General features: G+C 40.4%; 2 protein-coding genes and 2 long non-coding RNA genes across 5 annotated transcripts; 3 read left to right on the plus strand and 1 right to left on the minus strand.

Annotated features, from left to right (window-relative positions):
• Positions 1–11,178: 11,178 nt before the first annotated feature.
• Positions 11,179–12,545, plus strand: LOC124272459. The gene is made up of 2 exons (XR_006897337.1): positions 11,179–11,407; positions 12,512–12,545. It is a non-coding gene; the product is annotated as an uncharacterized LOC124272459 (long non-coding RNA).
• A 576-nt stretch (positions 12,546–13,121) lies between these two features.
• On the plus strand, positions 13,122–15,012 carry LOC124272460. Its single transcript, XR_006897338.1, has 2 exons — positions 13,122–13,208; positions 14,917–15,012. It is a non-coding gene; the product is annotated as an uncharacterized LOC124272460 (long non-coding RNA).
• Positions 15,013–39,104: 24,092 nt separating this feature from the next.
• On the plus strand, positions 39,105–49,289 carry LOC124272421 (uncharacterized protein SCO4629-like). The gene is made up of 4 exons (XM_046707588.1): positions 39,105–39,278; positions 46,609–46,762; positions 48,538–48,661; positions 48,810–49,289. Exons 2-4 carry the CDS (start codon positions 46,655–46,657, stop codon positions 49,265–49,267), a joined length of 690 nt encoding a protein of 229 aa, XP_046563544.1. The 5' UTR covers positions 39,105–39,278; positions 46,609–46,654; the 3' UTR covers positions 49,268–49,289.
• Positions 49,290–60,792: 11,503 nt separating this feature from the next.
• Positions 60,793–113,698, minus strand: LOC124272461 (activin receptor type-1-like). 2 transcript variants are annotated; one of them, XM_046707635.1, is made up of 8 exons: positions 113,618–113,698; positions 72,618–72,703; positions 70,246–70,438; positions 69,442–69,647; positions 67,448–67,547; positions 65,629–66,249; positions 64,860–64,990; positions 60,793–64,246 (listed from the first exon to the last, which is right to left on the minus strand). In XM_046707635.1, exons 1-8 carry the CDS (start codon positions 113,673–113,675, stop codon positions 64,064–64,066), a joined length of 1,578 nt encoding a protein of 525 aa, XP_046563591.1. In that variant the 5' UTR covers positions 113,676–113,698; the 3' UTR covers positions 60,793–64,063. The 2 variants fall into 2 exon arrangements, with proteins under 2 accessions (XP_046563591.1, XP_046563590.1); XM_046707634.1 differs by having other exon boundaries at positions 69,442–69,650.
• Positions 113,699–144,179: the final 30,481 nt, after the last annotated feature.

Consider the following 144,179-nt stretch of genomic DNA (forward strand, 5'->3'; position numbering starts at 1 on the left):
ATCCCCGTGTAGTATAACAACCTGTTCAGTCTATCCTACAACTAAATGTGTGTAAGTGTTATATATAGTGGATATATCCTGGCTGGTCAACATCCCCGTGTAGTATAACAACCTGTCCAGTCTATCCTACAGCTAAATGTGTGTAAGTGTTATATATAGTGGATATATCCTGGCTGGTCAACATCCCCGTGTAGTATAACAACCTGTCCAGTCTATCCTACAGCTAAATGTGTGTAAGTGTTATATATAGTGGATATATCCTGACTGGTCAACATCCCCGTGTAGTATAACAACCTGTCCAGTCTATCCCACAGCTAAATGTGTGTAAGTGTTATATATAGTGGATATATCCTGGCTGGTCAACATCCCCGTGTAGTATAACAACCTGTCCAGTCTATCCTACAGCTAAATGTGTGTAAGTGTTATATATAGTGGATATATCCTGACTGGTCAACATCCCGTGTGTAGTATAACAATCTGTCCAGTCTATCCTACAACTAAATGTGTGTAAGTGTTATATATAGTGGATATATCCTGACTGGTCAACATCCCCGTGTAGTATAACAACCTGTCCAGTCTATCCTACAACTAAATGTGTGTAAGTGTTATATATAGTGGATATATCCTGGCTGGTCAACATCCCCGTGTAGTATAACAACCTGTCCAGTCTATCCTACAGCTACAAATGTGTAAGTGTTATATATAGTGGATATATCCTGGCTGGTCAACATCCCCGTGTAGTATAACAACCTGTCCAGTCTATCCTACAGCTAAATGTGTGTAAGTGTTATATATAGTGGATATATCCTGACTGGTCAATCCCCGTGTAGTATAACAACCTGTCCAGTCTATCCTACAGCTAAATGTGTAAGTGTTATATATAGTGGATATATCCTGGCTGGTCAACATCCCCGTGTAGTATAACAACCTGTCCAGTCTATCCTACACAGCTAAATGTGTGTAAGTGTTATATATAGTGGATATATCCTGGCTGGTCAACATCCCCGTGTAGTATAACAACCTGTCCAGTCTATCCTACAACTAAATGTGTGTAAGTGTTATATATAGTGGATATATCCTGACTGGTCAACATCCCAGTGTAGTATAACAACCTGTCCAGTCTATCCTACAGCTAAATGTGTGTAAGTGTTATATATAGTGGATATATCCTGACTGGTCAACATCCCCGTGTAGTATAACAACCTGTCCAGTCTATCCTACAGCTAAATGTGTGTAAGTGTTATATATAGTGGATATATCCTGGCTGGTCAACATCCCCGTGTAGTATAACAACCTGTCCAGTCTATCCTACAACTAAATGTGTGTAAGTGTTATATATAGTGGATATATCCTGGCTGGTCAACATCCCCGTGTAGTATAACAACCTGTCCAGTCTATCCTACAGCTAAATGTGTGTAAGTGTTATATATAGTGGATATATCCTGGTCAACATCCCCGTGTAGTATCAACCTGTCCAGTCTATCCTACAGCTAAATGTGTGTAAGTGTTATATATAGTGGATATATCCCTGGTCAACATCCCTGGTCAACATCCCCGTGTAGTGGTATAACAACCTGTTCAGTCTATCCTACAGCTAAATGTGTGTAAGTGTTATATATAGTGATATATCCTGACTGGTCAACATCCCGTGTAGTATAACAACCTGTCCAGTCTATCCTACAGCTAAATGTGTGTAAGTGTTATATATAGTGGATATATCCTGACTGGTCAACATCCCCGTGTGAGTATAACAACCTGTCCAGTCTATCCTACAGCTAAATGTGTGTAAGTGTTATATATAGTGGATATATCCTGGCTGGTCAACATCCCCGTGTAGTATAACAACCTGTCCAGTCTATCCTACAGCTAAATGTGTGTAAGTGTTATATATAGTGGATATATCCTGACTGGTCAACATCCCCGTGTAGTATAACAACCTGTCCAGTCTATCCTACAGCTAAATGTGTGTAAGTGTTATATATAGTGGATATATCCTGGCTGGTCAACATCCCCGTGTAGTATAACAACCTGTCCAGTCTATCCTACAGCTAAATGTGTGTAAGTGTTATATATAGTGGATATATCCTGACTGGTCAACATCCCCGTGTAGTATAACAACCTGTCCAGTCTATCCTACAGCTAAATGTGTGTAAGTGTTATATATAGTGGATATATCCTGACTGGTCAACATCCCCGTGTAGTAGTATAACAACCTGTCCAGTCTATCCTACAGCTAAATGTGTGTAAGTGTTATATATAGTGGATATATCCTGGCTGGTCAACATCCCCGTGTAGTATAACAACCTGTCCAGTCTATCCTACAGCTAAATGTGTGTAAGTGTTATATATAGTGGATATATCCTGACTGGTCAACATCCCCGTGTAGTATAACAACCTGTCCAGTCTATCCTACAGCTAAATGTCTGTAAGTGTTATATATAGGGGATATATCCTGGCTGGTCAACATCAGTGTGTAGTATAACAACCCTGTCCAGTCTATCCTACAGCTAAATGTGTGTAAGTGTTATATATAGTGGATATATCCTGACTGGTCAACATCCCCGTGTAGTATAACAACCTGTTCAGTCTATCCTACAGCTAAATGTGTGTAAGTGTTATATATAGTGGATATATCCTGACTGGTCAACATCCCCGTGTAGTATAACAACCTGTCCAGTCTATCCTACAGCTAAATGTGTGTAAGTGTTATATATAGTGGATATATCCTGGCTGGTCAACATCCCCGTGTAGTATAACAACCTGTCCAGTCTATCCTACAGCTAAATGTGTGTAAGTGTTATATAGAGTGGATATATCCTGACTGGTCAACATCCCCGTGTAGTATAACAACCTGTCCAGCCTATCCTACAACTAAATGTGTGTAAGTGTTATATATAGTGGATATATCCTGGCTGGTCAACATCCCCGTGTAGTATAACAACCTGTCCAGTCTATCCTACAGCTAAATGTGTGTAAGTGTTATATATAGTGGATATATCCTGGCTGGTCAACATCCCCGTTTAGTATAACAACCTGTCCAGTCTATCCTACAACTAAATGTGTGTAAGTGTTATATATAGTGGATATATCCTGGCTGGTCAACATCCCCGTGTAGTATAACAATCTGTTCAGTCTATCCTACAACTAAATGTGTGTAAGTGTTATATATAGTGGATATATCCTGGCTGGTCAACATCCCCGTGTAGTATAACAACCTGTCCAGTCTATCCTACAGCTAAATGTGTGTAAGTGTTATATATAGTGGATATATCCTGACTGGTCAACATCCCCGTGTAGTATAACAACCTGTCCAGTCTATCCTACAGCTAAATGTGTGTAAGTGTTATATATAGTGGATATATCCTGACTGGTCAACATCCCCGTGTAGTATAACAACCTGTTCAGTCTATCCCACAGCTAAATGTGTGTAAGTGTTATATATAGTGGATATATCCTGACTGGTCAACATCCCCGTGTAGTATAACAACCTGTCCAGTCTATCCTACAGCTAAATGTGTGTAAGTGTTATATATAGTGGATACATCCTGACTGGTCAACATCCCCGTGTAGTATAACAATCTATCCAGTCTATCCTACAACTAAATGTGTGTAAGTGTTATATATAGTGGATATATCCTGGCTGGTCAACATCCCCGTGTAGTATAACAACCTGTCCAGTCTATCCTACAGCTAAATGTGTAAGTGTTATATATAATGGATATATCCTGGATTGGTCAACATCCCCGTGTAGTATAACAACCTGTCCAGTCTATCCTACAGCTAAATGTGTGTAAGTGTTATATATAGTGGATATATTCTGACTGGTCAACATCCCCGTGTAGTATAACAACCTGTCCAGTCTATCCTACAGCTAAATGTGTGTAAGTGTTATATATAGTGGATATATCCTGACTGGTCAACATCCCCGTGTAGTATAACAACCTGTTCAGTCTATCCTACAGCTAAATGTCTGTAAGTGTTATATATAGTGGATATATCCTGACTGGTCAACATCCCCGTGTAGTATAACAACCTGTCCAGTCTATCCTACAGCTAAATGTGTGTAAGTGTTATATATAGTGGATATATCCTGGCTGGTCAACATCCCAGTGTAGTATAACAACCTGTCCAGTCTATCCTACAACTAAATGTGTGTAAGTGTTATATATAGTGGATATATCCTGGCTGGTCAACATCCCCGTGTAGTATAACAACCTGTCCAGTCTATCCTACAGCTAAATGTGTGTAAGTGTTATATATAGTGGATATATCCTGGCTGGTCAACATCCCCGTGTAGTATAACAACCTGTCCAGTCTATCCTTCAGCTAAATGTTTGTAAGTGTTATATATAGTGGATATATCCTGGCTGGTCAACATCCCCGTGTAGTATAACAACCTGTCCAGTCTATCCTACAGCTAAATGTGTGTAAGTGTTATATATAGTGGATATATCCTGGCTGGTCAACATCCCCGTGTAGTATAACAACCTGTCCAGTCTATCCTACAGCTAAATGTGTGTAAGTGTTATATATAGTGGATATATCCTGGCTGGTCAACATCCCCGTGTAGTATAACAACCTGTCCAGTCTATCCTACAGCTAAATGTGTGTAAGTGTTATATATAGTGGATATATCCTGGCTGGTCAACATCCCCGTGTAGTATAACAACCTGTCCAGTCTATCCTACAACTAAATGTGTGTAAGTGTTATATATAGTGGATATATCCTGGCTGGTCAACATCCCCGTGTAGTATAATAACCTGTCCATTCTATCCTACAGCTAAATGTGTGTAAGTGTTATATATAGTGGATATATCCTGGCTGGTCAACATCCCCGTGTAGTATAACAACCTGTCCAGTGTATCCTACAGCTTTATGTGTGTAAGTGTTATATATAGTGGATATATCCTGGCTGGTGAGTAGTATTAAATTATTTCTGACTTTAATGAGTTTAGAGTCGTCTGTTCTTGTATTTCAGGAGCGACTATTGCGGGGGATGTTTCGCCCGGTACTACTTCAAGGAAAGGCAAATAAACTGCTACAGCATAGATGTTCAGAAATAGTCAGGTATGCGCAACTTCATTTTAATGAGCGACAATACCTCATGATCTGCTGCCCATTTTTGAGGTGAGGTGAGGTGAGGTGAGGTGAGGTGAGGTGAGGTTTATCGTTGCGTCACAGCAGAGACCATATAATAGAGCATTGACCTATCCAATCTGAGAATGTTTTCCTAATACCGCACTTGTCACATCTTATCCCAATCTTACAGTGTGTCCAACATTATCAAGAAGCTCTGGAACAGTTTTTACATTATAAGGTCTCTGGTCACAGATTATGGTCTGTTTACAGTGAAAACGTACCGATGAATTTCACTTTAAACAAAAAAGTAAATCAAGTTAAGTGAAATTAAGATTGCGAATCCTCATAATTTTACCTTGCCAAATGAACATTTAAATCTCAGAATTTTATTCAACTTAGGATAAAAACCAAACGATCATAGATTCAAATCGCTACTATTGGTTTGTATTACAAGGGGGTGAGCCCAGCAGATGGAACAGTGAAACAAATGCACGTACGGTACGTGATGAGCGTTAACTTAAACCAACCCTACTTGTTCTTGATGTTTCATTTAAAGTGCATACCCCCTTGTAATAGAAACCAATAATAGCGATTTGAAACTATGATCGTTTGTTGAACAACTTTTATCCTAAGTTGAATAAAATTCTGAGATTTGAATGTTCAATTGACAAGGTAAAATTATGAGGATTCGCAATCTTAACTTCACTTTATTCCATTCACCTTTTTTTAGAGTGCAATTCATCGGTACGTTTTCACTGCAAACAGACTATAGTTGACCTCTTTATCGACACGCATGCATTATTTATGTGTCTTCTTGTACAAATCAGGGCGATGTGGTGGCCTAGTGGTTAAAGCATTCGCTCGTCACGCCGAAGACCTGGGTCGATTTCCCACATGGGTACAATGTGTGAAGCCAATTTCTGGTGTCCCCCTTCGTGATATTACTGGAATATTGCTAAAAGCGGCGTAAAACTAAATTCACTCTTGTATTGATTCTGACGAATGCCGGTTTTATGGTGCTGGCCTACATATATACCATGACGCAGTTTAACATGGGTACCACCCTCAGACACTGTTCTCTAACTCCAATCCTTGTCTAATCTCCTGAAAGCCGGGCACTAATCATTTGGACATCAGTCATATAGCACCACTAAAGTAACAAAAAAATCGCCATTCATCCAGATCGTTTAGGATAGTCCCAGAAAACATGGTAGAGCTTTGATATGGTTGTTCTGAAAGCAGAAAATATCTAACAGACGTGTACATTTGCTTAAAATATCAATTTTGCTCGTGCATGAGTTGGGACATAAAACTATTGGGAGATACCACAAAATTCGCAAATTTGACAAATTATGACACAGTGTAACCAACACAATATAGAAGATCTGTATCATGTCCCCTATGTTTGTCCAAAAGACATACCGCGAAACATAATGTGCTGAAGTTGAAAGGGCGTACGTAAACAATATATGAATAAAGAAATAATACAAAGGGACCAATTTTCTTTGAGTGGCATTTTAGAAGTTGGGAAGTACAATATAGAACAAACTTTATGGATAACAACTTCTTTTTATTCGTGAGTGCGACGTTTCGATACAGATTCTTGTACCGTTGTCTAGCATAATGCTAGATTCTTGTAGCATAATGCTAGACAACGGTACAAGAATCTGTATCGAAACGTCGCACTCACGAATAAAAAGAAGTTGTTATCCATAAAGTATGTTCTATATGGGACCAATTTTATTAACATTAGATACATACAAATGATCAAGATGTAAAGTTTATCATGTTCAAAAATGGAAGACTAAAATGTATTTATATGAAACATAGGAATATGTTTATGATTCTATACTGCATTGTATGCGGTTCCCGTATTTGGGTCTTATCCACTTTAGATTTTTAATATACTTTCTTCAACTCCACTTAAAATATGGATCCACCTTGGCATAGAATTCCATGCACTGATCGTTTTTTAAATTGTCTGTTTCAGATGGCACACCCGACTGCAACAGACAACGGAATCCTAAATTAGATCTTAGATCACAAGATAAAGATCTGCTTATCACCAGACCATCCAGGACCAAATATGGGGACCGCTGCTTTGAATGTGCAGCTCCCATGCTATGGAACAACCTCCCTATGTCACTAAAATCCGCCACAAGTCTACCAACTTTTCGAAAACTTTTAAAGACACATCTATGTGAAATGAAATAGACTGATCTGCACAAGCGCCTGTGAGCAGCCTAGCTGGAACTCGGCGCTATAGAAGTAGATTATTATTATTATTATTATTATTAAATTCTAAAGGCACCACTGCTACGTCTCAGTTCAGTAATGTCCATGACGGTCTGAATGTAGCAGTATACATTAATCATTGTGGTATGATATGACAGATGGGGTCGGTGTTCTTGTAGGACGCTGGTGACCTTTGCGGCGACTCCTGTTGTGGTATGGAACCAGGTGGCCAGCAACAACACTGACCTTCTTGTAGTCTGAGCAGAAACGGGCTGACCCCGACTGGAATACATTAGATCAATCATCTTCCCAGCGAATGGCGTTTTCGTTACTCACAACAGCCTGCAAGCGCCCATCAAAAGAATCTCGATAGTTTTCTCTCAAACCCCAAATCTGATGACATTTATGTTTTTGTGTTTGTCTTTGTGAATGTCATTTTAGGGAATCCGAAAAGTTTCTATTTCCAAGATAAAATTAGTTTTGTTTGGGTAATCAGATTGGTTCGAGAGTGCAGCTTAACGAAAACCGCATTACTCAGTACCAGTTACTTGATATTGAAATGAACTTCAAACTGACAAGCAAAGAACTATGATGAGGTCCACCAATGAACTATCGCTGTGAGGAGCTCGCCTACACGTGGATACCATAGGGTGCTCCTCGAAACGACAATTGCTGTGAGGAATTCACTTGTCCGTGGATGATTGGTGCTCTGTCTGTACACGGCTATATAAGCTTAATGCTGATTTTGAATTATTTCAGTCCTAATATCAAATCACGGTTGACCTAGGAGTCTTAAGTGCCGCTATTTTCTATTTAGGCAGGGACCATATACTGATCTCTGATTTAGGGTTGGTTTGTTTAAGCGTGGATTTGATTAATATAACCACACCTTCTACGTTTGTCAACACCATATTCGTGATTCTCAACTATGGCATTTTCCCCCACATTAAGCTGACACTCCGTGATATAACTGAAATACTGTTAAAAGCGGCATTAAACCCAACTAACCCACTCACTAACTCACTGAGGATTGCTCCTGATTGATCGGGATGTATATGAGAGCACCCTTATGAAAGAAATAGTTTTTTTCTGAATCTTCAGTTTCAATAAACGTCACTTCCGTTCACATGGCTGCTGCTGTACTTCCGGTCTTGTGTTGGGAATATGGCATCAATCTTTGCAAACGTTTTGAACCAAATGTTTCAAATTAAAAGGAGAAGATGCCAGTCCTCTTCATCAATAAATGTGACAACTGTGATGGTTATTGAGAATAACATCGTGACATCTGCTGGTAAATCAATTGTCCTTAAAGAAACACTTTAGCATAAGCCAAAATAAAGAATTACATTCCATTTTGTGACAAAGACTCAAATCTGAAATGTCTTCCACATGCCGGGGCGGTGAACTAGCCTTCTGTTTAAAGCGTTGGCTCGTCACGCCGAAGACCCGCGTTCGATTCTCCATTTAGGTACAACCGCCTCCGTGGTGTAGTGGTTAGAGCGTCCGCCCGGAGAGCGGAAGGTCGCGGGTTCGATCCCCGACCGCGTCAAACCAAAAGACGTTAAAATATAGTACTTGTTGGTCCCTGCCTGGCGCTCGGCATTAATGGGTACAACAAGGACTGGTCGGCTCGGAGTCAGTATAATGTGTCTGAGTGGGGTATTCATGCTTCACTGCGGCATGGTATCTCAGTGGGCTAGCACTATAAAAACCAGCTTCAGTCTGGGCTAGTACAAGCAGCCGCACATACACATACACACGCATGCACGTCGTCATATGAGCGAAATATTCTCAAGCACGACGTAAAATCCAAATTTCACCTCACCTCACCATATGGGTAAAGTGTGAAGCCCATTTCTGGTGCCTCGCCGGGATATTGCTGGAATATTGCTAAAAGCGGCGTAATATCTAAAAAATAACTAAGACATTGAGCACAGTTAATGTCAGAAAAAAACAACCGAGCTCACCCCCACAACCTCATGAAAGATAATCAAACATATGCTCTCTGAGCTACACTTGCTATGTCAAATTACGCAACTAATTATCAACTGAGATAATGATGACTGACTACAACGGGCGAATTGTGATGAGAATTATTTATCAGGTGAGTATATATTTATAATCCTACATAATACCACACGACCTCGCCTGTATATTTACTTGTCTTGCGTAAACAGTTCACGTGAGATCCTGCTGGGATAAGGAGTCTTTGTGAAGCATGTTGACATGTATGTCGTATTTCTGCTGAAACTCCGTAGTGGTTACGGCAACCATGTCCGCCACAAACACTCTGTAATCTCCTTGACGTACAGATAATGTTACAGAATATCTTGCAAAGTCAGGTTTCTTGCTTGTGGCCCAATTATTGTTCCATACCCGTGAAGATGCCGGTTCGAATTGATCTTCAGTAACCCATGCTTGTCGTAAGAGGCGACTAACGGGATCGGGTGGTCAGGCTCGCTGACTTGGCTGACACATGTCATCGTATCCCAATTGCTCATGCTGTTGATCACTGGCTTGTCTGGTACAGACTCGATTATTTTCAGACCACCGTCATATAGCTGGAATATTCCTAAACTCACTCACTTATTGGTCCACATGTCATATTTGGGATTACACTTTCTTAGTAAAGTACAGATTCTAGTACTTTTGTCAGGTTGAGTCCCAACCGGGATTCGAACCCACACCCTCAGAGTCAGGCTCCTACCTAATCGCCGCACACAAAGTCAGTCGTCTAACCCACTCAGCCTCCGTGGTTTCCTTTATGCTTCGGCAATGATCAAAGGGGAACGGTGTATTAAGATGAAAGGTGAACTAGTTGATCAACACACCTCTCAAAGATGGAGATACCAATTGTAATTAACGTGTTTGATTATTTCAGGTAAATTGATATCTTGTTTATCCATAAAGTTGTATGCTTGATTATTGACTCACCAACTTCTAAAATGCCGATCAAACAATCAAAACAAAATACTGTACGTCAAATATACAGAATCCAACCAATGTTTCTAAGGAGAAAATACAATTTTGTGAGTAGATCTAGTTCATCGAAGATCATCGTATAGTAATTTATTTTTTCTTAAAATGGCTGATCATATTTATTTGGTGCGCATTGAAGTGTACATAGAGGTGTTATTTTCATGACGTATTCTGTTTATGTTACAGTAGTGGTATCTTTGTAAAAATACTCGATGAATAGATCTTTGTAAAACAACACTGTCCTTTCGGCTTCTTTGAATAGGATTTAAAACCTCATACACTGTCCATTGCATACAACGGGTAAGCTGTATTTCATATTGCACGCATTGGCCAGATTATGTGAAATACATGTACATCATATTTGGGGGGCGGTGGGGTAGCCTAGTGGTCAAAGCGTTGGCTCGTCACGCCGAAGACCCGGGTTCGAATCCCCACATGGGTACAATGTGTGAAGCCCATTTCTGGTGTCCCCCGGCCTGATGTTGCTGGAATATTGCTAAAAGCGGGGTAAAACCAAACTCAGTCAGTCAGTCATATCTGGTGTAAAACTCAGGCTAAGAAAAGTCGGACCGGTCCGGGTCACCGGGTACTACAAAAAATACATTACAGAATATAAATGCGAAACCTGCGCGTCCAGCGGTCTGGGTGATGTTTGAAAAAAACATGCCTTGTAGACACAACACTAGTGAACCCCATCACTCTAATAGCTGCTGGACTTGCACTAGACCAGGATGTGCTCATCATATACACATATTCCTGGACGTAGGTGCAGAGGTCAGAGCATGTCGGTCATGAGTAATCCGTGCTCCACACAATCTGACAGCCATAAAACACAAACACGGACCAATCAAAACAAAGATAAGGAATCGGCGATGACAACAAAAGTGTAACCGGAGGGCAGGGCGAGCTGTCTGTGACGTACGTAACGATTGTGACACATAAACACACTTGTCATATGTAGCCACTGATAGCATCCTGAACAACAAAGGTATAAAAGAGGCAGTTGTTGTATAGCATACCACTCTGCTACGTGATTCACACTTTGGAACTAAAACATACGAAATATGAAGACCTTCGTTGTATTAGCGATCGTGGTTTTAACTGTGTGTTCAGGTAAGTGAATTTGTGAATACACAATGTCATTTAAAAAGTGGTAAAAAATCAGTTATATTTGGGATTACACGGGAAGCCGCGGTGTCTTAGGGTTTATGGCTGATTTTGTGTGTTGGTGCCTGATTCTGAGAGTGTGGGTTCGAATCCCGAATGGGACTCAACCTATCAACAGTCAGAGTCAGGCACCTTATCGCCAGAACACAAAGTCAGCCGCCTAACCCGTTCAGCCACCGCGACTTCCACAAAAATGTCAGTTTACACATGCACAAAGTTTTGCTCAGCAGTCTTGAGGGACGGTGGGGTAGCCTAATGGTTAAAGCGTTGGCTCGTCACGCCGAAGATCCGGGTTCGAATCCCCACATGGGCACAATGTGTGAAGCCCATTTCTGGTGTACCCCGCCGTAATGGTGCTGGAATATTGCTGAAAGCGGCGTAAAACCAAACTCAGTCAGTCAGTCGCAGTCAAGACTACTAATTTTTGTGGAAGTCGCAGTGGCTGAGTGTGTTATGTGGCTGATTTTGTGTGTTGACGATTAGGAGCACTAGGACTCTGAGAGTGTGTATTGAATTACTAGTAGTGTTATATTCGCAGACGAAATACCAACTGACAGACAGATAAGGATGTTAAACTACATATATATATATACACACACACACACACACACACACACACACACACACACATATATATATATATATATATATATATTTATATATATCAGAGTGTACATAGCCAAATCAATTTCGCAACGTTTATACAGGTGTAAGTCTTAATATCTTCGGGGCGGTGGGATAGCCTAGTGGTTAAAGCGTTCGCTCGTCACGCCGAAGACCCGGGTTCGATTCCCAACATGTGTAAAATGTGTAGAGCCCATTTCTGGTGGCCCCCGCCGTGATATTGCTGGAATATTGTAAAAGCGGCGTAAAACTAAAGTCACTCACTCACTTGATATCTTCATTATCACTGAGACGTTAAACAACCCTTGGCATGTTAATAATGCACACTTCAGAGCAAGTCCCTTGAGTAAGATATACTATTTATCAGCTTTGGGATGTAATCACATTGTGTGTTTGGATTTGAACCCGATATTTTTTCTATTTCAGCGAGACGTATCTACGTGAACTCGCCATGTCCAAATGGAGAAAGATTAGTTCGCTGTTTCGCCAATCCATGCCGTTTTTCACAATGTCCAAACTTTCCTGGTGCTGAATGCAGGCAAGTATCTTTTATCTATGGTGCACGTACTATCGTAATCAAGATGATCCACTGACTATGGTAATTAAGATGATCCACTGACTATCGTTACTAAGATGTCGTAATTAATATGATCCACTGCCTATGTTGATAAGATGATCATGTAATGAAAATCCCCTGGCCCAGCGCACGAAGCTTTGTTTATTTTACGCCGCACTCAGCAATATTCCAGCTATATGACGGCGATCTGTATATAATCGAGATTTGACCAGACAATCCAGTGATCAACAGCATGAGCATCTATCTATGCAAATGGGAAACGATGACGTGTGAACCAAGTCAGCGAGCCTGACCACCCGATCCCGTTAGTCGTCTCTTCCGACAATCATGGGTTACTGAAGACCAATTCTAACTCGGATGTTCACGAGTCGTGCATGAAATAGGTGGGGGAGCACATGTGCCATGGTCATTGGAACATTCAGCGAATCGTTACACTACTATTTATTTGCAAACTCTCGTTTCCAGACCCAATTACTGCGGAGGTTGCAATGCTGAATGGTTCGTCGGAGAAATTCAAGTGTTCACCTGTGGAGCGTTCTGATGAAGGTATAGAATTACTGTCTCACAGTGTTATTTCAGCGGAATTCTTGTGTTTCTATATTTCCGATGCATCACCAATGTGTCATGATCCAATGATTGTGGTTCCAAATATCAGAATTGTCTTGTTTAATCATTGGTTTACAGTAGTAGGCTCTGCTTGTTGATTTTAGGGGCTTTAGAGTACCTGTGGTTAAAGCGGCCGCTCGTCGCTTGCAATGTGTGAAGCTCATTTCTGATGTCCTTGCCATGATAACGCTGAAATAATGTTAAAAGCTAACAACTCACTCACTCACCGACTGGTTTCACCACAGTGTCTATGACAGTGTAACCACAGGCAGTCCTTCACCCCTGCTGCTAGACTAACAACTAGTCTCTGAAATGAACATATTTTACTGAAAAAAACGTTCATAGTAAAAAAATATATATATAATGAAAAGGAGCCCTGAGACTTTCTTCATTTTCCTGAAGCTGAGGAAATCTAGACTTGCCACATTTTCTAGACTTGCATGGGCTTTCTTGGATATATTTGCTTCAGGGTCTGTACGAGAGACTACCCTACTGCCATGTCGCTGGAATATTGCTGAGTACGGCATTAAACAATAAACAAACAAACAACGTATGATATTACGGTAATGCTGGTTAAAGTAAAACACGAATCATTCACTCAACGGAAGTTAGTCTCCGCACGGCATTCATATTTTTGTTCATTCTTTTCATGAGTTGACAATGATATAAAGTACACACAAACCCGTTTCAAGATCAAAGTTGTAATGGTTTTGATATTATATTTCCATAGCCACGTCATTGGAAGTAGATGGGTGTTAACACTTCAACATAGTTTAGTTTTGTTCAAAATCACCCTGTGGTAAATCTGATGTCTATATTTCTAAAGGACTACAGAGGCACCTACGCCATTGACGTTTTGCGTTATATCATTCAAGGCATCTCCGGGATATATAGTTCTTTCATTCGGGTACGCTGGGGTAGTCTAGTGTTTAAGCGTTCGCTACTCGCGCTGAGAACCCGGGTTCGATTCCCTACATGGGTACAATGTGTGTAACCCTTTTCTCGAGTCCCCAGTCGTTATGGAATATTGCTAAAAGCGGCGTAAAACTAAACTCACTCACTCACTCTTTCTTTTCGAGACCACCTGGTGTCTTCTCTTTCAGAGGGTCCATTCTCAAATATGTTCCTGGTATTTTACCCAAAACCGAATCTGTTTCAGCGTATAATCCAGAGTGGTTGCTCTCTTGCATTGACTGTGTATTCAGGAAGTAAAAAGTGATTCTTCATTTATAATATAATACTATAATAATAAAGACATAAGGGAATTCCGCACCACAGAGGGGCACGTTCAAAGCCCTACAATTTGAATATTATTACCCCGGAGAAGGGGTAATAGTCATCCCACCGGGTACCCATTTTCTGATGGGTGAACAGAGGCAAATGTAAACAAAATCACTTAATTGCCTAGACCATGACAATAGACCACATGTATTTTACGGGGTTCGTTGTGCGACAGGACTGAAGTCCTAGAAACTCTCAGGAGTCAAGGAGTCAAGAGGTCACCCATCCAAGTACTCCCCGCGCCCAACGTAGCATAACTTCAACTGATTTGTGACCTGAGCTTTACGCACAGGACCACACACCACCACATTTGTAACAAACGCTTGCCTGCTTAAACTAATAATGTTATTTTCCTTATTGTTTTCAGGGTGAAGTCAACGTTCGGAGAAAACCAAGAGGAAAGCAAAGGAGATAGATAAGAGGAAGGCAGAGTTATCCAAAATAAAATTTTGTTTCCCTCCAACATTTCTAATGTGTTTTTATGGTCTGTAACAGAAATACACTCTGGAAAATATTTCACATTATCTGTGCTGTTTTTAGAAAGAATAACAATAATGGGTTACTTTTGACGTCACTAAGCTTGCTTTTATTCCACATTTAAACCCATGCTCACGCGTTCTTCTTTCATTCCTTGGCCGAAGGTTTTCCCAAACCATGTGCTCTGGGAAGTTTCCCAACCCTGTGCTCTTTGGGTTTTATTGACGCCTATAATTGTGGGTGTCATCCAATCTTTTCTCCCGAGTTTCATAAGAATCTGTTGTTAAACTCAGGATATGCTCCAGAAGGTTTTGTGTCAGCGTAATTATATTGAGTAAGCTAACCGGTAAATATACACCAAGAACTTAGTTAAGTAACCCCTGACATATCTCACGATTGAATGAGCCCCGATCTTAACCCTTTGGAGCATATCTGGGACATGATTGGTCGTCGTGTGCAACAAAGGGATCCTCCTGTACAGAACCTGCCCCAATTGGGATCTGCTTTACACGATAATTGCACAGACTGCCCCTTCAGTGGATCAAGAGACTGACACGGGTACGAAGAGGAGAGTGCTGGCTGTCATACAGTCATGTGGAGGTTACACTCAGTATTGACTTTGAATCGTGTAAGAGACGCAAAATGACATTTTGAATGTTCACGTTCACCAATAAATTCAACATTGAACATTCCAGAGCCATACTTGTACAGACATGGTTTTGTATGAAAATCAGAGTCAGTTTTTTTTCAAATGAGCAATTATCATCATAAAATCAACATGGATTCCAATCGTTTTGAAGTTTTTTATGAGTCAAAGGATCGTGGGCACCACGAGAAGTTTAATGTACGTGTCGAAAACATATCATTGCAAAAATACAGGGGATGGTTAAGTAAGTTCTTTGTGTATATTAAATGAGTATTACGTTAATTGTTTTGGATGCCATGTTTTCTCTGTCCATAACACCTCAAATAACATTTGGTTATCAAATGGTTTTCTTTTCAGTAATCCTATATCAACAAAGTAGTACTTTTGATGTACTTTTACATGGAAACCGTGTTAAAAAACATTTTGGATATACATTTTTCTTTTGTTTTACACATTTCTGTACCTTTTGACGAAATAAACATTCTTAAGATTCTTTGGATCTGTCTTGCCAACTTGGAATGTTACATCGTTGGGATCTGAGACTTCGCAATCTCCATCAAAGAATAGGGTTGTGATACTCGTATAATCTTATGTCCTCTTGAGACCCGGGCTCGATTCCCATGATGATGACATGTGAACGTTATAGCTGATGTTCCCGTGACCTTGTTGTCGTGTTGGAATTGATTCAATTATGTCACTGCATCAGAACGTGAATTATGTTAGGATAATTTCTCGGTCACCACGACAAAGCAAGAAATTGATTTCTCTGAAAGAAAAGTGTCTAACTTGTGTTTTATAAGTCATTATGTCGTGGACTTAGCTTATACAATGTCATTAAATAGAACCTGAATGGAAAACAAACTATACGATTGAAAAATATTTGAAAAACGTACACATCGACGCAGAGAGAAGCAGACACACAAAGAAACGCACCGAAGAAACACACAAGTTGGCGAGTAGACAGTGAGTGAGTAAATATGATTTTACGCCGCTTTTGGCAATATTCAAGCAATATCAGGGCGGGCAACACCAGAAATAGACTTCACACATTGTAGCCATGTGGGGAATCGAACCTGGGCCCTTGGTATGACAGGTGAATGCTTTCACCACTAGGTTACCCCACCACCCCGCGAGTAGACAGACACACACGCACATACACATAGAAAGACAGAGTTCTCATTGACACCCACGTGCAAGTCCCTTCCCACTGACGCGCGCGCGGACACACGCACACACACACACACACACACACGCGCGCGCACGCACACACACACACACACGCACGCACACACCAGGAAGCAACAAAAAAACACACACACACATGCAAACAAACACATATCTACTCATTTGATCACCGGCGCACTTACTCGCCCATGTGCAACTCATACTGTCAGAACACACACGCACCCTCCCCACTCTCCTCACTCACTCGGTCACCACACTAACTCTTATGAACTTATGAGAGACGTAAATATGCATACAGGAACAAATAGACTGAAATACAAAGACCTACTTACACAGAAAACAACCCAGACCGACACGGCCCGCTCACACAAAAGACATGAAGCATGTTGACATGTATGTCGTATTTCTGCTGAAACTCCGTAGTGGTTACGGCAACCATGTCCGCCACAAACACTCTGTAATCTCCTTGACGTACAGATAATGTTACAGAATATCTTGCAAAGTCAGGTTTCTTGCTTGTGGCCCAATTATTGTTCCATACCCGTGAAGATGCTGGTTCGAATTGATCTTCAGTAACCCATGCTTGTCGTAAGAGGCGACTAACGGGATCGGGTGGTCAGGCTCGCTGACTTGGCTGACACATGTCATCGTATCCCAATTGCTCATGCTGTTGATCACTGGCTTGTCTGGTACAGACTCGATTATTTTCAGTCCACCGTCATATAGCTGGAATATTCCTAAACTCACTCATTTATTGGTCGACATGCCATATTTGGGATTACACTTTCTTAGTAAAGTACAGATTCTAGTACTTTTGTCAGGTTGAGTCCCAACCGGGATTCGAACCCACACCCTCAGTGTCAGGCTCCTACCTAATCGCCGCACACAAAGTCAGTCGTCTACAAGCTAACCCACTCAGCCTCCGTGGTTTCCTTTATGCTTCGGCAATGATCAAAGGGGAACGGTGTATTAAGATGAAAGGTGAACTAGTTGATCAACACACCTCTCAAAGATGGAGATACCAATTGTAATTAACGTGTTTGATTATTTCAGGTAAATTGATATCTTGTTTATCCATAAAGTTGTATGCTTGATTATTGACTCACCAACTTCTAAAATGCCGATCAAACAGTCAAAACAAAATACTGTAAGTCAAATATACAGAATCCAACCAATGTTTCTAAGGAGAAAATACAATTTTGTGAGTAGATCTAGTTCATCGAAGATCATCGTATAGTAATTTATTTTTTCTTAAAATGGCTGATCATATTTATTTGGTGCGCATTGAAGTGTACATAGAGGTGTTATTTTCATGCCGTATTCTGTTTATGTTACAGTAGTGGTATCTTTGTAAAAATACTCGATGAATAGATCTTTGTAAAATAACACTGTCCTTTCGGCTTCTTTGAATAGGATTTAAAACCTCATACACTGTCCATTGCATACAACGGGTAAGCTGTATTTCATATTGCACGCATTGGCCAGATTATGTGAAATACATGTACATCATATTTGGGGGGCGGTGGGGTAGCCTAGTGGTCAAAGCGTTGGCTCGTCACGCCGAAGACCCGGGTTCGAATCCCCACATGGGTACAATGTGTGAAGCCCATTTCTGGTGTCCCCCGGCCTGATGTTGCTGGAATATTGCTAAAAGCGGGGTAAAACCAAACTCAGTCAGTCAGTCATATCTGGTGTAAAACTCAGGCTAAGAAAAGTCGGACCGGTCCGGGTCCCCGGGTACTACAAAAAATACATTACAGAATATAAATGCGAAACCTGCGCGTCCAGCGGTCTGGGTGATGTTTGAAAAAACATGCCTTGTAGACACAACACTAGTGAACCCCATCACTCTAATAGCTGCTGGACTTGCACTACACCAGGATGTGCTCATCATATACACATATTCCTGGACGTAGGTGCAGAGGTCAGAGCATGTCGGTCATGAGTAATCCGTGCTCCACACAATCTGACAGCCATAAAACACAAACACGGACCAATCAAAACAAAGATAAGGAATCGGCGATGACAACAAAAGTGTAACCGGAGGGCAGGGCGAGCTGTCTGTGAGGTACGTAACGATTGTGACATAAACACACTTGTCATATGTAGCCACTGACAGCATCCTGAACAACAAAAAATTAAAGGTATAAAAGAGGCAGTTGTTGTATAGCATACCACTCTGCTACGTGATTCACACTTTGGAACTAAAACATACGAAATATGAAGACCTTTGTTGTATTAGCGATCGTGGTTTTAACTGTGTGTTCAGGTAAGTGAATTTGTGAATACACAATGTCATTTAAAAAGTGGTAAAAAATCAGTTATATTTGGGATTACACGGGAAGCCGCGGTGTCTTGGGGTTTATGGCTGATTTTGTGTGTTGGTGCCTGATTCTGAGAGTGTGGGTTCGAATCCCGAATGGGACTCAACCTATCAACAGTCAGAGTCAGGCACCTTATCGCCAGAACACAAAGTCAGCCGCTTAACCCGTTCAGCCACCGCGACTTCCACAGAAATGTCAATTTACACATGCACAAAGTTCGCAGTCTTGAGGGGCGGTGGGGTAGCCTAATGGTTAAAGCGTTGGCTCGTCACGCCGAAGACCCGGGTTCGAATCCCCACATGGGCACAATGTGTGAAGCCCATTTCTGGTGTACCTCGCCGTAATGTTGCTGGAATATTGCTGAAAGCGGCGTAAAACCAAACTCAGTCAGTCAGTCAGTCAGTCGCAGTCAAGACTACTAGTTGTCCGACTACCATTTTTGTGGAAGTCGCAGTGGCTAAACGTGTTATGTGGCTGATTTTGTGTGTTGACGATTAGGAGCACTAGGACTCTGAGAGTGTGTATTGAATTACTAGTAGTGTTATATTCGCAGACGAAATACCAACTGACAGACAGATGAGGATGTTAAACTGCATATATATCAGAGTGTATATAGCCAAATCAATTTCGCAACGTTTATACAGGTGTAAGTCTTAATATATTTGGGGTGGGGGTGGGGGTGAGGGTGGGGGTGGGGGTGGGGGTGGGGGTGGGGTGGTGGTGGGACAGCCTAGTGGTTAAAGCGTTTGCTCGTCACGCCGAAGACCCGGGTTCGATTCCCAACATGTGTAAAATGTGTAGAGCCCATTTCTGGTGGCCCCCGCCGTGATATTGCTGGAATATTGTAAAAGCGGCGTAAAACTAAAGTCACTCACTCATTTGATATCTTCATTATCACTGACACGTTAAACAACCCTGGGCATGTTAATAATGAACACTTCAGAGCAAGTCCCTTGAGTAAGATGTACGAGTTTATCAGTTTAGGGATATCATATTGTGTGTTGGGATTTGAACCCGATATTTTTTCTATTTCAGCGAGAGGTATCCCCGTGAACTCGCCATGTCCAAATGGAGAATTACCAGGTACCTGTTTGGTCGATCCATGCTGTTTTGCAAAATGTCCAAACATCCCTGGTGCTATATGCAGGCAAGTATCTTACTCATGGTGCACGTACTATCGTAATTAAGATGATCCACTGACTATGGTAATTAAGATGATCCACTGACTATCGTTACTAAGATGTCGTAATTAATATGATCCGCTGCCTATGTTGATAAGATGATCATGTAATGAAATTCCCCTGGCCCAGCGCACGAAGCTTTGTTTATTTTAAGTCGCACTCAGCAATATTCCAGCTATATGACGGCGATCTGTATATAATCGAGTTTGTACCAGACAATCCAGTGATCAACAGCATGAACATATATCTACGCAAATGGGAAACGATGACGTGTCAACCAAGTCAGCGAGCCTGACCACCTGATCCCGACAATCATGGGTTACTGAAGACCTTTTCTAACCCGGATGTTCACGAATCGTGCATGAAATAGTTGGGGAATACCAATGTGTCATGGAGCATTCGTTACACTACTATTTATTTGCAAACTCTCGTTTCCAGACCCAATTACTGCGTAGGTTGCGATGCTGAATGGTTCGTCGGAGAAACTCAAGTATTCACCTGTGGAGCGTTCTGATGAAGGTATAGAATTACTGTCTCACAGTGTTATTTCAGCAGAATTCTTGTGTTTCTATATTTCCGATGCATCACCAATGTGTCATGATCCAATGATTGTGGTTCCAAATACCAGAATTGTCTTGTTTAATCATTGGTTTACTGTACTAGGCTCTGCTTGTTGATGTTAGGAGCTTTAGAGTACCTTAGTGGTTAAAGCGGCCGCTCGTCGCTTGCAATGTGTGAAGCTCATTTCTGATGTCCTTGCCGTGATAACGCTGAAATAATGCTAAAAGCTAACAACTCACTCACTCACCGACTGGTTTCACCACAGTGTCTATGACAGTGTAACCACAGGCAGTCCTTCACCCCTGCTGCTAGACTAACAACTAGTCTCTGAAATGAACATATTTTACTGAAAAAAAACGTTCATAGTAAAAAAATATATATATAATGAAAAGGAGCCCTGAGACTTTCTTCATTTCCTGAAGCTGAGGAAATCTAGACTTGCCACATTTTCTAGACTTGCATGGGCTTTCTTGGATATATTTGCTTCAGGGTCTGTACGAGAGACTACCTTACTGCCATGTCGCTGGAATATTGCTGAGTACGGCATTAAACAATAAACAAACAAACAACGTATGATATTACGGTAATGCTGGTTAAAGTAAAACACGAATCATTCACTCAACGGAAGTTAGTCTCCGCACGGCATTCATATTTTTGTTCATTCTTTTCATGAGTTGACAATGATATAAAGTACACACAAACCCGTTTCAAGATCAAAGTTGTAATGGTTTTGATATTATATTTCCATAGCCACGTCATTGGAAGTAGATGGGTTTTAACACTTCAACATAGTTTAGTTTTGTTCAAAATCACCCTGTGGTAAATCTGAAGCCTATGTTCCTAAAGGACTACAGAGGCACCTACGCCATTGACGTTTTGCGTTATATCATTCAAGGCATCTCCGGGATAAATAGTTCTTTCATTCGGGTACGCTGGGGTAGTCTAGTGATTAAGCGTTCGCTACTCGCGCTGAGAACCCGGGTTCGATTCCCCACATGGGTACAATGTGTGTAACCCATTTCTGGAGTCCCCAGCCGTTATTTTGCTGGAATATTACTAAAAGCGGCGTAAAACTAAATCACTCACTCACTCTTTCTTTTCGAGACCACCTGGTGTCTTCTCTGACTTTTCAGAGGTCCATTCTCAAATATGTTCCTGGTATTTTACTTTTTCAGCATATAATCCAGAGTGTTTGCTCTCTTGCATTGACTGTATATTCAGGAAGTAAAAAGTGATTCTTCATTTATAATATAATAATATAATAATAAAGGCATAAGGAATTCCGCACCACAGAGGGGCACGCTCAAAGCCCTACACTCTGAATATTATTACCCCGGCCGGAGAAGGGGGTGATAGTCATCCCACCGGATACCCATTTTCTGCTGGGTGAACAGAAGCAAATTTGAACAAACTCACTTGCCTAGGCCATGACATGAGACCACATGTATTTCATGTGCTTCGCTGTGCGACTGGACTGAAGTCCTAGAAACTCTCAGGAGTCAAGAGGTCACCCATCCAACGACTCCCCGCGCCCAACGTGGCATAACTTCAACTGATTTGTGACCTGAGCTTTACTCACAGGACCACACACCACCACATTTGTAACAAACCATGTGTAACAAACGCTTGCCTGCTTAAAATAATAATGTTATTTTCGTTATTGTTTTCAGGGTAAAGTCAACGTTCGGAGAAAACCAAGAGGAAAGCAAAGGAGATAGATAAGAGGAAGGCAAATTTATCCAAACTAAAAGTTTCCTTCAACATTTTTAATGTGTTGTGTTTGATGGTCTGTAACAGAAATACACTCTGGAAAATATTTCACATTATCTGAGCTGTTTTTAGAAAGAATAACAATAAATGAGTTACTTTTGACGTCACTATCCTTGCTTTTTTCCACATCTAAACCCATGCTTACGGGTTTCATCAAAACTTCTTTCATTCCTTGGCCGTAGGTTTTACCAAACAATGTGCTCTTGGATTTTGCCCAAACCTGTGCTCTTTGGGTTTTATTGAAGCCTATAATTGTGGGAGTCATCCAAACTTTTCTCCTGAGTTTCATAAGAATCCGTTGTAAACTCAAGATATGCTCCAGAAGGTTTTGTGGTTTTGCGTAATTATATTGAGTAAGCTAACCGGTAAATATACACAAACAACTTAGTTAAGAAGCCCCTGACATATCTCACGATAGAATGAGCCCCGATCTTAACCCTTCCGAGCATATCTGGGACATGCCTGGTCGTCGTGTGCAACAAAGGGATCCTCCTGTACAGAACCTGGCCCAACTGGAAGCTGCTTTACACGAGGAATTGCCCAAGACACGCAAAATGACATTTTGGATGTTCACATTCACCAATAAATTCAACATTCCAAGGCCATACTTGTACAGACATGGTTTTGTATGAAAATCAGTGTGTTTATTTTCTAAATGAGCAATTATCATGGATTACAATCATTTTGACGTTTTTTATGAGTCAACGGTTCATACGGGTCAGAAAAAGTCATGTTTTTCAATCGTGGGCACCACGAGAAGTTTAATGTACGTGTCGAAAATATATCATTGCAAAAATACAGGTGATGCTTAGTTAAGTTCTTTGTGTATATTAAATGAGTATTACGTTAATTGTTTTGGATGCCATGTTACCTCAAATAACATTAAATAACACAAAAGACAAGACATATAGACACCGACAGACACACGAGCACACAGACGGAAACACTGACACAGTTACGCACACTGTGGTCAGTGAGTGAGTTTAGTTTTACGCCGCACTCAGCATATACGATGATATGTGTCAACCAAGTCAGCAACTAGATCCCGTTAGTCGCCTGTTACGACAAGCATGGGTTACTGAAGATCAATTCTAACTCGGATCTTCACGGGTGTCATATTATGGTGATGAAACTTGAATATTGTGCTGTCATCGCCTTACCGTCCTGTGCATATTTACCATATGAACAAAACCTAACATTTGGGCGACGCACAATACACTTTTATTATTCTCTCTTCGGGTTCTGTTATTGGTCAAAGATGAAGAGCTTACTGAGAACATAGTGGAAAGGGCATTGATAGTTTGCTTTTAACGGGGCGACCATTAATATTTCGTGAGTTAATAATGTTCCTTATGTTATGTGAAAGCAATTTGGTGGAAGCGATTGTAAAATTTAATATATCCGTTGTAATTGGGAGCAATTCATTGTCTTAGCAGTAAAAATATCATGTGTTGTCGTGGTTTTACAATTTCGTTCCCAGAAAGGTTTTGTGCCAAAATTAGAGTTATCACCCCTTGATGTTTACATAGAAGGTTTAATCATTCTAGATGTTTCGGCGAGGGACAGTTTCTTGAAGGCGGGCTGTACCTAGAGAAGCGGACAATGTGGGCGATTATTAGATCTTTTCGACCAGTCTTATAGATCAGTTTTGGATAAATAATTGGAACACCAAATTCCTCTAAGATAATATTTGAGGCGCGAAGAAAGTTCTTTAAATAAATAAATAAATAAATAATATACACTCAGGGGCAAAAGAAACGATACCAAACTTTTGAAATTATAATTTGTGTTTGGACTTTGATATTTTGAGTATTTATGGTCAGAAACATTCAGCCGAACGCAACAAAACTGACTCAATGAAACAGCGATGCACGTGCAAAGCAAGAACCCAGAAAAGTGAACTTATTCACGAAAGTTTCGTGCACGTGCACACATGACACACGTGACAAATATTCGGTATAAAAGCACGTGAAAATGTTTATGGACATCTACATTTTACGATTACATTTGCGACCATGCCGAGATTATCGAAAGAAGAGAGAGAAAGGGCAATCGGCATGATCCAGCTTGACGCTACCCACAATCACGTCGCCAGGATCTTCGGTTGTAGCCGACTTACAATAACCAGGCTGATGACCCGTTACAGACAGACAGGCAGGACACAGGACAGGCCGAGGAGTGGCAGACCTCGGGTCACGACCCCAGCTGAAGACCGGTACTTGCGTACCCTGCATTTGCGCAACCGATTCCTCACTGTGACGTCATCAGCATCGACTGCGCTGGGTCATCGTATCAGCCGAAGGACGGTGTCCAGGAGACTTCGTCAGCATGGTATCCGAGCCTACAGACCCTACCGTGGTGTAGCACTGAGGCGCCTCCATCGACGTCGACGTGTGAGATGGGCACATATCGTTCAAGGTTGGCAGCGCAGAAAATGGGACAGAGTCTTATTTACTGATGACAGCAGATACCTCCTCAACAGACCTGACGGCAGGACACGAGTGCATCGAAGCAGAGGAGAGCGGACGGCCCGTTGCTGCGTGCAGGAAGTTGAGCCGTTTGGCGGTGATGGCGTTATGGTGTGTGGGGAGATATGTGGTGACAGAAAGACTGATCTGGTTGTTGTCGATGGGAATTTGAATGGGCAGCGTTATATCGACCAAGTCCTTCGGCCAGTTGTTCTACCCTTCCTACAACAGAATCCAAGAACCGTATTTCAACAGGACAACGCTTCATGTCACACAGGTCAACGTGTTCAAGACTTTCTCAACGCCAACAACGTTGTTGTCCTGCCATGGCCATCACGCTCTCCGGACCTTTCACTCATTGAGCATTTGTGGGACCATCTTGGGAGACAGATTCGTGCCAGACAGGTCGCCCCAGTGAACAGACAAACCCTCATCCAGGCTTTGAGGGAGGAGTGGAACAGGATACCTCCTCACGTGATCAGACGTCTGACCTCATCTGTTCGACGTCGTGTTAGAGCCTGCATCGATGCCTGTGGTGACCACACTCGATATTGACTCACAGGAGTGTCCCTGTGTCACTGACATTGACTTATCTCATCATACTGGAGTGATCGAATACAGGACATATGAATATTATGATTAATGAATTTTTTTTTTGCAATTATCTCAAACAATTATTGGCCTCGATTAATGAATTTGATTTTCCATGCTCCTCACCTATTTGTCTTCAAATTACAACATTGATTTTCTGTTTATCAAATGTTTTGTCATCTTTTCATTAATTAGCCTCAATAATATGGTATCGTTTCTTTTGCCAGTCTAGCAAAGAGTTCAATATATACAAGTGGATAAGCATCCCTGTTTATCTGTACACAGTTGTATGAGGTGTGAACCCAGAGTACGGTGCTGTAACTGTATGTTTCTCTGTAAGATCATTCCTTTACTACAAGAAAACACAAAAAGGACAGTTTCCTTCAACGTAGTAATAATGAACTGGCACAATTAAAAATCGCATGTTTTGGCCCAAAATGATACTTGTAACAAGTATGGAACCGGATTGAAGATCACACAATATGGCGTGTATGTGATGAGACAAAAACGTGTAGTTGTAACCTAGGAAAGTTGTACAGTCAATATCTAGTGGTCGTATCCGCCGCAGAGAAAACTGTCGCCATTTCGGTGCAAGGAAACTGCAATATTCTTGGTGCACAGATTTGGAACAATTGGCACACGTGCTTGTAACCGTTGCCCGATAAAGTTCCAAATGTGCTCCAGGGGGTTCAGGTCTGACCTCATGGGGGACAATGGAGGGTGAGTCACTGCATTATTCTGAATGAAATCTGTCACTGCAAGAAAATGGTATGGCCTGCAGTTGTCATCATAAATAGAGGTCTTGTAAAGAGAGGATGGCTTTCAAAATTGGGGACAAGGACTGGATCCAGCACTTCCTGGATATACTGATCGTCAAATTCAAATCAGGTTTACAGTCATTGTCACAAAGTCATACCACGCCGGAACCTCCACCTAAGACAACAGTTGGTTGAATGTTGTTTTGTTGCAAATGCTGTATTTGGCTGCCTCCAGACTTACAAGCGTCCATTAGTTACGAAAAAGGAATCGGCTTTCATGAGACCAATGCATACTTCATTAATAAAGCATACGATTTTGTGGATAACAAGTTCTTGTTTATTGCATAGAACGACGTTTCGGAGTAAACTCTTACACCGTTTTCACACTTTTAGCTTATTTATTGGGTAGCTAACGGTAATTGACCTCCGGTCATTAGGAGGCGCCGACTAAGAGTTGGAGTTTTGTTTCCTTTTATACCGATGAATTTAACTTTAAACAAAACGTAAATCAAATAAAGTGAATTTAGAAGAGCGAATCCTCATGTTTTTACCTTGCCAATTGAACATTTAAATCTCAAAATTTTATTCAACTTAGGATAAAAGTTGTTTCAAATCGCTATTATTCGTTTGTATTACAAGGGGGTATGCACATTAAATGAAACGCCGAGAACAAGTATGGTTGGTGTAAGCTAACGCTCATCACGTACTGCACGTGCATTTGTATCACTGTTCCAAGTACTGCGTTTACTCCCTTGTTATACGGATAGCGTAGTCCGTTGAAGCGTTGACAAAGTTTCAAAACCATTGTATCAAAGCGCCTGCTTCTTCCTATTCATTTGCGATGTTACGAACATAGACAAAGACCATGTGAACTAATCTAACTGAATTGGGTCACTTTGTGGTGTAGCGACGTCATGTTTCGAACCCCCTGAAACCCCCATTGGCTCTGCCAACGCAAAAAAAAAATCTTCAGTGTGGTCTTAAGTCATTTTCAAAAGGGGGGTCGACCCCCCTGATTACACCCCCCACCCCCACTCCCTCCCTCTGGATCCGCCAATGAACACGGATTACGAATTTAGTGGTGCGTCTGCAGATATGATGGACAGGTTGCATCTGTACATCTCCAGTATGTTTTCTGAGCTCTGCGTCTGTTGACTCTTTACTTGAATCCATTGTGGTAAAGATTCTGACCTCTATGAATTTTGTCAATCAATGTAGCCCGCACCATAGCATTTGCCTTTTTGACAGTGGTAACAAAATATTCATGATCTATTATTTATACCCAAATGCTAAATGTTTACAACAGCATTTCGATAAACCTTCTACTTCCAATATCACAAAATAATGTGTAAGCTCTCTGTTTCTTCCGGATGTTGTTGCATGTTAAACTCCAAAATGGTAATCCTTCCACTCCATAACGTAAAATAATAGTCTGTTTTTTCAACCTTAATTATTTTGCAAATTGTTAAGAAGACATTCTCTTTAATCAACTTAATTCATTTACTCATGATACGAGCATAGCTGTAGCCGCCATAGCCACTTGCAAACCGCTAAGCAAACATTCTCTTTCATTAATTAACACCGTCACGGTATGTTGAGCACGTGATGTCGACACTCCGGGTTTTTTGTTTTGTCGACGGTTAGCAACATCCTATTTTTCATTTGTCGACAGATCGGACTGACACCGATTAATGTGTGTAGCTAAAAAAGGGGGAAAATACCCATCCCACTTCGTGACGGATGTAGATACCACTACCCCCTTCCCCACTCCAAGCACACAACGTGCAATGTCGTGGTAGCGACAACGACTTAAGAAAAAAATTGAAAAATCAAGGTCGCAGGGAATCAGCCAATTTAATTCATCCTTATTTTCATCCTTATGTTCGCAAAGGGCGTTACTGACATCAGGTTTCGAGGGATTGCCGCGGGTTGCGTAAAAATACGTTGATGACTTAATCCCCCACGTGAAGAACAAGCAGCCACATCTCTCTCTCTCTGTATAAAGGCTGCGCACACTGAAGTCGAATTACATCGCCCGTGCTGGGACAGTGACGAGAGAACCAGAAACATGAAGACGGTTGCTATAGTACTGATGCTGGCACTGGTCACCTTGGTAACAGGTAGGTGTTATATTACTTTATAGTGCATTAATACCAAACACGCTGTTAACAGTATAACCACATTATTAAGAAACACGTGTAAAATTTTGCCTCATGTTGTTTGAACTGTACCAGAAATAGTGCATAGTGGCAAATGTGTGTTAATTATTAAACCTCATATTAATTGCTTCTTTTATAGAAGTAATCATCGAACATATATACATGTACAGTGAGTGGGTATGGTTTTACGTCGCTTTTAGCAATATTCCAGAAATGTCACGGCGGGGAACACCAGAAATGGGCTTCACACATTGTGCCCATATGGGGAATCGAAACCGAAGGCTACCCCTTCGCCCCGAACGTATTTACAGGTGGATCATTTAACAGTGAAAATCGCTATTTTGTTGTTGTGATACAGCTGGGTCGGGTGGGGGGTCTTAGACTGTCAGAAATGACATCAGAAACAGTATTTCTTGACATGGATACAGAGGCTTATTTACACTATACTTCTATTTATTTGACCCCTGAGATGAACTGGTGACTAACGGGATCAGGTGGTCAGGTTCGCTGACTTGGTTGACACATGTCATCGTATCCCAGTTACGTAGATAGATGCTTATGCTGTTGATCACTGGATTGTCTGGTCCATACTGGATTATTTACAGACCACCGTCATATAGCTGGAATATTGCTGAGTGCGGCGTAAAACAGCAACCAATTAATCACTGGTGTTTTAGGGTTATCTGGTACGATGTGTGTTGTTACGGTTAAATAATTGCCGTGACAAAAGGTTTAAGAATCCCCTTTGAACCAGCAAATATAACACAGACAAGTCTAAAATATTCAATAATATATTGAGCAAACAATGAGCAAGCTAAATGAACAGGTCCTGATGAATCACAATACAGATTTCTAATACAATGCAATTGAGTCACAAATCTAAAGTTATGGGTCACATATATAAAATATTAACTCACCAGAGTCTTGGTAATCACAGTGAGATCAGATATTATAAATGGAGCTTGTTTACAAATGAAAGCAGTCAGGCACGAAGTGTCAGGGTCAGACGATGGCGTTGTGACGAAGGCAAACAACGATGGGCAACTTCAGTGAAAGATCCATGTAATTCCGTATCTTAGTCCGTGTGTCAGTCTTTGCCGTCGCACCACACAACAGCCACCCTTTGGTAAGTGTTCCCCCGTAACCCCCGCTTGAAATGTATTCTATTTATTAGGGTTATTTCGAGGGTTTAGGGTTAGGTTTGTGGTTAGATTTTAGGTTTAGGGTTAGGGTTTAGGGTTAGGGTTTAGGGTTAGGTATAGGCTGTTTATAAAAAAATATAGGCGTATATTCTTTGGCATATAATGATTAAAAAATATACGGGGGTTACGGGCGGAAATCTTTCCCAGCCTTTATATATACTGACACAGATTCTCGAACTTTCCAGCAAAGCATGGCTGTATCATTAAACACTTAGTTCTTTCTCGAAACATGTTGAACATACGACATGACGATGTCAACACAAACATCCGGTCAAGGGAGGTAACTCTGGAGCGCTATCATAAGGGCGTGCCGTTAAAATACTGTTGCCACTGGACATATATGACTCAAAATGTGACCCACAACCAACACTCAAAACTATAAACATTGTGCCTCATAATTATTATCACCTAACCAATGTTATTACAAATTACAAAAACACACTCTCGTAACAGTGTGTTTTGGCAACACGCAAACAATATTCGTGGCTTTTGAGTTATGATCAAAACACTTACATACGTTGTCCTCGGTTATGTTCAAACCGCCGCCATATAGCTGGAATATTGCTGGGTGTGTCGTTAAACAACAAACAAATATATTTATTCATTTCGAATTGTCAGACTTAATGATTATCTTCTTTTACTATGGTATTCCCAAATGAAATCCGTGAAATACCACGTAAAATCATGAATAATTGATAACATTCTTTTCAAATAACCAGTTTTAGGTTTGCAAAAGGGCATCGAATCGCCTTATTATCGAGCTTTAAAAGCTTCTGCCAACCTGCTAGAAGTTGTTCCAACCAGAAACGTCTCCAACGATCCAACCTTCCATGGCCATGTCAACAAAGACAAAAAGGGCAGATATCCATCACCAGTATTACACACAACTGATTAATTTACTTTGACTGACGGTGGCTGCATCATCATGTTGTACAATCAACTCTGCTTTTGATGCATCAGTAACATAACTGCAATTCCCAATGCAATTCCCAAATACGTTCCCGAATTATTTCAGGTCAACAATTGACTAGACTTTGCATATGTTTATGACGGATGCCATCGGAGGGGCAGGCTACGCTCACATTTTCGCGAACACCTGGTATCATCACTATTTCATAGTGATTCATAAACACATGCTCTGTCTTCATATCGCATGGTGCCAATCACTGGATTGTCTGGTCCAGACTCGATTTGTTTACAAACAACATCGTACAGCTGTAATACTGCTGAAACAAATATATACGCATGATATAGTCACAATTGTACAATCGACTCTGCTTTTAGCAGAGATTTCTTATGGATGTTGAAAGGGTTTGTCGCTTCTATTATGGATGTGGAACGGGTTTTGTCGCTTTTATTGTTTTCGTTTTATTCCAGGGAGAGCGCATTGCCCGGATGGACAACCCATGAATTATTGCATTGTAAGCCCGTGCTTGGATGCCAAATGCGACCAGTGTCCTTCAGCAACCTGCGTGTAGGTACCGACTTTCCTTTGACTTATTGTATCATCCTGCACGCTGTATCCAGTTTCTTCTGAACTCCACAGAGTTATGAGGCTGGGGTGCTATTTAAGATACCACTTCCCACATGGAAGACAGTCGTTCGATATTATATATAAGTTAAACCCATGTAGTGTTCCCCTGCTAGGATATTGCTGGGATAACGGCGTGAAACCCTCTTACCTCACTCACTGTCGCTAAGTATGGGATACTTAAGACCAATTCTAACCCGGATCTGCTTTGATGGAGCTGATATAACTATTGCTGTCAGAATAGAAGGGTTTGCATTCAAATTCGGTCTCGCCCAACCTGACACGTTCTTGAAGAAATAATAAGCCTAATATGTACAAAAATACTTTACCAAAGGTGACAAGTTTTTCTGTGTTCGGTAGGACCGAAGCTACTCTCTGGAGTTCTACTAGCTGAACGTTATCACCCATTTACCTTTGAACTGGACCGCCTCCGTGGTTTAGTGGTTAGAGCGTCCGCCCGGAGAGCGGAAGGTTGCGGGTTCGATCCCCGACCGCGTCATACCAAAAGACGTTAAAATATGGTACTTGTTGGTCCCTGCCTGGCACTCGGCATTAATGGGTACAACAAGGACTGGTCGGCTCGGAGTCAGTATAATGTGTCTGAGTGGGGTATTCATGCTTCACTGCGGCATGGTATCTAAGTGGGCTAGCACTATAAAACCAGCTTTCAGTCTGGGCTAGTACAAGCAGCCACACATACACATACACACGCATGCACGTCGTCATATGAGCGAAATATTCTCAAGCACGACGTGAAACCCAATTTCACCTCACCTCACCTCACCTCACCTCACCTCACCTTTGAACTTTATCTCATGCTTTATCATGGAATAAGAACTCTCGTTGTTCACGTTTGCTGATGCAGGGGTACTTGTATTAATGTCACGATGCATTTAGGCTTCGTGTCTCCACTTGTATTATTCATACACCACTATTTGGAAGCGTGTAAAATATTTAGACTTTGGCACAAATACGCTTCCATACATTATACCAACATGTGTTTCCAGGGCCAATTACTGCGGGGAATGCAGGGCGGAGTGGTACTTGAATGGCCTTCCAGTGAGCTGTGAGACAACATATCACTGGCCTAACTGGTAAAGTGTTATTCCTGAAGACTCTCTGGAAGAGGACAGTTTGCTACGTCAATTTATTGAGAAAAGCCACATACAGTAAAAACAGTAAAAATATGGTTATAACGAACTCAAGGAACCATCATAGTTAGTTCGTTAAGCTCGAGGCGGTGGGTTACCCCGTGGTTAAAGCGTTCGAAGACCCGGGTTCGATTCCCTACATGAGCAGTGTGTGAAGCCCATTTCTATTGTTTCCGCCGTGGTAGTGTTGAAATATTGCTAAAAGCGGCGTAAAACCAAACTCATTCACTGACTCACTCGTTTTACTTATTTTGAATAGAGGATACAGCAAGTTGCCTCCCCCCTTAGTTCGTTATACGGGTGTCCGTTATATACGTAGTTCACTGTAACCAAATGCAGTTGTTTGGGGGTTGCTACCTTCATCGAATATATTTGATTCCAAAAGTTACTCTGATGGTATTATATTTTTATTTCTGTTTATTATGGAGTACGAAAGAAAAAAGGGGAATTTTCAAATTGATAAAGAATGTCAACATATTGTTGTTGACGTTTAACTGACTCATCAACGACAGTCTTGTTCTCAACATTACCGCAGTATGTCGTCACTTTGCATGAACTATAATATGTAGAGTCAGCTTTGGGAACCGATTTGTGCATAATATCAGGAATTCATGAAAATGATAATTAGTTCTTATCATGAACTTATCATGAACACATTGCAATGTCTTTCGATTCCCATACCAAGAATCACAACGACCCCAATCACTCGATGACGGTTCTCAACAAGCACCGTGTCGCTTTTGATATCCTCTCTGTTTTCCGAGGGACTGCCAAGAGAATAAATAAAAAAGTGTCCAACTCAAGTCCCAGCTCTAGTAATTTATTGGCCAAGTCTCAATTGCTTCAGCCCTGTACTTCAGCCCTCTAAGTTGCTCGCTGGCTTGGTTGACACATGTCATCGGTTCACAATTGCGCAGATCGATGCTCATGCTGTTGATCACTGGATGGTCTGGTTCAGACTCGATTATTTACAGACCGCCGCCATATAACTGGAATATTGCTGAGTGCGGCGTAAAACTAAACTCACTCACTCACTCACTTTACGGAATCGCCCCCCTGGTGTTGCCCCTTAGAGATGCGTTCTGACAAGATCAGTGCTCCAAGGAGTCAATGAGCCAGGGACACCTATTTGCAGCGTTTTTCTGAAACATGTCTCTCCTCAACTCGGCGGTTACTGTCCTTAGTCTCACAGTTCCTGAACAACAGGGCGGTGGGGTAGCCTAATGGTTAAAGCGTTGGCTCGTCACGCCGAAGACCCGGGTTCGAATCCCCACATGGGTACAATGTGTGAAGCCCATTTCTGGTGTCCCTCGCCGTGATGTTGCTGGAATATTGCTAAAAGCGGCGTAAAACCAAACTCAGTCAATCAGTCCTGAACAACAATAGTTTCCCGCCCTTTGCAATGCTAAAGCCCTAAATGAAGCAAGTCTAGATTTCCTCAAGTTCTGAATCTCCCTTCTCACTGGGCCTCCTTTTCATTTCAAAAGGAATTGTTTGTTTCTATCAAAATTAAGCGTTGGTCTTGACTGTCGTCTCTGCCTGTGCTGGCGCCTTCTACTTCTCTGACGCTCGGTTATGGAGGCGGCTAGACCTGGTTTGGCTCTTGTGATTGGTGAACTTCTGTCCGTACCTTTAAGCCATTTGAATCAACTGGCGGACCCTAATAGCTCTAGGGACGCCATTTTACCACCCCGATCTTTGATGAGTCAAGCTCCCATTGAGATAATGACAAATACCTTGGGATCACTCACCAGTATCATGAGGCTTACAGGGCGCCACGTGGAATGAACTTTCAGAAGTTGTTGAAACAACACTTGTTGACGCCGAATCCTTTCAACAACGATCTCGTGGCCATTTCATAGGTAGACAGTGCGTACTCCTTTCCACCGTCATTGCTGAACCGGAGATTGTCAATCTGATTTTAATCGCGCCTTATTGGCCGACGCGTCCCCGGATCCACGATCTAAGAAGCGGTGCTGGATGTCCAGTCCTCGATAGCAGAGAAACTCGAAGCACTGGAATTCCCAGTGATCATTGTCTGAAATGTCGGGGTAATTCACCATGGACCGCTGATGTTTACACTGACTGCCAACTGCCAGAACGTGATACATTTCGGATAACAGTCAAACCTCGTTATCTCGAATTTTCTGACATCCCGAACCCTGTCTCCGGACCCGACAGCTACACAATATCAATACTTGCAAATTCCCCCATTATCTCGAATTGGAGATAACAATACATATCTATCGCGAACCCGGTCTCGGTCAGAAGTTTGATTTTACTATGGAATTCAATACCGATCTCGAAGGTGACATTTCAGATTGTTGCTGTTTGACATGATAAGGGACTGTCGGCACGTGATTGTCAATTGGCTGCAGTCAGATTGTTCAGGTTCTCTGGGAGTCATATCATATGTCTTTTACGGCACATGTACTGAAACAATGAATTGCTTCCCATTAGACGTAAACACGCATTGATGTTTAGGTGATACGGGATAATGAAGTGGACGACTCGTAGGATCTTCAAGCCGTTCTCATGTCTTTACCGATTCTTCTGTGAGATGAATGCACACGCGTTGAGTCAGGATAGGACATCATTTTGCACAAATTATGGTATTTATGATCTAATATAAAAACTCCTTATATAACATATCCAGTAACTTCCTTCCCAACCACGTACCGTCTGCAAATCTCCTACCCAGAGTTCCATGCGGCGGGGCGGTGAGGGTAGCCTCGTGGTGTAAGCGTTCACTCGTCACGCCAAAGACCCGGATTTGATTCCCCACATGGGTACAAAGTGTGAAGCCCATTTCTGGTGTTCCCCGTCGTGATATTGCTGGAAAAGTGCTAACAGCGGCGTAAAAGTTTAAACGAAACTCGCTCACTCCACGGGGCCAGTCATCCCTGAGCAGGAGTGTATTACCGTCTGCAGATACGTTTTGAGATCAAAGGAGGCCACTCCGCTTGACCTTGTGCGTGGCTCCCTCGATGTGAAGAGGTCATTTTGGGGTTCCTTGGTTTAGGATTCGACGGAAGACGGAAATTGCAATCAAAATAAGTATTTAATTTCATGAATATTCATGAAACTTTTACATTTTTACATAAACGTAGACTAGGAAGAACGAGTGTCGTAACCTTCTATAATGAGCATATGACCGTGTAATATAGTATGACCAGAAGTTATTAGAGAATTTTAGGAATTTGTTAAATTGGATTTCTAGTATATAAACAACCGTGACCAGCTATCAAGTGCTTGGTTTCATTCAAGAGAGACAACTCCGTTAATCCTTTTTCTTTAGTTTGTGAAGAGTTATACCCCTTTGTTTACTTGCTAGCAGACGGCATTTTCAGTGATCCTCAGTATGGATGATTTAGAGAAGAGGAAGTTGATTTTAGAGCATTATAACAAGGACATCAGATCAGCTAAAGTGATTTCAAGTAGAACAGGCATCCCTTTGTCCACTGTTTATCGTGTTTTGAAAAATATTGCAATTTGATATGGCATTGAGCACCAAGGAGGCGCAGGTAGGCCCAGAAAATTGACTGTCGGTGACAGGAGGCGGCTAGGTATTCTTGTTTCTAAAAACAAACGAAGGAGTTTAGAAAACTTAAGGCTGGATATGATTGATAGAGGAACTGTGGCTGTCTGTAAGGAGACATTTAGAACTGAGCTGCATGCAATGGGTTGGCAGAAAAGTCGAGGAATTCCATCACCGATCATGATCAAACCTGAACAAAAGGAGCGAAGGTTGAACTGGTGCTTACAGCATAAAAAATTTAACTGGGACAATGTGATTTTCTCAGATGAAAGTTCTGTGTGGCTGTTTCCTAATACACTGAAGTTCTGGACCAAACAAACTGAAAACCTTTGTATCAGCGCCCAAAGTACAGTCCGAAATTTGACGTGTGGGGTGGCATATCTGTGTTAGGGGCAACGCCCATCCGTGTATTTGAAGGTAATATGAAGAGTGAGCGGTACACAGATATTCTCGAGGGACATTTACTTCCATCTGCTCACGTGTTCTATAGAAATTTTTGGATTTTCCAGCAGGACAACGACCGAAAAACATTGCTCAAAGCATTCACAGGCCTGGTTTCGGACCCAAAATATTACATTACTAGTATTAGATTGGCCAAGCTATAGCCCTGACCTAAATCCAATAGAAAATGTTTGGGGACTTATGAAGGAAAGTGTCAATAAGAACAATCTGACAAATATTGCTGAAATGAAAGAAGAGGTGGTCCGATATTGGGACAGCATGTACCACGACTTTCTAACTTCTTTGATCAGTAAGTAGTATGCCCCGCCGCATTGAAGCCTGCATTGTTGCCCATGGTGACTTGACAAAATACTTACTGTTCACCTGTCTTTGAATCTGGAGTTATGTTCTGCTAATATTCACATTTAATACGTGAGTAATGAGTGAAAAAAAATAAAATAAATACAATCTTTAAATTCTCAATAATTTCTGGTTGTACTGTATTATGTACTATTCTATCGCTTGTTTCATCTGAAGTATGCATGGAGTGGTAACAGCTTCCCTTACGCTCATCATGCTTCTTTTCCTTCGCAGGCAAACTGGATGAGGACATTCTCGTCGTTCCTTTACAGGTCAGGTGTTTGCCAACGATGCTAATAAACTATCTGTGTGTGTTTTGATCGTTGTCGTTGGTATAATCGGTTTTAGTGACAGGGTCATCAAGTGGTCTTAGCTCCTCAGTTCGATGAGCAGAGTTACACACTTCAGGTACATCCGGAAGCAAAGAAGTTTATGTCCAAAAGATCCTTGATTCATGTTTACTTCTAGACGTCCTTCAAAGAATTAATATTGAAAATAGAATATTTCAAATAAGAAAACCCGAAAGCTGAGTATAATAATGTCCCGGTGTTATAATAAACATATCAAAAGGGGACCAATCTGAATTTGATTATTGTCATTTTGTAGATGTTGATGATAGGATATGATATTTTATGAGCGCTTCTGGTAGATCCGCCTTGTAACCCATTGATGCTATTTCACAAACAGATGCAGCTAATGTCATTCGAGCTGTTAGCTGTTAGGGGTGTCCTACTACCATCTATGCAACTGTTATAGCATGGACTGCGGTACGGATGCGGTAGGATTGTTGCAGCATGTGACGTGTCTGTATATAATCGAGCCTGAACCAGACGATCCAGTGATCAACATCATGAGCATTGATGTACGCATTTGGGATACTATGACATGCATTATCCTAATAGGTGAGTCTGACCACTCGATCCCGTTAGTCGCCTCCTACGACAAGCATGGGTTTCTGAAGATCAATTCTAACCCGGTTCATCACGGGCAGGATCAGTAAGGACCCGCGCTGTGCTATAGTATATGGTGTAGCAGCTTAGAATGGATACCTGACTCGGTATACTGAGTACGTGGTGATCAGTCCTGGTTTTAAACCTCCTCTGCAGTGCACAAGGCAAGGCATTAACAAGTATCATATTTAAGTTATTTTTTATGACACGGCGCGGGATCGAGCCAACGACCTGCTGTGCAGACATCCGACAAACAAGGAACTGGTCAGGTTACATTCACTTAAGGTATACAAGTTTAACCGACAACTCTTATAGGAACAAAATATAGGAAAAAAGAATATTAGACAGTTAAACTTATTATGATTTCGGAAAATGAAACAAATCAACAGCCATAACGCACTTGCACGTTGTCGAACCCAGCGCTTCACACTGTTTCTTGTGATGCATCTGGATGTAACCAACCCTCAAGATAAATATAAACAAGTCGTTTAGTCCCACGTCAAGGAAGAGTCATTATCAGTACGCGCTACGGAACCCAGGGAACTGAGTTGTCGCCTTGCAAGTTGTTATATGCTAATATCAAACTCTTACTCACTCATTCATTGACGCACGCACTCACAGGTGCACTCGCTCACTAACGCATTGACATTCGCGCTTACTCACGCACACCTATAAAACCAATGCTTTTTCGACCACGCAAGTACATACACTTTCTCCCTCACTCACACGCACTCTGTTTGACGTACATATGTACTCAGAGAGAGAGAATGAGAGAGAGTTTGGTTTACGCCACTTCTAGCAATATTGCAGCAATATGACGGTAGGGGACACCAAAAACGGGCTTCGCACATTGTACCTATATATGGAATCGAATTCGATCGATCGATCGATCGATCGATCAGAGATGTACATGCACACACATGCAAACAAACAGATATCTACTCATTTGATCAATGACGCACTTACTCGCACATGTGCAACTCATATACTGTCAGAACGCACACACGCACCCTCCCTCTCTCCCCTCACTCACTCACTCGGTCACCACACTAACTCTTATGAACATCTATGCGTCGCCCTATCTCGATTCACGTGTCGTTTTACACGTCGAGGCCACCATGGATTAGAGAACCTTATAAACTGAAGTATGTGTCGCACCACGACCCAGACGAGTTCAGGCCGTCAAGTATTAACACAAAGGCACACATAGATAAGGTGCATTAACATACAAGCATAATATATTTTCCCTGTCAAGAGCCACATAGTCAATCGTGTGACATGTTGCACGCACCATTATCATTGCTATGAAGGGCATGCATACATACGAAGACACCGGCCCTATTAGACATTGACGACAAGAGGGTGCTTGGCCCGAAGCAGGGAACTCTCACAGCTCTGTGTATACCTGTGACACGTTCCCATCGACATTACGGGAGGTAAGTTTGTACTGAGTTCAGGATAACTCCTTTCTCTATTGGTATCTCTTTCCTGAGTTCGGGGTAGTCTTACCTGGAGCGACTTGGCGGTGATAGATAAGAGGTCAGGTGAAGAGGAATTTAATATAGCTTTCAAGATTATTCAAGAGCGCAGAGGTTTCTTGTGAGTGTGGTAAAAGGTTTATATAGGGACGTGCATGCACGTGTTTGTGTGTGTGGCCGTTGGTAGTAGTTAGCCCGGGTGTACAGTTCTACCCCACTGGGGCATCATGTAGTAAAACAGGGATACCACAATACCACAATCAGTATTTTCATTTGACTAGTTCTTGTTTTGTTTTTTATCTCCCTTAATATCTAAAGCCTGTCAAGGTCAGGGAGATAAGGCGTTAGAGCTGCTTGATACACAAGCTTTCGATTTTTTTAGTGTGTAAGTGAGTAGTGAGAATGAGGTGAACTCCATAAAACAAAACCATCATGTCTGTTAATTTGAGGTAGGCTGCTAAAACTGGGAATGGGGAGAGTATAGACTAGAGCTGAGAAGTATAGGCTGCTGGAGCTAAAAGGAGGATGGGTATAGCCTGTTGGTGCTAAAAGGAGGATGAGTATAGCCTGTTGGTGCTAAAATAACGATGAGTATAGCCTGTTGGTGCTAAAATGAGGATGAGTATAGCCTGTTGGTGCTAAAAGGAAGATGAGTATAGCCTGTTGGTGCTAAAATAAAGATGAGTATAGCCTGTTGGGGCTAAAAGGAGGAAGAGTATAGCCTGTTGGTGCTAAAATAATGATGAGTATAGCCTGTTGGTGCTAAAAGAATGATGAGTATAGCCTGTTGGTGCTAAAAGGAGGATGAGTATAGCCTGTTGGGGCTAAAAGGAGGATGAGTATAGCCTGTTGATGCTAACAGGAGGATGAGTATAGCCTGTTGGGGCTAAAAGGAGGATGAGTATAGCCTATTGGGGCTAAAAGGAGGGTGCGTAGCCTGTTGGGGCTAAAAGGAGGATGAGTATAGCATGTTGGGGCTAAAAGGAGGATGGGTAGCCTGTTGGGGCTAAAAGGAGGATGAGTATAGCCTGTTGGTGCTAAAAGGAGGATGAGTATAGCCTGTTGGGCCTAATAGGAGGATGAGTATAGCCTGTTGGGGCTAAAAGGAGGATGAGTATAGCCTGTTGGTGCTAAAAGGAGGATGAGTATAGCCTGTTGGGGCTAAAAGGAGGATGAGTATAGCCTATGGGGCTAAAAAGGAGGATGAGTATAGCCTGTTTGGGCTAAAAAGGAGGGATGAGTATAGCCTGTTGGGGCTAAAAGGAGGATGAGTATAGCCTGTTGATGCTAAAAGGAGGATGAGTATAGCCTGTTGGGGCTAAAAGGAGGATGAGTATAGCCTGTTGGGGCTAAAAGGAGGATGAGTATAGCCTGTTGGTGCTAAAAGGAGGATGAGTGGGGCTAAAAGGAGGAGTATAGCCTGTTGGGGCTAAAAAGGAGGATGAGTATAGCCTGTTGGGGCTAAAAGGAGGATGAGTATAGCCTGTTGGGGCTAAAAGGAGGATGAGTATAGCCTATTGGGGCTAAAAGGAGGATGTGTAGCCTGTTGATGCTAAAAGGAGGATGAGTATAGCCTGTTGGGGCTAAAAGGAGGATGAGTATAGCCTGTTGGGGCTAAAAGGAGGATGAGTATAGCCTGTTGGGGCTAAAAGGAGGATGAGTATAGCCTGTTGGGGCTAAAAGGAGGATGAGTATAGCCTGTTGGGGCTAAAAGGAGGATGAGTATAGCCTGTTGGGGCTAAAAGGAGGATGAGTATAGCCTGTTGGGGCTAAAAAGGGAGGATAGTATAGCCTGTTGGTGCTAAAAAGGAGAGGATGAGTATAGCCTGTTGGGGCTAAAAGGAGGATGATGAGTATAGCCTGTTGGGGCTAAAAAGGAGGATGAGTATAGCCTGTTGGGGCTAAAAGGAGGATGAGTATAGCCTGTTGGAGGCTAAAAAGGAGGATGAGTATAGCCTGTTGGGGCTAAAAAGGAGGATGAGTATAGCCTGTTGGGGCTAAAAGGAGGATGAGTATAGCCTGTTGGGGCTGGGTAAAGGAGGATGAGTATAAAAGGAGGATGAGTATAGCCTGTTGGGGCTAAAAGGAGGATGAGCCTATGGGGCCTAGTTGCTAAAAGGAGGATGAGTATAGCCTGTTGGGGCTAAAAGGAGGATGAGTATAGCCTGTTGGGGCCAAAAGGAGGATGAGTATAGCCTGTTGGGGCTAAAAGGGGGATGAGTATAGCCTGTCTGGGGCTAAAGGAGGATGAGTATAGCCTGTTGGGGCTAAAAGGAGGATGAGTATAGCCTGTTGGGGCTAAAAAGGAGGATGAGTATAGCCTGTTGGGGCTAAAAAGGAGGATGGAGCTAATAGCCTGTTGGGGCTAAAAAGGAGGATGAGTATAGCCTGTTGGTGGCTAAAAGGAGGATGAGTATAGCCTGTTGGCTGTTGGTACTAAAAGGAGGATGAGTATAGCCTGTTGGTATAGGCTAAAAAGGAAGATGAGTATAGCCTGTTGGGGCTAAAAGGAGGATGGAGTATAGCCTGTTGGGGCTAAAAGGAGGATGAGTATAGCCTGTTGGAGCTAAAAAGGAGGATGAGTATAGCCTGTTGGTGCTAAAAGGAGGATAGTATAGCCTGGGGAGGAGGATACATATAGCCTGTTGGTGCTGAAAGAATGAGGCCAGTATAGCCTGTTGGGGCTAAAAGGAGGATAGTATAGCCTGTTAGGACTGCTAAAAGGAGGATAGTATAGCCTGTTGGAGTGCTAAAAAGGAGGATAGTATAGCCTGTCTGTGCTACCTAAGGATGAGTATAGCCTGTAGGTGCTAAAAGGAGGATGAGTATAGCCTGTTGGGGCTAAAAGGGATAGTATAACCTGTTGGTGCTAAAAAAGGAGGATAAGTATAGCCTGTAGTGGGCTAAAAGGAGGATGAGTATAGCCTGTTGGGCTAAAAAAGATAGAGCACTGTGCGGGCTAAGGGAGGGATGAGTATAGCCTGTTAGAAGGATAAGGAGGATGAGTATAGCCTGTTGGGGGCTAAAAAGGAGGATGGGTATAGCCTGTAGGGGATAAGGAGGATGAGTATAGCCTGTTGGGGCTAAAGGAGGATGCTTAGTATAGCCTATTGGTGGGCTAAAAGGAGGATGAGTATAGCCTGTTGGGAGCTAAAAGGAGATAGTGATAGGATTCATGGTAGGCCTAAAAAGGAGGATGAGTATAACCTGTTGGAGGATAGTAAGGCTGTTGGGAGATTGAGTATAACCTATTGGGGCTAAAAGGATAGATATAGGCTGTTTGGTGCTAAAAGGAGGATGAGTATAGCCTGTTGGTGCTAAAAGGAATTGCTTGATGAGTATAGCCTGTTGGTGCTAAAATAAGAGGATGAGTATAGCCTGTTGGTGCTAAAAGAATGATGAAGTATAGCCTGTTGGTACTAAAATGAGGATGAGTATAGCCTGTTGGTGCTAAAAGGAGAAGATGAGTATAGCCTGTTGGTGCTAAAATAAATAACTATGGTATAGCCTGTTGGTGCTAAAAGGAAGGATAGAGTATAGCCTGTTGGGGCTAAAATAATATAACCTGTTGGTTCTGATAGGAGTGAGTATAGCCTGTTGGTGCTAAAAAGAATGATGAGTATAGCCTGTTGATTGCTAAAAGGAGGATGAGTATAGCCTGTTGGGGCTAAAGGAGGATGAGTATAGCCTGTTGATGCTAACAGGAGGGATGAGTATAGCCTGTTGGGGCTAAAAGGAGGATGAGTATAGCCCTGTTGGGGCTAAATAAGGAGGGAGTATAGCCTCATTTGGGGCTAAAAAGGAGGATGAGTATAGCCTGTTAGGGCTAAAGGAGGATGAGGTAGCCTGTTGGGGCTAAAAGGAGGATGAGTATAGCCTGTTGGTGCCAAAAGGAGGATGAGCATAGCCTGTTGGGGCTAATAGGAGGATGAGTATAGCCTGTTGGGGCTAAAAGGAGGATGAGTATAGGCCTGTCTGGGCTAAAAGGAGGATGAGAGTATAGCCTGTTGGGGCTAAAAGGAGGATGAGTATATGAGCCTGTTATAGCCTATAATGTACTAAGGAGGATGACGGCCCTGTAGCCTAAAAGGAGGATGTGTAGCCTGTTGATGCCAAAGGAGGATGAGTATACTGTTCAACTAAAAGGAGGATGAGTATCAGGCTGCTGGTGCTAAAAGGAGGATGAGTATAGCCTGTTGGGGCTAAAAGGAGGATGAGTATAGCCTATGGGGCTAAAAGGAGGATGTGTAGCCTGTTGATGCTAAAAGGAGGATGAGTAGCCTGTTGGGGCTAAAAGGAGGATGAGTAGCCTGTTGATGCTAAAAGGAGGATGAGTATAGCCTGTTGGGCCTAAACGGAGGATGAGTATAGCCTGTTGGTGCTAAAAGGAGGATGGGTATAGCCTGTAGGTGCTAAAAGGAGGATGAGTATAGCCTGTTGGGCCTAAACGGAGGTTGAGTATAGCCTGTAGGTGCTAAAAAGGAGGATGAGTATAGCCTGTTGAGGCCTAGTAAACTGGAGGCTAAAAGGAGGATAGTATAGCCTGTTGGGGCTAAACGGAGGATGAGTATAGCCTGTTGGGTGCTAAAAGGAGGATGAGTATAGCCTGTTGGTGCTAAAAAGGAGGATGGGTATAGCCTGTAGGTGCTAAAAGGAGGATGTGTATAGCCTGTAGGTGCTAAAAGGAAGATGAGTATAGCCTGTTTGGGCTAAAAGGAGGATGAGTATAGCCTGTTGGGGCTAAAAGGAGGATGAGTATAGGCTGCTGGTGCTAAAAGGAGGATGAGTATAGCCTGTTGGGGCTAAAAGGAGGATGAGTATAGCCTGTTGGGGCTAAAAGGAGGATGAGTATAGCCTGTTGGGGCTAAAAGGAGGATGAATTTAGCATGTTGGGGCTAAAAGGAGAATGAGTAGCCTGTTGGAGCTAAAAGGAGGATGAGTATAGCCTGTTGGGCCTAAACGGAGGATGAGAATACCTGTTGGGGCTAAATGGAGGATGAGTGTAGCCTGTTGGGGCTAAAAGGAGGATGAGTATAGCCTGTTGGGGCTAAAAGGAGGATGAGTATAGCCTGTTGGGGCTAAAAGGAGGATGAGTATAGGCTGCTGGTGCTAGAAGGAGGATGAGTATAGCCTGTTGGGGCTAAAAGGAGGATGAGTATAGCCTGTTGGGGCTAAAAGGAGGATGAGTAGCCTGTTGGAGCTAAAAGGAGGATGAGTATAGCCTGTTGGGCCTAAACGGAGGATGAGAATAGCCTGTTGGGGCTAAATGGAGGATGAGTGTAGCCTGTTGGGGCTAAAAGGAGGATGAGTATAGCCTGTTGATGCTAAAAAGGAGGATGAGTATAGCCTGTTGGGGCTAAAAAGGAGGATGAGTATAGCCTGTTGGGGCTAAAAAGGAGGATGAGTATAGCCTGTTGGGGCCAAAGGAGGATGAGTATAGCCTGTTGGGGCTAAAAAAGGAGGATGAGTATAGCCTGTTGATGCTAAAAGGAGGATGAGTATAGCCTGTTGGGGCTAAAAGGAGGATGAGTATAGCCTGTTGGGGCTAAAAGGAGGATGAGTATAGCCTGTTGGGGCTAAAAGGAGGATGAGTATAGGCTGTTGGGGCTAAAAGGAGGATGAGTATAGGCTGTTGGGGCTAAAAGGAGGATGAGTATAGCCTGTTGGGGCTAAAAGGAGGATGAGTATAGCCTGTTGGGGCTAAAGGGAGATGGAGTATAGCCTGTTGGGGCTAAAAGGAGATGAGTATAGCCTGTTGGGGCTAAAAGGAGGATGAGTATAGCCTGTTGGGGCTAAAAGGAGGATGAGTATAGCCTGTTGGGGCTAAACGGAGGATGAGTATAGCCTGTTGGGGCTAAAAGGAGATGGAGTATAGCCTGTTGTTGCTAAAAGGAGGATGGGTATAGGCTGCTGTAGCTGAAAAGGGCATGAGTATCCTGCTAAAACGTGATTGTTGCACTAAATATATGTACTGGGGCCTTTGAGAGACATCCAGGTGATCGTATTCGGATCGACGTGACTGGAAAAGGGATCTGCCCTTTAGTCGGGACGTCATGACTGGATTATCTTATCGTGATACTTCGTCGTCATATAATTGATTATTCGGCACAAGTTTTCCCAAAAAAATGATAAAACTATGCCTCGTCTTACAAGTTGGTGCTCGTACGCTATCGGTTCGATCTTGGCACAACAATGTATATAATAAATCATTGTTACGGTTTTCACACAGTTCAGTATGTTAACATATACTGAAGGCCATTAAAAACGCAATTGGTATTTGTTGTCCTGAAACTTACAAAAGTTCTATTGAAGATTTTTTCCTGCGATACAGAGGATGTAGGGATAAAAGGCTGTTATTCTGGCCCATTTCGAGTTCGAGTCCCCGAGCATTCCACTCACATGTACTTTGATACTTAAAACTGAACCTTTGACATTTCTCGTAAACACAACCACATTCATGAAACACGTTGTGCACATGCATTACCTTGCACCCAGGCCCTGTAAAAGCACAAGGAATTGTGGAACTCAATCACTTTGAGAAAATGCCACACTTGACACAAGACGACAGGAATCAGGTTATCGGTATGGTCAGCCAAGGTGCTTCAGATGTGATGATTGCCAGGCACTTTAATGTGCATCCATCCTCTGTAAGTCGACTCAGACAACGTTTTCGGGCTACCGGAAGTGTTGCTGATCGTCCGCGACCTGGTGCACCACCTGTGATAACAGCTCGACAAAACCGCAATATCCGAGTTTCACACTTGCGAAATCGGTTCCAAACAGCTGATGATTAGGCAAGGAGGACAAAACATGATCGTTTTGGAGGGGAGGGTGTCATGATCAGACCACAGACCATCAGAGGCTGCAGACCATCCAACAGCTGTTCCTGAGAAATGTGTGTCTTTCAATGCCCCAAAGACTGCGAGCATGTCTTGCAGCGCACGGTGGACACATACGATATTGACTGCAAGTGACCCCTCCTTTGTGTGATGTCGTTGTTGTGTCACTGATGTTGTTGTTGACTGGACATTTTCAGATGAAATTATTCACAGATGTTCACTTAAAACATATCTGCCAGTTAGGTTTATATATGTTGAAATTAGTGTGAGTAAAGAAAGTATGAATGTCAAATTGCATTTTTAATGGCTTTCAGTATAGTTGTGACTATTACTGGTACATTTTTCGACATTTTCGCAAATGTTAACAAGGGACTCTTTGACCAAGACATTCTTCATTCTGACTGATTTGTCGTGAAACACCATGCTAAAGGGCAAGATTCTTATTGCAGGTGATGACTTGGAGCTTTTGGTGACCCACGTTGGAATCTCTTCAGAATGTCATTTGTTGCCGCAAAGAAGACAAACTCAGCGCTTAGCATACGAAACCTGGACGCGGCACAGAAACTATGGGACTACATGAAACTCAACCAGTCTCTCAAACAGGTGGGATCTAACTCCGCACTACTCGTAAACCTGTGCGAGTGTTCTTTATAGAGGGATCACGACTGGTCCCGTCGCCTAGGGCGCCGCAATTCGCAATTCGAGTTTCGTGTATTGGGAAAGCTGAGAACTATGATTGTGTGTGGGTTCGAATCTCCGAATGTCAGCACCATGATGATGGCTTTCACCAAATTGGTATAGACCTGCATCACTTCGGGATGTCCCCCACATAAAACGTACACACTGTGGTTGGTTGGTTTATTGTTTAACGCCGCACTCAGCATGTACTATTCCAGCCACATGGCGACGGTCTGTAATTAATCGAGTCTGGACCAGACAATCCAGTGATCAACAACATGAGCATCAATCTACGCAATGGGGATACGATGACATGTGTCAACCAAGTCAGCGAGCCTGACCACCTGATCCCGCTAGTCGCCTCTTACGACATACATGGGTTGCTGAAGATCAATTCTAACCCGGATGTCCACGGGTCGTACACGCTGTGATATAACTGGAATACCTTTCAAAACGACGTTAATACCAAACTCACTCACTCTTTAACAGCTGTTCACATCAGTCCATTCTACAAAGCAACGTTACTTCATCAGAGACGTACAACAGTATCAGCCCTACGATTGTTTCATACTTCCGGGAACTGACAGTTTTCAGACGCCATACCTATAAATTCGGATGACATAGATAACTAATAAAGCAAATATTAAGATCGCTTGGATAAGCGGTTGCGAGCATAGTAAGTGGGAAAGTGTTATTGGGAAAAAGTCAAAGGTAAATGTACTTGCCTTTGCATGTGTTTGTGATAGGTACAATCAGCGTAGCCGCATACGTGCACATGTTACCTGATCCGTGAAGGTCCGGGTTAGAATGTGCCTTCAGTAACCCATGCTTGTCGTAAGAGGCGACTAACGGGATCGGATGGTCAGGCTCGCTGGCTTGGTTGACACTTGTCATCTAATAACGCAGATCGATGCTCATGCTGTTGATCACTGGTTTGTCTGGTTTTCGATTATTTACAGACCGCCGCCATATAGCTGGAATATTGCTGAGTGCGGCGTAAAACTAAACTCACTCACTCACTCACCTGTTACCTGATCGCAAGCACCTGATACCATCACAATTTGACATAGATTCAAAGACGCATGCTTATGATACATGTCGAAATGGCACAGCGAACACTGCTTTATAAGATATAAATTTGGATTATGGAAAGTAATCAGGCACTTATATATTTATAAAGCCCATTTTCATACCAATGAAAATGATGATTTTGTAATTAACGAAAAACTACATGTGAAGTCTCTATTAAGAAAGACCAAGTGTTCGTCATTTGTTTCTGATGCCTTCACAACATCCAGCGAGGGAATAACTTTATCACAAATTTGCTCAATGTCCAAATATCAGAATATACACTACAGGTCTCTCGTGATAGTTCTGCTTACTCGCAATTGTGTAAATACGAGAAAATGTAAATGTTCAAAAGAACAAACCCAGTTATTCTTATATGTCTCAAGAGGCATGCGAACTGTTCAGCCAATGTCTGGCGTGGCTGGTTGTGTATAGTGGTATCCAAACTGACTTTGAACCTGTTATTTGCCATTACTTGGTCTTTTTACCTGCCTCCATGATATTGCTGGTAATGCTTGGTTACTGCTGATAGTATCGTGGACATCATTCTTCAGTCATTCATTCTACAATTAATACAGCACCTATCTAAAGACATATTATGTTAAAATCTTTCCTTTTGCCAAATGTCGCAGAGTGACGTCATCATTGCATTGGGCAGCAACGATCTGAGAGTAGCGGAAGTGGCCTCTGACCTTTTTCAAAGGGGCATGGCGGACTGGATAGTCATGTCAGGAAAAAGTGGGCAACTCACGAAAGGTAAATTGTAAATTAATGATATTTTTTCACCCCTTTCTTATACCCCTTCTACTGATATTCAATATTCAACAAAATTTTACCAAAAAACAAACAACCAAAATACAACAAATTAAACTTCATTTAACTGTGGTGGTTCTTTTTCACATAGGAAAATGGCCGAAATCAGAGGCGGAGATGTTTTTCGACGTCGCCACCGCCATTGGAGTACCAGAGGACCATATCATTGTGGAAAATAAGTCAACAAACAGCGGGGAAAATGCCAGATTTACTCACGATCTCTTGACGAGGAGAAACATTCCGGCAGAGTCCATAATACTGGTACAGAAACCCTTCATGGAACGTCGTGCTTACGCCACCTTCGTGAAGCAATGGCCTCGACCTGTAGACATCACTGTGACGTCACAGAACATTTCCATGATGGATTATCCGAACAGTGACGTCGGGACTCTTACTGACGTCATATCTGTGTTAGTTGGGGATATGCAGAGGTTATCGCTGTACGCAGAACGGGGGTTCCAGATTGCTCAGGACATACCGCCTGATGTCTGGGAGGCGTATTGTTTACTTCACGAAAGTGGGTGGTTTGGGTCACATCTGATTACATGACATAAAGTGGTGTTGTTGTTCCTGTACTGTTTGTTTTGGTTGTTGTCTAGCAAAATGAATGCGGTCTGTAAAAACTCGAGCCTGGACCTATACTTAATAGTTATTCAATTTTCCAGCAGTGTTACACAGTACTTTGATATTATACAATTATAGACTCTTGTAGAGATCGATATCGGTTTTTATTGACCTGAGTAAAACAATATCGACCGAGCTTGCGAGGTCGATATTGTTTTACTCAGGTCAATAAAAACCGATATCGACCTCTACAGAGTCTATACTTGTTTTATTATATAATGAAAGAGAAACGGGTTTTAACATAAACTTTTAATGCACACACTGTGCCATCTATCCGAGTGATCTGATTGGCTGAAAAGCGGGGGAAGCCCCTTCGTACGGGATTCCTTGTCTATTTTTAGTAACCCAAGTCAATATCGTAATTTATCAGAAAACTCAAGTCAATATCGTGTTTTGTAGTCAATCATGTGACGGTCTTTTGACCAATCGTGGTACAGGAAAAATACTACCTATATAATAAAACATTTTATTACCCTGTAGCTAAAATGTATCGGTGTACATAATTCATTTGGCTTGTATGTTTGTTGTGTAATGCCGCACTCAGCATTCTACCCTATAAATACTGGATTGTGATTGGTTAATCTAAGTCATTCAGAGGTATATTATCACTTTATCTACTCTTCAATCTTTATTCATACTGAAGGCCACAGGCCCATAGTATACAAGAACATAGTACACAATATCATAGAAAAGAATAATATAGTCACATCCCAATATGTCATATCACATCAAAATGTATCACATCATATAACATCGCATTACACATACTTTGTCGTATCACATCGAAATCATAATAGCTACGCGTTCGGTTTTAAATCAGATTTAGAGTTATTATAATTTCGTTATATACATCTGATTTTCAAACACAGTATGTTTATCTCCTAAATATTCCAGCTATATGACGGCGGTCTGTAAATTATCGAATCTGGACCAGACAATCCAGTGACTGACATCATGAGCATCGATCTGCGAAATTGAGATACGATGACATGTGTCAGCCAAGTCTGTGAGTCTGTCAACCCGATTCCGTTAGTGGCCTTTTACGACAAGCAAAGATTCTGTTTATAATACTCTGGTCCAGTGATTCTTGGATATCATGGCATTGGCTTACTTTACACATCCTCGATAATCTCCAGGGTATACTTTACGTTCCGATAAATCCTACTAGAGGAGATTTATCGGAACGCATACCCTGTAGATTATCGAGGATGTACTTAACATGGCCCATGCACTATTAGTAGCGGTGTGGAAGCCCGGTTAAAGCGTTTGTTGGCGGTCTATAAATAAACGAGTCTGGGCCAGACAATCCAGTGACTGACATCATGAGCATCGACTTACACTGGGATACGATGACATACATCAACCAAGTCAACGAACCCGACCACCGATCGTTAGACGCATTGTGCAGAATCTCACGAGTACTGGCAGTTACACAACGTTGTTCTTTACGAAAGACGGTGACGATAACTCAGCCAATCAAGCGAAGGCCTTTGATTCTTCAATGCACTGAATAAACTAGATGAGAGATGAGGCACTTCTGTATCAATGCTTATGCGGTCAATAACCTGAGTACCACCATTTCCCATAGGAATGGGAAATTGGTGAATGTGATTCCAAAGCAGATAGTGGCAATGACAACGAAGGGTTTCTTATGGTGAACTTCCTTTGTTAGGTGCCGATTACTGTTATCACTCACGACATTGCGATACACCTGAATGCATGAATCATGAACAAGGCAATTTGTTAACTAGTTTCGTTGATATTTGGAACAAAATCGCCAGCAAACATAGAGGGCTTTCGGACCATAATCGTTCTGGTATTTATATACGACACTAGGTCCTAAGTTCAGTATAGTTTACTTTACTTTTTTTGTCGTGTGGGCCAATAGGGGAGTCGAGTCGTGAAAACATTGCTATTTCATTTATGCACTTTTGTGTCAATTTTAGCTGTATGAAAAACGTAAAACTGTCCGAGTTAATGGTAGTTGGTTTAACACTGTGTAGGTTGAAGATTTATATATTAGCTGACTGTCGTGTTGTTGTTTGGCATTGAAATAAAGTTCGGCTGCAAATTACTTCAGAATGACTTCTTTCGCATTTATTAATAATCCATACCACCAACACTGCATCCGTGGTGTAGTGGTTAGAGCGTCCGCCCGGAGAGCAGAAGGTCGCGGGTTCGAACCCCGGCCTCGTCATACCAAAAGACGTTAAAATATGGTACTTGTTGGTCCCTGCCTGGCGCTTCCGGCATTAATGGGTACAGCCAAGAACCAGGTCGGCTCGGAGTCAGTATAATGTCTGAGTGGGGTATTCATGCTTCGCTGCGGCATGGTATGTCAGTGAGCTAGCACTATATAACCAGCTTAAGTCTGGGATAGTACAAGCAGCCACACATACACACACGTATGCATCGTCGTCATATGAACGAAATTTATTAATACGACATTTCACCTCATTTCACTTGCTTACGTGGATACATCATATTAATACTTTATTTATTCCTTTCAGATTTGCCCGATAAGCCAAACATGACACCATGTCGTGAATATACATCTAGGGATGTTGCAAGTCAGCTGTCATTGCAGTAACTAAATACAGTGAATTTAATCCAGACTTTGACTAGCCATGTTTAAACGTTTGTCTCACACTATTGACAAGGTGAACCATCTAAGAAGATATGGTTTCTAAACTGAGGAAGAATTTAATATTACTATGCATTATCACTATCATATCTTGACATGCATGGCACTAAGTTTCTTTTCGTGGGCACTTGATTTGCCTGTGCGTGTGTTTCTATGACACCAGGTCCTAAGTTCAGTTTAGTTTACTTTACTTTTATGTCGTGTGGGCCAATAGGGGAGTCGAGTGTTTTTCAGCGTGAAAACATTGCTATTTCATTTATGCACTTTTGTGTCAGTTTTAGCTGTATGAAAAACGTAAAACTGTCCGAGTTAATGGTAGTTGGTTTAACACTGTGTAGGTTGAAGATTTATATATTAGCTGACTGTCGTGTTGTTGTTTGGCATTGAAATAAAGTTCCGCTGCAAATTACTTTAGACTTCTTTCGCATTTATTAATAAGCCATACCACCAACACTGCATCCGTGGTGTAGTGGTTAGAGCGTCCGCCCGGAGAGCGGAAGGTCGCGGGTTCGAACCCCGGCCTCGTCATACCAAAAGACGTTAAAATATGGTACTTGTTGGTCCCTGCCTGGCGCTCGGCATTAATGGATACAGCCAGGACTGGTCGGCTCGGAGTCAGTATAATGTGTCTGAGTGGGGTATTCATGCTTCGCTGCGGCATGGTATCTCAGTGAGCTAGCACTATAAAACCAGTTTAAGTCTGGGCTAGTACAAGCAGCCACACATACACACGTATGCACGTCGTCATATGAGCGAAATATTGATAAGTACGACATTAAACCCCATTTCACCTCACCTTACGTAGATACATCATATTAATACTTTATTTATTCCTTTCAGATTTGCCCGATAAGCCAAAAATGACACCATGTTGTGAATATACATCTAGGGATGTTGCAAGTCAGCTGTCATTGCAGTAACTAAATACAGTGAATTTAATCCAGACTTTGACTAGCCATATTTAAACGTTTGTCTCACACTATTGACAAGGTGAACCATCTAAGAAGATATGGTTTCTAAACTGAGGAAGAATTCTAATATTACCATGCATTATCACTATCATATCTTGACATGCATGGCACTAAGTTTTCTTTTTCGTGGGCACTTGATTTGCCTGTGCGTGTGTTTATGACAGTCACATTTTCGCGAACACCTGGCATCATCACTGTTTGATGGTGAGTCATAATCACATCAGTGTTAACCGTGTTTAGTGATTTTTTTTTTTAAATCTTTTGCATATTTTCTAATTCCACAATGTATCCGATGACAACCATTGCTTCTGATGAACTTCACCACAGTAACACCGCCGTACCAAAATAGATAAATACATTTGATTGTTTATCTGCTGCTTAACCCCGTCTCAGCAATATTCCAGGTATATGACAGTGGTCCTCAATAATCGAATCTGGACCAGACAATCCAGTGATCAACAGCATGAGCATCGATCCACATAACTTGGATACGATAACATGTCGGCGAGCCAGACCACCCGATCCCGTATGTCAATTCGTACGACAAGCTGAAGATCTTCACGGGTACAAACATTTGAAGATAATGAAAAATCGTGAAGATGACATTCTGAATGGATTTGAACAACAGGTCCAATCTTAATACATGTCACAATTCATTTTATTATTTTATAATGATAATGTTATGTGTGGACGATGTGATCAAATAGTCAAATAGTAAGATATCAAACACTACTTTATTACTTTCACAAATTAACACAAATATCTATCATCTACATCTGTATCTGTTTTCATAGAGATTAACTAATTACAAAGCAGGAAAAACAATAACGTCGTTTTAAAATTCCAGTTGTAATTCCTCTCAGCAGAATTATACATATAAATACAGCACGCCCCGATATATTTTATGGGCGCTTCATATATACAGACGGTTCACCCTCTCAGCTCGCACACATACTCATTTCGTCACCGCACCTCCTCACTGTCCAGGTAAATACTTCTGATGTCATATGCAATCATGCTTAGAGAAAAAGATACATTTCAATGAATTCAACGGGAGAAACTTCATATTTACGCCCAGTCCTTTCTGCAGTGCTAAAGCCCTATATGAAGTCTCGCTCCAAGGAGGAGGTAGCCCAATGGGTTAAAACGTTCGCTCGCCATGCCGAAGGCTCGGGTTCGATTCCCACATGGGTTCGATGTGTAAAACCCATTTCTGGTGTCCCCCGTCGTGATATCGCTGGAATATTCCTAAAAGCAAGATAAAACCCAACTCACTCACTCACTCTTGATCCAAGGACAGATCCAATCAAGTTTAAGAATGTAATTTTTACTTGATAATGACCCGAACACGAGTAGCCCCAATGCAGATGTTATTAGTCTCTGAAACTCCCATTTCACTGAGACTCCTTTCAAATTTAAAAGGAATAAATTGTTTCTATCACAGATATAATCAGATACTAATCATAAGTCTAGTGCTAGAACTGAACTGAGATACAGCTATTCTAAAGTTAATGTTCACGTGTTCGGTTTTAAACGACATTTTCCGGGCTTAAATGACAAGCTGAAGGACCGCAAAAATGAAAACAGAATAGCAATATGACCTATTTAAGGGACCGTTCATAATTTATGTCTCTGGGGGATGATGGTGATTTTTATGGAGAAGCATGTACAATGTAAGCGGAAACACCCCCCCCCAATTTATGTACAAAGTAAGTGACCCCCGTATGTCATGTACAAAATCAATGACCCCCTTCCCTTCCCATATTTTAAGCACCTTTTTTAAATAATTATGTGTACAAAATTGCTGACCCTCCCCAGTGCATGTGTACAAAATTGATGCTCCCCCTCCACCTTCCCAGAACCAGGGATACTCTACAACATATATATAGTCTCCCTGCCAGAACAAAATGGGTGAGCCCCTTTAAAATCATCATCAAACCCCCACCCCACCCCCACACAAACATAAATTATGAACGGTCCCTAATGTAATGACAATTATTTCGATACTAAAGGGCAGAAGTAATATTAAATTGCGAAAAAAAAAAAAATTCTGAATCTATGAGGTGTGTGATACACCACCTACTCAAGGGATTTGAAAACGTTAGAAAAACAACAATCCACAGGATCTACCAGTCTCTACCGGACATAAACACAAGATCAATGTTGGTTACATTTATAGATTTTGGTTGACTTGAACCTACCCTCAGAGTTAACTCCCTTGGTTCAAATGTTTAGAGGGGGCGCTGTAAACAGCAACATTATATAAACATCTGATAGAGGACACGTTTTGTTTCGAAAGGCGAAATGACCTCGTCAGAAAAGTTTCCCAAAGTTCCAGGAAATGCCAGTGTATCCTGCTTGTTCACGTGGCTCGGGTACGTGTTACTGCTAAAGCAAGCGATAAAGTAACTCGTCGTATGAAACTAGTATAAAATGTAAAACAGCCATGATTGAAAATGAAATTTGCCTAGAACTTACATAGTTACAACCCGATTGAGCACTGCCGTACCATTTCTGCCAAATTCTGGTGTCCCCCGTCGTTATAGTTCTGGAATATTGCTACAAGCGGTGTAAAACCATACTCACATATACACTATTAGGCTGACAAATTTCTAGGATGTTGTCTTTACACCAGTTTTCCAGAATTAGAATATGTTACTTTTCAATGGGTGAGTGACTTTAGTTTTACGCCGCTTTTAGCAATATCCCAGCGGGGGACACAAGAAATGGGCTTCACACATTGTGCCCATGTGAGGAATCGAATCGAGCGAACGCTTTAAGCACTAGGCTACCCCACCGCCCGTTACTTTTCATCAGAGACCATATAATCTATTATATGGTCTCTGTTGTCATCAATTCGATGACCCATATAGAAATCTTGTTACAGTCCCTTTGGCTCAAAAGCCGACCGATGAATGGTAATCAAACTCGAAAACTAATACACATATGATACTCAATGTAACGCTGATCATAATCAAAACATCAGACCAACTCTGATTTTCTTTTGCAGAATTTATTTCCTAAAAAAATTTTTTTTTTTAACAAACTATATATGTCATTAAAATTTTGACACAGTTCACTATTTGCAACGAGGTATGAGTGCAAAGGGAGGAACAGCCATGTGTACGCGAGGCACGTGCACAAGTGCCGACAAAGTTATTAATTCATTTACCTGTGCTGTGCCGTCTCCATCCATTCTTGCACACCTGACTGTTCCTCTCTTTGCACTCCTCCCCCGTAAGAAATAGTGAACTGTGTAAATATTGTAATTATAATTTGTTAAACAACTTTTTTATTTTTAGGACAAAAATTCTGCAAAAAAACCTCAGAGAGTTGGTCTGATGTTTTGATTATGATCAGCGTTACATTGAGTATTAGATGTTTATTAGTTTATGAGTTGGATTGCAATTCATCAGTTCGCTTTTGAGCCAAACGGACTATATAACTACCAGTTACATCATCGATCAGACTTACCAGATCTTAATCAAACTTTCATTATCCACAGCACGAGGGGCAACTATGAACAGCTTGCAAGGAGGGACTCTCAGCTGTCTGGGTGGAGGAGGTATTTCAGCACTGTCACCAAAGAGGGCCGGGCCAGTGTGAGTACCACCCCAGAAATCAGCAATATCTTAACCATTTTAGCACTGTTTAGACAAACTGGTCGTTGATTATAGGGAGGAGGGAGTCCTTTGGTGTGGAACTGTATGATATTGAGCCAAAACAAACTAGCCTAATTTTATATAACATTTATTCATAACACCCTCTCTCTCATGGTCTGTGTCAGCACACATAAATTAAGGCACCCTAGTCAATGTGTACACTCTATTATCAGTAAAAAGTTAATATCCTTTTTTAAAAAACTCCTAACTTGCAATCAGTATCTTTTGGAAATATTTTGATTATTGTAATGAAGATGTAATGATGGAAGTGAGTTTTGTTACATTTTGTGTTTTTCCTTATTGTTTAAATGTAATGTTGTTTTCAGATTGTGGTTGCTACCTATGCTGCAACAGCAATTACAGGCTTCCTAATCTGGAAGAAGTACATACAGTCTAAGAATGCTCCACCAGGCTTGAAACAAGACTGAATGTGAGAGATGTGATAGTTCTTCTGTACACAATGACATACAGGAAACTCATGGCTGTGATACAAACATTATACTGTGGTACACACTGGATAATTATGAAGACAGTGCTGCCGACAAAAGACTGGCAGGTCTAAATGGACGAAGAGCGTATTTCACAGTTCTAGATATTGTTAGTGTGTACTCTACTTGTTTGAAATGGTGGATCTACCTTTGTGTTACGGAAGCGACGTGAAGTGGTTTTAGTGTCATTGTTGCTGCTTGTGCTAGTCAAAACTGATGCTGGCTTCACAGTGCTGGTCCATTGAGATACCAGCCTGGACAAACTTTCACAAAGCGATCTTAGCACAAAGTTGATAATAACTCCCATACACTAATAAAAACTTAAGATGGTCTTTACACTAAGATTGTTTATGGCAGGCCCCGTAATTATTCAATGGGTACCCTACTCAGAGACTCCAATGTGACCAGTGCCCTGTTGCTCAAAGCGATCTTAGCGCTATGGCTACCATAAGCAAATGTTAAAGTATGGGAGTTATGATGACCTTAGCATTACAATCCCTTTGTGCAGTTGGACCATGCAGTTGAACATGGCTACCCAACTTGGGCAAAGTTTACTGACCAGTAACAGGTACTTGTACATTGTTGTAGTAGCATCTCATGTATGACTCGAATGGAATGAAACCAGCAATGTTTTACTCTGTGCACTGAGCCACAGAGGCCATATAATTTTAAAGTGGATTTGCATGCAAAACAGGAATATATAATACTTTGTCGTACTTATCAAATACTCATACATAGATACTTGTGCAGGACTAATTGTTTCAACAACAGGTGTGGGGTGTGGCATGGAGAATTGGAAAAAGAGGAGTAAAATGTCCAGGTATTTCTCACCGTGTCATCAGGATTCACAGTTGTGTATAACCCAGTTCAGATATGCTAGTCTTGCTGGGCATTGGATTTAGATAATGAGAATAAAATCCCTTTAAATTACCAGACATGTTTGACTTCACTTACTACTGAACCTAATCAAAATTTGACTTTCAAAAGTTAGAATACTTCATAGCTATTGGTGGGACTCGCTGTTTCGAAGCAACTGACATGGCTGAAATATTGCTAATGTAACATTGGTTCATAACTCACGGACTCTGCATTAGTGTTGGGAATTGGTTGAAATCTCACAATTGATTATTGCTTCATTACCAACGAGAAATCATCGAAAAAAATTGGTTAGCGTCATTTCTGATTTTCCTATTCAGGTATAAGTATAACATGATGCAACTTGCTACTTTAAAGTGATGACTAATATATCATGAACATAAACTTCCCAGAGTCTTCAACAAATATTCAGTCATGACTTTTCAGTTAGTGAAGTGAGTTTTCTAAGAATTAAACACATTTTCAGGTCCTGACACCTCGAAGATATGTTCCATCGACAAGTGTTTCAAAGACTAAAACAGTGGTTCCAAAATTGTTTGTGTTCGATTATGAGAAAATGTGATCGATTGTTTGGTCGTTTGGTCACTGCGACCAATCTTCGATTATTTAAATTAATCGGAACACCACTACTCTGCATCACTGTGGAGGAAAATATTACCCTGGGAAAAACTTGAACCCTTTTCAAACACTGCTTGAACTTCATCAAGTTTACAAAACCAGTTTTCCTGCAGTTACCAGATATATAAAGTGTAACAGAAACCTTGATGAAAAGTAATAGTCCATTTGTCATGCGCATTTCTCCATGCACAATGCATGCTCGAAGTGACCAAACAATCTGTATATTACTATTACCCCGAATAACCCAAGCTGCCTGTTAGGTGCTAGAAGGTTATAGTCACATGATTTGATCCCACCTAGTACCCATTTTCTGCTGGGTGCACAGAGGCAATTTTGAACAAACTTACTTGCCTAAGGTGAGACCACATGTATCACATGTGCTTCGATTTGGGGCTGCGACTGAAGTACTAAAACTCTCAGGAGTCAAGCTGCCAAACACGGTCACCCATCTGAGAACTCTCTGCACCCAAGGTCCGGGTTAGAATATTGGCCTTCAGTAACCCATGCTTGTCTACCCGTGAAGGTCCGGGTTAGAATATTGGCCTTCAGTAACCCATGCTTGTCAACCTGTGAAGGTCCGGGTTAGAATATTGGCCTTCAGTAACCCATGCTTGTCTACCCGTGAAGGTGGTTGTCTATTGGCCTTCAGAAGGTCCGGGTTAGAATATTGGCCTTCAGTAACCCATGCTTGTCTACCCGTGAAGGTCCGGGTTAGAATATTGGCCTTCAGTAACCCATGCTTGTCTACCTGTGAAGGTCCGGGTTAGAATATTGGCCTTCAGTAATGCTTGTCCATGCTTGTTCAGTAACCCATGCCAACCTGTGAAGGTCCGGGTTAGAATATTGGCCTTCAGTAACCCATGCTTGTCTACCCGTGAAGGTCCGGGTTAGAATATTGGCCTTCAGTAACCCATGCTTGTCTACCCGTGAAGGTCCGGGTTAGAATATTGGCCTTCAGTAACCCATGCTTGTCTACCCGTGAAGGTCCGGGTTAGAATATTGGCCTTCAGTAACCCATGCTTGTCTACCCATGAAGGTCCGGGTTAGAATATTGGCCTTCAGTAACCCATGCTTGTCTACCCGTGAAGGTCCGGGTTAGAATATTGGCCTTCAGTAACCCATGCTTGGTGTAAGATTGACTAATGGGATCGGGTGGTCAGGCTCGCTGACTTGGTCGACACACGTCATCAGTTCCCAATTGCGCAGATCGATGCTCTTGCTGTTGATCACTGGATTGTCTGTTCCAGATTCGGTTATTTACAGACTGCCGCCATATAGCTGGAATATTGCCGAGTGTTGCTTAAAACTAAACTCACTCACTCACTAATTGTTTCCCAACTGCAAGCTTGATCCTTTGTGATTTCCACCCCCCAACTCTCTGGTGCAGGCTGAGATATATTTACCACACACTCACACACAGATATATATACAGCTGGATTATTGACGAGTGTAGTTTTACATATAAAACAAACTTTATGCCACGACAGCTGTTTTTACAATAACTGACTGACTGACTGAGTTTTGGTTTTACGCCGCTTGTAGCAATATTCCAGCAACATCACGGCAGGGGACACCAGAAATGGGCTTCACACATTGTACCCATGTGGGGATTCGAACCCTGGTCTTCGGCGTGACGAGCCAACGCCTTAACCATTAGGCTACCCCACCGCCCTTTTACAATAACTAACAGTGAGGGTATCAGCAGGATTAGATAAACAGACCAAAACCATACAAACTCTTGTTGTACTCCACATGATTTTCAGGCTGACTTAGTGACTATATCTTTATTCACCTTTTAGCAATATTCCAGCAATGTCAATGTTGGGGACACCAGAAATGAGCTCCACTCATTGAAGATTTGTACTCATGTGGGGAATCGAACCTGAACCCTTGTATAAGTGACCTTATTTTGGGGAGTGGAGACCCAAGTTGGATTTAAAATTTATTGATTTTATTAAATTTTAAGATGTTTTCAAACCTGCACAAACTTGAGTGAGTTTAGTTTTATGCCGCTTTTAGCACTATTCCAGCAATATCACGGCGGGGGACATCAGAAGGCTTCACACATTATACCCACATGGGGAATCGAACCCAGGGTCTTCGGTATGACGAGCAAATGCTTTAACCACAAGGCTACCCCACAAACTTTGACCATCATGTTGGCATTTACAGAATAAAACCGACTCTGAAGCATGTTTGCAAATAAATTATGACTTTATTTGGGTACATAGATTCACAAACTATATTTCTGAACCTATATATACATCAAGCATATTGATAATTTACAGTAGAATGGACAAACTGTACAATTACTTGAAAGAGTTGCTTGTCTCGGTCACAGATTAACAGGTGCTCTGCTATAATCAGTCTCAAAACTAGGAATTTAAAAGCTCCTGAAGAAATAGTTCTTGAATTTTGTTATCAGACTGTCCCCCAAAATACCAAACCTGAAACAGGATAACAATGTAGCACAACAAAACATAACTTTATTTTACATAGTTAAAGCTGAAAAACATTGGAATGGTACCCAGTCTAAAGAGATACCTTCAGGCAAGAGTCATTATAATTATAAATGACATTCAACATTGCTATTTATTTTCATATTGTTTGGGATCTTAAATGGGGAAAGAAAAAAAATACTAAAACATTTAAAGATTTCATGGACGGGACATAATTTACTTGACTTCAAAAATAAAAAAGTTTACCAAAGAATTTAGCTGTTTTACCATTGGAGGTATGTCACATTTGGCTGACAACATGAAAGAATAACTGTATTTGGACGGTTCTTACACAGAGGTGGATGAAAAGAAATAACAAATGTGCTCAAAGCATTTTAAGTATCAATGGCCCTTTTCAAAATGCACTGACACAGCGGTGGGTTGTTAAAATAGAAAATCCTTCATTAGAAGTACCAACAAAAACACTATCTGCAAGGATGCTAAAACAAAAGGGAACATATACATCAAGTCTTGGCAACAAATGTTGAGACATTAATTACATATTTACAGGTGATGCATGTCAATTGTAAGACTAAGATGAAAAGTGATATGATGACTGATAAATGATATATTTCAAACAAAATTAAATTAACATGAATCATAATAAACAATCACCTAGTGATGAATGACTTTGGTTTTGTGAATAAAGCATGTAGACTTCAACTGTTAGACATATCTAACCTGAGGTACTGGAGCTTACCTTCAAAATTCTTAATGTCTACCTATACTTGAGATATGTGTGAACAATTTTACTTCGAAATGGAAATTTTTACACATGGTAAAGGCATAGACACGTTCTGCGGCAAACACTTGCATTCATCTTTTTTGACTATGTTAAGGTGAAGTATTTTGGCAAATTGTAACAAAATAAATCTTGAATATATTACAAATAACACAAATATCTACATTAGCTGTGATTGACTAGTTCTACGATGGTCAAAAAAAGGTATAAATTATAAAAAGAACACCAATGAAAATCAATATAGATAGAATAGATTCCATTTTTTTTCATATACATGTTGCTGTCAGCAATATTCCAGCTATGACAGCAACTTGTAAATAATCAAAGATGGGTCTGGTTGTCCAGCGATTAAATTGACCAACAGGCAGCCTGGTTTTAACCATCTGATGGTGATAAATCTGCAGTCAGACCCGTGATACTCCAACTAAATAAGATGTGTTTCCACTGCCATATTCCAGCAACATTATAGATCAAACTCGCCACAAATAGGCTCAACAGATTGTACTCAAGGAAAATTCAATCCAGGCAACCCAAGTGCTCTTTCCAATTCGATGAATTACCACACAGTGTTTTTAACAATTTATACCTTTATTTTGACATAAAATTATCAACCTTTCTTTGGTTTAGCCCTTTTTGGCCCTCCACTTTACATTCCTCGTAACCATGGTGATGGAATGTAGTATTTCTAAGCAACTATCAAAGAACATTTCTTCTACTTCATCAGATGATCAGTACCTAGATTCTTTGATAAAAAGAAGAGAAAACATAAAATTACATGACAGGCTGTGATTCCACTTTTGGCAGTTTGGGAACCCTACGAATATTGTCATCTAATTTGTGTTCAACTCACACCAACAATTAATAACAAACTTAATGTTGTCCATTAAAAATGTAGCCATATATTCAGAAAGATTCAGTGCTGGGAGTTTGGCACTAAATCTGTTGACGTGTGTTTCCCATTTTGACTCTTTGTGTACATATACTACCCAACACTCAATAGAGATACCAAGAAATCTGATACGCTACAAACCTTCGAGGACTATTCGACTTATAACAATTTCAAGGAAAATTTTGTTTTCTGGAAATGTCAATACCAATAATAAGCTGAAAAAACTTCAGCTCAATTTTAGTAGTGATACTATTTGTATGACAAGTAATGTGTCACATTCAGCTGCCATTTTTCAATACCAAAACAAAGCTGAAAAAAACCAGCTCTATTTTAGCACTGAAGCCATCTGTATGACAACTTAAAGCAATGTGTCTCATTTAGCTGTCATTTGGAAATAAAAATATCGATCCTTATCAAAAACCCAGAAGTATGATTTTATTTGCTATCTGGATTTATTTAACAAAATGGCAATTTTTAAAAAAAAAAAATCAATATATATTCCTAGTATTTCCATGGGAACTGAAGTAACACCTTACTTGGTACTCCACTTACTTCTAAGCTTCTATCATTACTGATTCTGTGGGAAGAAATAAAAACAGTTGTAAAAGGTGTAATCTGTTTTAAAAAATCCTGTGTCTGGATATCAGAGAACTGCCTATGGAATGGAGGACAAGAACTGCCAATTCAAGAATGGCCTTCAGCTACTCTGAGCAAAATCACTCTACATACTGTGCTGGAAGCAACATAAACAATGAAGGCTTCAGTCTTGTCCTAAAGCAACAAACACAATCCTTTAAAGCTCAAATCCTCACAAAGAAACATCACATGGTCATCCAAATTATCAATATATACATCAGGTTTGTCAACCTCAAGTTACAGATGACCTCTTCCATTCTTCAAACAGTCATTACAAATCTGGACTGATCCATATCACCCGGGGTGATGAATGGCTAAAGTCTGTTATTGTCTCACTAAGGCTTAAACACATTCCTACATACACAAACATTCGTATAATTGGTGTTGTCCTCATCCTTCTTGAATCATTGATGCATTCTCCATCTGTTCTCAAGGCTGACTGTCTTCTGTTCTTGCCACTTTTCTTCAGCACTGATTTCAAATGGACTCTTCCACAGAATTTCCTGAAGATCATGGTGTGTGGAGCTGAACCGGTCACATGACACAAAACAACCAATCAGATCCCTCCATCAGACATTCACACACTTCCAGTCACGGAAGTGCCCGTCACATTTGTTGCAACGATTAGAAAATGAAAGCCCTAAGACAAGTTGTCATGTAAGTAGTACCTCCACTACAAATTGCTATGAAACTTTTATCAACACTGATTCTGTTTTGTGTTTTCGATATGTTTGCTGTCCTCAATCTTAAGGCATTTTTCTTCTATCTGTTGTGACCGTAACATCGAATATAGGGTTTTCTTGACTCTCAACATCGGCAGCCGAGCCTTTGGATTCTGGGCCCAACACTCCTTCATCAACTTGGACATCTGCACCATAATCTGGAAGTTGACAAAAGGAATTCAATGGACCGTCAAGTTCATGCTGTCACGTTTTTACACATATTTTGAAAGGCGTTTTTCAGATATTTGTACAAGATGTGACTTCAGCTTGTTTGTCTAGAAGCACTGTACACCTACCACTCCACTGATAAAATGCTTGGAATCAAGCTACAAGCTTTTTATCAAATTTGAGAAGAATCATCAGTTTGAGTGAGTGAGTGAGTGAGTGAGTCTGGTTTTACGACGCTTTTAGCAATATTCCAGCAATATCACGGCGGGCAACACCAGAAATGGGCTTCACACATTGTACCCTTGTGGGGATTCGAACCCGGGTCTTCGGTGTGACGAGCCAACGCTTTAACCACTAGGCTACCCCAACGCCCCTCATCAGTTTGAAACAGATCACTAACTCATCACAATGAAAAAAAAAGCATAAAAAAACAACGTTTAGTGCTCTCAAAATAATAAGTGATAGATTGTCTGCTTCGTGTTGATATCGTCTATCAGAAAATCAGAAAATTTCGCGAGGCTCAGTGGACGTAAATAGCAAGCAAATGAGGTGAACATAACTGTGATGAAAGCTCAGAAAGAAGGCAAGAAAACATGTACAAACCGGGTCGGAGGCCCATCTGTTGGGGATGACTGGACGTTGACCATCGGTCACCACCACCTTCTTCATGTCCTCGTAGCTCGGATCACTCGGCACCGACTCCCCGAACGGAAGCTTGTAGTCTTCAGGAAAGCCTGGAAGTACAGTGAAGGGTGTGAAGCTCATTTCTAGTGTTCCAACTTCAAAAAATTCGTAAAACACCAAAACCCAAACTTACTTCCTTGTAACAACACAAACTCACAAAATCAACCATTTGCAAAGATATACAGAGTTATGCCCCTTTTACTGCAAACTTTCCTTGTAAGTGGGAAGCTAAAGCATAACACTACTTGCAATATCCCACCTATATTATGGAAGAGTAGATAATATGCAGCATCAAGGATGGTTAATAACCAATCGTGGTTATCTATAACAGGGAACGCATGCAAACTTTCCTTGACTGACTGAATTTTTCTAATGCAATTATGGTTGGTCCATCTCCTGCCAGTGCACACAACATACAGGAAGTCACAGGTATACCAATGCATTATGGGTTAAAAGCAGAAACTTAATTGTAAAAAACGAACCCCAATTTCCCTTTGAAATTTTTGGTACTCCAAAAGTTGGAAGGTTTGTGAAAAGAAAAATTTAGGTCATGATTATGCTCCTAAAGAAGAAGATGCCCAAATTATTCTTCAGCACAACAAAGAACAGTGTAGTTAAACTTTTGGGTAGTACCATGCAAAGGTCTATCCATTATGCCACTAACAAAGTCTAGGGCATCACAACTCACCTCCAGTAGAGCACTTGCGACAAATCTCCCACAGAACCAGACCAAATGCATACACATCCACACACTTGAATGAATCAAAGAAATCAGGATTAAGTGTCTCTGCCAAAAGCTCCGGCGCCATGTATCGCTTTGTTCCCACTTTGTTATTCCGACCTAAGTCCAGCTTATTATCTTCTTGAGTATGAGTGACAGCCAATCCAAGATCTCCAATACAACATGTTCCGTTGGATCGTACTAAAATATTTTTCGACTTAATATCTCGATGTGCGATTGCAGGTTTTCCATGGTTTCCGACAATTTCTGTATGTAGATGTACGAGCCCTGCCGCTGCTGAGTGAGCCAGATCCAGCATCTGTATATGCGTGAGAACGTTCCACTGGAGATGGTCATACAGAGACCCATGTTTGTGGTAGTGCGTGATGAGCCACAACTGTGTACACGAGTTTCTGCTCGTCATGTCTGAAGCGTAATAGCCGAGAACATACTCGTGACGCAGTAAGCACGTGTTGTAGATTTCTGATTCCCTCAACCAGCTGGCTTCATCGCGAGATGAAAAGATTTTAACAGCAACATCTTCATCGTGATACTTTCCACGCCATACTTCTCCATAACGACCTTTACCTGGAAACAAGAAAAGACAAGCACATGATGTTGTATCCATGGCAACCTGAGGTAAGGTGAGGTGAAATGAGGTTCAACATTGTACTTAAGATTATTTCGCTCATATGATGACATGCATGCATGTGTATGTGCGGCTGCTTGTACTAGCCCAGACTTAAGTTGGTTTTATAGTGCTAGCTCACTGAGATACCATGCCGCAGCAAAGCATGAATACCTTAGACATATTACACTGATTCTGATCCGACCAGTACTTGTTGAACCCATTAATGCCGAGCTCCAGGCAGGGACCAACAAGTGCCACATTTCAACGTCTTTTGGTATGACGCGACCAGGGATCGAACCCATGATCTTCCGTACTACGGGCAGACGCTCTAACCACTACACCACGGAGGCTGTTTGGCAACCTGAGAGAAGCTGGTGGAGTGATAAAGCTGAAAGTTTCTAAGGCCTCTGCCCTTCCCTACACTGAAGCATATACAGCAAGTGGTGTGTCCTTCGGCAAGTAACTGTGTTCAAAACACATCTCTGCTGACCCAGCAGTAAATGGGTACCCTGTAGGGTGGTATGGTAATAACACTGTTAATCTTTTATCACCTGACCTGACTATCAGCTTCAGTGTGTAAGAATCTACATTGAGAAGTTGCTCTTTGCAGTAAACAAGTTCTGGCCTACCAAAGAAAACTTTACCACTGTGCAGAAAAACACTGAACAGTCCACATTAATCGTGGAAATAGCAACAGAAACATATTCCCTCGCTACTGGAACAGTAAAAATAATAACTTTATATCACTAAAACTGGATAGAAAAAGCGAAGAGCCTGCAACTTCGATTTTGGACCTGTGTACATGTAACTAATTGTATTGCTGTCAATACAAGATGAAATACTTTTAGAGTTTGTTGTCATGCATCTAGTTTCCGTAAACTTGAACACCAATAATGCATGAAAGTGCCACAAACTTCTGTTCAAAATGCAAGATTTTGGTATCAAGAATGAAGTGTTTCAAGGAAGCATGAAATAATGAAAATTATGAAACAAGTTACCAATATGTGAGTAGAAAACATCTCACATCTTTATGCTTTCAAGTTCTACCAATTCTGCCAACTGACATTTGAAATTTCACATTTTGGCCAAAATAACTATTACCACAATAATTTTTGCCAATGAATACCAGCGTACTGCACAACCTGCTGTACGTACCAATGCACTCATCTAATCGGACCTGCCGGGCGACTGTCTGTTGGACCAGGAAAGGCAGACCAGACCCTGACCCCGAGGTCATTGACTCGTCATAAAGCTCCTGTAACAAAACAAGGGGTCAAGGTCAATGAAACAGTCAGTCATGTGTCTGGTGATGATGGGTATGTTTCAGAACAATTTTAGAGTTTGACTTAATTGACACCATCTTGTTCTTTTCCAGATTTATCGGTACTAACGGTGTTAGTACCTACACCGAAACGTCGCACTCATTGCACTAAAGAAGTTGACTATCCATAGAACTTAGTTTTCCTTCAAATTTATCTGGTCTGTTTATGTAAAAAGAGACACAACCTTTGTTAAAAAATTAGAGGTTTAGCTTCTCAAGTGCAAAAAGAGCACAAGTTAAAACCCAAGAATAAACTACTTTGAGTGGCATTTTAGAAGTTGGGAGTACAATATAGAACAAACTTTATGGATAACAACTTCTTTTTATTCGTGAGTGCGACGTTTCGATACTTTAAGGATACCAAGGATACTTCATTCCATCCGCTTATGATGCACTCATCCACCAAGCCCAATCTACTGTATAAATTCTGCTGTATAAACATCTCATTATTATTTGTACATCATTGGCTTCCACGCCTGTCCTTTGTCTACTCTCTGGCTTCATCAGCTTTCTGCCTAGCCAATTATGTTAATTATGTTGTTTTCTTTGTTACATTGTTACATCCAGTATATATACACTTCCCCCCTTCTTCATGTTCCATTATGCTTGACAACGGTACAAGAATCTGTATCGAAACGTCGCACTCACAAATAAAAAGAAGTTGTTATCCATAAAGTTTGTTCTATAAGAATAAACTAGTTTCCTACCACTTATTTGTAGCACATCAGGATAAGGATGGCCCTCAAGAGAAACTTTGACAGTGTGTTTACGACATTATTCCTGTCAGTCACAAAATGCTGAGCTCTACAGATTGTCAAATATTAACAAATGTCGGAACAAAGGACAAAGCTGGGAGCCAGTAGTATGTACTGCAATGTCTACCGAAACACACGCAGACATAACATGTCACACTTTTGCCACATCTTTCAACAAAGTGTCAGTTGAGTTATTCTAATTTCAGTTTTCGGTGAGCCCACTGATCACACAACGTGACACATTGCATGCAGCAAGACTGACAGTTTACATGATCCTGTGTAGACTGTGTTTATCATACTTTCACAAAGTGACTGCTCTTTCCAAATCCAGGCATGTATGACAGACTGTTTTCGTAAGCCAGGTGTCAACATCCACACAAAAATTAATTTTTATTCCCAATCATAAGTTTTGCATAAATTCAAAGACATCACTAAAAAGAAGATTCTTTCATATTTGCTGTCATGCCAAGACAAATATTCCTTCTAAGTACTCAAAGTATGTTACTTTTGGCAATTTATGAAGTGTATATTGGGCAAAAAACAACCTAAAAACAAAATTTCTTGAATGTTTACATTTTTGGCCCCAAAAAACATTAGGATTTTATTTTTTGAGCGGGAAAATTAATTATTATTTTTTTTCTTATTCTTGAAAAAATACGACAGGCGGATCCATAAAACAAGAAATGTAATTGGTCTGGCCTGAGCATGTTTACTAAATAATGACAAGAGATTTACGCCAGTAATAAGGAAGAATTGGGTGTTCCTTAACTTCTTTTGTTCAGTATATCATTATTGAAAACTTGTAGCACACCCAGGGAAAGCTCTGTTTTTGTGCATAAACAGTATTCTTCCACTTTTGAGAGGTGCATTTGGAAACTGTGGACTGTCAAGTAAATTTTCGGTCTAAATATAGGGCTCTTTGCAAAAAAATGTTGATATACGTGTGGTCACTGTTTGGAGCAGAACATGGAATATGGAGAATACGGTATGCAGTAGCTGTTTAGAGTAATGTTGCATCTGCTTGCGATATGTTAATAAACTGTTTAGGTTAACTCTGTTGCGTAATCACACACCTGCAGTGTACTGTCCCCAACTTGCGCTGCACGTATCCCATCCTCCTCCAACAAACGTCTCTCACGGGCAAACAGTGCCTCCATCCTGCGCTGATGCACGCGGCGGAAGAGGAAAATAATGATGGGCATGAGGACGGCCACAATGATGATCGGGATGATGACGGCGAGTACGAGTGGTAGGTGGGATATCAGGTCTTGGAACAGTGCTGCTGAAACAATAACCTTTCGTTAATAAGAAACATAAAGCATGCTGCTTATATCCTTTGTTGCATATTCTCACAACTACCCTGACAATGAATTCTGACAGTCTCTGAAACCAATGAGTGAGTGAGTGAGTTTGGTTTTACGCCGCTTTTAGCAATATTCCAGCAATATCACGGCAGGGTCACCAGAAACTGAAACCAGGGTTAGAATTGGTCTTCATCAACCCATCGCTGACTTGGTTGACATGTCATTGTATCACAACTGTGTAGATAGGTGCTCATGATGTTAATCACTGGATTGTCAAGTGCAGATTTGATTATTTAGAAACCGCTGCCATATGGCTGGAATATTGCTCAGTGCTGCATTAAACATCAAACAAAACAAAAAACACAGTTACTGAACCATACCATTTACCCTATCCAAGTCTTCACATGAAGCAAGTCTAAATTTCCCAAAGGCTTTATTCTTAATGGGGCTCCTTTTCAATTTAATTAAGCTGTTTGTTTTGAAGTTATACATATTTTCAGAAAAAAGCGTTACTAAATCCAACTGATATCTAAGAAACTATGGTATAACGTGTTGTACAAAGGACTTTCATACCATCTCCTGGCTTTGTTTGGTCCGGCAACAACAGCGGAATATCCTTGTTGCAGAAGTTAGTGTTGTTGCAGCAGTCGGTCGCCAGCGTGCCCTGGTTCTTCTGCTTGCACATGGAATGGATCATGAGGTCCATGTCGGTACATCCGTACGCTCGTCTCTCCTCTCCATTTACTTTCTCTAACGATGCAAAGCACTGAAAAACAGTCAAGGTCCTTGTGAAATATATTCTTCAAGGAATTTGTTTTCAAACCATGAAACTCGTCTTAATAGATCATGAAGCACTCCAACATTACCAGGAAGAATATACCTTCATCTGCTCAGGGGGCAGATTTTAAAACCCAAACCTGCAGCAAATTGTAATTAATATTCCAACTTGGATAAAAGATTTTCCTGCTGATGCTAATTGTGTTATTTATGTTCATCATGGTCATAAATGAATGACTAATATCATGGTGACTTGTACTCTACTTTCAACATGACCAATCAAATGTCTTCAACACAACGTTGTAACAAATCAGAATTTACACAAAATATAAAATTTTCTTTTTCAAAACAATAATTTTCCCCAAATTTTCCTGCCAAAGACAAGTTTGGAGACACGGATAGATTCACTGACCAGTTGAGCTTCTACTCTTTTACGGAGATACTCATCAGAATGATTTAAGAGGGGAGAGGATAGAGGCAGGTTTTATGGATGTAACCTTTGCAATATGAGGAGGGGGATATTTTAGAGTACATTCTCGCTCATTCATCAGGTGAATAATTTTTTCTCGGTCTGGATATTTCACATTCTTCATGAACCTGAAGTAAAGACTACAAAGACACAAAAGCAGTACTAATGATGCTGCCCAAAGTTTTTGATAGAAATAGAGTAATAAATATTTGTTAAGAGATGCCCTTCTGATGTACAATGCAACATGATGTGATGGTTATCATATAGTATTTCCCCAGGAGCCAAAAAAGCGGCAGGGAGACAGAATTTCAATAGGGGCACCTGTGTTCGAAAGGGGCATGCAATGGCAGGTTTCCAAGTATTTATGTCAAGTTATTCATGCATATGATTCTTAAAGGCTCAGAGAGCACAGTTAATTCACTTATCTAAAACATGAAATAGAAACTAGAAATCACCAAGTGTTAATTTTAATTATTGCATTAAAAGAAGGGCAGGGATCCAAAACAAAATGCCCAGGGAAGCACTATGATAAGAACACTCACATTTCCACTGGTGACACAATAGTTGGTTTCACAGGTGCTGCAAACACAGGTGATGTTGTAGGTGGGTTCCAGCGGTAGATTCACACCTGTAACAGAGTAAAATCATGAAGAACTTTGGTATACAGGTGAAAGATAGGGTTTGCTGTAGCAGTGTTTTGGGGCAACACATGCAATATCTGGGGGGGTGGGGTAGCCTAGTGGTTAAAGCGTTTGCTCGTCATGCCGAAGACCCGGGTTCGATTCTCCACATGGGTACAATAATGTGAAGCCCATTTCTGGTGTCTCCTGCCATGCTATTGCTGGAATATTGCTAAGGCCAAACAAAAAAAATATGTCCGCTAATTGTGTTATTTATGTTCATCATGGTCATAAATGAATGACTAATATCATGGTGACTTGTACTCTACTTTCAACATGACCAATCAAATGTCTTCAACACAACGTTGTAACAAATCAGAATTTACACTAAAATATAAAATTTTCTTTTTCAAAACAATAATTTTCCACAAATTTTCCTGCCAAAGACAAGTTTGGAGACACGGATAGATTCACTGACCAGTTGAGCTTCTACTCTTTTACGGAGATACTCATCAGAATGATTTAAGAGGGGAGAGGATAGAGGCAGGTTTTATGGATGTAACCTTTGCAATATGAGGAGGGGGATATTTTAGAGTACATTCTCGCTCATTCATCAGGTGAATAATTTTTTCGAGGTCTTGATATTTCACATTCTTCATGAACCTAAAGTAAAGACTACAAAGATAAAAGCAGTACTAATGATGCTGCCCAAAGTTTTTTTGATAGAAATAGAGTAATAAATATTTGTTAAGAGATGCCCTTCTGATGTACAATGCAACATGATGTGATGGTTATCATATAGTGTTTCCCCCCAGGAGCCAAAAACGGTAGGGAGACAGAATTTCAATAGGGGCACCTGTGTTCCGAAAGGGGCATGCAATGGCAGGTTTCCAAGTTTTATGTCAAGTTATTCATGCATATGATTCTTAAAGGCTCAGAGAGCACAGTTATTTCACTTACCTAAAACATGAAATAGAAACTAGAAATCACCAAGTGTTAATTTTAATTATTGCATTAAAAAGAAGGGCAGGGATCCAAACAAAAATGCCCAGGGGAAACACTATGATAAGAACACTCACATTTCCACTGGTGACACAATAGTTGGTTTCACAGGTGCTGCAAACACAGGTGATGTTGTAGGTGGGTTCCAGCGGTAGATTCACACCTGTAACAGAGTAAAATCATGAAGAACTTTGGTATACAGGTGAAAGATAGGGTTTGCTGTAGCAGTGTTTTGGGGCAACACATGCAATATCTGGGAAAGCCCATTTCTGGTGTCCCCTGCCGTGCTATTGCTGGGATATTGCTTAGCCCCCCCAAAATTAGGTTAGGTGGTTAGGATTAGGATAGGGTCGGTCGGGTTACCTGAAACGGACATATTTTTGGGGGGGGCCTAAAAGCAGCGTAAAACCAAACTCAGTCAGTCAGTCAGACATACAATATCTTGTAGATCATGGACAAATACTGTGCTTCTTGACCTTTTTCCGAGTCTGATTTATGGATTGGCAACTTTGATGAGGAGACATAGCTTAAAGATGCTAAAATAGGGATTAAAGTTGCATTCAAAATTGTGCGAGTTCATGTGCGCATACTGATGCAGCTATCATAAATGTTAACTGGACTGCCCTCTCAGATTAGTATGAGTGAGTGAGTGAGTTGGGTTTTACGCAGCTTTTTGCAATATTCCAGCTATATCATGGCGAGGAACACCAGAAATGGGCTACACATTATACCCATGGGGAATCTAACTCAGGGCTTCAGCGTGATGAGCGATCGCTGTAACCACAAGGCTACCCCACCGCCCCTCTTTTGGTATATAGCAACTGGGGATTGAACCGTCACCCTTTCTCTGTTAAAGAAACACCAAGTAGTATGTATATTCCATGTCACACAACTCACAAGCATACTAACAGAGATCCCGTGTGTATCTTTATTCTCAATGCACTGACTGGCAATAACAAAACCCATTAACAGAACTCAAGTATCGTTGATATGACTGCAACCCCAAAAATAACTATCATTTGACAAAGTTTCTTAATTTCTGTATTTAATTGCTGTTTAACGTTGCACTCAGCGATATTCTTGCTATATCAGAGTATGATGGCAGCCTGTCAAAAAAAAGTCTCATCATGAGCACTTATCCCTGCAATTTAGATACAACGTGAATCAGTGAGCCTGACCATCCTATCCAATTAGATGCTTTTTTACAACATGTGTGAGTTGCTTAAAATTTTGATATTTTCCTTAAAGTTTATGAGGCACCTCAAGATAATGCTGGTAGGGTTCAGCAATGTCTCAGCATATGTCAGATACACAATTTTTTACATTTTTCATTAAAAACATAAAGCACCTAAAGATAATGCTTGCAAATCCTCAGCAATGTCTCAGGAACAAGCACGACGAAGTTGGAAATGTATTTTCGGCCTACAGTAACTGAGTTTAGTTTTACGCCGCTTATAGCAATATTCCAGCAATATCATGGCGGGAACACTAGAAATGGGCTTCAAACTTGTACCCATGTGGGGAATTGAACCCAGGTCTTCGGCATGATGAGCGAATGCTTTAACCACTGGGCTACTGCACCACTCCTTTCAGCCTACAATTGAGGCCGGGGAACCATGAGTGGACCACAGAGTATGTCCCATACACTGCAGCAATATTAATGGGAATGTCACATGGCACTCATAGCTGAAGTGCTCTCCATCACCCAAGGTCAATGGCTACCATCTGGCTCTGGACCAGACCTACATGACCAGCAACCACCAGGCCTTGCTCCACAGTCTCAGTAACAAGATAACCAAGTCTGTGTTAACGCATGGGGGATGCTATAGTCAACGGGCTAGATCTTTAGTAGACTAACACTTTGTCCCTGAATATATACAATTTTGATAGCAACAAATAAACCCACTAAACCTGAAGCGGAACCCCAGTAAGGTGGGAGATTCAGGTTCCTGAACCAGGGGAAATCTAGATTTGCTTCATTTAGGACTCTAGCATTGCAGGGAGGGCTAGGCAGAAGGGAAAATGATGTGATTCAGGGACTGTGAGACAGACTATATCTTTAGTGGAACATAACCAGGTTAATCCTGTTCCCAGTAAGTGAGTGAGTTTAGTTTGACGCCGCACTCAGCAATATTCCAGTTATATGGCGGCGGACTGTAAATAATCGAGTCTGGACAAGACAATCCAGTGATCAACAGCATCAGCATCAATCTGCGTAATTGGGAACCAATGACACGTGTCAACCAAGTCAGCGAGCCCGACCACCCGATCCCGTTAGTCGCCTCTTACGACAAGCATGGGTTACTGAAGGCCAATTCTAACCCGGACCTTTACGGGTTGGTCCTGTTCACAAAGCAATCTTAGTGTCACGACAACTGTAAGTCAAAAACTTAAACCTGTTTCACTGTGCACTCAATCTCTATGACAATTATCGGCCAAACAGAAGATAGAGTTTCAGAATGATATCTCAACACGATGATTTTCATAAGCTAAAAAATCATTCCTGTTTCACAGTACAATCTGACCCGATGACAATTACAGGCCAAACAGAAGGTCCTGTTTCACAATATCTCAGCACAATGATCTTTAGAAGTCAAACAGCATGTGCTGTTTCACCAACATTGTCTCACTGTTATGACAATCATAGTTCAAACAGGTCATGTTTAATAATGTTATCCCAGTGTGATGACAGTCATATGTCTATGTTTTCCCTGCTTCACAAAGCAATCTGATCTCCGTGACAATCATAAATCTAAAAACTGGTCTCACTTGAAAAGTGATCTCAGTTCTACAACAATCATAAGTCAATGTTAAGTCTGGTTCTGTTTCACAACCTGATCTTACCGCTAGGACTAATAAGTCTACGCTAAAGTATGGAAGTTTCGATAATAATATTGGTTCCCTAAACATAGTCCAGGTCCTGTTTCGGAAAGCAATCCTCGAAATAAAACAATTGCAAGACTTTGTAGCAGTAAGAAAATTATCGTCTCCAGAATGCAAGGAACGGCAATGGTTATGCTAGTGATCTTTTGTGCTGTCTTCCATGATATAGAGGTATACTTCTCTAGTCCTATAAACATCGAATAACTGACAGGAGGCCACAGATCAAATATTTACAATACAAATGATAAATACTTGCCCGGACCATTATCTGATAAGTATGCATTTGTATCTATAGTCAACACCACATTGCTATTCATAGTCTTATCTCTGTCACATGAAAGATGCAACAGTGTAGTACAGAATCCTTTTATCTGACATCAACAACAGTGAAGAATTGACTTCAGAAACACATTTGGATTGGTTGGTAGAACGAGGTAATATTGTTTTATGCTATAGCAAGATTGTTCCCTATCACAACAGTTGTCAACAAGTTGGTTGGTTGTTGTTTAACGCCGCAATAAACAATATTCCAGCTGTATGATAGTAGTCAGTAAATTATCGAGTCTCGACCAGATAATCCAGTGATCAACAGCATGAGCATCGATCTATGCAATTGGGAAACGATGATATGTGTCAACCAAGTCTATGACGAGCTCTATGCAAGCCTGACCACCCGATTCCGTTAGTCACCTCTTACGACCAGTATGGGTTACTGAAGATCAATTCTAAGCCGGATCGTCACGGGTTCAACACTTAAGGTGAGGTGAGGTGAAATAGGGTTTATCGTCGTGCTTGAGAATATTTCGCTCATATGACGACGTGCATGCGTGTGTATGTGTATGTGCGGCTGCTTTTACTAGCCCAGACTGAAGCTGGTTTTATAGTGCTAGCCCACTGAATACCCCACTCAGACACATTATACTGACTCCGAGCCGACCAGTCCTTGTTGTACCCATTAATGCCGAGCGCCAGGCAGGGACCAACAAGTACCATATTTTAATGTCTTTTGGTATGACGCGGTCGGAGATCGAACCCGCGACCTTCCCCTCTCCGGGCGGACGCTCTAACCACTACACCACGGAGGCGGTTTTCAACACTTAAGATGGCTGTATGGTCACGTTGAACAATATGTCAGTTACATCACATATATTGGGACAAAAGCCAGAACTGATGTAAGCCTCAGATATTTACAACTCTGGGGAAATCCACAAGCACAGGTATAGTGCTGGCAAACCTAGAAACAGAATCGGGGCAAACTGAGATCTGAACCCACAATCATATATTGTATCTAACAGATGAAGGTCTGCACAGCAAATTACAGGACATTGTGCAGCTGGGCCACCTGTGTCACCCATCAGCATTCAAGCCTATACATTCATGAGGGCACTTACTTACAATCCGATACTCAGGGTCCTGCAAGTAATGAAATGGTAAACCATACTGTACTGTAAGATCTAAGGAATTTCAGGAACTGATTTTTCTTCTAAAAAGTCTGGTACAGTAAATATTACTATGCATCCCTCTGGACATATTTTTTTCTGCATCCATTCTGAAGTTTTGTGTATCTGGATGCATAATGTTTCTGAGTCGTGTAAACCAGCGAAGGAATCTCTTACAGTTAGTAGATTCCAGCTATCATTACAAATATAAAGAAAAGGATAATAACAAGCATTGTCATTAAGGTGACATAATCACCCGCCGCAAATTATCAAATGAAACTTAAAAAGTAATGAAAGTTTAAGATGAAGTTAAATATCAACAAAAACATGACCAGTCAACCTCTCTTGATATCTTGCTCTTTAGGTGTTCAAACACACAAATATTTTCAAGACTGACTTTGACCTTGACATGAATGTCATAGTGTATGAAATATGCAAAAGTGGTACTAAAGAAATTGCTTATTGAAGAACATTCAAGGGAAGTCTTGAAAGTCTATGAAGAAAATCCAGTGAATTCAGGTTAACAAGCTGAAATCTTCAAACTGTCGCAGTGACCTTGAAAATTATGTGAAGGTCACCAAAATTGACTGGGCACTGCGCCTTCATTAGATGAAGCTTGGTGTCAAATATGAAGAAAATCTAGGGAACGGTTCTTGAGATGCTTCATCTTCACAACTTCTAAAATGCCTCTCAAAGAAAAGGTTCTTGACTAACTGAGTTTGGTTTTACGCCGCTTTTAGCAATATTCCAGCAACATCACGGCGGGGAACACCAGAAATGGGTTCTTGAGATATCTCGCTGACCATCTTAACATTATGTGAAGGTCACCAAAATCGACTGGGCCCTGTGCCTTCCCTAGATAAAGCTCGATGTCAAATATAAAGAAATCCAGCGAATGGTTCTTGCGGTATCTCGCTGACAAGCATAACATGCAGCTTAATATGCTGCAATCTTCAAAGTATCACCGTGACCTTGAAAATTATGTGAAGGTCACCAAAATCGACTGGGCCCTGCGCCTTCCCTAGATAAAGCATGGTGTTGAATATGAAGAAAATCTAGGTTACAGTTCTTGAGATATCTCGCTGACAAGAGTAAAACGATAAAATCCCCTTGTGACCTTGAAATGATGGTCAAGGTCACCAAACCTGACTGGGACCTTTCTTATACTGTGATGAACCTAGGTACCAAATATGAAAAGATTCTAGTCAACAGAACTTAAGATATTCCTATTCGTATGTATGGACGGACGTAAGGACGGATGGAGCCTAATACTATATCCCCCGTTTCACACTAAACGCATGGCGGGGGATAATTATCATGTCTTGTGTAAGTCGAAACTTCAATGTGATGAATGTGATCATGCCGATGGCACTATATGAAAAATACATTCATCCACATAAAACAGCACACAAAATTTTCAGAAAATACAACCATGTTATACAATGTGTTTTCTAATTTCCTCAACATAAAAATAATAAAACTTATCATTAATATGAAAACAAAAAAATTAACTACTCTTTTGATCATGTTTAAACACCTGTGTGACAGAAATTATGCAAAACCGGTTCCTCATAATTTACAAAAGTCAACTGAAAATGACATCAAACAAGGCCAGGAAGACACTGGGCCCCTGATCTGTTGCTGAATAAAGTTATCTCAACTAAGGCCAATACTCTATCTGGGTTAATCTCCAATGTAGCTTTACACATGGAATTCCTCTTGAACTTTGTTATAACTTAGAACAAATACTTTAACCACTCATCATCATGATCTGAGGAAGGGCAAAAAATGTAAAATATATCCAGATTTTATTGTAGTGCAACACGCAAAGCAAGAACGCTGCCTGACACAGTACCTTAGATCTTATTCACATTTTTTTTCAAAAATCTTTTTTTTCACGGTCTCTGTGTACTGTGCGAAACTTCACAGCAATTATCTTCAAATTAACATAACTGAGATATAGTCAAAACAGTGGTGTACAAGGCAGAGTACTTGGCCTCGGAAGGGGAACGTGTGGATGTCTTAGTCAGGCAGGGAGACCCAGGACATCAACAGACAGGCTGGCCCACCCATGGAAGAGCTAATGATATAAACAGGCATCTTGGCGGCACACATGCACGTGGGGGTAAAGACCGTAATGAAGTGCTCCACCAACAAACAAAGCTGCAAACGCAATCATCAATCTGACGTATCCAATATTTTTTTCACATTTTCCTCCTTTAAACCTAGTCTCCTAATATCTGGCATATAACATCTGTGTTGCAAGCAGGTAGAAGTATCTTCCACCAACTGAAGCAAAGTATGTACTAAGGTACTACTTACATGTTGGTTGGCTCGTGTTAAGCCCATTACTTGAACGTAGTTGGCCTTTTGCGAGTAGTAAGCGATGAATTATTGTCTCCTCGTTTCTTGAACACTTCAGGTTCAGAATATGTCCATTGTTGACAGGGATTGTTAAATTGGGAGTCATGGATTTGATGAGGTTTTGTTTTTATACACACAGCTGTGTTAAGTATTCTCCGAGAATAGCAGTTCAGAGTTAAGATTATATGGGTTTGGAAATACTCTTTCACAAATAAACCTGCCACAGATTTGTACTCAACTGAGCTGGTTATTGAGGTTTCATGGAAAATCAGTGACATGTGAAGGTAATTTAAAATGGAATACATCACACAAGAACAAACATATGGATTTGCACATGCGTGCCACACACACACAGACAGGCACTCACACATACAAACACAGGCATAGTCACAGGCACACGCACGCATGCATGTGCCCACGCACACACACACTCATAGATTATGATTGATTGATTGTTGTTTAACGCTGCACTCAGCAATATTCCAACTATATTTAAACAATTGAGTCTGGACATGACAATCCAGTGATCAACAGCATGAACATCGATCTATGCAACTGGGATAACACACACACACACACACACACACACAGAGGCACTGACACAGAGACACAAACAGTGAGTGAGTTTAGTTTTACGCCGCACTCGGTAATATTCCAGCTATATGGCGGCGGTCTGTAAATAATCGAGTCTGGACCAGACAATCCAGTGATCAACAGCATGAGCATTGATCTGCGCAATTGGGAACCGATGACATGTGTTAACCAAACCAGCGAGCCTGACCACCCGATCCCGTTAGTCGCCTCTTACGACAAACATGGGTTACTGAGGGTTCATTCTAACCGGACCTTCACGGGTCAGGTACACAAACAAACATAGACACACCATACAACACTTAAAAAACAATACCGTACTACTCTTTGCTAGACTAGGTACATTGGTGATGTGATGTACTTAGATACTGGGTGAGCATGGGGTCTGGACAATATATACTACTCACACTTTGCTAAAGATCACAAAAATTCACAACTTTACTTAAACGTAGATTTATAATTTGAAATTGTATCCATTTAAAACTGGATAAATTATAATATGGTTAACTGTCTTTAGGCAAACAGTCACTTTAATCTAACCTTATGCACCTGATACATGAGGAACCATAAAAATGGTTTTCATGGCACCATTCAGCCAATTTGCAAATCATGGAACGAGTCACTGACAAGTACACAACACCTGTCAATAGCAGGTATGGGATCCAGAAGATGAAATGATTAACTGAAACCTAGGATCCATGCTTACAATAAGCTTAATTTTGTGTTGAATCCATGATTTGATCCTTAGCAAAGTGTGAATAGTATAAAAGTTATATCATGGCATGTCAGCTTATTGTGGGAAGAAAGAATTTGGTGACACATACAAGCATGGATATTGCACTGACCAACATGGCAACATAATCAGCGTGAACCTTGCCACATGTTCCTGGTGTGTACAAGAATACACAGCAAATTGCATCGTCTCGGTGGTGCCACCCATGCCCCCAAACAAAAAAGCATCATTAATTATTAACACCTCAATTTACCATATACACAATACTCATGTGTATTACAAATACAAACTTATGTTAGCAATATTTCTCATCAGACCTGAATTGTTTTCATGTACGTATTCCCTCTTTTTTCATTCTGTTGAACAATGCCAACCAAACTGAGGCTTAGCGCCATCGGTCTTTTTGTTAATGTATCATATAGGCAGAACATGTTTGGTTTTGACGACCAGTCTAAATAATCGGTCCTTTGTGGCCTGATGGGAACACTGTAATATTTTTCTATTGTTTTGGTTTAGTTCCTGATATCATAGACATACAGACGTACATATCTGGATGTTATCAGAGCCAAGCATTGGCATTTTCATTTTTTGCAAACAAATTGGCAACCTGAATGATAAATCTGGCTCCAAAGTCTTGCAATTACCTTCTGCATGGTTACCAAGAAGAATATTGCGGTAAAACAAAACTCATTAACTTCAATATGAGCTTCCTGTGAGGCCAAAATTACATCTGAATCAAATAAGTCATGCATCATAACCATTTTCACACAAAAATCCCATCATTTGCATTCAACGAAACATAAAAAAACACACTTTACTATTGTAGATCTATCACTAGTAAAAATACCTGGACAAAAGTACCAGTGATAACAAGCCCGGTACAATGTGGGCTGTTTTTTCTGGTGCATGGATACATCAGCTTGTAAAAACATCCCAACCATGTGACAAGCAGAGGCTCTTCGACCTTTCTATATGACCTAGCCACCAGAACTAGCGGGGTTAAAACTCCACAGACACCTGATAAATGTGGTAACAATAGCGTGAATTAACAGCTCCATTGCAGACAATACCAGAAGGCTTGGTGAGGTGGTCCCAGACATGACATAACTCAGATAACAGCCAGCATGGCGAGATCCTGTTTAATCCACAGCTAGGTCGAGATTCTGGCTAAACCATCTGTCAACATCTCATCTTCAGTGGTAAACAACTTCATTTTTTTTGAGCCAAGAATTATTTTGGGACTTTTTGGATTACGTTTTATATACGTTTTATGCATTATTATTTTGATATACTGTGAGTGAAATGGAGTTCCAAGATGATTGTGCTTGCATAGTGATGTGTCAGGGGTGGAAATAACCCATTGCCCGACGCCCGAGTCCAGCGTTTTTTTCTGTCGGGCAAGCAAATTTGTATATCACACTGTACCGGTGTCCAGTTGATATTCCAATGTTAATTATGTTGTTTATTTAAAAAATCAACAAGAAAATGGCCGGTATAGTGGAATAATTATCAGGGCAAGTGATTTTACATGTGCCACTGTACCGGAGTACACTAGCAATTTTAAAGTTATTTCCACTCCTGTGTGTATGTGCATGTAGAAGGGTGGCTGATTTCAGTTGTCGACTCATTCCAGTTTTCTAGTGGCAGCTTACAGAGATACAATGCCACAGTTTAACATGGATACAGGGGCGGTGGGGTAGCCTAGTGGTTAAAGCGTTCACTCGTCACACCGAAGACCTAGGTTCGATTCCCCACATGGGTACTATATTTGAAGCCCATTTCTACTACATCACCGTGATATTGCTGGAATATTGCTAAAAGCAGCATAAAACTAAACTCACTCACTCACTTAACATGGATACCCTACTATGACACACAGTATGGACAGTGAGATGTCCAGTCCTTGTTTTATTTCATTATTGCCATGCTCCAGCATATCACTGATGGTGGAGGATACGTAACCTTTCAAAAGTTGTTCAAGGAGGTATGGAAACACGGGCTTTCAGAAATTTCAGCTGATCATATGATGTCATAAATGAAGGAAACATGTAACCTTGACAACATATTGGCAAGGGCTTCCTGTATTTTCTGTTCACAGGAAGTGAAAGAATTTCAGTTGTACAGAATCTAACTTGCTGCCATATTTCTTGCCCATTAAATATACAGGTACATTAACATCCACTGACCTTTACGACGACAACGACAACGATGACAACGGCAACATCTACTACAGACTAACATTTAGTCTCTGAATGAATATATTTTACAGAAAAAACTGTTCATAAACAATACTCATAAAATATAAAGAAAAGAAGTCCAGAAACTTTCTTCATTATCAGAAACTGTCGTTATCGAGGTTTGACACATATTCTAGACTTGCATGGGCTTTCTTGGATATATTTGTTTCAGGGTCTGTGTGATACTACTACTACTACAAATTTAATAATAGTTTTTTTATACTTCATCAGTTTATACAGACTCATACATACTCACAGCATGATAAAATTGGGAGAAAACATAAACATACACACATCAGTCCATAGACTGAAAGATGAGTAGGAGTGGTAAGACTGTATTTGGAGAAGGGAAGTTTACAAGCATGCAGTTGTGAATACACGTGTTTAGACAGGAATTAAAAATGTCCACGACAATCAGCTCTGCGGCAACTTAAGCTGCATCATAAACCCAACAGCAGCTCACCATGCACGATAACCTGAACTTAAATGCGCACAAAACGTGAAATCCTAGTTGTGGTGTATCCCGGATCCCTATGAAAACACAAGACATCTGTCTGAGTAGGGCAGCCATACTGTAACAATCCAGGATTCCCCGAGCCAGCTAATCACCCTTCCAACCCAGGAGTCCCGGAGACTACAGTAGTGCCCGATGACTCCCATAGCCAGATGTCTTGGGACACATGTACAACCTGGTGCAGTAATTGGCTCTATTGGGACGGAAAACAGCTGCTTCTCTGCTAGGAAGGGAGATAAATCATAAGCTAAATAGCAGGTGATTACGGCGATATTTTCCTATACTGAAATGGAGCGGTGTGCAATATTCCATGGTAAATTGGCTGTACTCGGTGCTCAGCTTTTCCACCAGTCTATCCTACAGCAGGTGTTATTGCTAGAAGCTGCTCAAATTGCTGATGCTATTTTGAAAGATGATCGACTACAAGATCCACTTATTTGCAATTTGATTGAAATCTGACATTTTCTGAGCAAATCTGGTTATGTTATCAAAACAGAGCGCAAACATCAGGCATAAATCTCATCGGAATTGTTTGCAACCACAATTACAGAATGCAGTTCTTGATATATATTGCTTAGGCCGGACTACAAACATTCAGAGTCCTATCACTTCATTTCATTTTATGAATTTGTTGTGGAACAAATCAATGGGTATATCTAATTTCACTGAAAAGTAGCCAATGATGAACGTTCCACTTTATTGCTCTTGAAAGGTTAACCCCTACAATATTCCATAAGCAGGAAACAGACAGTCTGCCCTCCGCAAGCCTTTCGCAATAACAATGGGCGCAGCCTCTTTTCTTGATGTATTACTCTACAACTTTCACACAGACAAACCTCATACAGTACTTTCATATTCCTGACGGATTTCCCACTTTGGGTAAGCACTCAAAACCAGATCTCCCGCACTGCCATTGAGAATGAAAGCCATCAGATTGAAATCAGTTGCAACCCACATGTCATTAGCTTATATTCAGCAGGTATTTTTCACGGCTGAATCTGGTGATTGTAAAATGGCTCCACCGCGTCTCAACAAATACATGCTGTTGTAACCAGACGCCAATCTTTCCTGCCCTCTTCGCACGACACACCACATGCAAACATGCCGAGTCAGCACGATCTATGCCAACAAAAAACAACTTTGCAATAAAAATCATGACCCTTTATATTACTATTTCGATAAAAAGAAAATTTCGAGAATTTGATGCCTGCTTAACCAGATGAATCATAAGTTTTGCCTGTCTTATGGCCGTCTGCTCCAGCTAATCAAATTAGTTCCTGCACTTATCGCGAGCAGTGATGCAGATGCATGCCCATTTGTTGTGAACCTTGACTTTCTCATGGGTTTCCAACAATAAACAAAATCATTAGCTTTCTTTGAAACTTTCAACTATGTTAAACACACGTCCTAACATTTTTTAAAAACACATCAAATGATGATATCTTCGTGTCTTCAAAACCTCTATATCTGACAGCATATATTTGATAATTTTATCAACGGCTTTTAAAGGTCATCCTTAAAAATTGGGTATATCTATGCTCACTTAACTTATGAACTTTACTTGTGTTACTGATTTATGATAGGTAAAACAGGCTTCAAAACATGTACGAATTATTTTTCAAACTAAGAATCAAGTCCTATGAAAAAGTTGATAACACTTTATTTAATTTGATATTTGTAAAGATCATTATTGATTATGTCAATGACATGAACAGATTGATATTGAAAGCTAAGTAAATATGCTTTGGCCTTAGGGGTATTGAAGCAGATCCAGAACGGTTATTGACACGACTTGTGACAAGATAAAACCTGGGTTTGCCACTTTAAGCCCAAGTCTCTCTCTACAGCAATCTGCACGTATATGATCACTGCAGATTAATCAAGTTTGACACATTCCAGTGGTCAGTGCTTTAAACAAAGGGGTATCAATGATTTGTAGCGCTATGAGATACATATACTTTACAAAATGTCTCCACTGTTACATGTAATGTAATAATATTTTGAAATGTAAGCTTCCAAAGAGAGGGTTGGTGAGAGGAGTGATTGAGTGAGTGAGTGAGTAATCCATATTTGCTCAGACTCCCCACACGGATCTGAAATCAGACTGCACCCAACTTAGTGATCCTCCTCATGAAAGTTCATAAATTCATATGCCAAAATTAAATGTAAAAAATAATATAAATGAATTTTCATGTTGTTTTATGCATGTTATGGTGCAGACGGGGATCCACATAAACGTCTAATCCCAGGTTGTTCTGATGAAGTTAAATGAGAAAAAAGGTCGTATTATTTATCGAAAGTGGGGTGAATGTTTCTGTCCTGAAAATAACTACCCTTCTCTAATGCTTGTCACATTTTAAAAAGACCCTAATCATGTCGCATCATTTTATTGAAAAAAAATATGCAAGATCAGTTATTATTTTCTCATTAAATGTCATTTTTACATGACCCTCACCTTGGGAAGATTATATGTTTTTGTGACCTCCTGATTCCTCTCACCTTCCCATCCACATCCATAAAAAATGACCAGACCCTAAATATTTTGGAGTGATGTTTCATCCATATAGTCAGTAGTGAAACTGATTCCTTATCAAGATGCTTCTATGAAATGTTAAACAAGAGTTTAAAAAACTGTCTACCATACACATTTTCAACAACAGGGCTATATGTTAGACTGACTGACTGAGTTTGGTTTTACGCCGCTGTTAGCAATATTCCAGCAACATCACGGCGGGGGACACCAGAAATGGGCTTCACACATTGTACCCATGTGGGGATTCGAACCCGGGTCTTCGATGTGACGAGCCAACGCTTTAACCACTAGGCTACCCCACCGCCCCTATATGTTAGAACAAAGATTCATGGTGAATGTAATGTTATCAATACAACTTTCATATCACATCTTGGACACATCATAAAAAAGAAACAAAATCATAAAGCAAAGTGTACCCGTTCACTCCAAGCAGCCATTACTCCTAAATTGTACAAAAGCGACTTTACGAAAAATATCAAGAGTCACACTGGCTTCCTAAACAGTAGGGAAGGTGATAAACTGCCTTTTAATATTGCAATGACTGAAGAAAGGCAGGTTCAGCGAAGCGCTCATGTTTATCAGATCTAACATCAATTAAAGACCAGGTATGGCTGGCGCCTATCCACGATTACTTCAAGCTATAGGTCATTGGCGTGTGACCCCACGTCTTGTCAGACTGTATGAAAGCACAGTTATGATAGATGTCACGTCTCATAAACTCTGCATTTAAAAATAAAAGCCTGGAGGAGCTTGATCATGTTGATGTCTGAATAATTGATGGGTCCCCTGTCGGCAGAAATCCTAGCCCGATTTCAATCTAGCCAACAATTTGAATGATGCTGTGGAATACCCTTTCACCCATCATGGATTTGTCCAAGGTTTCAAATATGATTTTAATGTTTTTGGTGATCTGAGAGATTAAATGTTGACATAAAATCCAAACTCAAACTGCTGCTGGGTTTAATATAGAAAATCTGACTGCAATTCCACATTAAACTGTCTCAGAACAAATTCCTTTAAAATTAGACCACAAAAAACTTTAGACAATCTGTTATGTTAACATTGATCACATGAAGCCTGTTTTGCAAGCCTTGAGACAGGTTCTACAGCCGCTTACAAATAGCTAATGTCGAGTTACATTAGCGGTATTTAAAATGGAGAAATTTGATATAGTTCACAATGGCTTAACAGTGAGTGGGTGAGTGAGTGAGTGAGTTGGTGAGTGGGTGGGTGAGTGGGTGAGTGAGTGAGTGAGTTGGTGAGTGGGTGAGTGGGTGAGTGAGTGAGTGAGTTGGTGAGCAAGCGAGCGGGTGGGTAGGTGGGTGAGTGAGTGAGTGAGTGAGATGTAAAAACTATGTACAGAAAATGTTAGTATATTTGCTTTTTAATATAGAACATTGCAATAAAATAGGAACATCTATCACGTCTACACATATCTGCAGTTGTTTAAACTTTGCTTAGGATGATGGTATCTGAAATATTTTCTCATGTCTTATTCAAGGTGTTTGTTTGACTGTAAACACCAGGACCTACCGACCTGTAAGAAGCATTCTTGTCATGTGCAAACAGTTGTGCTGCAAACATTCCAAGGTACTATTATCTGTACAACTGACCACCTGTGAACATTACACTTGTCCGGGAGCTTTCAGGGTGTGAAAAGAAGTCATGGGTGGTGATCGCCAATAAAGGATGCCTAAATCTGATTGGATTTACACAAAGGTGTAAGAACTGCGAGACCAAGTTCCCGTGGTGGGTTTAGGCACACAGTGTCATTGTTGGCCCCGCTTCTCTTTCATTATGTAACAGGCTTAGCCGGAGCTCTGTTGATGGTAAGTATCATGTATATTCAGGTGGCTAAATACGAGTATGGTTTCTCATTATATCAGTCTGTGACTTCAGCATGCTCAGGTACTTATCTCAAGTCCAATATGTAAGTAGTTACATGTATAGAAAATGATACGAGTTGAAAGCCAAAAGTTTGGCCAGAGGACTCAAATGTTTCTGGCAAGAACTGACTGACTGACTGAGTTTGGTTTTACGCCGCTTTTAGCAATATTCCAGCAACATCACGGCGGGGGACACCAGAAATGGGCTTCACACATTGTACCCATGTTGGGACTCAAACCCGGGTCCTCGGTGCGACGAGACAACGCTTTAACCATAAGGCTACCCCACCGCCCCTTGCAAGAACTGTATTGTAATGGTGTGTTCCTGAAAACTGCTCATAATTTTTAATCATAGGAGTCATGGCATTGGCTTCCGATTAACAAATTAAAATTTAGCAATATTCCAGCAATATCACAGCAGGGGACACCAGAAATGGGTTTCACACATTGTAACCATGTGGGGAATCAAACACAGGTCTTCTGTGTGAAGAGCGAATACTTTAACCACTAGGCTACCTCACCGCCCCCTACAGACAAGAGGCTAAACCAAAGGCAGTGGGATAGCTTTAAGATCACTTATTGGAATGTGACACTAATTGCTTGAATGAAATGAAGAAGAATCTATTCCAGATGGTTGTGTTTTTCAGCAAAGAAGGTTAAACATCACAATGATATACTTCCTGTATCGCAGATACTAACAGATTAAAAGGCTTGGAAAAGGCAAAAATGGAAAAGAATCGACTGTTCATTGAAGTTGAATGATGAATGGTATTAAAATTGCCATGGAAAATATTGTTAATCAAATTGTTCGTCAATCATTGTTAATCAAGCTGTCAAAATCATTTTTTTCTGGTATATTTCACCGAGTTTGTTTTGTCCAAACAGATGTCTTCATTTCACTGATTCATGCTATTTTTGCAGGTGGCTATGAGTCAGCAGTGAAATTAATGAGGATTTATGCCAGTCACAGAAACATCACTGCATCCTCCTGCCTGTGAAATTTGCTTTTCCAAGAGCAGTTCAGAGGATTATTATGAGCCTTACTTCCGTAATCCTCAGAGTCTATAGTTAGTCCTGTTTGAACAAAACCAACATGTACTCTGTTCACATTTTCTATCAGTTTTACTCAATTTCAACTAAAAATAAAAAATGAATGCCTGAGGACTACCATCATTGGATTTTCACCTGTCCTCTGCACAATTTAGTAGTCACAGGCTAGCAGAATAGCATGAATTTTGAGTGACCTACACAGTGTGTGGCAGGAATATACAACTCAGTAGGCAGAAGAGACATCCAAACTTTGTGGGTTCAGTGAAAGACAGAAAGACAAAGAAACATTCTCAGGCAGTCATCCATGAACAGACAAGCCACCCAGTAGCCATTGTATCCAATCAATCCCCAATGGGACACTAAACATAGGCTTCCCATTGTACCCCCAGTGTACCTTAACCATTGGGCTACCAAACCTTTGTGAACTGCCTTAACCATTGGGCTACCAAACCTTTGTGTAACGGCCTTAAACACTGGGCTACCAAACCTTTGTGTAACTGCCTTAAACACTGGGCTACCAAACCTTTGTGTAACTGCCTTAAACACTGGGCTACCAAACCTTTGTGTAACTGCCTTAAACACTGGGCTACCAAACCTTTGTGTAACTGCCTTAAACACTGGGCTACCAAACCTTTGTGCAACTGACATAACAACAGGGCTACCAAAACTTTGTGAATCTGCCTTAACACTGGGACAAAGAAATGTTGTTTCTTTTTTGATACAACACTCAATAATATTTCAGTTGTATAATAGAGTTCAGCACCATCACGGAGTCTGACCATAAAGTCAATGTTCGTCAACTCCTTCGACATGCACGAGGCACTGACGATGACCATCTCAAAATTGCATTGAGGTTGCTTCTGGCTGGAGTGAGTGAGTGAGTTTAGTTTTACGCCGCACTCAGCAATATTTTAGCTATATGGCGGCGGTCTGTAAATAATTGAGTCTGGACCAGACAATCCAGTGAGCAACAGCATGAGCATTGGCCTGGGAACTGATGACATGTGTCAGCCAAGCCAGCGAGCCTGACCACCCAATCCCGTTAGTCACCTCTTACGACAAGCATGGGTTACTGAAGGTTCATTCTAACCCGGACCTTCACAGGTGCCTTTGGCTGGAAACTTACATACATGATTAAGTTCCCCATGAAGATTTGGATTTGAAGTGATCTTCAGCAACCCATGTTTGTCGTAGGCAACTTACAGCATCAGATGTCAGTTTGTCTGACTTTGACGATACTTGTTATTGTCTCCAGGCTGTATAGACTGATGCCCCTGATGCCAATCACTGGATTGTCTCGTCCATGGTTCTTTATTGCCGTCACATAGCTTGAATATTGCAGAGATAAACAACCAACAAACATAACAAACAACATGATTAATTTAAGTCCATTAAATTGAAACCCAGACACTTAAAGTCTTCAAATTGAGCAAGCAGGTCTCTCAAAAGAAAGAATTAATAACTATTAAAAAAAAGAAAAAAATGGAAAAAAAAGAAAAAGAAAAAAAAGGTCTGTCAGACCCTGTCTGTGATATACCCTAACCTGTTGTTTCTAGCAACCCATTCAAAATTCCATCCATAATCTTGAATTTTTCTCCCTAACCAAAGAGTTCAAAATTTCATAACTAGATGTATAGTATATCTCCAAGTAGTACTAAGAAGTGTTATTGTCAAGGCAGTTTTCCAGCAAACACACGCGCAGATGTGCAGGTGCTTGTTTGAAATGGCTTAGACAGAACATGGATTCCATGTGTGGACTGCTTTCCCTCTCGGAGGGGCACAGAGCTATCACCCACCTGGGACTGGAATGGCAGAATTAATTTACCAAGAGTTTGCACTTCTTCTGAAGTCTGACCCACTGATAGGCATCAAGCCTGGGATGAGAGGAAGGGGATGTTGATGAGCACCAGCTCTGCAATATTTTGTGGTATCTGTGGCGAAAAGGTGGTTAAATTTGACCCTTGGGGAAAGTCAAGGTGAGCTGAATGTGACATACGGTCCACTGTCATGTGTTTCAACATGGAGGTCTGGTGCCAAAGAACCAAGTTTAATGGATGGATCTGACAGGCTTGTATGACACAGTGCTTAACCCTATATGTAACAGCTCAAGCACATCACTGAAGCTAGTCTCTGGCAGAACCTAAAGCAGTGCTTTGAGGTCTTCATGTCATGTCATGTAGTGAGTGAGTGAGTGAGTGAGTGAGTGAGTGAGTGAGTGAGTGAGTGAGTGAGTGAGTGAGTGAGTGAGTGAGTGAGTGAGTGAGTGAGTGAGTGAGTGAGTGAGTGAGTGAGTGAGTGAGAATGGTTTTACGCTGCTTATAGCAATATTCCAACAATATCAGCAGGGAACACCAGAAATGGGCTCCACACTAAGTACCTATGTGGGGAATTGATCCTGGGTCTTCACCATGACGAGCAACACCACTAGGTTACCCACCGCCCCTCTCAGCTCGAGAAACTCGGAGACTTCTTTTATAATCTCCAGTGCCTTGAGTTAGTGAGTGAGTACTGCAAAACTCTGTCACAGTAACAGCGACAATCTTTCAGCTTATCACAGCAAGAAATGTCAACTAGTGTGGATATACAAGTGGTTGTTACCAAACCGAAAATGATGTCAAACAATTTGTTACTCTGACCATTTAGTCTGGTTGTGGAGCTCTGGGGAAAGCTCAAGGTAGGAGGTCACTGCAAAAATAAGCTCCCCCAAATGTCTAGTGTCAAGTCCTCTAGTGTCAGAAGGTCGACCCAAAGAACAAGACCTCTTCAGTAGTAGAGACATGACTCAGAGCCACCTCAATGATTCCGTCATAATGGTCTGTAGACGGAAGAATGCATTAAATCCTCATTACTGGCAAAGCTCAGAGACCTTTGAATATCGGTTTCAGGCCATACCAATTGTTTAGCAAGGGTCAAGGGTGATCCTAGCTGTCACACCACTGTCCCTAGAACAGGACACGTTCTGCCACTTTGTCCCAGCTCATCCAGCTGAAAACCACTTTCCAACAAGGCATTTTGTTATCGTGCGGAATACCTGCACTCCACTTAAATGTGTATTTAAGCATTTGTTCACAGACATCATGCATGGTGTCAAAATGTACAGAGGCCAGGAGACAAAACTGAGAAAAAGCTTTTGGTCACAAATGAAACGCTACCAGAAACATTGATTTCACATCTGACTACAGTATACTGGCAGTGGTTCTTTATCTGAGCAATTCCTATGGATCAACTTACAGTAATAAGGGAAAAAAACCACATGTATACCTAGTAGAAATTCCTTTTGTCTGTTAGCATGTCAGGCTCTTGGACAATGCAGAAATTTAAGTTTAGTACGCACATATCAAAATAACACTTCAGAAAAGAATGTTGCATATCGAAGGCCTCAAACCAATGTTCATTGATCCAAATTCTTGAAAAAAGATATTTCTTGTAATTAAAGTATTAAATAATAAAATCTTCCCAAAACATTTCAAACTTCTTCCATCCCTTAGGACACCTTAAACTTTAGTATAACTAGTGAAACTGTATTAGGCTAGTAGGCTGGTTCTAGTATCTACCCCTGCACGCAATGCTCCACACTGGTACAATAAATTTACAGCACCAACATTCCCTGTAAGAAACTTGAAATTCATTACTTAGGTTCCCTTTCACCCCTACTTTGAAAGTCAAAGTCAACACCTTATCATACACTTGAGTATTGTCAGCTGTCTGAAAACAGAGACAGCACTGATTTATTGATTTCAACTTGATTATTATCACGCTTGACTAAGGTGCAAGCACCTGCACAATGCACACTGAAACATCACACTAAAACAATAAAAATCGCTAAAATCTAGTGGTTGAAGCGTTCGCTTGTGACACCAAAGATCTGGTTTTAATTCACCATGTCAGTACAATGTGTAAAGCCTATTTCTGGTGTCCCCTACCATGATATTGCTGGAATACTGCTAAAAGCGGCATTAAACCAGACTCACTCACTCACTCCAGTGGTGGAATATTTCTGGAATACTGACCAAAGCTTTGTTGTTGTTGTTAATCCCCTTGATTCATACCTACATGTTGTTATTACTTAATCACTGTTTTTATAAGTTTGGGATAAGTAAAATACCTGATAAGTAAATAATTTTGGCGAGTCCCTTGAAATTTTACTTATCAGGTTTCCACTGTATATAAGTCTGTTCTGTGCTGTAGTACTTCACTCTTGCTTGACAACGGTATAAGAATCCATACTGAAACATCGCATCATATATAATAAAAGAAGTTGTTATCCATAAACAATCTTACTTTCTTATTACAAGGGGCGGTGGGGTAGCCTAATGGTTAAAGCGTTGGCTCGTCACGCCGAAGACCCGGGTTCGAATCCCCACATGGGCACAATGTGTGAAGCCCATTCAGGTGTCCCCCGCCGTGCTGTTGCTGGAATATTGCTAAAAGCGGCGTAAAACCAAACTCAGTCACTCAGTCTTATTACAATATTCGCTGAAAATGACATACTTTAATAATAATGACAAAACATAAATTATTTAAAACAATTTCAAATCACTTATTTTCTCTGCAACGTGTTCAAACGAAGTTGACAATACACAATACACATGTTAACCCAGATGTTCACCTCAACTAATTTGAGACAGAGAAGTAAAATCATAAGAGACAGATGATGTGATTTTTAAAGACATCAAACTTTTTGGAGAAGGAGTCGCTGACTGCTGGCACCAGAGAGGTTGGACATGATAGCATTAAAATCCTGAATTATTCACGAACCAGCTCATTATCATACAACATCAATATTGTCCTCATCCTTCAAAGTCCACCTGTCTCCTGTTGAACCTACAGGTTAAAACAATTCATTCTCTGGGTACAATGTTAAAACTTGCCTCATGTTAATATGCAGTCTTTATCCAAGTTCTTCAGTTCAGTTGGGATTCTGGGCAAGAATATATTTCCCCTCAAAGTTTTGTTTGTTGTAAGAGGTGAGGTGAGGTGAAATTGGGTTTAACGTCGCGCTGGAGAATATTTCGCTCATATGACGACGTGCATGCGTGTGTATGTGTAGGTGCGGCTGCTTGTAATAGCCCAGACTGAAGCTGGTTTTATAGTGCTAGCCCACTGAGATACCATGCCGCATGAAGCATGAATACCCCACTCAGACACATTATACTGATTCCAAGCCAACCAGTCCTTGTTGTACCCATTAATGCCGAGAGCCAGGCAGGGACCAACAAGTACCATATTTTAACGTCTTTTGGTATGACGCGGTCGGGGATTGAACCCGCGACCTTCCGCTTTCTGGGGGGACGCTCTAACCACCACGGAGGCTGTCGTTTGTTGTAAGAAGCAACTGAATGGATGGTGTTGTCAGGTTCAGTGGCTTGGTTCATTGAATGTCTTTGTATACTACCCATCAAAAGTTTAGGCTAATTTAAAGCACTCACTATATGTTATGTCACTATATGTGGTAACATCGAAGATGACTGTATCCACTAACTTGTGGAAACCAACTGCAAATCTTATGCAGATGAATTGTACGAGGATCATGCATCAAGTTTCTGACATGCATGTGCAAATATCGTGCATATTAACTGCTGCGTTTTGGTGTGAACATTTGTTGAGAATTCGCCAATTTTCACTAAGTTTTATCATTTCTTGAACTCATGATAATAATCCTTTCAACGTCACGAATTTGTTTTACAATGCATCAGTTCATGTGTAAACAGTACCTTTAAACAGTACGGAATATTTTGCAAAATCTAGTTTAGAACAGTTGACTGAAGTAAGTGGCTACATTTACACTAGTGAGTCTAAACCTTTGATGGGTAGTATATTTCAACCAAGTTGATCGATGCTCATGACATTAATCAACAAACCAAATCTGAACAACAGAAATAAAACAGTCAAATATTCATTTCGTGATGATCTAAACTAACCCTGAAGATGCTCTAGGCAATGAGGTATTTGCATCACAAGTAATTATTAAGAGTGAGTGAGTGAGTAAGTGAGAGTGAGCGAGTGAGAATTAGTTCTATGCCACTTTCAGCATTATTCCAGCAATATTACGGCAGGGGACACTAGTAATGAGCTTCACACATTGTACCCATGTGGGGAGTTGAACCCGGGTCTTCACCATGATGAGTGAATGCTTTAACCACTAGGCTTCCCTACTGCTCATAATTATTAAGAAAAGGAATTTCTAGGTATCAGAGCATATGCTGCAATGTAGCAGCTACAAAAAATAATCGCGGAAATATGTCAGTTTTGTTGTCAAAACAACATTGCCACAACTACTCTTGCCACCCAAGGATCTTTGAGATATGCTACAAGTCTACATAAGAGTTTCAAATACGCACATCGCAAAACAAATATTTCCAAATACATCCCATTCCCATGAATGCACTGGAAATATTTCGAGCATATATCCACCGGTCTTAATCAAACAAACCTCCTACAGTCTATTTTTCATACATATCTCCATAAATACAGTGATCGTAAACAAGCGCGAACAAACATTTTGCGATCATGTCTGGAATATCCATGAAGACAAAAATATGCAAAACAAATGAAAATTCCTGTTGTAACAAGAATGAAAAGCAGCTAAGCTGATTGCCCTGTGTCAGACAACTCTGAAGGCGTTGTAATGGAATGCATACACTTTCGGAGTACTCAACAAATGGTTATGCCATTTGTCAGCCCGGAGCAGAGGGATACCCATAGTAAACTCAAACACTCAGCGTTAAAGAGGAGCTTTTCATGGATGTAGCTTGTTAACTAGGCCTGCATTAAGCAGCAATATTGGAGGCCATCCATTTTCAAGTACCAAAATGTCAAGATGCCCCCTGGCTCTCTGAGAATGACTTCATTTTTCATAAACCTTCTTCAAACAGTTAATTTCTATTTCAATAAACCTCCTACTAACAATGCTGACACTTATCATTTTCAGAAGAGTATTCGATTGGTTTAGATTCTTTTCAGAGTTTTATTGGCAAAAGGAATTTGATAAAAAAAAGAACTGGAATCAATTATCAACATTAAAACAATTTCAGTCTATTAACATTATTACTTTCAGTGCTTATGAAATATCTGTTTAGTTCTATAAACATATTAAACAAGGAAAACAAAGGTATTTACCCTAAGGATCAGTTCAAACATTAGCTGACAGAGGTCAGACAAAATTATTCTAGAAGAGATTTCCTAAACTAACAAAATCTTAAATACTATCAACAGAAATCATTAAATAGCCCTACCAACACACCATAACATTTTTTTTTAAACAGGCACAATATTTTACACATTTCATCCCATCGTATTTATAACAGTGATGTTGACAATACTTGTTTCTTATTGAGTTTAAAAATCCCTGAAAGTTAAAACGAACGGATCAACCATAGTAAAGGGTAGTGTTTTAACTATAAGTAAGAGATCGGATTATGTGAGTAAGAGTAAGTGAGTGTGGTTTTACACCGCTTTTAGTAATATTCCAACAATATCACGGCGGGGGACACCAGAAATGGGCTTCACACATTGTACCCATGTGGGGAATCGAACCCGGGTCTTCACTGTGACAAGCAGATGCTTTAACCATTAGGCTACCCCACTGCCCCTTGATTAAGTCTAAGACCAAGTAAGCAATAGAGCTAGTGAGTGAATGAGTTTTACACCCCTTTTAGAAAAAATCAAGCACTAACATAGTGGAGGAGACAGAAATTGGGCTTCACAAATTGTATCAAATGTGGGGAATCAAACCCATCTTTGGCATGACAAGTGAACCCTTTAACCACCTGGCTACCCTGCTGCAGCCCAACTCCACCCACCTATTGAGTTTGCTTATTAAACAAAATTCTAAACCCAAACAATTTCAATACACAATCTACATCAGTCATGTATCTCAGCCAGGGAAAAGCTAAAAATATCCACTGAATTTAAATTCTTAGAAACACCCCACACGGCTACCTTCTACAATGTTTGTGACATTTTCAGTGTGAGCATTGAGCAACACTGTCTGGCGGTGACATCTGGCTCAGGATATTAGAAAGGCGATCGCCTGGATCCGCTTTCATCATAGACCTGTTACAATGAAAGTCATTCAGACTCGCTCGGCTTTGTGAAGCAGTTTTACACCTCTCCAAAGAAGAGTCAATATAAAGCAAACCCAGTGAAGGCCGGGGATGAAATGTCTCTATGCTGATCAATTCAAGCACAAGACGATTGTGCTCGACTGAATGAAAACTTTCTGCTTGCTCTCCATGGTGAATTTTACATGTGAGAGAAAACTGTAGAAATCACTGTTGGCCATGATACGATCATGATTCTGGCCTGATTTACTATCAGTTCAGCCAACAATTGTGGATATGTACAAGCAAGTCGATAGAATGGAATTATTCGCCTGTAGAATGAGCCCCATTGCTGATTGACGTCTCATTATCTGAGCTTATCTGCATGTAGGTCTCAATAACTGCCCGTGACATGCGTAAACTCAATGCCTCCAACAGACTTAGCTTTCTGACACATACTAATAAGATTTTGATATTAATATTCCACTCAGGCTTGTTTGCCTTAGAAATATTGGAAATTGGAAGAGGCTTGTTTTCGAAATTTTGACATGATGTCCGCAAGATAAATTGCCGCAAGTAATATTGGCTGTACAGCACACAGCCAATTTCCTGTTCTTGTGAAAGCTCCTCGCTCTCTTTCCTGTCTTCGTTTTGTTTGCTCCAGCCATTTCTATAATTCCACTCATGATCTTAAAATATTCTGTCTACAATCAGTTGCACGTTATTGCACCAAACAACTGGAAATGTTTCCATTTAATGATGGATGATAACAATATCTTTATCTCAGCTGAGGTGAAAAGGGGTTCATTGTCGCAGTCAAGATTATTTAACTTGTAAAGCAATGTGCATGCCCCTGTGTAAAAGGGTGCAAGTGGAGTGGAGTAGAGCGGATTGGAGTGGTTGGGTGGGTGGGTGGTTTGTTGTTTAACGCCACACTCAGGAACATTACAGCTATAATGTAAATAATAGAGTCTGGACCAGATAATCATGTGATCAACAGCATGAGCATCGGTCTATGCAATTGAGATACAATGACATGTGTCAACCAAGTCAGTGAGCCTGACCACCCGATACCGTTAGTCACCTCTTACAACAAGCATGGGCTGGTGAAGAAGATCAATTCTAACCTGGATCTTCACAGGTAGGAGTGGAATTGAGTGGAGTGGAGCGGAGCAGAGAGAAATGGAGCAGCAATTTTAGCGCTAGCCCACTGAGATACCGTGCCACAATGTAATATGGATACCCTACTGATTCAAAGTCAAGATATCCTTGTTCCTACCCCTTAATGTTAAACTCTAGGCAAGGTAACATCAAGTACCTTTTTAAACATCTTTTGGTACGATGAGAATATTTCAGTTATACCACGTCATGTAAGCTAAACGAAGGAAAGCCAGAAGTAGAGAATACTGTGTTTACACAAACAGGACCACACCCTGGACCATGGGTATGGTGTTGACAAACCTACAGACATAATCACACCAATCTGGGATTCGAACCAGTGATCCCAGCTTTCAAACTAGGGGGCCACATTTATTACACAGCTGATACGAAGTTACAATCATTAATTGTCAATACAGACTTATTCATGAACTGTTTACATACAGAACTATTGAACACGAAAATAATTGATGCAAATATTTGCTCTTTCTGAAAGGTGGATCCAGAAAATATTGTATGTGATTTTATCCTGCACATTTGTTAATTAATTCTGTAATGAGTTGACTTTCTGTTTAAATATATTTCAGGTTCATTATTTATTTCACTGGGAATAGTAAATTTGTGATAGAAGGTTCTACTGTTTATTTCAACATTCTTTCATTCTCATTGAGTTGAGTTTAACCAATTCTCTTCCCACAGAGGTTACTTGGCCATATTTGTACTTGGCTGATTGCACAACTAAATCTGATTGCAACCAATCACGAATATGGAACACTCACACCATAAAAGGACCGTATTAGAACAGAGGTTAGTAGGAAGATATGACAAGTAACCTCTGTGGGAAGAGAATGAGTTTAACCTTACTTTGAACAGTACTTCATTCATCAGATCAGCTTGATATCAGGTGAGGCAAGTACTAGACAATACTGCTTTGCAGAAACCCACAAGTTCACAAACCTTTATACACAATGAGAACAATATGTGATTTGAAAACATTTCTTTCAAAGTTTGTTATACTGGTACACAAAATTCCCAGGAAAACATCTTGAATTAGGTTGAAAATGTATTCACATATCCCAATGCCAAAGGTATCTTGACAAAAATTAACCTAGGATGTTTTGCATTTCAACACTAACCATTGAGAGTCAATTAATCATCAGTAATTTCATACTGATTGATTTATACTCAAGTACAAATTAACATGACGGATGAATACAATAGGTCCATATTTCAAAGAAACCTATTTTCAAACCATCTGACCATCTGTGAATTATCAATATATACTGTGGAATACATTTCTATAGCGCACTTGAAGAATGATAACCTATTATATATACCTGTACTGTAAACAGGGTCAGCCAATATTTCCTGTTCATAAACATATAGTGTCGTGTGTCCATAGTAACAAGAAATAGACTGCAATTTGGTCTACACTGAAATTGATAAAAATTTATTCAATTAACTGATCTGAAAGTAATACAAAGTTTTCAAGAACACAAACCACTATACAGGATCTTGTAACATTGCATTAATATGTGACTGAGTGCAAGTTTTCTTCTGAAATATTTAATATTTCAGTGTTGTAATGTTATATCTTGATATATTTTTTAGATTTTTCTACAAAATCCCTTCTAAATAACCAAAACAATTGTTACTATGACTGTGGTATCTTATACTTATCTGAAATATTCACTTATTGTTGTTGCTTATTTTCTACTCAAACTACAGAGTAGAACTGTCATCTACACCAATATCCTACATACTTCAGCAGTGACAGCACCGACTACCACAGCTGCTTAAATACAACTATAGAACAGAAAAACTCTGGGGTCATCAAACAATTATATTATGCATAAACATTTAAAGACACTATTAAAACAACAAAATACCTCTAAAATAGTCATGAATGATCCCAATTTATTTTATATTTCAGTGCATATATAAAACAAAGAGACAATAATCTAAAATAAAAATAACTTTTAAACTTATGTAATTAAGAATTTCTTTGATTATTTTTTTGTTGTTGCATATGCACCAAGCTGTTACTGAATTTTAAGTTATAAAAATCCTCTAATACAAACACCATGTTTGAAAAGCCAAATTCTGCCCATTCTACTGATTCCAAAACAGTGGCATTAACTAATTATCATTTTAATCAATTGTCATAATCAATGTGCATAAAGTCATATTTCATGCATAACATCTGAACTGTATGTAACTAATGCCAAGTTAAGGTATATGTACGATAAGATTTCCTTGTTTAAATCATATTTTCAGATTTGAGAAAGGTGGTTGGTAGTCATAATCTTAGATATTTGACGTTTTTTATCAAGAAACTGTCAGGAAGGCTTATTAATTTTGAGAGAAAACAGAGCTGGTACAAGGTTAACATGGTTAATGGATGGACTGGCTTAATTACAAAAACAGGAGTTGTAAAATTAATCAAAAGTTTACAGAAATCAATAAAAACAGTTTCCGATGTGTGGAAGTTATCTAAAACACAATGCATTATATGAAGTAATAGCTGTGCCCCAGGATAGTAGGGTTGATTCAAGTATGTTTGTTTGTGCAAACAATTTTATCCCTAAACCAACATAACAGTTGTACAGCCTTGTTACCACTTCTAAATACCCCAGTAACAAGCTTGCGGCAGCTCTAGACATATTAATCATAGCCGGTTGCCCAAAATGACTTCACAAAGCAAATATTTCTCTTCTCCATACCTAGGGATCAATGCAAAACGTTACATCGGGCCAGCCCTCGGACCACATAGCAGTTATCTTGGGAGATTGTCCAGATCAACTTTGTATTTATCACACAGATCTCGGTTTCATCACAGCTTTCTTTGCTAACGTTCCTGTAATTCTCAAAACACATCGACAAATCACAGAGAGTTGCGTTTCTTATGGCATTCCGGAGTAAGAGCGGATGTAACAATGTCTGAAAATGTTTGCAGAGTGATCTATGACCTTTATTAACGACTTGTGCTCAAGTAGATATTTCAGATTCAAAACTGCGGGAGAAAATGTCTTGGTCCCTCTTGGTCCTTGAGCAGGACAGGGTTCTTCTGAACTCTAACAATGCACTAGGCATGCTCTCGTCACTTGGGCTCCAGCAAGTCGCTCCAATCACATTCAACACGGCTTCTTCCCAGCGCCTGGGGATGTTTTAATGTGTTTGAGTAAAACACTACACGAATTAACATGGAGACAAAAAGATGGGCAGACAGTAACTGGTTTCTTTTCTGGGGTAATTATTGGTTTGGGAATGAAAATGGAGGAGCAAAATGATGGAGCTTTCCAATGAAATATGAACTTTAATAAAGGTTCTTTACACTTTTCAGATTCCACCACATGAATTTTTTATGTTCATCATCTTGTGTTTCATAATTACAGGATTACCATGTTGTTTGAAATTGTGTGTTTTTTAAGAATGTTATGTTGGCAGGTAGGCATCCATAACAATTACTGCATTGTGCAAAAGAAGACAAAAGATACAAATCACATGTAATCTCCTCTCAACATATCTCCAAATGTAAAAAAGGTTTCATACAAGCTGTACAACACATCTAGTTACCATTTCTTTACGATTGTATAACAGTAAAAAGGTATATCATAAATATTCTCCAATCTGAATCATATTTCCCCAAAACACTTCATAATGGGCAAAGATGAAACAAGAAGACGTTATTTGATAACAAGGTCAGATTATCATCGATGACGACTCTTTGGGTCTCCATTTTTTATTGTGGATTGCCAGAATGAGTGACAGTAATTAGTAAGCATCTTTTCCCGTGTAGCTGACAATTACACGACAAGTCTGTCTTTAAGTGTGATGAGTTTTTAACTCAATCATTCCGAGACAGACCTGGAGACAACGTGCCGTGATATTCACGCCCATCTTGCTATTTTCTCAATTTCATGTGATTGTTGTGGCGACAAAGAAATTACGCCCCTGGTGATCACAGCTATCCCAATTTATCAAGCACTGCGTTCTTTATTTTAAGGAAATTTAATATTCAAGCCTCCGGACTTTCATCATTTTTTTTGCAGGTATCTCATCAGCTATGCAATTCTTCTAGGATTCCTTCAAGCATTTACTTGAAATCTTGAAAATGATAATAATAACAATCATAACCATAGACCTGATTGTTGTTTTTATGTTGTCATTTACATTTCATATGACATTTCATATCGTAATACGTGTTCTTGTTTTATAATCATTTACATGATATCATCAACTTTTTCAACATTGTCAATATCATCTGAAGTAATTACTCTGTTTAATGAGCTAACAGTTGAGTTTTAATACAATAAGAATAGGTTTGTGTATAAGCCCAAAAAATGTACTGAAATTATATTGTGATACAGATGTCTGTATATATTTCGCTAGTTAAAGTGAATGACAGTTGCTGTGCATGCAGATTTTAATTTGTACATAGCGAAATATGTATTTCAAGGTCAAAGTCACCATGTTCGGTCCCTGTTGCTTCAAAGGAAAATATATGTGAATGAATTTCTGTATATTTTAGGGTTAAATGATACATATACTTCTAAAAACATGGTATACAGTTTTAATTCATTATTTTGGAACACAAAACAAATATTGCAATATGTATCATTTGACTGTGTACTGCTTGTGCTGTTGTCCTAACAAAAAAATAGTCAGTGAAATAAAATTTTACATCACTTCGGCAAAATCCTATTAAGAAATAAGGTGTCATGGTTACCAGGCACTGATGCCAACCTCTGGCCCCGATTTCTCGAAACAAACTTAAGTTTTTACTCAAATTTCAAACTGAGTTGGACACTTTGAAACAGCTGAATTTTTAACTCAACTGCATTTTTTAAATAGAAAAGCCCAAACAACTTAAGTAATCTATCCACCAAACTCAAATTGTCTACTATGTTTGAGTTTAATATCGATTTCAGTTCATTATGGGAAATGCATTTTTTCAAATTTGAGTAAAAACTCTAACTTAAGTCGAAACTCAGACTTAAGTTTGTTTCGAGAAATCAGGGCCTGATAATTATCTTTAAGTAACAGCCCACACAAACTCATTTACAAGGACCCCCAACAACACATGTACCAATTATGGCAGAGAGGGCATATTACCCCGAACCTTGCACACATACTTATATAAGCAAACAGGCAAATGTAAACAAATACATAATTACAGGCCAGTGTGTGCATCAAGCAAAGATAAATGTATGCAAATATCAAAAGAAAGTCAACATACAAATGTTGGTTATAATTTGATATATATGAGAGCCTTAAGACCTTTGTGTACCTGATTTTACACGAAATATTAAGACATTTTCCCTCCTAAGCATCTATAATCAGGGTTATTCTTTCATCACATCAATGCCATGCCTCCACTTGTGTTCCTCTTCATTATCGATTGAAGATTTAATGACATTTCATCATTTTACTGCTTTTTATTACCACGGAAACCTCACTTAAATCTAAAAATATTATTTTTGTGTTGGCAACTGAACTGTAAGCCATAGGTTTTCTAAACACTTCTAAAAAATTAATTATTGAAGAATTGCTGCCTTTATTTAATGAAATTAGCTTAAAATCCCGGGAAAAGCATCCAGTGTTCATCTTGTACCTCATCCTGTCATCCTCGTCTTGCTTGGAGGTGTATTTTCTAAAACCTGTATTGCCTTGGAGCTGTGTACTGAGCAGTTTAAAACATATTATCAGATATTTTTTTAGCTGAGTCAGTTATTAGGTTCAGTTGCTCCATAAACCAACAAACTAGAGACATAATGGGCTTTGGAGGAATATTGGGCCCGTTCAACTCGAACAGAGCAATTCTACTCTCCACCCTCGGCATGGCAAAAATTGCTATGAACATCTGGTGGTGAAGAAAATAACATCATTTCACAAAATTTTAATAGAATAGCAACATCTCCTGTATAAATATTGGTGGCGAATTGGGAAAATATTCCCTCCCTCTTCAGCGTAGAGCAAAAGGTTGTTGAAGCATTTAGGAGTGTGGGATAAGGCAAATCAAGATGGAGCTTTCTTCGGGTTGGGGTAGCTCGGTCAGGTGTGTTGACAAAACATTTGTTGCTTCAGGCGATAGGAGGGAACGCCCTGGCAGTCGTGTAAATCTGTCCCTACAATTAGCTGGTGGATTCAAAATATCTCACCTTCGTTTGTCAATAAAGACCCCATCTTCTACCCAGCCATCAACATCCACCTGCAAAGCCCTCCACAAACTTGAGTGGTTGTGTCTATCTCGGACTTACACATCTTGGAAATATACTTCTTCAGTTGCTATTTCCTTATGCATACCAATGAACATCATGAATTGCTTAGATTTCAATTGCTGGAAAACTTTCCGTGGACAACAAAACCCAAACTTGGAGGTTAAGATATCTAGGAACAGACAAGTAAAACCTGAACTCCACTTGTTTGGAATATAAACACTTGGACTGAACTCCTGGGCAAACACAAAATATAAAATCTGATCCTGCGTAGTACCACTTCTACATTTACTGAGGCAATTTAAAATGCATAAAAATTCACCTGTTGGGGTATATCAACACTTAACGTCTTCAGTTCGGGGCCCAAACCAAAACTCTTTTAGGAAAAATTTACACTATAGCTCTACTCCTGGGTAATAAAACATTATAGCTCTACTGCTGGAAATAACGTTATAGCTCCACTGCTGAATAATAACATCATAGCTCTGCTGACAAGTAATAACAATATAGCTCTACTGTTGGATAATAACAGTGTTGCTCTACTGCTGGAAAATAATGTTATTAGCTCTGGTGATTGTTTACGAGCATAATAGCCCAATGTCTGGATGATAACATGATAGCTCTACTGCTGAGTAATAACAATGTTATAGCTCTACTGTTGGAACATAACATCACAGTTTTACTGCTGGATAATAACACCACTATTGCTCTGCTGCTGGTTAATAACCAAATAGCCCTGCTAGTTAATAACACTTGCTCTGTTGCTGGATAATAACAATGTTATAGCACTATAGCTGAATAATAACACGATAGTTTAATTGCTGGTTGATAACCTTATATCTGTGCTGGGTAATAACCCCAGTATAGCTCTGTTGCTGGATAACAATACTGTAGCTCTCCTGAAAGACTATACACTGCAGGGTAATAGCAATGCTATGGCTAACCTGCTGGTCTACAGCAACAAAATAGCTCTTTTCCTGAATTATGATGATAATAACTATAACAGAATAGCTCTTCTGCCATGTAATGACATGATAATAACTAAACCACAGATGTTGTCCAGGAAATTTGGGACCTTATCTAACTACATCTTATACCAAGACAGAACATACAATCATCTTCATCTCCAATAACCATTTGTGTATGTATGAACTGGTACCATCTGATACTGGACACAGAAGCAATTACGTCAAATATTGCTCCCCCTCTCACAACCAACACTGCCACCCAATGACACATCACAACCAAAACTGCATTCCATCATAAATCATGTCTGTTGTAACCACCACTTCTTAAATAGTTTAATAATGACGGTAGAAAAACTGATGAAAGAACTACAGTGGAGTTTTCTGTACTCGCTTGTTACCACCTGCTGTTTGATCTTTCCACCCAGTAATTCCATCTGGGATAAAATGGTGCTTAATGTCACTTTAAGGATTGCTGCACTTACATATCGACCGATCCAATTATTGATAAAATGATGATACACATACACATTTATGACATATTACCCTTTACCTCTAAGAATGATAATACTTATGAAACCTTTTTATGTATGCTTTAACAGATATAATCCATTCTATAACAGATATATACGTAACAGATATTATCCATTCTATAACAGATATATATGTAACATATATAATCCATTCTATAACAGATATATATGTAACAGATATAATCCATTCTATAACAGACATATACGTAACAGATATAATCCATGCTGGAACTGATATATACGTAACAGATATAATCCATTCTATAACAGATATATACGTAACAGATATAATCCATGCTGGAACTGATATATATATTATAATAATAAAATTATCATTTTTAGAACAGATATATACATGCTAAAACAGATATAAGTCCATTCTATAACAGCATTAATACATGCTATATGATATTTAATACATGATATGACAGATATAATATATTGCATAACAGACATTTGTGGACCAAATGACATTGTTGATTAGTTCCTCCCACTTCTCATCCCTGCCCTTCTGTCATCAGTACCAGGTGCAGGACTTAGTCATCACAAGCACCTGCAGCTCATAGTTAGATCTGGCCATAACTATCTTCATTATTACGCCCCGACAATTATCAGCATATACTCATTATACCAGGTCCTGATATACAGCCTGGCTTAGACTAGAAGTTGAATACTCACATTTGCAACCATATTTCATTTCCCTCACTCTTCTCACTATATGTACCTAGTTCCAATCCAAATGTGAACGTACTTAAAATATTTCACATTAAATAAAATCAAACTACATTACAAGGCACTCAGATTGTTTTTATAAAATCTGATTTATTCTAAAAAGGAAAAAAATAATTTAGAACTTTTTCAACATTATATAACTTTTCAATAACATTTGTTAGAGATTATTTAATGCACTTGAATAGACCCCATTCAGTCTATTTTAAGAAGTATTTATAACGATGTTTATAGAAATGAAGCCATTACTGATTTAATTACATCATCAGAATGAGACGGTTTAATATTCCCTCTACAAGGTTCTCCTTTCACCATCAGCAGTATTTAAATTTCCATGGAATCACTTTTTATCAAACTCAACAAAGCCACAGCCATTAGGCAGGTACACTTAAACAGAATCACTTTAACATGGGAGAATAATTAACATAATTGTTCAGTTGTTTGAACATGAATTATGTTTTCAAAAAAACCCACCACTTGGCATTTCTTCAAGAAAGCATTTTAACCTAGGAATCAGACTTAATTGTAGTTCATTACTATGGGAGGCAACATCAATACCCTTGCTCTTACTATGAACCCTATAGGGTAGAAAATTGATATCGCAATTATTCCACTTGATGGAGACGATCAATAGGGAGATGTTATTATGTTTTGAGAGATACCCTCACAATCACTGGCAGGAGCTCGGACACCGTTTAAAGCTACTGGCTCAACATACATGCTTTGTGTCATTAAGCTTCCTAAGTCTGTACATTATGTGGAAAGTGACAGTCATATCCTTTGTTAAAGTATGTTGTCTGTAACAACATTTTTTTTTAAAAAATAGGGTACATCTACTTTCAAACATGCAAAAAAATCTTCACTGTGAACAAATAGTTTCCAAAATATATAAATAATAAACCAAACAATTGTAACCATTTACTACGAAAGAGTCCATGAATACCTGTAATCAGAAAGTTGAATGTTACTAGATTCACTAGATTCTATTTTATATTTTCATTATCAAAGATTATTAAAACTTTTTAGATATGTAACCAATTATTGAAATATATTTGTTTATAAGATTTTGATATATGAGATTTCAGTTTTTACTGAAACATGAAAATAGAATATTCTCATTATTCTAAACTATAATATAACAAATTTTGGGCACATTTTCATCCTCTTTTCAATTACCTATGTCAATTAAACTTTTTTTTCCAAAAATTGGATGTGGTCATGGTGATATAACAAAAATGTTCTCTAAAAAGAAATAAAATGTGATTTTACATAAAATTTATATACCCTTAAACATAATGAAAATCCATAAACTATCCAGAAAGGCTCCAAAATGTGTATCATAGTCATGTGGTAATAGCTATTCACATATAAATAAAATAAAACTACATATCAATTTACAAAAATCTCAAAATTGAGTATACATCATTTAATCCTATACACTTTTTACAAAGAACTAAAATCTTCAAGAAATGAACCTCTCAAATCATACACTTCATGTACATCAAATCTTTCAAGCTATATGGCTGATGATGCTATCCAAAATTCAACTCTGGAATTTGACCAGGAATAATTATAAAACATATAATTGTAATATCGCCAGCCAGAACACATCTCGACAGGTGCTTGAGGCTCTCAGAAGCAATGCACCATGATCTTTCTCCAGCATCTTACTGGTCAGCTCTGGGTCAAGTGCCCAGTAGTCTCAACAACTGCTCAAGTACGGCAATTTTTTGGCGCTTCTCGTCTAATGCCGCTATTACTGTGATTATAGTCTGGGCCTTCGTCTCGACCAGTGGAGCCAGAGAGAGATGAAGGCATCATTGGACGCCAACAAATAAATGACCACTCTTTTTCCTATAATTCGTAACTCGGGGGGAAAAATTGGTGTGGTTGAGATTCCCGTCCATCAATTTGGAGAGAAGAAAGTCACGTATAACGCTGTGATCTGATTCACCTAACTATCTGACAATAACCCTTACTTATTCTAATTCCACAACACACTTTCCAGGCATGGTCACACAAGCCATGAACATCATATGTACTCGAATCTTACGTAAAAATTCTGTACATGTATTTATTATTTAAATCATCTGTTATTACAAAACATTTTTATCTTATGGTTCAGCCTTTTATCATTGCTGAACCAACATCTTGTGAGCATCAAATTTACACATATATGGAAATCACTAAACACATACAAATATAAAAAGTACAATTTTACACAATCCCATCAATTTTTTAACTGGCGCGCCTAGACAGGTGATGCATATATGATACGTATTCTCAGTTGTACCACAGATATGGAATTACCTTGGCAGAAAATTCAATATTAACCTTGAACTAACAATAAAGTCTGTATTGAAACAAAAAGCTTATGCATTGATGGTCTAAATACAATATCTACAGATAAGCTTTCTGATTTGATTAACATCTTAAGACCTAAAAAGAAGCTATTCCTGTCTATTGTCAACCCAATGTACTATACAGTATAACACATATTGCATAAATGCTGTAACAGCCCCTATAATATCATTACAAGACACAGACCCAGCGGTATCCTTTAGAAACATGTTCTTTGACACTTTGTTCTAAATGTTGTAGGTATATACTTGAAGCGAAAATATGGAGATTATTGATTATTTCCTGCACTGTACAGATGAAAAATCAAATTAAGAGCAGGAATATTCTTCTTATATTTCACTTGCATAATGGATGAGAAGGATAATGGTTCATCTTCTGTATTACCAGAATACAGACTCGGGTGGATGTGTTAGAAATCTGCACAGAGTTACCTGCCCTTGGGTGTAAGATACTTAGGTAGGGACTCGAGAAAGAGGTAAAGGGTTTGGTTTGGTAGATGTTTAATGTCGCACTCAGCAATATCCCAGCTATATGGCAGCGGTCTGTAAATAACTGAGTCTGGACCAGACAATCCAGTGATCAACATCAGCATCGATCTACACTATTGGGATACGATGACGTGTGTCAACCAAGTCATCGAGCCTGACTACCTGATCCCGTTAATTGCCTTGTACGACAAGCATGGGTTACTGAAGACCAGTTCTGACCAGGATCTTCACTGGTCTAAGGTGAAGCACAACTGAGCCTAATGCATTTCAATAGCATCATGCATGTGTATGTTTGTGCCTGCTTGTACTAACCAAGACTTATGCCGTTTTGATAGTGTTAGATCACAACAATACCTTCCAGTAGTTTAGATATCCCACTCAGACACAGCATACTGAGCTAATCAGTTGGTTTTATACCCGAAGTGCTGAACTCAAGGTGAGGTGAGGTGAAATTGGGTTTAACGTTGTGCTTGAGAATATTTTACTCATATGACGATGTGCATGTGTGTGTATGTGTATGTGCGGCTGCTGGTACTAGCCCAGACTTGAGCTGGTTTTATAGTGCTAGCCCACTGAGATACCATGCCGCAGTGAAGCATGAATACCCCACTCAGACACAGTATACTGACCAGTCCTTGTTGTACCCATTAATGCCGAGCGCCAGGCAGGGACCAACAAGTACCATATTTTAACATCTTTTGGTATGACACGGTCAGGGATCGAACCCGCAACCTTCCGCTCTTCAGGCGGATACACCACGGAGGCGGTCCCTTAACTCAAGGCAGGGTAACAACTAGTTCCACCTTTTGTATCAACAGGGACTAAACCTCTAACTTTCCACTCTTAGGTGATGGAGGTGGTCAATGACAGCTGTAGTGAGTGAGTGAGTTTAGTTTTTCACCACTTTTAGCAATATTCCAGCAATATCAAAATGGGGGACACCAGAAATGGGCTTCACACATTGTACCACGTGGGGAATCGAACCAAGATCTTTGGCATGATGAGTGAGTGAGTGATAATAGTTTTACGCCGGTTTTAGCAATATTCCAGCAATATCAAAATGGGGGACACCAGAAATGGGCTTCACACATTGTACCCACATGGGGAAACAAACCCAGGTTTTCAGCATGATGTGAAAACGCTTTAACCACAAGGCTACCCCACCGCCCCAATGCCAGCTGTACATAATGCAACCTGGAAGCACAAAGAAAACATACTCCTACCCACAAAGTTGTTGATGTTTAAAGTAGTTAGAAATAGACTGAAAGCCCTACAGACAAAATTTTGACTAAGACAAAACGATAAAGATAAATGTCAGCTTCATCATTCAAGTAATAATGCAGGTGAGTTTGTTCTGTGATCTCCCATGCCCTCCAGTCAGAATATAGAACAATACATAACCCTCACGCCTATACAAGTTTGAAATGTGTACACCTGTACACCTGCCTAATTTGGCATGAAATTATTTTTTATTTGCCACAGACATTGCTGACAAGTGGAACTAAACGTCCCCATTACCATGACATATGACTGACAAGCCAGGCCTGACGTTCCACACACTGGTATTGTGTTTTTAAATGAACGTGCAATTTATCAATAATAACTGAAATTAACGATTTGAATGGAAATGGCACAATGGATATTTTTTACCATAAATACACAACAGGTTTATTCATTTAATTAATTTGTTCTGCAATATACACACTCATTGTTGAACTGCATGTAATAAGGATCGGCAAATATTTGAATAATATTATCCTGAACACTGATATCAGAGGAGGAAACAAGATGAGTTGTTAAGGAAATATTACCCCATTCAGAACAGAGACAATATAAATAATCATTATAAAGTGTTCATCCTTTAATTATGCCCAACAACAATTGGCTGTACATGTTTAATTACAAAAATATACAAAGAAACATTGTGTTCCTCTTTATAAAGAAGTTAAAAATCAATAAATTTTCATCTTTCAAAGGAACTTGAGTATGCAGAGGCAAATTTCACAGAATGTATAAATTTGGTATTTTTCCTTACACGTTGTACTTTGTGCGCAATTACGGCCATCTTTAATATTGTTGTAATACTGTTGTTTTCCAGTTCTAAATATGTTTTTAAGTACGAAGGAGCCGGAGTGTCTCACACTGGTCGAAACAACAGGCGCAATTAATGACATCAATTATTAAATAACATCAGTAATTAGGAAATCACATTTTTCCAATAAGCTTCCTCAAGAGACCCATTTTGATTTCAAGCATTAATTGAATGTGAGGGAGAAAAACATGAATGACTCCAGTTCAAGACTTCCCAGCTTAATAACGTAACACATGTACCATCAAAAACAAGTTTGGATTCTTTACAATGCTATGTTACGTTATTTTTTAAACTAAAATATAGTCGACTTCCATTGTTCATGTAGTTTACTTCTCATCAGTATTAAACAATTAAAAACTGTGTTCATGTTGAAATAAACACAACAACGCCTTTATCATGGGCATGATGAGAAAATTATAAGTATAATATACTTTTAAAATACTTAGTATCATCTAACAAACCAGAACACATTTTACTGTTCAGATAAACCAACTTTCTCATATTATCAATGTTAGAAATACTACTCTCCTTTTATAGGGATATTTTTTTTATCTTTATATGACACATAAAACAGATTCTGTTTTAAGCAGACTGACATACCTGATTATCCCTCTATAATGTTGAGGAGTATATATGCATGATGAAAATAACTCAATAAAATCGTCTTGAAGACGTCAGAATTAATTTGAGTTGGTAATTTGAAATGGTATTATTCAAGACTTGAAAGTCCCCGCAAATCCAATGTGACAAAATTACTCCTATCTTTTTTCAATCATTATGCAGATTTGTCTGACCTGTTTAGCAGGCTGTTTTCTAGAGCTGGGCCATCTACCTGAATGCCCCAAGCAGAGCCCTTATCACAAAATCTTTATGGTCGAGTAAAATATTTATTCATTTTCACATACGACATTTTCCGACACACTATGGGAACCACATGACAGGGGAAAGGAATTAAATCATGTGTTCGTTAGTGATGTTCTCATATCACAGGGGGCAATGTAACAAGGTTTGAACAATATCTCTATCAGTTAATTGTTCCAAATACATTGTGGGGGACGTGCTCTTGAAAACGGAGAATCAGATTTGTATTGACGGAAAAGCCGTGAGTGTATGCAAGATGGACGATAAATTTATAATCATGAAATAGCAGACCTAAGAATAGCAGAACACATACCACATGTAAATCCTTTGTTGCCAATAAACTGAGAACGTATTTCAAGCCCCCCCAAAAAATTTAAATTAATTTTTTAAATATTTGTGAATTTGACACCTTTCCAATACATGAAATAAAATTTATGCATTTGTTCAACAAAGATTGATGAAATTTTTATTCAATGACATTTTTGCATTGCATAAAATAATTATACTGAAGACATAACTGATAAATTGAATTTAGGCTGGGTAATAACAAATATATTTCATACCACGAATATTACATATATAGTATGTTGACTGACTCAACAATTGAATTTGGATTTCTACGTCATACATACCACACAAAGTAATACATTGTGGATATGAAGACAATGTTCAAGGCACACTCAACGACTCCACTTTTAAGAAGTTTGTTAGAATTTACAGATTTTCTTCAAACAATTCAAATATTCAACAGCCAGTTGATCCGTCTGTGGACTATTTGGCTTCGGGGGAGCTAAAGTCAATGTTATTGTGTTTGTTCTACTCGGTTCGGGTCTAAACTTCCACAGTGGTGTACGCTTGGTGCAATATTTCTGTCGAGATTTTTATCTTCACAAATAAATTGTTACTAGACGAGCCGTGAAAGTATTTTATAATTCGTTCTGTGAGAAGAACATTCAAAAGGGCCCACGACATATAAGAGCCCACATTGAGAATCGGGAATCTTTCATTGCAAAGTACAATCGCCTAGCAAAGCCTTCACTCTATTTGTTTTGGTACAATTATCACCCAAGTGCTACCCCTCGATCTTGCGGTGGCGACACAAAGTCTGCACCCTGCAAATACACCCCAACAGCTCTTTTTAGTTCGTTTCACCCGCAGTTTCAAATATATAAACTTAAATCTGCTGGAAAATAACACAATTACACGCACAAAAAGTATTTTCTCGGTATAAACAACAGAATCCTCAGACGACCAACACAGAAATTGTTCACTCGCAGCATAACACTGAAAATCTTGTGAGATTCCGCGCTTCACATGGTGAGTCGAGCAGTGATATGAAAGCACATGATACATATAGCTGTAATCTACACAGACAACAAAAATTAGACAAATATACGTACCCAGTTCGATGGAAGCCGCCGTTACACCTAAACACAGCCACGAGCTGAGCGACATCATGCCGCCATTAAAGTGTCCTCTCGTGAATTCATAGCCCGGTCTGACCTCATGAATATGAACGAGGCATGAATATTCATTAGCCGCTTGGCACAGGGTTTCGTTCTTCACAAAATACCGCGAAATTGCCGGATGTTGATTCAATCGATCACATTGACCACCGAATCTTGTTCATATGCATGGCATAAATGACTGAATTAAGTCTGAATAGAATTAGTAAAGAAATTTTATCTAAAAATACGAAGGGAAATCTTTGACCGGAGGCAATTGAATGGCTGAAATAGTAAAACTGCCATTCTGTTCTCATCCTTTAATATCCTCTGAAATCTCATGATCGATTCATTCATACATAATACCCACTTGATAAAAAATACAGGATGTACATTGATTTTGAACACATTATATGGGGAAAAACCTGTAAGGTGTTCAGAAAACACATTGACAAAAATACGTCGACACATTTAATATTTATAGCGTTATTTATGTCACCGCGTTAAGTTTTTGTTTACTGGTCACTTTTTTAAATATTTGACATGTGACCAAGATTTTTACCCTTGACAAATATGAATATGAACTAATTTAGTGAAATTTGAAATTTAGTGCTGCATGTGTGCACTGGATATATGAAGTCCAACCAAAGTTGACAATAAGTCTTCCCCCATGAAAGATCTTCATATATAGTTCAACAGAAAGTATCGGTGGAAATGTTGAAATTAAAAAAATAAATCATATTGGCATATATTATGTCTAAATAAATATTTGCTTTGAAGATTAAACGAGTGTTGATGTGTATTTGGTATAATATTTCTAATCATTTTTATTTCTTTTTTAGGATTTAGAATCAGCTGTTAAATTGAAGTTCTGCCATGAGCAGTTATTGCTCTCTTGACGCCGAAAATGTATCAACATGTAAAGTCATTTTGTCCCTACACAAATTATTACTAATTTCCAGTCATCAGTGCCTTTAAATATATGTTACTTGTACGAAATATAATATCTACGATTGTTTAAAACAACAACAAACTTTACATACAGGATTATATTTAGGTACCGGTTTGAAGTTTCAATGTAAGTTTAATGTACCATAAGAGACAGGTTATATAAAACCAATAAAACCATGAATACGAGACCTTTTATGGATTAGCGATTTCAATCGTCCTAAGGGTCATATATCCATTTCTGTATTGCCCACAATGCTTCTGTCTTGTGTGCACAAATGCGTTTGTCAATATATACAGTATTTTCATGATAGATATGATTCATTAAAATAATGGCTTTTATTTATTTTGCAACAGAAAATATCCTAATTTGAGGAAATTGTTTATATTTTATTTCGTTCTGCGAACCACGCCGCTGGGGTGTACGACGGTGAAATGTAAACAGGAGAGATATGACTCACTCGTTGTCAAACACTTGGCCGAGTTGCCACTGTATACATAGAATATATGCAGGTTACATAGAGAATTTTTTTGTGCAGAATTATATAGCGCCCGCGGGTGACATCATCATCATCATCATCATCATCACCATCGTGTCGACGTCGTCATCATTAATGCTATATTTAATCTCTGTTATATTCCATTTACATATTACACAAAAATGGTGATAACTTCGTGATACTAATTTTGTACGCCAGTTTGACTTGAAATAGTACAATACGGCGTCATCACCATCGTCATTGTCATCGTCATCACCGAAGAATTTATTTTTTAAATTTCTCTTGGATTCGAACAGTTTCGAAATAACTATAGTTATAATCATAACCATATCATTTCTAATGCACATTGTTGTGTTTACCTATTACTGTGACATATGATTCAGGTATTGGCTACCTGTGAAGGTCCGGGTTAGAATTGATCTTCAGTAACCCATGCTTGTCGTAAGAGGCGACTAACGGAATCGGGTGGTCGGGCTCGCTGACTGGGTTGACACATGTCATCGTATCCCAGTTGCGTAGATCGATGCTCATGCTGTTGATCACTGCATTGTCTGATCCAGACTCGATTATTTACAGACCGCCGCCATATAGCTGGAATATTGCTGAGTGCGGCATAAAACTAAACTCACTCACTCAGTTACTGGCCGAAGGAACAGGGCATATACAGATGACGGGAGAGATGCGAGTCTAGATGTCCGGTCTAAGCTCACTGTTTGGTGTTGAGACTTTGTATAGTTCGATATATGCCAGTAAAAAACATAGTGCTGCAACTTCAACCTCTGCACTTGGATACCTCTGGACAACAGACACACACACGCACACGCGTATGCACGCAAGCACACGCGCACACACATGTAAAATTTAATTCGTCTATAGAATCGTCATTATTAATAATAAATACTGTGTTACAAGTTTAAGCTCTAAGACTCGACCTGGAGTTTATTTTATCACAAAACAGTTTTATATAACTATTGGGCACAAAAACTAACACAACTAAAATGTGGATTTGACAAAAACTGTAACAAAAGTTATCGAAACGTCACTTGGCTGAAAACGATCCCGGAAACACTGCAAACCTAATGCCCTAAACGCAACCGTGTTAAGGTATCAAAATTATACATCACCATCGCCTTTTCTAGTCACCATCAGACAAGGCTCTAAACTTCTTTGCCGGCGGTATAAAAGATAGGGATATTGCTCGTAGGACATAAATTTTAAAACTTTAATTTAACTACTTTAGAAACTCAAACAGTTTAATTGCTGCTGTTACAATGGCAACCCCCAAAGTGTATGTCTACTATATGCTGATATTTGGAAACGTTATAATGGACAAAAGTTAACTTCACTCATCTCATTCCAACACGCCAGTATCTTCGCTCTGCCGAGGGTAACCTTAAATACTGTTTATGATGCTAGCACTATATATCTGACAATATGATCTACTTGTTAAGTAGGTGTTATTTTTCATTTATTACTGAACGCCATCATTATCATACAAATCTCAAACTCGATCTCACGTCCATGCATGCAATCTGTATGGAACAATGTTGTCTTCGCTGAACGCCACAATATTTGAGCTACTAAGGTTGTAACCTAAAACACAAAACGAAATGTTTTCCCATAGACCTCAACCGTAACGTTATATTTTCTTGTAAAAACAGCAACAAACAGGCCGTTTACAGCTATTACACATACATAAATGCGAGTATGGCCTTAAACCTACAATAAAAACGCAGAATTTGGCAAGGTTAACCAAATCCTTTTCCGAATACAGGAAACTGAACACACTAACCCTAGTTCCGCACCAAATGTCACCTGACTTGAAAATATCCCTGCATACATTCAGCATAAGTCATCATGTTAAAAAAAGCCAGCTATAAATATTGAAAAATATGGTCAACCTTAATTACTGGATGGATGCACATTTAAATATTGATGTACATAATACAAAAATCTTACACAAAGCCATCCAATCGCAGCTGTCAGAAGATTACGTCTGCACTGAAGGCTCCGAAAAGTACTGAATCTGATTTGGTGTATTAAAACCTGCACGTGAGCGGTCTGTATGTAATCGAGACAGTGATTGATATTATGAGCAACGATACATTTCGTAGGGCTATGATGAGGTGAGGTGAGGTGAGGTGAGGTGAAATTGGGTTTAACGTCGTGCTTGAGAATATTTCGCTCATATGACGACGTGCATGCGTGTGTATGTGTATGTGCGGCTGCTTGTACTAGCCAAGACTTAAGCTGGTTTTATAGTGCTAGCTCACTGAGATACCATGCCGCAGTGAAGCATGAATACCCCACTCAGACACAGTATACTGACTCCGAGCCGACCAGTCCTTGTTGTACCCATTAATGCCGAGCGCCAGGCAGAGACCAACAAGTACCATATTTTAACGTCTTTTGGTATGACGCGGTCGGGGATCGAACCCGCGACCTTCCGCTCTCCGGGCGGACGCTCTAACCACTACACCACGGAGGCGGTCAGGGCTATGATGAAATATCATTAATCAATTTACCGAACCTTTTATCCTCTAGTATTAAGTCTCATGAGCAACATAGCTATAGGTTGCAGGAAAACTTCCGTTTGCCTGCTCGGAAGAATGGTTGTTGATATTCATTATTGGAAATATAAGTGTCGGCCCTTCCATCACCTACTATGCCATAGCCTCGACCTGATACTATATAGTTAATATCATTGATATAAATTAAATTGTTCTCGTCACGATATGGCTGAAATATTGCCGATGTGACGCTAAATATTAACTCACTCACTCACTAACAGATCCGTGTTGGAATATTGATCTTCAGTAGCCTATGCTTGTCGTAAGAGGCGACTAACGGGATCGGGTGGTCAGGCTCGCTGACTGGGTTGACACATGTCATCGGTTCCCAATTGCGTAGATCGATGCTCATGCTGTTGCTCACTGGGTTGTCTGGTCCAGACTCGATTATTTACAGACCGCCGCAAATATAGCTTGAATATTGCTGAGTGCGGCGTAAAACTAAACTCACTCACTCACTGATATCATTTCGTTGCCAGGGAAGGTACTTATTCACAGGGTCGGTGGTTTAGCCTAGTGGTTTAAACGCACGCTCGTCACGCCGAAGACCCGGGTTCGATTCCCTACATGGGTACAATGTGTGAATCCCATTTCTGGTGTACCCCGCCGTGATATTGCTGGAATATTGCTAAAAGCGGCGTAAAAACACATTCATTCAGTTATTCACGGGCGTGATGTTAAGTCTATATCCCATTCAGTCATAATTTCCTTCTAGCCATAATGCACTTACTACCTAGTTCTATGTGTAGCTTTTAATTAGATTTTGGTTAAACGTATAAACCCAAAGTCCAGTAACTGAAGGTGTTGCATTAGTAGATTAACTTCCTGGGAACGGCACATTGTACTGACACCCCGCTTAGAGATAGATCGATACATTCTATATCTTTAAGGATTTCGAGTTTACAGTGTTCCGCTGTGTATGATGTATATATACTCATGCCAATAATGGTTGTCTGTAGAGACACTTGGGCAAGATTATTGTTATGTTCACACTACGGTGGCCGAAGGGTAGCTATTGATTAAAGCTTTCACTCGACACGCCGAAAACCCGGGTTCGATCCCCCACATGGGTACAATTTGTGAAGCCCATGTCTGGCGTCCCCGCACATGCATAAGCATAAACATGAGCAAAATTTAACTTATAAGGCCTAAATAACCCAAATGGGGCACATGCATATGAAAAGTTATTTACCGGATATTTTTACCATCAAAACTTTTGTTTACTGTTGATTGGATCATCTAATTTATCTAATTGTTGTATTGTTTCAACAGTATGCGAGTGTCTTAACAATCTGAGGTGATGTGAAGGAAATAGTTTAAGTTGACGACATCCATTGCTGGTCGAACACGATCTTTTCATGATGTTCCATCTGAGCTAATCTTTATACATGTATGTGAGATGTAATTGTGTTGCAGTTTTGTTATGCATCACGTTCAGGGAGAGATACTGCTCCAGGCATCTGGCTGCTTGGAAGGATTCTTCAGGAGATAAAACTGTTTTAATCAGATTCTTGGTGTGACGTAATCACTATACATATATCACTTTGACACTTAAAACTCCACCTAAACCATCATATTTATTTTCTAGGACTGCATGTCTCTAAATAATCTCAGATGTTTAGATGGTAATTTTGTTATAGACTAAAACAACCATACAGCTGGAAATAGGTTTCTATGATTCTATCTTAATTTCTCTAGATATGCCTTTGACCGCCTCCGTGGTGTAGTGGTTAGAGCGTCCGCCCGGAGAGCGGAAGGTCGCGGGTTCGATCCCCGACCGCGTCATACCAAAACACGTTAAAATATGGTATTTGTTGGTCCCTGCCTGGCGCTCGGCATTAATGGGTACAACAAGGACTGGTTGGCTCGGAGTCGGCATAATGTGTCTGAGTGGGGTATTCATGCTTCACTGCGGCATGGTATCTCAGTGGACTAGCACTATAAAACTAGCTTAAGTCTGGGCTAGTACAAGCAGCCGCACATACACATACACACGCATGCACGTCGTCATATGAGCGAAATATTCTCAAGCACGACGTTAAACCCAATTTCACCTCACCTATCCTTACCAGCCCTTTTCGAATAGAGAGGTTGGGTAGCCAAGTGGTAAAGCGTTCGCTCGTTACGCCGAAGATCCGTGTTTGATTATCCACGTGGGTACAATATGTGAATCCCATTTCTGGTGTCCCCTGCCATGATATTGCTGGAATATTGCTAAAACCTTACTTACTTTTTCTACCGCTAGGTATATATTGTTTTTGTAACACTTCGGGGGCGGTGGGGTATCCTAGTGGTTAAAGCGTTCGCTTGTCACACCGAAGACCCGGGTTCAAAACTCCGGTGTCAGCCCGATCTGTCGACAAATGAAAAATAGGATGTTGCTAACCGTCGACAAAACAAAATACCCGGAGTGTCGACATCGCGTGGTCAACATACCGTGACGGTGTTAATTAATGAAAGATAATGTTTGCTTGGTGGTTTGCAAGTGGCTATGGCGGCTACAGCTATGCTCGTATCATGAGTAAGTTGATTAAAGAGAATGTCTTTTTAACAATTTGCAAGAGAATTAAGGTTGCAAAAACAGACTTATTTTACGTTATGCGAGTGGAAGGATTACCATTTTGGAGTTTAACATGCAACAACATCCGGAAAGAAACAGAGAATATATTGTGTGATCTTTATGAAATATATATACAAATATGTTATATTGTGTGACATATGATAGATGCATGATACATGCATGTTGTTATATTGACTGAATAAATATATTGTCTACTATATATATCACACTTTGTTTTAATTGGTTTGTTTATTTCGAGAACACTGGGAGTGAAGTCACTCATGTAGAACATCACCTCCCTTTTCCCGGACTGTCGACAAGTAATTTGGACGGATTATTTCTTGTTGTCGACAGTCCGGGCATAAACCAAATCCCCACATGGGTACAATGTGTGAAGCCCATTTCTGGTGTCCCCCGCCGTGATGTTGCTGGAATATTGCTAAAAGCGGCGTAAAACCAAACTCAGTCAGTCAGTCAGTTTGTAACACTTCGAGAATAACCCAAGAGCAATGGGGTTATGGATTTTTTATTAACTGTTACGAGGGAATGAATGGCGTTAGTACCGAGGCTTTGGTGATTTATTCACGAGAGACAGATAGTCAGCAATTCCAGGCTGAGCAAGTTGCGAGTAGGTTGGTCTATATATTACTCACTGTGAGGAGTGAGTGAGTATGATTTTACGCCGCTTTTAGCAATATTCCAGCAATATCACGGCGGAGACACCAGAAATGACTGATTATTGCGTTCGCTCGTCACGCCGAAAACCCGGGTTTGATCCCCCACATGGGTACAATTTGTGAAGCCCATGTCTGGCGTCCCCGCACATGCATAAGCATAAACATGAGCAAAATTTAACTTATAAGGTCTAAATAACCCAAATGGGGCACATGCATATGAAAAGTTATTTACCGGATATTTTTACCATCAAAACTTTTGTTTACTGTTGATTGGATCATCTAATGTATCTAATTTCTCGATTGTTTCAACAGTATGCGAGTGTCTTAACAATCTGAGGTGATGTGAAGGAAATAGTTTAAGTTGACGACATCCATTGCTGGTCGAACACCATCTTTTCATGATGTTCCATCTGAGCTAATCTTTATACATGTATGTGAGATGTAATTGTGTTACACTTTTGTTATGCATCACGTTCAGGGAGAGATACTGCTACAGGAAGGATTCTTCAGGAGATAAAACTGTTTTAATCAGATTCTTGGTGTGACGTAATCACTATACATTTATCATCCAAAACTGTGTTCCACAGTAGATATCGCTTGTGTGAGATCAGACGATATCTCCTAGGAGATATCGTTTCGACAGTAGATTTTGTACAATGCCCTGACAATGCTATGACGTCATGAACTTGTTGACGTCACAATGTTATGACATCGCTGCACTGCAAATCTAATGGCAGTACTGTGTTCAGAGATGTACAATTTTCATTGAAAACTAATGAAGAGTGATTTTGATGATAATAATCTCACCCTCGTGTCTTCTGATATCAATATATCAACACTCGTTGATAAAGTAAAATATCCTCGGCAAGCCTTGGATATTTGTTACTTTATCAACTCGTGGTGATATATTTGATATCAAAAGACACTCGGGTGAGATTCTCTATATATCACTTTGACACTTAAAACTCCACCTAAACCATCATATTTATTTTCTAGGACTGCATGTCTCTAAATAATCTCAGATGTTTAGATGGTAATTTTGTTATAGACTAAAACAACCATACAGCTGGAAATAGGTTTCTATGATTCTATCTTAATTTCTCTAGATATGCCTTTGACCGCCTCCGTGGTGTAGTGGTTAGAGCGTCCGCCCGGAGAGCGGAAGGTCGCGGGTTCGATCCCCGACCGCGTCATACCAAAACACGTTAAAATATGGTATTTGTTGGTCCCTGCCTGGCGCTCGGCATTAATGGGTACAACAAGGACTGGTCGGCTTGGAGTCAGTATAATGTGTCTGAGTGGGGTATTCATGCTTCACTGCGGCATGGTATCTCAGTGGACTAGCACTATAAAACCAGCTTAAGTCTGGGCTAGTACAAGCAGCCGCACATACACATACACACGCATGCACGTCGTCATATGAGCGAAATATTCTCAAGCACGACGTTAAACCCAATTTCACCTCACCTATCCTTACCAGCCCTTTTCGAATAGAGAGGTTGGGTAGCCAAGTGGTAAAGCGTTCGCTCGTTACGCCGAAGATCCGTGTTTGATTATCCACGTGGGTACAATATGTGAATCCCATTTCTGGTGTCCCCTGCCATGATATTGCTTGAATATTGCTAAAACCTTACTTACTTTTTCTACCGCTAGGTATATATTGTTTTTATAACACTTCGGGGCGGTGGGGTAGCCTAGTGGTTAAAGCGTTCGCTTGTCACACCGAAGACCCAGGTTCAAAACTCCGGTGTCAGCCCGATCTGTCGACAAATGAAAAATAGGATGTTGCTAACCGTCGACAAAACAAAATACCCGGAGTGTCGACATCGCGTGGTCAACATACCGTGACGGTGTTAATTAATGAAAGATAATGTTTGCTTGGTGGTTTGCAAGTGGCTATGGCGGCTACAGCTATGCTCGTATCATGAATAAGTTGATTAAAGAGAATGTCTTTTAACAATTTGCAAGAGAATTAAGGTTGCAAAAACAGACTTATTTTACGTTATGCGAGTGGAAGGATTACCATTTTGGAGTTTAACATGCAACAACATCCGGAAAGAAACAGAGAATATATTGTGTGATCTTTATGAAATATATATACAAATATGTTATATTGTGTGACATATGATAGATGCATGATACATGCATGTTGTTATATTGACTGAATAAATATATTGTCTACTATATATATCACACTTTGTTTTAATTGGTTTGTTTATTTCGAGAACACTGGGAGTGAAGTCACTCATGTAGAACATCACCTCCCTTTTCCCGGACTGTCGACAAGTAATTTGGACGGATTATTTCTTGTTGTCGACAGTCCGGGCATAAACCAAATCCCCACATGGGTACAATGTGTGAAGCCCATTTCTGGTGTCCCCCGCCGTGATGTTGCTGGAATATTGCTAAAAGCGGCGTAAAACCAAACTCAGTCAGTCAGTCAGTTTGTAACACTTCGAGAATAACCCAAGAGCAATGGGGTTATGGATTTTTTATTAACTGTTACGAGGGAATGAATGGCGTTAGTACCGAGGCTTTGGTGATTTATTCACGAGAGACAGATAGTCAGCAATTCCAGGCTGAGCAAGTTGCGAGTAGGTTGGTCTATATATTACTCACTGACACTTTAAGGGAGAAAATGAGGGAGAATGTATGAACTGTCAAACCTACCGAGACATGTCGTTGAAGGCGGCCTCTCATTCAGATGACGTTAAGTATTCAGTTTGTCACATGAACAGCGGATGGCGTCATATCGTATTTTTTCAACAACGAAGCACTGTGACGTCATTTTACTTCAACTGACCAATCAGGGTGGTGGGGTAGCCCAGTGATTATTGCGTTCGCTCGTCACGCTGAAGACCCAAGTTCGATTCCCCACATGGTTACAATGTGTGAAGCCCATTTCTGGTGTCCCTCGCCGTGATATTGCTGGAATAGTGCTAAAAGCAGCGTAAAACTAAACTCACTCACTCAACTGACCAATCGGCATTGACAATCGCATAGATATCGGAATCCTATTACACGCCATCACACATGAGTGTCTATCAGATACGGGGCGGTGGGGTAGCCTAGTGGTTAAAGCGTTGGCTCGTCACGCCGAAGACCCGGGTTCGAATCCCCACATGGGTACAATGTGTGAATCCCATTTCTGGTGTCCCCCGCCGTGCTGTTGCTGGAATATTGCTAAAAGCGGCGTAAAACCAAACTCAGTCAGTCTATCAGATACCATTCGTCTTACAACTCGCTTTCGCTCTCTATATACGCTTTGAAACAACTCTCTTTCGCTCGTTAGATACACTTTGAAACAACTCGTTGTAAGATCATGGTTTTCAACTGATGAAGGAGCAAGAATAAGCTCTGAAACGTCGTGTACAGAATGAAAAAGAAGTTCTTATCCATAAACGCGTGTCATGTATTCATGTTCGTCCAACTTGTAAATGCCTTTCAAGAACTTAAAATGACGATGTGGAAACGTAGATGTAGATGGTGTTCCTTCTTGCAAGCATATAGTGTTTGAGAGGGTGACGTCATTGTAATCGTTTGCTGGTGTCGCTCATTGAGTTTGAATACAGTTCTCATCGGAAGATAGTTTGGATATTTTGGCACATCTGCACTTCTGGAAACGTTTACGTTCAGTGTCTCCCCCCAACCCCATAAACCGGAGCCAAAAATATTGAAGAGTGTTTGTTATTAAGTGTAGCCCGTGTGCATGAATGTGACATTGCTGAGGTTACGTTCACTATCGAGGGGAGACTACTCTTCTTCGCCATTGCCTTCTCGTTTACCTGGAATCTGAAACCGCCACTTAGGATGTTACTGATGTTACGGTGTTGTGATGATGAAATGTGACTGTACTAATTACACACTGCATAATACGATGAAATGAAATATTGGATATTATGGTTCAGAGGAATATTTTAAGCGGTGACTTGTGAACTGGAGGTAGTAGGATTGATACGATAGCATGTGTGTCGCCATTGGCACTGTGGAGTGAGTGAGTATGGATTTGCGCCGCTTTTAGCAATATTCCAGCAACGTTATACGGAGGTGGACACGAGATATGGGCTTCACACATTGTACCCATGTGGGGAATCAAACCCGGATTTTCGGTGTGACGAGCGAACACTATAACCACAAGGCTACCCCACCGCCCCCTGCACTGATGAACCCCTGCAAAAGTTTCATGTTGTACATTGTATAATGATGTGTGTTTTGGCTCTGATTGTCAATATATAATAAAAGATGGTCACATAGTAGTTCAGGGGCTGAAATGGACCCTTCTCTAACGAATCATCATGTTTATCAGTGAAAGATATCCCCATCAGCAGTTTGTCAATAAAACCATGAGGTAAATCGATGTCACAATTGATAACAACTCACGTTATTTTCACGTTATTTTGCCAGGTATTGAGTGAGTTTAGTTTTACGCCGCTTTTAGCAATATTCCAGCAATATCACGGCGGGGGACACCAGAAATGGGCCTCACAGAAGATGATACATGAAACTAGTCGCATCTCTCCAGTAAAAGTACCAATGAGTTGAGTTGGGCTTTACGTCACATCGGCATTATTCCAGCCACATATATTTATATAGTGACCAGTTCAAGTCTGCATTCATAAACATTTTAAGTACAAAGTCCAAATGAGTTTTATTTTGAAAACATGTATATTCATTGCATTATTATTTAAAAACAGAAAATGTCATAGCACCAAATTTAAAAGCAATCAATTCGTTACAAAAATAATGTACATTTGGTATTTAACGATTGCGGCGTTAAACAACAAAACAACCAACGAACCAACATTTTGTGCGTTCAAAGGGAACCACGCCCCTTTTCTTCAACGGCGATTCGCATAACTGTTTACACAGGTATCACTGATTGCTAAAGCCATTTTGAAATCATGACTAGAATCTGAAGTTGCAAAAGATAAAGGGAATTAGACCCAAAATAGATTGTTTTATTGCATCAATACCTGTGTACGATACAATCTCGAAAATAACAGGTAGTTATCAGGATGCTTGGTACGAGTAACAGGTCTGCGTTCGATTGAATCACATTGTTAATGCTCTTCTTAAACGTAACAATCTCATAAAAAGGGTTGTATGTCCATCGTATTTCACTACTTGTACATAATTTACTGCCTGTATCATGATTTGCTGTTTGGATCACTAATTACTACTTATTGCACCATATGTATAATGTATATGTATAACTCCAATGTATATGGGCCGGAGGCCTTTTGTACAATAAACATCTTTGACTTTGACTTGAAGTAACTTATCAATGAATTGGAATCGGGGAAGTAGTCCGACATTATCTGACCTTAGGTCATTACCATAGAGTAGCCAATCACGGACCCTGAAATCGATCTCACTCTTTTGTTAGATACCAGTTCTCACATGGGTTTCTCACCAATGGGGGTGTGAGAATTACTGGAAATACTATCCCTCGTTTTGTTTACACAGTTAGACTATCTGAGTCTCCGCCTGAAATGTAAAAATGTGTTTGTAAGATTAAGAAGATTATTCTTTTTTTAATATGTTAAACGAAAGGTGCCTACGCGGTGTAGGTATTGTGGTTTCAGCTTTTGCATGAGAAACTTGCCAGACTATAAGAAGTTGAAGCAAATGGCGCCAATTATGATTGGTTACACGTTGTACACAACTTTCCCACTGACACGTGACTGTCTGGGATTTTGCTTTTAAGACTAGATGCGTTGTTTTTGAAAGATGCATTTAAAAACATATACATATTTAATTTGACCATTCATAATTTAGTGTGTCATTTAGGGTATTGGGAAAAGCCTCTGTCACATATGTCCAGATTGCCCATATGAGCGATGGGCAATGTGTACAATATTATACCAATATACCTGCCTTGTAATGAGGTTTATATTGCGCAGATTACTCAGAACCTATGGCATTTATACTGCTTATATATAATTTTCAACACAGAATTATTGTTGAAATGTATTTCACGACAGTGAAAGCTGCTGAAGGCCTTAACGCTATCAATCCAGATTCAGGGCCGAGATATTTGTATTATCAGCCCACACCGAGGGACATTTTAAACGGCAACATTACCGCGCTTATAAATCACTTCGTGTGTAGGATCCAGCATTCGCTTCGCGTTCAACCTTTTCAAATCCGTGTATAAATTTGATGGGCTGAAATCCAACACCGCGGAGCACGCGCCGCCTGATCAATGCAACTATTGATGTAAACGTTGTAACATATATTTTCCATTAAGCTTGTTTTAGCCATATTGCGCTAGCGTTTTAAACGTGACCGAGCTATTATCATCAAGTGACTCGCGACTGATCCCAACAAGATGGCAGGATTTGAATACCATTAACATCGCAACCCCGTTTCTAAGTAACCGGTGAACCGTATCAAATTGCGACCCCTTCCCGCAAGGGTGAAATCGGAGTTATGAATTATTGAACCAGGGGATAATTAAGCACCCGTTATAATGACACGGCCTAAACAAACCCCCCACCCCGTTGAGTGACAATATTTATGATGTGTACATAACAGCATCCCGGCGTTGTGTGTCGCCTGGCGCGACTAATTCACCGTCAAACGCGGCGATTGGGAAAGCATGCTTACGATCCCAGGTAGCGTTGCCTTTCTTCTCTGGTAAGCCAACCCGCCGAGCAGCGCAACGACCGCCGTTTCGCAATTTAGACACAACCGGTTCAAATCACGGCTGTGACTCTTTTGCCTATCAAAGAAGCTTTTCGCCCAGACGCCATTAAACTCTTTTGGCTAGTATCATTATTCAAATATTTGCTCTAGCTACATCTTTTCTACTTCAATCAGGCCTTTAAATAAAAGTAGAACGTCGTGTGAAAGGGGAGCTTGGAAAATGGAAAATCAACACTCCTGCAGTCGGGTTGAATCGTAGACCCAGTGTTTACTCTCGCTATAGCGGGCAAGCCTCGGCTAGTGTTTACCTTCGTATTATCCCACACCGAGCTCGACACACCTGGCTCACACTGGAAAATGGTCTTTTGTGGATCTGAAAAGAGTAAACGGGGGTTTAGTAAAGAGGATAAACGAAAAGGCATAGAAAAGTAGGATTTATTGTCACCTCGGCGAACACTTGAGCGCTGGCGTTGTATCACTTCACGCTCGAATGCAATAAAACACTTATCGGGGGAAAACATATGAACACTTCTTTTGAAAAACCTGAAGAAAACGAATGTTTGAACGTAACCATTCAGTACATTCATATGGCATTCCACATGCTGTTGGCAACTTAAGGGCACCAGACAACGTGTTAGAGAGGGCTTGCTAAATATTTGATACCTGGATCAACACCATGCCTCATTATAAGTCGGTGCAGAGCAATCGGCGTCGACATGTGTTCTCATACAGAATGTAAGACTTCAGCAAAAAAATATTAGGGAAATGTAAAGATGTGTACATGTCTGATAGACAAACAGTCCAAATACACCAATTAGTCTATCCAACCATCTGTCCATCCATCCATCCGCCCAACCATCAGACTAACCATCCATCCATCCATCTATTCAACCATCCATCCACCCATCCATCCAACAAGTCATCCATCCAACCATCTATTCATCCATCCATCCAACCAGATATCCATTAATCCAACCAACCAGTCAACCATCTATTCAACCGTCCATCCATCCAACCATTTATTCATCGCTCCATCCATCCAACCAACCAGTCAACCATCTATCCATCCATCCGTCCATCCATGAAACCAACCAACCAACCAGCCAACCATCTATTCATCCATCCATCCAACCAGATAGCCATTAATCCAACCAACCAACCATCTATTCAACCGTCCATCCATCCATTTATTCATCGCTCCATCCATCCAACCAACCAGCCAACCATCTATCCATCCATCCGTCCATCCATGAAACCAACCAACCAACCAGCCAACCATCTATCCATCCATCCATCCATCCATCCAATCCAACCAACCAACAAACCAGCCAACCATCTAACCATCTAACCATCTATCCATCATTCTGCAGTGGAATTTAGTTCTTTGGAATACATGTATATTTCTTTGGAATATTGCAGGTGTGGCGTCAAACTCTAATTAAGAAACAGACTCACCTGCCGTTTTAATATGCCGGATGAATAAATGACTCAAATATTTGTTTTCAAATTTTTATCTTAATCGGATGTAGAATAACCTGTACGCAAGTACGAAGAATTGCAACACAGAAACACACACACACACACTGCACAACTTAACCAGGTGTTAAAGAGTTGTTGAGAAGCAGCCACGTCACGTCACATGGCCGATAAACACTTCATATCCATGTGAATAAGTGCTTGAATTAAAACGAAGCAAAGAAAAAACACATATGCGAGTGTCGATTTAACTCGAGTGTCGGTTGGGGGATTTGCCTAAATTCGGGTGTCCTCGTTCCGAAAACAGGGTGTAGCTCTCTCCCTTTCAACGAAATGAATTTATTAAAGCCTCGAGTACGTAATCCTTTGGTTAGAGTCTGACTCATTTATTTTCGTGGTGATTTGCCATTCACGGCTTGTGATACGCCTGTGAAGATTATTGATACTAGTTGTATTGCTGTTCAGTCTAGCGATCCAGCGTGCAAATAAATTGTGAAATTTGTGCCAAAGCACGCGCGCGTGACACCCGCTTGAAAGCGTCCTTTCAGCTTGCGTGCTTGCGTCGGTTGTATATGAGGCGCGATATTTTATGACTCCGGGGATTCAAGGTTTTATCTCTTCGAGGCTGGTTAGGTTTTCTTTTTTAAAAGGGTTAGAGATTAAATTTCACATAGAGAAAACCTTGGATTCTGCTATGTACATAAAAACGGATAACCTTTCGCTTTGGTTTATTTACAACAGATTTAAATGAATCAATATTTTTTCAAATACTTAACAATAAAAAATATAACATTTCGTGAATGTTTGTCACACAGCCGTCACCAGCATTCCAGCTACATGGCATTGGTAAGAAATTAATCGCGTTTTGACCAGTGCATGCACGTTGTTTATAGTCAGCGTGAGGAACGTCTCGCGCGCGTCTGGCTATGGTGACACAATCTGGGAACTCACTAAGAATAGAGCGCCTTCCGCCAGAGAGTGGAATATGTCGGTGGTTTGATACCTGGCCGGGTGAGGTGAGGTGAGGTGAGGTGAGGTGAGGTGAGGCTTTTGGCAATATCCCAGCAAAATCACGGCGGGGACACCTGCGTGCCGTTGTACAAAGCGATCTTAGCGCTAAGTGATCGTAACTCCCATACCTTAACACATACTTACGGCTGGCTTAGCGCTAAGGTTGTTTTGTACAACGGCACCCAGAAATGGGCTTCACACATTTTACCCATGTGGGGATTTGAACCCGGGTCTTCGGCGTGACGTACAAACGCTTGAACCACTATAGGCTACCCCACCGCCCCGCGTCATTCAAACAGACATTTAAAGATAGTACTTGTTGTTGCCCTGCCTGGTACGCGACGTTGATATAGAGTGAGTGAGTGAGTGAGTAATTTTACGTCGCACTCAGCAATATTCCAGCTATATGGCGGCGGTCTGTAAGTAATCGAGTCTGGACCAGACAATCCAGTGATCAACAGCATGAGCATCGATCTGCGCAATTGGGAACCGATGACACGGTCAACCAAGTCAGCGAGCCTGACCACCCGATCCCGTTAGTCGCCTCTTACGACAAGCATAGTCGGCTTTTGTGGCAAGCATGGGTTGCTGAAGACCTATTCTACCCCGGATCTTCACGGGTCGCGACGTTAATTGAATAAAACAAGACACGGTCGGGTCGTGCTTAGTATACTGTGTCTGAGTGTAGAGTTTGTGTTAAACAGATCATCTCATGGTTAGTATATTGTGTCTGAGTGGGGAATTGGTGTTTAACTGGTCGGCCATATGGCTGTTATACTGTGTCTGAATGGGATGTCTGTGTTACACTGACGGGGATGTGGTTTGTTAACTGTGTCTGAATGGGGAATGGCCTTACGGCAACTGCGCGTGTGTGTGTGCGTGTGCCTGCGTGCGTACGTACGTACACATCATTTTGGGGTTCCCCAACATCAAGTCGACACTTGTGTTGTCGTAATACTTTTAAACGGGCGCTAGACCAAACTCAGAAATACCGAATAGTCACTGGTCTTGCTAAAGATCAATTCTAATCCGGATCTTCATGGGTAATTTCATAGTAAGTGAATGGTAATTTTGACGTGATATGTTTTAATGTTATAGTGAGCAGATAGCCAGAGGTATACAGTTCTTTACCTGAACAGATCCTTTTTATGTCACCCACACCTGTGTTTCTGGACGGAGCTCTACAAGCAGGTTAAATCGCTGGGGAGCTAAATGGTCCTCTCATTACGCTGAAGACCGGGTTTTATTCCCCGCATGGGTACAATTTGTGTAGCCCATTTCTGATGTCCTCCGCCGTGATATTGAATATTGCTAACAGCGGCGTAAAACCATACTCACTCACTCACCAAAGAGGTAAGGGTCTGAGAAATGCATTACTTCTATTCGGGCTTTACTTCCATGGTTCCACATCAAGGTGACACAGCGTGGTGATTCTGGAATACCTTTCAAAGCGGCATCAAACCTAACTCACTCACTCACTCACTCATTATGAATGCTGGTAGTCAACATAACCGCATCAGTCGATGTTAACTGGACCCATCAGTGATGTGTTCAACAAACCGTAAAACACTTTTGTGATCAGGTATGGCTTGATTAAAGAGAGTGTTTACGGTTTGTTTGACACACTTTTCGGTTGCTGCTACAAAATATATGTATATATTCAAAGTACAATTGTAACACTGTCTTTGAAACGAGGTGACGGAGATTTTTTACTCTACCATTTGGGGCATCCAACATGTCTCATGAACAGTTATTGTAAAACAAACTTGAGTTTAATCTCCCATTATTACATCTTGAACGCCCGGAGCTTAGTTCCTTCTTGGCAGATAGGGGCGGTGGGGTAGCCTAGTGGTTAAAGCGTCCGTTCGTCACGCTGAAGATCCGGGTTCGATTCCCCACATGTGTACAATGTGTGAAGCCCATTTCTGGTGTCCCCGCCGTGACAGCTGGAATATTGCTAAAAGCGGCGTAAAACCTCACTCACTCACTCTTTGCAGATATAACGTAATTCCTCGTAATAGTTTTTGAAGATTATCTTTTAAACTCTTCTCTATTTCCCAAATTACACTCGGCATATATTATTAATTATTTGGTGAAGAACATTATTGAAGACATCACATAGAACATCACAAGAAAGGTTAATGGTTAATCTATTGTTTGGTGTTTATTGCTGTTATTACCATAGTCGGATGTATTTAAACTATAAAACGACAGCCTGGACAAGTATTCCCATTTATATAACCTGCTGCTAGCTGGAAGAAACAAATATAGTTTAAATGACCAAGGTAAAAGTAAAACTTTTGTTTTTGCGATGCAAAGTCATCACATTGTCAGGTATCGCATCAATATAACACAACATTGCTTGAACTGAAATTGGATTTCACCCAGCCAACCACACACTGCAAATGAAAGGTAAAAAACGTATCTAAGAAACCCGTATCACACGCATCGGTTCTGCTTCGTGTGTTTCAGGAGTCGGTGGGGTAGCCCGGTGCTTAAAGCGTTCGCTCGTCACGCCGAAGCTCAGGATCGATTCCCCACATGGCTACAATGTGTGAAGCCCATTTCTGGTCTCCCTAGCAGTGATACTATTGTTAAATGTGGCGTAAAAGCCAACACACTCACTCTTGTGTTAGATACCATCAAACATGCGTGTATACTTTCTTTTGCTCATGAGCATTAGCTAGTGCGCGCATGGAAATATCTGAATGGCATTACATTCAATCAGTTCTTAGCATGGGGCATTTACCTGTTCTTCTCCGATCTCACGACAGATATACTCATGCCAATAATGGTTGTCACCCCTTCAATTTTTTTTATTGGAAAGGGTGTGTGTGGGGGTTGGGGTGGGGAGGGGATGACAACCATTATTGGCATGAGTATATAAAGCTCTGGGCCAATATTTTCGAAGCTCTCTTAGCGCTAAGATAGTCGTAAGTGCCATACATTAGCATTAACTTACGACTATCTTAGCGCTAAGAAAGAGCTTCGTAAATCTAGGCCCAGGACATTATGGGATATTTAGGACGTTGCACGTAGATGTGTATATATAAGTTGCTCGAGATCATTCTGCCAAAATATGTCAACAATCTGACGATAGTAATCGACTAGTGCTAATACCACGAATCTTTTTTGAACGTTTAGACTAAAGTAAACATTTATTTTAAACAGACGCTTCGAAAGTGACGGTAAAATTGGCATACTAGTAAAACTGCGTTTTCCACAACACTGTGAAAACAAACATCGACCGTCAAACGTAAGAAAGGGTATGTATTTCCAGACAAACAGTCTATGTTGATGGCTTGTGCAGTATATTTCCTGGTAATAGGACGGGGAAATATTACAGGCTTCAAACACAGTGAGTCGTGATCAGATGTGACCTGCATCTGTTAGGTGCATTTACATCACACGTGTCGAGTCGGTCTGAGGTCATGGCAGCGGTGTCGGATATGTCATGAGAGTAATTAACACGTGCGTTTGTTTGTTTAACGCCACACTCAGAAATTTTGTCAGCTATATGACGAGGTCTGTAAATAATCTAGCTGAGACCAGACAATCCAGTGACTGACATCATGAGCACGAATCTATTTTCAATTAATTGCGATACGATGACATGCATCAACCAAGTCAGTGAGGCAGACTACCCGATCCCGTTAGTAGCTTCTTAGGTAGAGCCTGGGTTGGTGAACACCTATTCTTACCCGGATCTTCCCGGGTATAGACACACAAACAGATATTAAGTGAGTGAGTGAGTTTAGGTTTACGCCGCACTCAGCAATATTCCAGCTTTATGGCGGCGGTCTGTAAATAATCGAATCTGGATCAGACAATCCAGTGATCAACAGCAGGAGCATCGGCCTGCGCAATTGGGAACCGATGACATGTGTCAACCAAGTCAGCGAGCCTGACCACCCGATCCCGTTAGTCGCCTCTAACGACAAGCATGGGTTACTGAAGGTTCATTCTAACCCGGACCTTCACAGGTAGATACTAAGCTGGACTGAAATAAGACTGTTAATACTTAACCAGGTTTCCATCTTTACTCTAACAGTGACGCCGGAGTAATAATAAAAATATTAATAAGAAGAAAACAACCACAGCAACAACAACGACAATGATGGTGATGTGATGATGATGATAATGATGATGATGATGGGTAGTTTTCACATTCTCAACATGTCTTGTTGGGTTCAGCTAGCAGCGCCTCCTGGGAGTAGTACAATTCTGGTCTGCATGTAGAAGGGGCAAAAGGTTCTGATCTGCTGAGGGACGGTGGAGTAGCCTAGTGGTTAATGCGTTCGCTCGTCACGCAGAACACCCGGGTTCGATTCCCCACACGGGTACTATGTGTGAAGCCCATTTCTAGTGTCTCCCGCCGACATATTGCTGGAATATTGCTAAAAGCGGCGAAAACTTTAACTCACTCACTCTGATCTGATTTTGAACCAACCATGCAGCCTGACGCAGCCAGGATCACTTGAACCGTCTTTGCTGTTCTATATATTTAAGTCTGAAAATAATAACAAACAACAATAATAATAATAATAATAATAATAATAATCGATATCACTCATTTCACTTGGATGAATGATTGCTCACAATATAAGCTCATCCACAGATACTTCTTCAGATTTATGTCACCCAAATATGATTTATCACGTTTTCAATTAGACGTCTTATCTACAAATTCAAACTTTCCACACCCAAACCTTTGAAATTTACCAGCGTTCCTGTTTCCCTAGGTGTGGGGTCGTGGTGTATCTATTATAGTGACGCATGGCGAGTGGCGTAACCAGGTAACTACAGACGCCCTAGGAATAAACAACATTGTCACTGCACCTGCACAGTGGTGGGTGAGTGAGTGGGTTGGGGTTTACGCCGCTTTTATCTATATTCCACTAAAATCAAAGGCTGGGGACATCGTAAATTGTCAACTTTTATGAAATCGTTTTCTCAGTCTTGGCGACAGATATATGCATCCAAAATATTCCCTAACGTTTTTGGTCAGTATGTATATAATGTACAATTGTACCGTGTTCAATTTAACCCAACGAGACCCGTGAAGATCCGGGTTAGAATTGATCTTCAGTAACCCATGCTTGTCGTAAGAGGCGACTAACGGAATCGGGTGGTCAGGCTCTCTGAGTTGGTTGACAAATGTCATTGTATCCCAATTGTGTAGATCGATGCTCATACTGTTGATCACTGGATTGTCTGGTCCAGACACGATTATTTACAGACCGCCGCCATTTAGCTGGGATATTGCTGAGTGCGGCGTAAAACTAAATTTACTCACTCACTCGTGGCTATGAGCTTAGAGTCCATGAGCCAAAGGTGTCCCGGGGGAAAATTTCGTTATAACGCGAACCGTTATTTCATTATAACGTGGTGTGCTTCTTTATAGTTGTGCGATAATTAGACTCAGTAAAATAATCATTGTTTGTTGAAGAAACAGTTAATGTGTAAGTTAATTCACTTCACGATCTGTGGTATATAAACGTGTCTTTGATTTTAGTCATGGGGTCAAGCGAAGGAGGTGGAGGTCAATCTTGTTTGACCATTTAGTCACTGTGCGCTGTCCAGGGAAATGTCCTTTAATCCATATATATTTGTAATTTGAGTGGCCTCTATGGCAAAACGGAAACTAAAACCTTTCGTCGAAATGGATATAAAGTTGTGCAATTTCGTGGAATGACTATGGAGTGAATTTCATTATCACGACTAAGTGAATGAAAGCGTGAATATCGTTTTACGCCGCTTGCGTTCACTTTAAATAGCTAATATACTCACGAGCAAAAGAAAGTATGCACGTATTTTTGATGGTATCCTAAAGTGACAACCATTATTGGCATGAGTATATGGGCCGGTAGTCTGTCGTACAGACCCTGAAGCAAATATATCCAAGAAAGCCCACGCAAGTCTAGAAAATGTGGCAAGTCTGAAAGTCTCAGGGCTCCTTTTCATTATATTATTTTTTTTTTTTACTATGAACTTTTTTCAGTAAAATATGTTCATTTCAGAGACTAGTTGTTAGTCTAATGGGCCGGGTGCATCAAGTGACGTAACAGTCACTGTAGACAGCAGCTGAACCTAAATGAAATTTTACGTTTTAAAAGGCCATATTTTTTCATTAGTTGTTTATGGAAACTATTTGTTAAATCTTTTGGTCGGTGGTTAAAGTATAAATACAGACAAATTAGACACTTCATTTATAGACGTTATCTAACAACGTATCTAAGGCAAACTGGGAATATTTGTGATTGGGATTTTATTTCAAAAGCCTGATTATCAGATTTGTCAGTAAAAATCCTCCAAAACTAGGATTATATTTTCATCTTCCATTACGGGGTTTTAGTTGTTATTCATAAAAAACGATACGCATTAGACATAAACAGTAACACTAGCATATGAAATGCACTGCCCATATGAAATTGCAGGAAATTATGAGTGAGTGAGTGAGGTTTAACGTCACATTGTACAGTACGTCAGTTTGTCACAGCGTGTCAGCTGTGGATCATTATCAGAACACATGTAGGTAACCCGTGGAGATGCGGTGAGAATTGGTCTGAGGAAACCCATGATTATCGTAAGAGGCGACTAACGGGATCAGGTGGTCAGGCTCGCTGACTTTGTTGACACATGTCATCGTGTCCAATGCAATATTGCGTAGATCGATGCTCATAATGCTGATCACCGGATTATCTGGTCCAGACTCGCCATATTGTTGGAATATTGCTGTGTGCAGCGTTAAACAAACAAACAAACAAAAACCCAAATAAATCTAGGTTGGACTGGTTTATCATACATATTCAAAACGTAGAACATTTCAAAGCAAACTCTCCATTAAATAGTAATATCTAATTAAAATAACAAACTATTTACGAAACATAATCATTACAGTGACTTACATTTCAGTCTGACCAAACTCTACGCTCTCACATTCGGTGCACGTCAGGGTCAGTGAGTGAGTGAGTGAGTGAGTGAGTGAAGTGAGTGAGTGAAGTGAGTGAGTGAGTGAGTGAGTGAGTGAGTGAGTGAGTGAGTGAGTGAGTGAGTGAGTGAGTGAGTGAGTGAGTGAGTGAGTGAGTGAGTGAGTGAGTGAAGTGAGTGAAGTGAGTGAAGTGAGTGAGTAGCTGTATTCCAGCAATATCACGACGGGGAACACCAGAAACCACTAGGCTACCCCACCGCCATGTCAGGAAGGAAACGACTTTGATTCTCCTGCCTCAAACGATCAAAGTCCCTCATTCTCCACTGTATGTCGTGAACATAGATGAGTGTAACGCAATGTCCGACATGGCGTGTTTCAATAAAGGGTCTCGCTTTGTAGTTCTTCTACAAACGATTGACTTCTGAACCGTTGTGCGTTTGAACGTTAGATTGTGTCACATGTAAGTTTCACTTTCTATGAACTTTTCATTTTCCATATTGTATCCCTCCATACATCATCGTCAGTGTGTGAGTGAGTGAGTGAGGATGGGTGAATTCGTTACATCATTTTCAATTAGTACAAATAATAACATTAGTTCAAATCATACGCTGTAAGACGTTATCCACTATATTAATTATTCCATACAAGCCGTGTTAAAGATCCGGGTTAGAACTGGTCTCCGGCAACCCATGCTTCTCGTAAGAGGCGACTAACGGGATCGGATAGTGAGGCTCGCTTATGCATATACTACCTCATCACAATTGCGTAGATCGATGCTCATGATGTCAGTCACTGGATTGTGTGGTCCAGACTCGATTATTTACAGACTGCCGTCATTTATATAGCTGGAAAATTTCATAAACCCCTAAACAATAACAAGCAAAAACACCCTCCACCCAATCCGAACAAAACCCCAACAAAATATAACAAAACATGGGGTCCAGGGTCGTCCTAAGGCCACAAAGTGGAAAGAAGTTAAAATGCTTTTAGTTGTGCTTAAAAATCAAATTCCAACGTGTGATGACGAGACAGAATGTCCCGCTTACCCCTGGGAACTGAAATGGGAGGTTAGGTGGCCACAGTTGTACTATTGTTTCATCGGCCAACACCTTGACACGAGATGACATAACTGGAACACATCCCTGTTGTCTCAGTTGTGGGTAGTTCACGGAGTACCACCATGGCCCCATTCCACGATCGATCGTAGCGCTAAGGTGAACGTATGTCCCGCACCTTTACAGACTTACGACTGTGACATAGCCTTACTATTGTTACGATTTTCTTGTAGAACGGGGACTCGGATAGTACTACAGGAGTAGTCGCCCTTTGAAGATAGAAGCGGTAGTAAAATACCTTTGTCGCGAGGTGGGACAGCAGGAGTTTCTTTTCAACAGAAAAGTAGGGAAATAGCGAAGAGAGGAAATGAAAAAAAGGTCATCATGTGGATTTTAAGGAAAATAACATAACAAGCAACCATGTTAACAAGTTTCACAATGTTGAGGAAAGAATATGTAATAACAACATGAGGCCAGTGATACACTAAAACAACATGATAATAGATTGATGGGATGTAATACAAACACGAGGAGGCCAGTGATACACTAAAACAACATGATAATAGATTGATGGGATGTAATACAAACACGAGGAGGCCAGTGATACACTAAAACAACATGATAATAGATTGATGGGATGTAATACAAACACGAGGAGGCCAGTGATACACTAAAACAACATGATAATAGATTGATGGGATGTAATAAAACACAAACACGAGGAGGCCAGTGATACAATAAAACAACATGATAATAGATTGATGGGATGTAATACAAACACGAGGAGGCCAGTGATACACTAAAACAACATGATAATAGATTGATGGGATGTAATACAAACACGAGGAGGCCAGTGATACAATAAAACAACATGATAATAGATTGATGGGATGTAATACAAACACGAGGAGGCCAGTGATACAATAAAACAGCATGATAATAGATTGATGGGATGTAATACAAACACGAGGAGGCCAGTGATACACTAAAACAGCATGATAATAGATTGATGGGATGTAATACAAACACGAGGAGGCCAGTGATACACTAAAACAACATGATAATAGATTGATGGGATGTAATACAAACACGAGGAGGCCAGTGATACACTAAAACAACATGATAATAGATTGATGGGATGTAATACAAACACGAGGAGGCCAGTGATACGCTAAACAACATGGTAATTGATAGGGTGTAGAATAACACAGGGAAGCCAGTGATACCGTACAAACACGAGGTAAGGGAGGGCAGTGAGAACTACAAACAGAGGCCAGTGGGCTGATGAGGTAGTGATAAGCAATAGTGATGTACATGTAATTAGATGAGTGAGTCCCAAGCACATGTTAGGTAGATTCCTTGGTCACGGTTAATTGCTGGCTGAGATGTAATTCACATTGTACATGCTTCTCCATAAAAATCAGCATCAGCCCCTAGCCATAAATTATGAATGGTCCCTAATGTAAGAAACATAATGTATACCAGGTAATTAAGTAGCCGGAGTCAATGTATGTTGTACTGTAAGGGACATTACAGCTTTCTCGGCCACTTGCATTCTCGCACTTTTGACGTCTTAAGTGGTTTCTGAAGGTCGAGTTCGCGATTTGGCCAATCTCGCACTTTTGTCATTTTAAGATTATACACATATGCGTATAAGTCTGTTGTTCTTTCAGGGTGTTTTGTTTACTAGTAAGTGAATTAATGAGTAATTAATATTTCAGGCCGCTCGTAGCAGTAATCCAACAATACTAATTTGGCGGACACCACAAACGGTCTTCACTCATTGTACTCATGTGTAGAATCGAACCAGGGTCTAAGGTGAGATGAGCGAACACTTTAAACACTGCAGATGCAATGACGCTTGTCACTATCAGCCAACCAGTGCCCGACACAGGCCCTTTCGAGGATGAAAGATTTTGAAACTTTTTTGTTTTGAGATGACGCCCGACTCGAAATGCTTCGCAGTACAATACATCATCTCAATTTTTTTATATTTTTTCAAAATCTTTAATCCTCGCAAAGACACGAGGGCCTGTGGTGCCCGACACCAGAAGGGAATGTTTTTTATGTGAATATTGTGCTGTAGCGTCGAGTCTCTGTCATTCCTGAGTATTAGGATCATGTACTTGTAGTAGGCTCGCCATTCTGTACTCATTACGCGAGGGACTGCAAGGGGCAGGTCAAATCATAAATACTGTAAACTATGTTTATAGCGAACACGCTTACAACGAACTTATGGATATAACGAACTTATGGATATAACGAACTGGCGGATATAACGAACTGATGGATATAACGAACTGGCGGATATAACGAACTGATGGATATAACGAACTGACGGATATAACGAACTGACGGATATAACGAACTGACGGATATAACGAACTGGTGGATATAACGAACTGGTGGATATCAAACATAAAACTGACGGATATAACGAAACTAACGAACTGGCGGATATAACGAACTGATGGATATAACGAACTGACGGATATAACGAACTGGCGGATATAACGAACTGGCGGATATAACGAACTGACGGATATAACGAACTGACGGATATAACGAACTGACGGATATAACGAACTGACGGATATAACGAACTGACGGATATAACTGGCGGAACGAACTGGCGGATATAACGAACTGACGGATATAACGAACTGACGGATATAACGGCGGATATAACGAACTGGCGGATATAACGAACGGACGGATATAACGAACTGGCGGATGGCGGAACTGGCGGATATAATGAATTGACGGATATAACGAACTGACGGGATATAACGAACTGACTGATATAACGAACTTGCGGATATAACGAACTGACGGATATAACGAACTGTCGAAATGCGTATGACGAACTACGCCTATAACAAACGGAATTTAGTAGTGATTTTGATCCGTAGTTTATGGTATCTAGTGACGATTGTTTTTACACGGTCTTTACTTCGAAGAATAACATTGGAATTTATTTTACACGAGGTCTCATAACATACGAATTATACAAAGAATAACATCCATAGAGAATACTACACGATCTGACCGAGCGAAAGAGGTCAGATACCATAGGAAGGACACTCGTTTCGTATAATTCGTATGTAATGAGACCGAGTGTGGTATTTTATTTATTACCCGCCTCTCACCTGCATAAAATTGACAAAATAGCGTAGTTTTTGTTATTTTCAGGCTTTTAACCCGAAACCGGTTTCATAAAGAGGTTGCGGAAGAATTTTTTGCATGACGTCACACTGTATCGACGTCACTACGCCATTCTCGACTGTCCCCTTGGTAACCGACGTCACGATGCATGTCAGTAACTGTTGTCATCGCCTCGTACATCTTCCTACAGTTGGTTTGCAATTGCTTCACTCGGCTAACATCACTGGTGGAAACATTGCGTTTATGTTTTTCGACGGATATAAGGTCTCAATTCGACTCACAATTAAACTGCGATACGGCAAAATATCCCTCTATCCCGGGAACATGCTACTGAAATTCACTTTGTGCCAATGATATTCTGGAGAAAGTCACACAGCGCCATGGGAAAGTTTACTGAAATATTTTCGCTTGAGATGTATTTTGCATTCGAGTGAGTGAGTGAGTGAGTTTAGTTTAGTTTAGCAATATTCCAGCAATATCACGGCGGGGGACACCAGAAATGGGCTTCACACATTGTGCTAATGTGGGGAATCGAACCCGGGTCTTCGACGTGATGAGCGAACGCTTTAACCATCGCCCCTTTTTTTGCATTCGAACACAATGGACACAAGGAAATGTGCAGCATGACGTGAAATCATAGGACAAATGTTTCCTTGTATTTATATAGCGGATCGAACTTCGTGTCTGTAGTGGACCACGTGGCTACAGGGGCACATAGCTTTCAACATTTTTTTGTTTCAGGTGCACGTACGCCAGCAAGGCGTTTTACGTCCGTTGCCTAAGGTTCACGGGAAGTAAACGTTGCCGTAGATGTTTTTTCAGGTTTACAGGTCGGATGAAAACGTCAACCTCTTGTCTGAGGATATAAGTCCAAGGAATAGGGAAAGTGAGGAGGACCTCAAGATGGAGGAGGACGGGGGCGGATACAGCTTTATGAAGGGTGGGGGTTGGGGTTGGGGTTGGGGGGGTTGGGGTTGGGGTTGGGTTGTTGGTGGTGGTGGTGTGTGTGTGTGTGTGTGTGTGTGTGTGCGTGTGTGCGTGCGAAAAGTTTATTTTCACCAGTTTTCACAAGAGTTTCAATGGTCATTTAATAAACTTTCAGCACAAAGAGGGTGGTGGTGCACCACCAGCCCTGCACCCCCTCTGGAGCCGCCTATGAGGGGAGGTATACTACATATATATCCTTTCTTTGGAAGTAGGGGTGTTCAAACAGACTGAAACAGCTCTGTTATGTCAAATCTGAATCCATTTGACAATGGTGTGAGCTTGTTTTGTTGTCCTGTACATGATGTCATTTGTATCGACGTTTCGGAGACAAATAAACAAACGAAAGGCAGTGTGTTCCATTTGTTCTGGGACAAGGCGGTTTCTGAAAGGGCTGTCATCAATCACATGTAAACCACGAGAAGCTACTACATATTGAACAACATGACCAAAATAATCAGCAGGTTTTGTGATGTGATGTGATGTGAATGAGGACAACTGTAAAAGATTATAATTTAACTTTATTAACATGATCAAAATTGTGAAAGATTAACAAGGGTTATCACGTTGAATTAAAACACATAAATATTTTGTGTAGTGAGAAATTATATGAACTGCGAAGTCAGGGAATATTACAAACTAACGGACCACCTTTCAGTATCTTAAACCTGCGAAACGACAATATGACAACGACAGTGTCATCTAGATCAGTATCTCTTAGAGTTTCGCAGCACCTTTAAGGCGTGAACATTTCTATGCAGTTAATCTTCTTTATACTGAACCTCAGTATTCAACAGGGGTAAAGAATCTGTCTATGTAACTGTCAACAAAATCAACAGCAGAACGCAGAAAGCTTGCAGAGGGAGGGAGCCAATGACCTATAACAGCGGCAGTGTTGGGTCATAAAGGTCAACGTTCGTCAATGTAGGTCAGCTATGCACGTAACAGGTATGAAGAGGTGTTCATTTCTAGCAAATAGCCGGCGAATGACATCTCTGATGACCCTGATGTCAAAAGAATCTAACTTTGGATGCCTACCTTTTTGTACAAGGTTTTGTTTATTGGTTGTTGGTTTATTTTTCAAAATTTTTAGCACGATGTTCTTTTTCATGCCAAGAGCAAAAGTTGTACGTTTCATGTAATCCGACACCTTATAAATCGGATTGCTACGTTTGCTCTCTTTTTTAACAAAATTCAACACATTTCTAATTAAACGTTTAGCATCCATCTGAATAAGCTTTCATGATGACAGCTAGAAGTAGTCAATGTGAATGATCCAAACGGTCTATCACTGTGCAGTGCACAGGTAACTATCATGAACTGCACGTGCATTGACCTTTATGACCCAACACTGCCGCTGTTACAGGTCATTGGCTCCCTCCCTCTGCAAGCTTTCTGCGTTCTGCTGTTGATTTTGTTGACAGTTACATAGACAGATTCTTTAATACAAATGCATAGAATCGGTGATTTACAATTAGTGGATAAGGCGTTCGCTCGTTACGCTGAAGGCCCGTGTTCGATGCCCCACATGGGCACAATGTGTGAAGCCCATTTCTGGTGTCCCCGCCGTGATATTGCTGGAATATTGCTAAAAGCGGCGTAAAACCAACTCACTCACTCAGTATTCAACATCCTAATAACTGCCTACGTTAACCTAATTCATATAATTCTGTAGATGTAGTAACACTTAAGTTGAACGCAATTTTATGAAGAAAATATATTTTGTAAGTAGAACATACATGTAAGTACAGCTGGGTCAGTCACGCATAATTCTGTTTTCATCCAGTTACGAAACGTTACTATCCTGTTCTAATACACAGTAGAGAGCCACGAGGCGTCGGCAGCTAAAATATCATAGGATCCTGGCATTCTAAAGGGAGGCAACTCAACATGTTAAACAGCACTACAGACGACTGCGTAGAACATTCCGTCGTACTATTCAAACAAAACCCCATTAACTTCGTTCGTGTTTTTCTGTCTCCTGCAACCCTT

Source organism: Haliotis rubra, unplaced genomic scaffold (genome assembly GCF_003918875.1).
Source record: "Haliotis rubra isolate DU_JTF1 unplaced genomic scaffold, ASM391887v1 Scf17, whole genome shotgun sequence".
NCBI classification, from domain to species: domain Eukaryota; kingdom Metazoa; phylum Mollusca; class Gastropoda; order Lepetellida; family Haliotidae; genus Haliotis; species Haliotis rubra.

Excerpts from the sequence above, each read along its gene's own strand:
- LOC124272421 (XM_046707588.1), top strand. The coding sequence starts at position 46,655 with ATGTCATTTGTTGCCGCAAAGAAGACAAACTCAGCGCTTAGCATACGA. Across the intron at positions 46,763-48,537 it reads TCAACCAGTCTCTCAAACAG|AGTGACGTCATCATTGCATT; the intron begins GTGGGATCTAAC and ends CAAATGTCGCAG. Across the intron at positions 48,662-48,809 it reads AAGTGGGCAACTCACGAAAG|GAAAATGGCCGAAATCAGAG; the intron begins GTAAATTGTAAA and ends TTTTTCACATAG.
- LOC124272461 (XM_046707634.1), bottom strand. The coding sequence starts at position 113,675 with ATGATGTCGCTCAGCTCGTGGCTGTGTTTAGGTGTAACGGCGGCTTCC. Across the intron at positions 70,439-72,617 it reads ATTGTGTCACCAGTGGAAAT|TGCTTTGCATCGTTAGAGAA; the intron begins GTGAGTGTTCTT and ends ACTGTTTTTCAG. Across the intron at positions 67,548-69,441 it reads TTGGGGACAGTACACTGCAG|GAGCTTTATGACGAGTCAAT; the intron begins GTGTGTGATTAC and ends GTTTTGTTACAG.